We start from the raw sequence: 123,723 nt of genomic DNA, 5'->3' as shown, positions 1-123,723 counted from the left end.
GTCCTTTCCTTTGTGCGGTGTCTTTGACCTGTAGCTGTAGCAGTGTACGGATGCATGTCCCCTGTCCTTTCCTTTGTGCGGTGTCTTTGACCTGTAGCTGTAGCAGTGTAGGGATGCATGTCCCCTGTCCTTTCCTTTGTGCTGTGTCTTTGACCTGTAGCTGTAGCAGTGTAGGGATGCATGTCCCCTGTCCTTTCCTTTGTGCGGTGTCTTTGACCTGTAGCTGTAGCAGTGTAGGGATGCATGTCCCCTGTCCTTTCCTTTGTGCGGTGTCTTTGACCTGTAGCTGTAGCAGTGTAGGGATGCATGTCCCCTGTCCTTTCCTTTGTGCGGTGTCTTTGACCTGTAGCTGTAGCAGTGTAGGGATGCATGTCCCCTGTCCTTTCCTTTGTGCGGTGTCTTTGACCTGTAGCTGTAGCAGTGTACGGATGCATGTCCCCTGTCCTTTCCTAGTGGCAGAATGCATGCCTAAGGCATCACAATACTTATTGGGAGTTGTGTTGGTATAATTGTAGCACAATACAAAATCTCTTTACAAACGCAGGTGCGTGCGTACACACACACATATGATATATACACACACACACACACACATATGATATATATACACACACACACACACATATGATATATATACACACACACACACACACACACATATGATATATACACACACACACACACACACACTATGATATATACACACACACACACACACACACATACATACATACATACATACATACATACATACATACATACATACATACATACATACATACATACATACATACATACATACATACATACACATACATACATACATACATACATACATACATACATACATACATACATACATACATACATACATACATACATACATACATACATACATACATACATACATACATACATACATACATACATACATACGCACACATTTTCACAGCTATTACTCTACGTTCGTATCTTACCAGCTCCTTTCATTACTTCCAGCTGCAGTGCCAGCATCATATTCCCAACCATTAAACCTAATACTCCAAATCATTGTATTGCTCAGCATGGGATCAGAAGGGGATGAATCTGTAGTGGGGATGTTGATATGGAAACCTGGAGGCTTTCAGCACCATTTTCTGTCTATTTTCAGCTATTCAAGCATCATCATTGAGTCTGGTTTAGCCAGGCGACGTCTCTGTGGAGATTGGTGAGAGCCAGCCTTTTACCCTTACCTCAGTGAGATTAGATAGTGATGTTGGGAGGGATATGATTGTGAATATTAACACGGAACGGTTTTCCATCTTCCATCCAGGCCAAGAAGGTATTGAAATCAAATGGAGAAATGATGCGTCAGCAGAAGCTTTGACATGGTGTTGTCAGCAAAACAAATCTGTCGGCTGTAGGCTATTCTGTGGTTCATATGGGGGGTAGCAAGATAGGCTGCGGTAATATAATGATGATGATGCAGTTTCTTGGAAATGAGATTCTGGAAATATGTCCTTATCCCAATGTTTACATCACACAGTGTCTCAGTAAAAATGACTTGCAATGACTGTCTACATTTAAAATGATAATCAAGACCATTCCCTGGCAAAACAAAGATGTCACGTAGAATAGAAGCAGGTCGTTTTCCGACTCTCATTTTATTCACGTAGAATAGAAGCAGGTCGTTTTCCGACTCTCATTTTATTCACGTAGAATAGAAGCAGGTCGTTTTCCGACTCATTTTATTCACGTAGAATAGAAGCAGGTCGTTTTCCGACACTCATTTTATTCATGTAGAATAGAAGCAGGTCGTTTTCCGACTCTCATTTTATTCACGTAGAATAGAAGCAGGTCGTTTTCCGACTCTCATTTTATTCACGTAGAATAGAAGCAGGTCGTTTTCCGACTCTCATTTTATTCATGTAGAACTTCAAATGTTTGTCTTGCTGTCTTTGGCAGCATGATCGTTTGCCAAGGGAGGCTTCTGTTGATACTGATGATATTCAGCTGATAGGCCACTAACACATTCTGGTTTTAGTTGCTTTGCCGCCCATGTATGGAAAACTCTACAGCGTTCCTTGTAACAGTGTGTTCTGGTGCCTCTCGGGCTGTTCATAATGTTGATTGGAGACCTATTTGCTGATTTAATGTTATTTTGTAAATTGTGTAGGAATGGTTCCTTCTGAAAGAGACCTTGGTCTGAATGGGACTCTCTGTTTAAAATAAAGGTAAAATAAATCCCTTCTGTAATGTGTTCTCTCTCATTTCAGATCCATCCCAGACAGCCACAGTGGAGGTGTCCTCCCCAAGTGGTCTTCTGCAGTACTGTAGCACCCTCTAGTGGTATGATACTGGCATTACACTGAACCTTTCTACAATTAATGTATTACCCTGGCTGCCTTGACTTTACACACAGTGCAGTTCTTTATTCTAAAGTGCCAGCCGATGACGAAAGGCTTTAGAATTGTAATCTTTGGTAGACTGTTCGTATCACTATTAATAAACGCAGAGACAATCCATATATTGTTGTATGCAATGAGCTCAGTTATTTAAAACGGTGAGAATGAGCTGCACTGTATTTTAAACACAAGGCCATTAAACTGCCCATTTTACCTGGTGTTGTTCTCTATCTGCGGTCTAGATGTGGTGTTGCAGTATAAACATGGACGACCGATGCTGGCTGTGCCGCTACCCTCCAGGCAGGAGAGCTGTCTGTTCTTCCTCAGGCCCATGTTAATGACTGTAGGAGACCTCATCCACGACCTGCAGAGAGAAGACCCAGGAGTCACCTCTGCCTCTGTGCTCACCAAAGGTAGGACACACAAATATATGTTGTACACATACACAAATATGTTGTACACACACATAAATACAGTGCCTTGCGAAAGTATTCGGCCCCCTTGAACTTTGCGACCTTTTGCCACATTTCAGGCTTCAAACATAAAGATATAAAACTGTATTTTTTTGTGAAGAATCAACAAGAAGTGGGACACAATCATGAAGTGGAACGACATTTATTGGATATTTCAAACTTTTTTAACAAATCAAAAACTGAAAAATTGGGCATGCAAAATCTTTCAGCCCCTTTACTTTCAGTGCAGCAAACTCTCTCCAGAAGTTCAGTGAGGATCTCTGAATGATCCAATGTTGACCTAAATGACTAATGATGATAAATACAATCCACCTGTGTGTAATCAAGTCTCCGTATAAATGCACCTGCACTGTGATAGTCCTCAGAGGTCCGTTAAAAGCGCAGAGAGCATCATGAAGAACAAGGAACACACCAGGCAGGTCCGAGATACTGTTGTAAAGAAGTCTAAAGCCGGATTTGGATACAAAAAAGCCATAATATTGAAATGGAGGGAGTATCAGACCACTGCAAATCTACCAAGACCTGGCCGTCCCTCTAAACTTTCAGCTCATACAAGGAGAAGACTGATCAGAGATGCAGCCAAGAGGCCCATGATCACTCTGGATGAACTGCAGAGATCTACAGCTGAGGTGGGAGACTCTGTCCATAGGACAACAATCAGTCGTATATTGCACAAATCTGGCCTTTATGGAAGTGGCAAGAAGAAGGCCATTTCTTAAAGATATCCATAAAAAGTGTTGTTTAAAGTTTGCCACAAGCCACCTGGGAGACACACCAAACATGTGGAAGAAGGTGCTCTGGTCAGATGAAACCAAAATTGAACCTTTTGGCAACAATGCAAAACGTTATGTTTGGCGTAAAAGCAACACAGCTCATCACTCTGAACACACCATCCCCACTGTCAAACATGGTGGTGGCCTCATCATGGTTTGGGCCTGCTTTTCTTCAGCAGGGACAGGGAAGATGGTTAAAATTGATGGGCAGATGGATGGAGCCAAATACAGGACCATTCTGGACGAAAACCTGATGGAGTCTGCAAAAGACCTGAGACTGGGACGGAGATTTGTCTTCCAACAAGACAATGATCCAAAACATAAAGCAAAATCTACAATGGAATGGTTCAAAAATAAACATATCCAGGTGTTAGAATGGCCAAGTCAAAGATCTGAATCCAATCAAGAATCTGTGGAAAGAACTGAAAACTGCTGTTCACAAATGCTCTCCATCCAACCTCACTGAGCTCAGAGCTGTTTTGCAAGGAGGAATGGGAAAACTTTCAGTCTCTCGATGTACAAAAACTGATAGACATACCCCCAAGCGACTTACAGCTGTAATCGCAGCAAAAGGTGGCGCGCTACAAAGTATTAACTTAAGGGGCTGAATCATTTTTTCACGCCCAATTTTTCGGTTTTTGATTTGTTTAAAAAGTTTGAAATATCCAATAAATGTCGTTCCAGTTCATGATTGTGTCCCACTTCTTGTTGATTCTTCACAAAAATACAGTTTTATATCTTTGTGTTTGAAGCCTGAAATGTGGCAAAAGGTCGCAAAGTTCAAAGGCGCCGCATACTTTCGCAAGGCACTGTATATGTTGTACACACACTCAAATGCAAACATTTGCCCGTATACTAAAAATGCTTTTTGAATGAGTGCCTATCTAGGAGCAGTTCAGCCTTTTGGATAATAATGAATATGATTTAATGGACAGGGCAGAACTGATCCTAGATCAGCACACCTACTCTGAGATACTTTATGAATATGGGCTACTGTCTGTCGTGTACACAGACACTATATCCATCTGTTATCCTCCTGTCTCCTACAGATGGTGCACGGGTAGCTAACACCACCCCTGTAGACACCACACAGACACTATATCCATCTGTTATCCTCCTGTCTCCTACAGATGGTGCACGGGTAGCTAACACCACCCCTGTAGACACCACCCCTGCAGACACCACCCAGACACTATATCCATCTGTTATCCTCCTGTCTCCTACAGATGGGCACGCAGCTAACACCACCCCTGTAGACACCACCCCTCAGACACCACCCAGACACTATATCCATCTGTTATCCTCCTGTCTCCTACAGATGGTGCACAGGTAGCTAACACCACCTCTGTAGACACCACCCCTGTAGACACCACCAGACACTATATCCATCTGTTATCCTCCTGTCTCCTACAGATGGCACGGGTAGCTAACACCACCCCTGTAGACACCACCCTGTAAGACACTATATCCATCTGTTATCCTCCTGTCTACTACAGATGGCACGGGTAACACAACACCACCCCTGTAGACACCACCCCAGACACTATATCCATCTGTTATCCTCCTGTCTCCTACAGATGGTGAACGGGTAGCTAACACCACCCCTGTAGACACCACCCCTGCAGACACCACCCAGACACTATATCCATCTGTTATCCTCCTGTCTCCTACAGATGGTGCACGGGTAGCCAACACCACACCCTGTAGACACCACCCAGACACTATATCCATCTGTTATCCTCCTGTCTCCTACAGATGGTGCACGGGTAGCTACCACCACCCTGTAGATACCACCCAGACACTATATCCATCTGTTATCCTCCTGTCTCCTACAGATGGTGCACGGGTAGCTAACACCACCCCTGTAGACACCACCCCCAGACACTATATCCATCTGTTATCCTCCTGTCTCCCACAGATGGGCACATGGGTAGCTAACACCACCCCTGTAGATACCACCCTGTAGACACCACCCAGACACTATATCCATCTGTTATCCTCCTGTCTCTGCACCTAACAGATGGTGACACTATATCCATCTGTTATCCTCCTGTCTCCTACAGGTGGTGCATGGGTAGCTAACACCACCCCTGTAGACACCACCTCTGTAGACACCACCCAGACACTATATCCATCTGTTATCCTCCTGTCTCCTACAGATGGTGCACGGGTAGCTAAACACCACCCCTGTAGACACCACCCTGTAGACACCACCAAGACACTATATCCATCTGTTATCCTCCTGTCTCCTACAGATGGTGCACGGGTAGCTAACAGCACCTCTATAGACACCACCCCTGTAGACACTATATCCATCTGTTATCCTCCTGTCTCCTACAGATGGTGCACGGGGTAGCTAACAGCACCTCTATAGACACCACCCTGTAGACACTATATCCATTCGTTATCCTCCTGTCTCCTACAGATGGTGCACGGCAGTCAACAGGGTAGACACTAAGTATCCATCTGTTATCCTCCTGTCTCCTACAGATGGTGCAAGTGGGAGCTAACAGCACCTCTATAGACACCACCCCTGTAGACACTATATCCATCTGTTATCCTCCTGTCTCCTACAGATGGTGCACGGGTAGCTAACAGCACCTCTATAGACACCACCCCTGTAGACACTATATCCATCTGTTATCCTCCTGTCTCCTACAGATGGTGCCCGGTAGCTAACAGCACCCTATAGACGGTCTCCTGACAAAGACTTCCAGCTCCCGTAGACACAACATCCATCTGAAAGAGGTTATCCTCCAAAACATAAATAGTTGAAACAGTTTAAGAGATGATGATGACATACGGGTAGCTACCAGCACTGCTTTATTCTGAAACGACTTTAGTTGCATGGCAACCGGAATCGAACCTATTTTAGTTACAACATGGCTGGTCCCGGAATCGAACCTAATTATCCTGGTGTGGCAAGCAACATGCTCTACCAACTGAGCTACAGAGGACCACAGATCACACATCTACAGAGGACCACAGATCACACATCTACAGAGGACCACAGATCACACATCTACAGAGGACCACAGATCCTCCTACAGAGAGGACCAGATCTCTACAGAGGACTACAGATGGTGCCTACAGAGGACCACAGATCACACATCTACAGAGGACCACAGATCACACATCTACAGAGGACCACAGATCACACATCTACAGAGGACCACAGATCACACATCATCAGAGGACCACAGATCACACATCTGATCATACAACAGATCCAGATCACACAGCTACAGAGGACCACAGATCACACAGCTACAGAACCACAGATCAAATCTACAGAGGAAACAGATCACACAGCAGATGATGATCACACATGCAGATAATAAATGCACATCTTAGCAGATCACACATTTATTCTGCAGAAACAGATCACACATCTGCAGAGGCACAGTTCATACATCTACAGAGGACCACTGGATCGGGACATCTACAGAGGACCACAGATCACACATCTACAGAGGGCGCCAGATCACACATCAAGACAACAGATCACACATCTACAGAGCAGATCACAGAGAGGACCACAGATCACACATCTACAGAGGACCACAGATCACACATCTACAGAGGACCACAGATCACACATCTACAGAGGACCACAGATCACACATCTACAGAGGACCACAGACACATCTACAGAGGACCACAGATCACACATCTACAGAGGACCACAGATCACACATCTACAGAGGACCACAGATCACACATCTACAGAGGACCACAGATCACACATCTACAGAGGACCACAGATCACACATCTACAGAGGACCACAGATCACACATCTACAGAGGACCACAGATCACACATCACACATCTACAGAGGACCACAGATCACACATCTACACCACAGATCACATCTACAGAGGACCACAGATCACACATCTACAGAGGACCACAGATCACACATCTACAGAGGGACCACAGATCACACATCTACAGAGGACCACAGCACATCTACAGAGGACCACAGATCACACATCTACAGAGGACCACAGATCACACATCTGCAGAGGACCACAGATCACACATCTGCAGAGGACCACAGATCACACATCTACAGAGGACCACAGATCACACATCTACAGAGGACACAGATCTGCAGAGGACCACAGATCACACAGCTGCAGAGACCACAGATCACACAGCTGCAGAGACCACAGATCCCACAGCTACAGAGGACCACAGATCCCACAGCTACAGAGACCACAGATCAGAGGACCACAGATCCTACAGCTACAGAGGACCACAGATCCCACAGCTACAGAGGACCACAGATCACACAGCTACAGAGGACCACAGATCACACAGCTACAGAGGACCACAGATCACACAGGATGATGATGAGATATCAACTGATTCCTACTCAGTACCTGAAAAGAAACATCATTAGTCACTTGAGCATCAGCAGGATCCTCCTCCTCCTCATCGTCATTATCCACCTCCAGTCTGGGGTGGAATTGGTGGAAGAAAGATGCATGGTTCCAGTGAAAATAATAATAATTTTGCCATGAGTTCTCAGAGTGACTGTGTTGTAATGAATTCCACCCATGTTGTGTGTTCAGAGGCGTCCAGTGAGCATGTGGTGGACGTGGAGGACATGAAGCACATGGCAGCTGCTCCACACGGTCCTCCACCTGCCCCCACCTCACCACTCCTGAAGGAGAGGCAGCTGGAGAGACTGGATGGACTCAAACAGGACCTTCACCTCTGGAACAGGTACCGGAGGTGTACACTGGAGGGGTGTACGTAATGTGAGGGTGTACGTGCACGGAGGGGTGTACGTACCGGAGGGGTGTACTCCCTGACCTGCTTTTTCTTCTTTCTTCTGTCTTTTCAGTATCTCCTCTCTTTATTTTTCTCTTGGCCTCTTATCTCATCTCTTGTCTCTGTGTGACTCTACTACCTATCCCTTTGGTCGACAACCATAAAGCTGTCACGCCAAAACCTTCAAAGATCAGATTGCATGAGTGTGAGAGTTTGTTTTAGCTATCACTAGTAACCCTCTGTCTCCGTATGCCTCCCTGTATAGGTGAAGGCACAGCTGGCGCGCAGTGCAGAGTTCCACCTCCAGGACTCTGTGGACAGGTGTGGCCCTGCTGTCTGTGCAGGGGCGGGGCCTTGCCTGGCTCACTCTGGTGGGTGTACTCCTGGGACGCTATGGAGCCCGTCACCTACTTCCTCACCTACTGCACCAGCATCGAGCTCCTCTCTCCTACTATGTCCTCACCAAGCAGGCAGTACAGGACTGAAGGACAGGAAGACTCCATGCCAGCATGGTCTCGATAAGGCAGTCAAGACAGTGTCTCCCTTGTGTGCACAAAAAGTACTGTCACTACAGGGCACTTGAACAAAACTTCTCATTTTCTATCAGTCACACCTGCCCTTACAAACAACTTGGAGTAGCAAGTTCTCATATGTGACCTTTCATTGCCATACGCTGTACAGTATGAAGGCAGTAATTATCAGAAGGAATTCTAACTTTAGATAACTGTGTGCAGTCAAACTTCTACAAACCGCTGCATTGACATCAATGGTAGATGTAATCAAAACACAGTTGATAAGCACTTAGAAGTGGAACAGAGAAATCTCCACGTATGTCTGCCTCCTGTGGCTGTAATGTGTATAGCATGCGCTGTATAGAAGGAGCACGACATGCTCTGACCGGTAAACCTTCCAGTTGGTCCCACAGCACCTGTGTCCTGCCTAAATGGGATTTTATAAGACTTTTGTAAGTATCTTTATAAAAGTACAGTACGAACTGTGTACATCCATGCCACAACAAGGAGGCTGACACAAACCAACATTCCTCTCTGTTACATCATATCTCCGAGGTGCATCACCTGGAATTCTGATCATATCCCCTAATGACATCCGGTTGCTGGTCCCTCATAGGATTATACATCCAGATGGATCATGGTTGCGGTCTTTCAGGATTAGTCTCAAGCGTCCTCTTAGGATTATTTAAACCCTGTAGATTAACTGTATGATGGTTGTTGTCCTCTGTGAGAAGTGATATGTTGTCCTCTGTAAGTTAGTCTGTCCAGATGGGATCATGTAGATTATGTCTGTCCTCTGTAGGATTATGTCTATCCAGATGGATCATGGTTGTTGTCCTCTGTAGGATTATGTCTGTCCAGATGGATCATGGTTGTTGTCCCCTGTAGGATTATGTCTGTCCAGATGGATCATGGTTGTTGTCCTCTGTAGGATTATTATGTCTGTCCAGATGGGATCATGGTTGCTGTCCTCTGTAGGATTATGTCTGTCCAGATGGATCATGGTTGTTGTCCTCTGTAGGATTATGTCTGTCCAGATGGATCATGGTTGTTGTCCTCTGTAGGATTATGTCTGTCCAGATGGATCATGGCTGTTGTCCCCTGTAGGATTATGTCTGTCCAGATGGATCATGGTTGTTGTCCTCTGTAGGATTATGTCTATCCAGATGGATCATGTTGTTGTCCTCAGGTGGATTATGTCTGTCCAGAATGGATGCGGTTGTTGTCCCTGTAGAATTATGTCTGTCCAGATGGATCATGGTTGTTGTCCTCTGTAGGATTAGGGTCTGTCCAGATGGATCATGGTTGTTGTCCTCTGTAGGATTCCAGATGGATCATGGTTGTTGTCCCAGATGGATCATGGTTGTTGTCCTCTGTAGGATTATGTCTATCCAGATGGATCATGGTTGTTGTCCTCTGTAGGATTATGTCTATCCAGATGGATCATGGTTGTTGTCCTCTGTAGGATTATGTCTGTCCAGATGGATCATGGTTGCTGTCCTCTGTGGTTGTCTATCCAGATGGATCAGAGATTATGTCTATCCAGATGAATCATGGTTGTTGTCCTCTGTAGGATTATGTCTATCCAGATGAATCATGGTTGTTGTCCTCTGTAGAATTATGTCTGTCCAGATGATCATGGGATCATGGTTGTTGTCCGTTGTTGTCTGTAGGATTATGTCTGTCCAGATGGATCATGGTTGGTTGTTGTCCTCTGTAGGATTATGTCTATCCAGATGGATCATGGTTGTTGTCCTCTGTAGGATTATGTCTGTCCAGATGGATCATGGCTTGGTTGTCCTCTTTAGGATTATGTCTGTCCAGATGGACTGCGGTTGCTGTCCTCTAGATTATGTCTGTCCAGATGAATCATGGTTGCTGTCCTCTGTAGGATTATGCCCATCCTGTCATGGATTGTATGGGTCCTCGTAGAATTATGTCTATCCAGATGGATCATGGTTGTTGGTCCTCTGTAGGGATTATGTCTGTCCAGATGATCATGGTTGTTGTCCTCTGTAGGATTATGTCTGTCCAGATGAATCATGGTTGTTGTCCTCTGTAGGATAAATGTCTATCCAGATGAATCATGGTTGTTGTCCCCGTAGGAATTATGTCTGTCCAGATGGATCATGGTTGTTGTCCTCTGTAGGATTATGTTCGTCCAGATGATCATGGTTGTTGTCCTCTGTAGGATTATGTCTGTCCAGATGGGATCATGGTTGCTGTCCTCTGTAGGATAATGTCTATCCAGATGGATCATGGTTGTTGTCCTCTGTAGGATTATGTCTGTCCAGATGGATCATGGTTGTTGTCCTCTGTAGGATTATGTCTGTCCAGATGGATCATGGTTGTTGTCCTCTGTAGGATTATGTCTGTCCAGATGGATCATGGTTGTTGTCCTCTGTAGGATTATGTCTGTCCAGATGGATCATGGTTGTTGTCCTCTGTAGGATTATGTCTGTCCAGATGGATCATGGTTGTTGTCCTCTGTAGGATTATGTCTATCCAGATGGATCATGGTTGTTGTCCTCTGTAGGATTATGTCTATCCAGATGGATCATGGTTGTTGTCCTCTGTAGGATTATGTCTGTCCAGATGGATCATGGTTGTTGTCCTCTGTAGGATTATGTCTGTCCAGATGGATCATGGTTGTTGTCCTCTGTAGGATTATGTCTGTCCAGATGGATCATGGTTGTTGTCCTCTGTAGGATTATGTCTGTCCAGATGGATCATGGTTGTTGTCCTCTGTAGGATTATGTCTGTCCAGATGGATCATGGTTGTTGTCCTCTGTAGGATTATGTCTGTCCAGATGGATCATGGTTGTTGTCCTCTGTAGGATTATGTCTGTCCAGATGGATCATGGTTGTTGTCCTCTGTAGGATTATGTCTATCCAGATGCCAAAGACAGGCAGTTCCTGTATTACTTCCACAAGGGTGCCAAGAAGGAGCGCTTCAACGTGCAGAAGTACAATGAGCTGAGAGAGGAGTTGGCTTCGGTATGTTGCTATACTTACTTATACAAGGCACTGCAGAATTTCTGCTCACTGCTTATTGGACTTTCCACTGATGTATTCAGTCTATAAAGGGGCTTCTGCTGATCGTGTGGGTGTGTGTGTGTGTGTGTGTGTGTGTGTGTGTGTGTGTGTGGTGTGTGTGTGTGTGTGTGTGTGTGTGTGTGTGTGTGTGTGTGTGTGTGTGTGTGTGTGTCATCCTTAGGTGGAAGAAGATTTGAGACGTCTAAGGAATCCAACCCAACTTCAGCTCCCTGTAGAACAGATCCAGAGCCAGCCATGAAGAGTACTATTTTCTCATTTGTTTTATAATAGTTTACTTTTCTTACTAAATTTCGGCAGTAGATCATTTTAGAGTTTTTGCTTACAATATTGAAGTAATTTGTGGTAATAGAAGTATAGTAAATAAATATATGAGAAAACATCTTCCCTGAATACTAATCATATTTTCTCTGCATTCCAGGCCATTGCAGTAATTCATAGTAGCTAGTGTAATTTCTATAGAAGAGCAAAGTTATGAATAAGTGATGAGTACGAGATAGATCCATTCTGAACGCTTACAAAGATTAAGAGGAACTGAGACTGAACACAAATTACATTTCAATATTTTATTGCACCTCAATTCAGACTTTTGTTTCAATCATCAAACCCCAACATATTTCAACAGTTTTACAAACTGTCATTTTATAAATGAGAGATTCTAACTCAATAGGAGCCCCATGCACCTCTCCAAATGCTATTAGTGCAAACCCAATCTCCCAAAAGGTCAGAGATCCATTTCCTGGTGGACCACAATACAAGAAAAGTACATTACTCTTACTAAGCAGTGGTTCCTTATATTCACCCATGGAGACAAAAATGGTCCTCATTTTCTTGAACAATTCAGAAATAGAAACATGAATTGGTGTCCAGCACTCATGCATTGTCGTTGCTTTAGTAAATATCTCCCAAGTGACTAACAATTATTTATTTTTTAAACATGAGACGGTCGGTTGATTGGTACCCTGAGTTGTCTTATCTGGAGTTATATAATGCACACTTGCACATATTTTCTGGCTGAAGAATATGCCTGTAGTCATGTGGTGTACAAAAATGTTGTTTAAAAAGATTGGTACTGTTAAAGTTGTTCAGTATTTCGAGCAACAGGTAGCCAAGTGGTTGGAGATGCGAGCCAGCAACCAGAGGGTTTCCAATCCCAGCCCAGATGGGATGTGGGGGTGTAATTGACCAATAAAAGTGATCTTATCTTAAGTTGAAAACAGTTGTCAAATACCCTCAATAACAAAGAACAATGGTATAGACTGGTTTTCCTGAGTCAGAGTAGTACAGTAGGTCATGTGACCAAACTTGCAGTGTACTAGACACTTGACTCCCAGAGGTACTTTCCACATTGGAGTTGTTTGTTCACGTTTAGCCTGTCGCTTTCAAAACATGTAAAACTACATTTGAGTTGTAAAGGTTAAGCACATCCAAGTACAAAGAGAAATAACACTAATTCCCTTTTTGACAGAACAAGGCAACATATTATTATGTATTTTTTACCCCCTTTTCTCCCTAATATCGTGGTATCCAATTGTTACTAATTACTCTCTTGTCTCATCACTACAACTCCCATACAGGTTTTGGGAGAGACGAAGGTCGAAAGCCATGCGTCCTCCAAAACACAACCCAACCAAGCCGCACTGCTTCTTCACACAGCGCGCCAACCCGGAAGCCAGCCGCACCAATGTGTCGGAGGAAACACCGTGCTGGACGGTATTGATATGGTATGAACCCACATCCTCTTGGTTGCAAGGAAGGTGTTCAACCCCAGAGCCACTCACTCTTTACCCCAAATCGTCACTTTTCTTCCTATGTCGGACAAAGACAGTTGCGCAATCTTGCACAAGAGATAAGGATCAAAGCCACACCTTTTGGATGCAAGGTAGGGATTTAACCCCAGAGCCACATCCTCCTTCAAACATTGTGCACATGACTTTGTATATTTGACACAGATAGTTGATGTAAACAAATCAAGCCCAGGGAACCACTAGTCAATGCTAAGAATTAGCAGTATTCTCTCGAGAAAGGCCTTAGGGGACTGGTGATGAAAAATCCTTTACTGACTGAGAATCCCCTCTTAACAAACAGCTATCCACAAACAGACTGAGAATAAAGTCATTTGAAATGTTAATGCTCAGTTACCATTCTCATGTCACTCTTTTACCTGCCCTGCGGGTACATTCCATGACCTCTCAACACCAACAGGGAAAGCCTGAAGCAGAGCAGCCAAGCAGGTTTCACCAGTATAGTACCATGCTTTGTTTTAGGTCAGTTTTACCACCACAGAATGTGTGTTAAAATAACACTGCATACACAATCATCAGCCAATGACATGATCTCCATTTGGTTTCATAGGAAAGATTAGAATAAAGGGAATATGCACAGCTTGATGAAGTATGTTTCATGGTTCTCAAAACAAACATCGAAATAATGTAGACAAATTTTTTTACAAAAAGAACCACCAGACATTATAGTCAAGGACAACCTTTCTCCCCAAAAACATTCAAAACAACTACAGCAGGATTCATGAATGACGTAATAGCTGCCCAGTGGATGGAGACCTTACTGCTTCTTGGGTCGGAAGTAGAGCTTCCTGGTGAGCATGGAAGTGAAGCAGGGGACCTGTTTCTTCCCGATGGCGGTCTTGTGTTACAATTCCCCACGCTCCTCATGGACACCTTCCTGTTGACCAGGGTCAGGAGCTCTGTGAACTCCAGGGAATCCCCAAACTTCCGCATGGCCCCACACAGGTCCTGGATGTACCAGGAGCCGTTGATCGTCTCGCGGTGGGAATAGTAGCCTGCACAGGGACACCGGGAACAAGTATGGCAGTTAGATTTGTATTCCATTCATCCAAATGAGAAGCAAAGCATAATCAAGTGATCAAACACCATTACACAAACACAGGTAAACAGTTATTTAGGATATTGTCTAAACAGCATAACTATACAAGTCACAGTAAGGAGTTGGGTACAAAATAGTAACTGAGTCTGTTGATAAGGAATTAAAATAATGAATGTCTCTTCTCCATGTATCACTGATCTATGCATCTATCCTCATTTACGACCACAAGGTTTACAATATTTCTTATTGTTTTCTGTAATGGACTATCAGCTGTGCCATGTGTTCCTCACCTTCAGCCACAGAGTAACACATGATGAAGTCAGGCGCCAGCAGGGAGGGTGTAGACCACCCCAGCGTCCACCACCACCTCGTTGGTCTTCACTTCGCTGTCCACCACGTCCATGGGGGTCACTGGATCGTCATGCTTGTCCCCACGACACGCCTGTCGGTGTCAATCAAATCAGAAACCAAAAAAGTCAAAATGTCAATATTATGATGGTTATATATAAAAAATATATATTTAGCAGTAAATATTTGTGGTTATGTGGATAAATGTTTACAAAAATAGTATTGTGTCTGAGGAAGATATGCCTTCACCGGCCCCCAAACATCAGATATGGGTCTATGAGTCAACAGTACTGAATGTCAAGGTTTCCATCTAAAAATGGATCTATTCAAAAGGCATCTCATCATCTGACCTCTTACCTGTAGTATGAAGATCTTGGGCTTGCCCACCAGGCTCTTACACTTGTCTCCTTTGAACAGGGCAGTGATGTCCTGGATAGCGATCTTGTCGTCGTAAGCATAGACGTGGTCGTTCTCTCCGTGGCTCAGAAAGACGCACGCGAAGCAGTCTGCATCAGCATGGTTGGCCTCAGCCGCTATGAAGTATCAGACCTATCATTTCTTATTCTGAAGTATAATACCGACTGGGACTGATACAGTATCTGTGTTAAGCAGATTATTTGAGGTGGTATCGAAGGACTAGAAGTGCTGCTTACCCTGACTGATTTGATCCAGAACTTCCTCCACCTTCAGATTATCAAAGGCCTGCACTTCAAAGTTCAAGTCCTCAAATCTGAATCAGAAAAATCAAGTGTGAACATTTTAAACAACTCCATCAGCACTACAGTTGACTGAACCGGTCTATAGGGAGTTCTGAAGCACGGTCATATCTGATGCCATGTATACCTTCTGACCAGATTGGAGCGGTCAGCATTGGTCCCGTTGCGGGGGGCATCCTCAGATGCCAGTAGAAGTGCTCCTGGTTGAAGATGAGAGCCAGGCCTCGCCGCTTGTGGTTCATCTTATACTCCTCCGCCGGGTCCATAGAGAAAGAACTGCTGAAGGAAAAACACATGCTCCCCTGTCAATACCAATACCTTGTTATGCCATAGTGGGTGTAGCTGAACGAGAGACATTTGAGAAAGTGTAGCTTTCTTATCGGTTACCACAAGAAATGAGGAACTATCTGTTCACTTCAACTGTCAACACACTTGAACATATTTCAACCAGGTGTTCATTACATTCAAGTCATTTATAACAATGTAATGAGTAATATCATTACTAATTAGTTACCTGCATAAATACCCATCTGTTTCTGTAAGGTTCTCACTAGGACCTGATAAAGAGAAAGGAACATACAATCTGAACAGGTATGACAATCTTGCATGAATATTTATTTTATGACTTCTTAAAGGCCTCGTGGTTTTACAGCTTTCTGATATCTCAACATTCGGCAGTTTCGATGCAAATAGTCTCCAAAGCTTTTGGGATCAGATTTATTTGGGGGGGGGTCTGTTGTTAAACTCTGAAAACAGGTATGTGAATTAGTAGCCTCGGCGACAACTCCAGGGCCAAGCAGCCATTGTTCCAGAAGCACCCAGTCCTGGTGGTTTCAATAGGTTGGTTACAGGTGTTAAGACCAGTGGAAGAAGTGACAAAGCTCTCCTATCTTACATGCTCTTTACTTGTGCTGCTGTTGCAGGTGTGGGGGTGAAGCATGAAGGGGGAGTCTGCTGTTGCAGGTGTGGGGTGAAGCATGAAGGGGAGTCTGCTGTTGCAGGTGTGGGGTGAAGCATGAAGGGAGTCTGCTGTTGCAGGTGTGGGGTGAAGCATGAAGGGGAGTCTGCTGTTGCAGGTGTGGGGCATGAAGCATGAAGCATGAAGGGAGTCTGCTGTTGCAGGTGTGGGGTGAAGCATGAAGGGGAGTCTGCTGTTGCAGGTGTGGGGTGAAGCATGAAGGAGAGTCTGCTGTTCCATTTCCTCATGTTCCTTGTGTTACGGGTTATTGAGAGCACGAGGAGAGGAGAGTATACTGCTTTTGATTCAGGTGATTGCTCAGTGCAAACGCCAAACGGAGAAATAACTACAGGTTTGTGTTAACCATTACATAATTAGCGTGTACTTTGAGTCTCGTAAAATGACATTTCGTGAGATAAGGTAGTTTCGTTAAAATAGTACCTCAAACAGTCTCTGTTTTGGTTTTAAATGTACATCTGCATATGTCTCTACAAGCATTGGGCACCTAGACCTACCTAACCTGATATCGCCCGTACATACTCACCTGTCGTCTGGGATGTTTTGTTGTCTTTTTCCAAGCTTCCTGTGACTTGGAAGAGACAAAAATCCCACATGAGACAATACAGTAAGATTTCACAGACCTGTGAAACAAGTCTGTACACTGATAACATTGACATAACACCTGATATAAAATCTGGTCTGTGCTTATCTGTCAGTAACTTAGTCCCCAGGCAATTGCGTAGTGACGCGATTCATCTGACAGTGAACAACAATCTTGGCTACTGTAACAGCCGTACAAACAGACACATATTACGGTACATACACCGTATAAACATATTAGAGATAAGCGAAGTACATGTAGGGGAAATTGTGAAATCCATGACATCATTCAGCAAGTGATGTATTAATCTTTTGTTTCCTTTCCCAGGGAGGGTCCGGAATGTCTTCTGAGAGTTCTTCTTTCATATTTGTCTTATATGATTTCCGTGACCACAACATTACATTAAACTGCAAGACTACTAATACCAATACATACATATAGTATTTTATAACTTCCAAATAGGACTTTTTCTTACCTTTAGTGTCTTTATTCCCTGGACACGACATGGTTGCTGTCTACTCTCCTTTCAATGTGTACACGCAAGTGTAAAATGTATCGGTTTAACAAACAACTGATGGAGAATGACACTTCCCGCCCCTTTAAGCTGATTGGCGGATCTACTCAAAAACTGGATACAATTGGCAACTGGGCATGGCAGTCAAGCGTTGCTGGTTACAACTTCCGTATAATGCCACATTGTAGCCACTGAGAACCGTATAACAGAGGCAAATATATACTAAACAAAAATATAAACGCGACATGCAGCAATTTTGCTGAGTAACAGTACATATAAGTAAATTAAAATAAATTAGGCCCTGATCTATGGATTTTATGACTGGGCAGGGGCAAAGCCACTGAGACTGATTTTTTTCTCCCACAAAAGGGCTTTATTAGACAGAAATATTCCTCTTGTCCGGGTGGCTGGCCTCAGATGATCCCTTAGGTGAAGAAGCCAGATGTGGAGTTCCTGGGTTGGCGTGGTTACACGTGGTCTGCGGTTGTGAGGCTGGTTGGACATAATGCCAAATTCTCTAAAACGACGTTGGAGGTGACTTATGGTATCGATTTATATTTTTGTTCAGTATAATATAAAACATGTTTCGGGGCGTGACATTATGAAGAGGGATACTGTAAAAACAAAATACATGTTTCAGTATGCCTGTGAATGAGGAAAGCTCAACAAACGTCAAATGTCAGCTAAGTGTGCACTTTAAAAATATATATATTTTACCAGGTAGGCGAGTTGAGAACAAGTTCTCATTTGCAACTGCGAGCTGGCCAAGATAAAGCAAAGCAGTGTGACACAGAGTTACACATGGAGTAAACAATAAACAAGCCAATAACACAAACAAGTCAATGACACAGTAGAAAAAAGAAAGTCTATATAGTGTGTGCAAACGGCATGAGGAGGTAGGCAATAAATAGGCCATAGGAGCGAATAATTACAATTTAGCAGATTAACACTGGAGTGATAAATGAGCAGATGATGATGTGCAAGTAGAGATACTGGTGTGCAAAAGAGCAGAAAAGTAAATAAAATAAAAACAGTATGGGGATGAGGTAGATTGGGTGGGCTATTTACAGATGGACTATGTACAGCTGCAGTGACTGGTTAGCTGCTCAGATAGTTGATGTTTAAAGTTGGTGAGGGAAATAAAAGTCTCCAACTTCAGCCATTTTTGCAATTCGTTCCAGTCACTGGCAGCAGATAACTGGAAGGAAAGGCGGCCAAATGAGGTGTTGGCTTTGGGGATGATCAGTGAGATATACCTGCTGGAACGTGTGCACCTCAGCCATGCTCAAGGTACTAAACGATATCATAACCGCCATCGATAAAAGACAGTACTGTGCAGCTGTCTTCATCGACCTGGCCAAGGCTTTCAACTCCGTCAATCATCGTATTCTTATCGGCAGACTCCATAGCCTTGGTTTTTCTAATGACTGCCTCGCCTGATTCACCAACTACTTTGCAGACAGAGTTCAGTGTGTCAAATCGGAGGGCATATTTTCCAGACCTCTGGCAGTCTCTATGGGGGTACCACAGGGTTCAATTCTCGGGCAGACTCTTTTCTCTGTATATATCAAGTCGTGACAACACCAGTTAAAGCAGCAGTCAAAACAATAATAAAGCGGTTGTCAGTAAAACGCAGACGGATGGGGCTTGAGGAATGTAACCTCTCTCAATCATAGACAGAGCTATGGATGCAAGGACTGAACAGCCATTATATCAACATGATAGTTTAAACCATGTTTTGAGGCTGCAGTAGGCTATTTGTTTGACATTTAATTTCTTTACAAACATTGCAGTAAAACAAGCTTATAATTGGGGTTTTGATGTTGTATGCCAGTTGAACTAAGCTCATGATGCATTTATAAATGATATTCTATTCTTCAAGAATCAATGTGTGCATATCATTAATTTATACGTTATTTTTAAATGATGTAACTGCTGATTAGCACTTTATGCATGCATTTGCCCAATCCTGATTCGTCCAAATAAACAACAAAAAACAAAACCAGAAACTACTGGGAGGATTGTAAGTGTTCATCTACTAAACCCTTTTGTGTAAACTCCCTCTTCATCTATGACTGTAGTCTGGTCTCCTTCACCACCAGCAGTTACCATACCTGGTCTGATGGGCAGTTGCTACTTTAAAAAACAAACATTTAACTAGGCAAGTCAGTTAAGAACAAATTCTTATTTACAATGATGGCCTAGGAACAGTGAGTTAATTGCCTTGTTCAGGGCCAGAACGACAGATGTTTACCTTGTCAGCTTGGGGATTCAATCTTGCAACCTTTCTGTTACTGACCCACAGCTCTAACCACTAGGCTAGCTACTTAAAGTCCTCAGGACATTTGCACTATTAAGCAAGACTGCCTTCTCACCTTGTGCACCGGAGGTATGGTGTAGTCTACAATCCATACTTCATCTAGATGTTAGTGCCACTGAATGAATTTAAATGTTCATGGGAGACTGTTAGAGTAGTGTAAATGCTTTTTGGGACTGGATCATATTGTTGTATGTTTTAATCCTGTAATGTATTGATTGTTACGGCATTTTCGGCCATGTATCCCTTGCTAATTACGTTTTGAGCGGATTTCTCCGTGGGCTTTGAACCGGGCACCTGTTTCACACCCGGGAGGCAGGCCGGTTCCAAAACAAACGCAATCAACTTTCACCCGGTAAAAAAACACGCATTGTCGGGCGCCTGGGCAGATTAATTGAACCCCTCAATGTTGCTCATCAACCACATAATCCTACATGTGCATTGACAGATTCTCGCCGTTTCATCTGTCCACATGAATTAGTCCCCGAGAGATTAGTCTGGTGTCAATGAAATGGAGTAGGCTGCCTATGCGTGGGAGAATCAAGTGGCAGTCGTCTTTTCAAGAAAATTACATTAAATATGATTAGACTACAGTTTACTAGTGTCTGTAAATAAATGATAATGGAAAGAAGTGGAGGACGCTCAACCAACGTTAGTCAAGGTTCAATAATACAAATTATTGAAAAGGCGTAACGCGCGGATAGGCTATGGTGAGCGAACCTTTCATTTTCAATAAATATTATTTACCCATTTATTTGTCTCTGCCTGCAAATTATCCTCCTAAAATGTAGGCTATAACCTATATGCAAAACGTAGTTCAAGAATGTACAAGTGTCCACTCTCATCGTTCTCGCTGCTCATATTCAGTATCCACACATGCGAAATAAAGCAGTCTATATAGCCAATGCATGGGCGGAGAAGTGTAACAGTATAACTTTAGTCCGTACCCTCGCCGGGCTCGAACCAGGGACCCTCTGCACACATTGACAACTGACACCCACGAAGCATCGTCAACCATCGCTCCCAAAATCCTCGGCCCTTGCGAGTGACGTCACCGATCGAAACGCTATTAGCGCGCACCACCGCTAACTAGCTAGCCATTTCACATCGGTTACAGAAGTGTAACCAAAATACACTTACTGGGCAATATAATGTAGCCATTACCCTCATCACTGTATCATTATGTGCATTATTATCATGTGCATACATTTGTCTTCAATGTCTTCTTACCTTTTATAAACATTCATATTCTCATTCATTCATATTCTCTCTTAATTTATACTTCATATAAATGTGTGGCAGAACAAACAAATGACATACATGACAACAACCACTAAACAACAATTCTACAAAATTATCAAATAGCAATTTAAAAACTCAGATCACCCAACGTTCATTCATTGAAAGCACATCCAGGCCCCTTCACAAGGCTTAGCACATTGTTATCAATGGAAACTTCCACAGCTCTAACCCAAGATACAGTATTGACTTCAATGTTTCTCTGGTGGCTTGACTATTCCAGAATCCCCTCTGGATGGCAGCTCATAGATCCCTCTTGACTTCAAATTTGCATATGCAGGAGTCTCTCTGGCTGTCCATGTAAGGTTTACACCCCATGTGCATGACAGCCTCAAACAGCAGGGTCACAGTATTCTCACACGCTGTAGAGAGAGAGACATGGAAACACGACTTGATCATTATATACAGACATGAAACGCACAGAAAAATGAATCAATATCAAATGTTATTTGTCACGTGCACAATTTACAGTAGGAATAAAAGGTGCAGTGAAATGCTTGTGCTAGCTCCCTCAACATTGCAGTACTATAATTAAGCAATATGGCCCGAGGGGTGTGGTATATGGCAAATATTCCACGGCTAAGGGCTGTTCTTATGCACGACACAACACAGCCGTGATATATTGACCATACACACAAAAAACAAGGTGACTTATTGCTATTATAAACTGGTTACCAACTTAATAGGTGCAGTAAAAATACACGTTTTTTCATACCCGTTGTATGATATGATATGCCACGGCTTTCAGCCAATCAGCATTCAGGACTTGAACCACCCGTTTTCTGTTGCATGCCCTAATATGGATATAGACCTCACCCTAAATTATAGACCTCACCAGAAATGCCATCAAGGGGAGTTGTATGATCTTCCGCACCAGCAAGATTGTTAGACTGGTTAAACCTGACTGAATGCTGAACTCACCAGTGAAGTGAAAGTGAAACAATTGACAATGGTGAGTGCAGGGTTCAGTATTATTTAACCAGGCTACAAGATGGTGGGCACATTATTGAATTAACTGTGAGGAATGCTTGAGTCAAGTCCTGCCCTGTGTTCAACACTGGGAGCATATCAATATATGAATCAGCGTGGTGTTCAATAGGCAACACATGGAAGAAAACAGAAAGAAACAGGGTGGAAGAAAACAGACAAACTGGCAGCAACTACAATAAGAAACACATTGTCGTGTTCCGTTGTAAAAAGTTCTCTGTTGCATGCCCTAATAAACACAACCCAGTTGCCATCTTACCTTGGACACTCTGGGCAAGTCCCAACATCTTCTGTAATCTCCTACAGATGGTCTCCAGGCATTCCTGGAACTCATCGTCACAGTCGTGTTTATCACGGTTACAGGTGTCATAGCAACGGTCGTGCTGGTTACAGCACTTGGTCAAGGACGGGATGCCGATGTCAAACTGTAGAGTAGACAAAAGAGATGACCATTAGATCAATGCTCACAAATATTCAAAGCAATATATGATATGACAGGTGTAATAACATTCCTATAAACAGTGGTCGCTGTACAGGGGAGCCGCCCTACTATGGCTGACCCTGTAAAACATTCCTATAAACAGTGGTCGCTGTACAGGGGAGCCGCCCTACTATGGCTGACCCTGTAAAACATTCCTATAAACAGTGGTCGCTGTACAGGGGAGCCGCCCTACTATGGCTGACCCTGTAAAACATTCCTATAAACAGTGGGTCTAAGGCTGCTGTAAAACATTCCTATAAACAGGGGAGCCACCCTACTATGGCTGACCCTGTAAAACATTCCTATAAACAGTGGTCGCTGTACAGGGGAGCCACCCTACTATGGCTGACCCTGTAAAACATTCCTATAAACAGTGGTCGCTGTACAGGGAGCCGCCCTACTAAGGCTGACCCTGTAAAACATTCCTATAAACAGTGGTCGCTGTACAGGGAGCCGCCCTACTATGGCTGACCCTGTAAAACATTCCTATAAACAGTGGTGGCTGTACAGGGGAGCCGCCCTACTATGGCTGACCCTGTAAAACATTCCTATAAACAGTGGTCGCTGTACAGGGAGCCACCCTACTATGGCTGACCCTGTAAAACATTCCTATAAACAGTGGTCGCTGTACAGGGGAGCCGCCCTACTAAGGCTGACCCTGTAAAACATTCCTATAAACAGTGGTCGCTGTACAGGGGAGCCACCCTACTATGGCTGACCCTGTAAAACATTCCTATAAACAGTGGTCGCTGTACAGGGGAGCCGCCCTACTATGGCTGACCCTGTAAAACATTCCTATAAACAGTGGTCTCTGTACAGGGGAGCCGCCCTACTATGGCTGACCCTGTAAAACATTCCTATAAACAGTGGTCGCTGTACAGGGAGCCGCCCTACTATGGCTGACCCTGTAAAACATTCCTATAAACAGTGGTCGCTGTACAGGGAGCCGCCCTACTATGGCTGACCCTGTAAAACATTCCTATAAACAGTGGTCGCTGTACAGGAGCCGCCCTACTATGGCTGACCCTGTAAAACATTCCTATAAACAGTGGTCGCTGTACAGGGGAGCCGCCCTACTATGGCTGACCCTGTAAAACATTCCTATAAACAGTGGTCGCTGTACAGGGGAGCCGCCCTACTATGGCTGACCCTGTAAAACATTCCTATAAACAGTGGTCGCTGTACAGGGAGCCGCCCTACTATGGCTGACCCTGTAAAACATTCCTATAAACAGTGGTCGCTGTACAGGGGAGCCGCCCTACTATGGCTGACCCTGTAAAACATTCCTATAAACAGTGGTCGCTGTACAGGGGAGCCGCCCTACTATGGCTGACCCTGTAAAACATTCCTATAAACAGTGGTCGCTGTACAGGGGAGCCGCCCTACTATGGCTGACCCTGTAAAACACATTTCACTGCACATATGTGTGACAATAAACAGTCTGCACACACTGCACCCCCCACTGGACTAATAGGGAAGACCATTGCTATAGATCAGTCATACATGACACTAGCTCACCTGGAATCCGAACAGGGGTGACCCACATCCATTGGGTGGGTTTGGTTTGTAACCAGGCCGGGGTTCTGGTTTGTAACCTGCAAGGAAAGAGCAAAGGTAGAGGTGTTCAGAGTTCTTCTTTAATCTTGTTGAGAGAGACAACCTGTTCAGAGAAACTACAGTGTGTGTTGGGGGTGGCACTGTACCAGCTTAATGGCTTTGTTTGTGGAACATAATCACTTTCAACTGAGCTTTTTAATAAATGGCTTGTCTGCATAATAAGCAAAGTAGTTATGGCCATGTTTTTAGTTCCATTACCAACAAGTACTGACTGTGTGGCCTGGGAGACCTTACCATCGCTGCATTCATAGTGACACAGTCCATCTTGTCCTCCAAATAAGTCCAGAGCAACGTTGAGGTATTTGTCAATGTTATGGATCCCATTGCGAATGGTTTTTTAAAGTCATCCGCCAGTCCGGTGTTTCAGGTTCCTTACTACATGACACACAGCTCAGAAATCCATAGAAAGATAGTAAGTTAACGAGAAAAACCGGGATACAACTGTTATGATGCATGATGACAGCACCGGTGCTAGAAAATAGTTGCAATTGGTCGGCATGTGAATCCAAAGTTAAATGACTGCACCAAACGTCGGTAAAAAAATCATTTCACACTTTCCCAAATGTTACACTATTGGTCCTATTCGGTGTCAACAAATCGCCTGTCATGCAATGCCCTTCCCGGATGTGGGATTAGTCACGTGACAGCAATAAACCTATCAGTGCCAATAGATACATTGCACTTACAGTACACGTGGTCACTCAACTGCTCACAGATGTTCGAAGTTCATGCATGCCACGGACAAACGTATATTCATGACCGATTTGATTTTTACTGAGAAATGGTCTTACTTTCTATTTTAAGGCAATAATAATTGTCTGTGTGCCCAGTTATGTCAATTTAAAAAAGGCAAGAAAAGTGTGCTGGTTTGCTTAACATACAGGCATTTGAAGTGGTTTATACTATTACTACCTAAGTACATTTTAGCAGTTCCATTTAGTTTTGCTACATTTAAAACTATTTACATTTAACACCAAATACTTAGTATTTTACTGGGTGACTTACCTTAATAGACAATTACAAAAGTATCTTTCCTTTTACTCAAGTATGACAATGGAGTACTTTTCCCACCACTGATCAATACAAGTGATAATCACTGTAGGCCTATAACCTATGTATTTTTCAGAAACACCACAATTCTCATGGGCTTCCAGGAAAAACAGCAAAGTCTCCTTTCTAATAGACTTGTTCAGTTGCATTTCAGTTTTAAGAATCACAGTACCAAGCTGGAGCATGTAGCCATACAAATCCACAACATCTTTTACAAGCCTCATAAATATGGTGAGGCCATATTAGGTTGAGAACAAGGCTTCTTGCAAAACAAAAGTGAGACTGTATACAAACTACTAGAGTAATGGATCTGTATGCCAGGGAGAATATTATGTGGAGAGAATAGGCCTACAGTCTGGGTACTAGGAACACATTTTAAAAGGGTGTTTAACCTGCCCTTCCATCGGCTTCATACACACAATTGCACAAGCGCTTGTGCTCGAAACAAATCAAAATTGCTTCTGGTAATAATTTATTGTTTATTCAAATGATTAATCGAGCAATGAAGAAAAACCTTGTTTTTCTACTTAAATAACTCCATAAATTTTCAAACATTCAAAATGAAAAATATACAATTGATGAAGATTATGGTTCCGACTTCACATTTTTTCCCAGGCCAAAAAAAGTTCAAGTGAGACAGTGGTCATTTCTTCATCTGCGGAATGAACTTCAAGGTCCATGTAACTCCACACAAGGTTCCACTGTGGGTTCCACTGTGGTAGCTAGGAAGCATTCTCTGGGTTCCTCACAATACTAGCACTGCTAATGTATGGATTGGAAGGAGGGCAGCATCTCCAGATGAGCCTACAAATCTTTTTTAAGTCAAGCAGGTGAAGTAGTTATCTAGAGTGAAGACGGTGATTTGCTTGTTACAGCAGAATGCTTGGCGCTTCAATACTCGAGGCACCACCACAATGCCTTCTGCTTTTCCAGTCAGTGTTCATTTCCAGAGTGGGTTCTTATTTCCAGAAAACACAAAAAGACAAGCAAAGATAGAAGAGAAAGAAGTTGTGGTTCTCAAGTGTTTGGGAGGTTGGTCTATTCTTCAGTTGGTTCATTGAGATGCAGCAAGGCAGTTCCCAGGGAGGAGGGGGTGGTGAGGAGGATGGAAAGATGGGGACTGGGGGAGGGATGGGGACTGGATGGGGACTGGGGGAGGGATGGGGACAACTTAGAACGTCAACGGTAAGGCTAATTATTTGTATTTTTCCTCCTTTCAATCTCCATGGTTTTCCTTAAAAAAAAAAAACATTTACATACATATTATATATCTATTCATATAGCTCTTCTAAAAGCGTCCTGTGGGAGCCTGCGGCATCGGGCGGGCTCAGCCCCCTCTGAACAGGTCATTTAGTCTGTCCAGCTCCTTGCAGTTATCCATGGTCATCAGCTCAGCCTTCTTACGCAGGCGGTCGTCCCTGTAGACCTTAGCAGCATACAGCAAGTCTGTTTCTGAGAGAGAAGGGGAGATGAACAGAAGACTCAGTCAATATCAACAATGTCACACTAAGCTACGCGAGGGAATGCTTGTGTCACAAAATAGGAGGAAATTAATGCCTGTTTTGTACGAGTAACTTGTATTGCTTTACATGGGGCTAATTTGATTGAAGTCCTCACTGTAATTATACCCTGCAGGGGCTGCGTGCTACGCCACTGCTTATAACTATAAGAAATCTGTGTCAAATCAATTATATCCAGGTCAGAGCTTCAGCTAGGCATTTGGTTTTCTAACTTGGTAGGTACGTTGCTAGATTACAGCAGAGACATATAATCTCCTCCTGGATCAAGATCCCTGTTGCCTAAAGTGTTTTAATACTTCTGGTAGTACCTGGTATGGTACAGAAACGGTATGAGCATCTGGATACCGCCCAACTAATAGAAGCATGATGGACACCTACTTGTCTGCCTCTCCTTCCAGCAGTTGTTCCTGACATTAGACACGTAGTCCTCCTCCACGTTCTTCTCAATCTTCTGCAGATTGGAACCCTTGTACTCTGTCTTGAAGTCTCTGTTGACGTAGTAATCCACATGCAGGTTCTCCGTCTGCCGTTTCACAGTCTGCCCCGTGGACCTGGAGAGGACAGGCATCAGGTTACATACGGCTGTTCTGAGAACAGAGAGATGTATAGCTTTTTATACCTGGTGAAGAGAGGAGGCGATGGGAATGATCAAACACACACAATAAATGCATCAGTACTTTACTGGTAGGTGTGTCCGTTACATACAACAACCATGTCACCATTGGACAGTATTTTTCAGCACCGAGCATGTGGAGCAGGGGTACAGAATTAAAGGCCTGAGCCGTGTTCAGGTGGGAGAAAACGTTTTGAAACGGAGTGGTACCACTTAAATGCATGATGTGTCCAATATGAACACAGATTTTCATTTTCTGTGGCAAAACCTTTAAGTACTGTGATCCATACTGAGCACGACCCCAGCGTATGTGTGTGTGTACACGTACGGTCTGGAGTAGAGGCTGTAGGGGGGTAGACACCATCAGTTGGCTCAAGATGGACACCAGGATCAGTACAACGATGGGTATCAGCTGGATAAACATGGAGAACCCTCCCTGGAAAACAGATTACAAAAATCACTAAGCATACACTATTTTGTCCTGCAGCTCAGTTGGTAGAGCATGGCACTTGCGACAGCAGGATAGTGGGTTTGATTCCCAGGATCACCCATACGTAAAATGTATGCACGCATGACTAAGCCACTTGGGATAATAGAGTCAGCTAAATGGCATATATTACTATTTAATATTTTAAGACATGTACTGTCCTGTTAGTGACTTTGCACGTTTCCCTGCTTTACTATGTAGCACACCGAAATTAACTAGAGCTCATCCCAGTTAAGGTTGGAACGGTTGCGTCCTTCACTAAAACAGAGCCTGCAATATGCTGCCGAGACTCCCATAGCTTGTAGGGGGGTTCTGCTATGGAAGTCTGACCTGAAGTTACCCCAGACTCTGTAGGTATTATATTGACAGTCACAGTATACATCTGGCAGTGTAGATGCCAGACATGCATACATACATACCTCTCCCCTCTCCTCTGCTCTCTCCCGCCTTTGGTCTGTCTGCTGGCTGTATCGCGCCCTGCCGTTGGTGAACGTGTGGGCAGCCGCTGTGGAGAGGAGGTACCCTGTTAGTGACTCGGCAAAGACTTGCAATACAATACTCATTTAATAAACATTCATGTTTGAGCAAGACAATTGTGTTTAATTGATGTAATGAATTAAGACTTGTTTATTAAACATTGAGACAAACTCTGCAACCACTGGATGAAATGAACTTCAAATTGTATGAGTGTCTCTTACAAGAGGGGAATCCTCCTCCGAAGAACATGTTGAAGAGGTCCTCGGGAGTGATGTCGGCCTCGAAGCCCGGTGGAAGTCAAACCCTTGGCTGTGGGCGTGGCCAGGGCTGGTCGGCTCCTCTGCCCCCGTGAGGTCATACTGCTTTCTCTTGTCCGGGTTGCTAAGCACGGCGTACGCGTTGCCGATCTCTGTTTGAACCACAACACACTCATGGTCAATAAGTGTCACATTAAGTCAGCAAAAAAGTAGACATTGGCCCGGATCCGATGCTCCATTTAACACTGATCTGCAAACTTTACGTCGGGGGGGGGGGCAGACGTAGATACTCTGCCAGTCCTCAATCTATTCCAATTCAATTAATGGCAGGTCCAATTTATGCTGCTAACAATGCTGTAGGGGCTCACTTGTTCCAGACCCGGTCCGATCAGTGAGGGAAGCAGAAGAAGTCATTTTTGAAAGCTACTTTATTAACCAGAGCTGAGTGAGAGAGATCATTCTAGCAGGCGGGAGGGAGAGACAGCAACCAACCAAGCTGACTGGCACTATAGTAGACCAATAGCTGCCATAGCTCGATTATTTATCATCAAACATGATTACGTAGTGCCCGTCTTAACTGCATCAAACTGGGAAAAGCTGGTTAAGGTAGGCTGAGGCTGCAGTGCATACGCTTCCTGATCCTACAGTTACAAACAATTCAATTCAGATAAGTAGCAGCCTGCCTACCTATTGGTTATTCTTCTCCTTTAACTCAGTCATTTTAATTCCATTGATTAGATATCTCCTAACTTTTGCCACACACGGAGTAAGGCTCAATGGCTGTAGCCCATTGCCACTTTGATGACTAATGATTGGCCAACAACCTACACCCGCCACTCGTGAAAACAAGAGCAGCAGCATAAATGATACAATCTCTCCCTCTACTGCAGAAGTTGCAGTCGGATTTGTACCTTCCGGACAAGTTGGTTAAATTTACACATACCCGAGACCTATGTCAATCATATATGATCCGACCCAGACCTGTGACTCGCCCGGGTCCCGAAATCGTGTACAGGTGGATCCGTGAAGACCTGTAGCCGACATTACAGCCACATTTTTAGTTATTTAACTTGGCAAGTCAGTTAAGAACAAATTCTTATTTTCCAATGACAGCCTAGGAACAGTGGGTTTAACTGCCTGTCCAGGGGCAGAACGACAGATATGTACCTTGTTGCAAGTTCAAATCCCCGAGCTGACCTTTCGGTTACTAGTCCAACACTAACCACTAGGCTACCCTGCCACCCCTGTAGATGCCAGACATGCATACCTCTCTCCTCTGCTCTCTCCAGTCTTTGATCAGTCTGCATCGCGCCCTGTGATTGGCACCGAACACAAAAACAATGCATGTGAAACTTCTTACTTTTGAAGGCCTCTGTAGCTCCAGGGGCTTGGTTTTTGTCTGGGTGGAACTTGAGTGCTAGTTTCCTGTAGGCTTTCTTCAGCTCCTCCTCATTGGCCTCCTTGCTGGTGCCCAGGACTTCATAGTAGTCCTTACACCGCTTTATCCTTTAAGAGAGATGACAGTGAGTGATTCATCAGGGCTATGTTACACATGTCCAGGAAACAGACCTAGTTCATTACAATGCAGTGGATCTAATTAATCATGAGGGTTGTAGCACAGATCACATTTGGCCCAAAAGCAATACAAAAAACCTCTAATGGATATGTTTTGCTTCAAGAACTAGTGTTTGGAAAGTATCTAGGTTGTGCCTTTACATTTAGAGAAAATAAACATCCAAGTGAATAATTTTCACTTCTGGTATGTTTCGCAAGCGTTCCAGGAAGTCTCGCAATGTTGCGCCTCTGGGTTTAGAAAACTGTGCTCCTGGAGTACCATTTGGAACCACAAGAGGGCAAATCAACATTGGTGGCAGAACAGAGCAGGAGAGTTCAAACGCAATACACAGAGTGGATTGCATGACCTGCAGAAGAGAGATTGCCTCCAGTCTCCAAGGAGAACCACCTGAGATACTTGCCAGACTGTTACATTAACATTCAATTAGAATATCAAATATATGCTGATGTCACTGTGTACCTTTCAATTGGAGGTTAAACCCTACATTGCATGTAGGCCTGTTTTAACAATAAATACAAGTTAGTCTCTAAACAAACACAGCATCTTAGTAAACAAACATACCTTCTTATGCTCTTTACAATGGGACTAGATGTTGGTCAGGCCTACCAAGCACTATGTGAGTGTTGCCATAACGAGATGTGTCACAGCTCTCTTTTGTCTCACTCTCTCAGTCCCTCTCCTTTCCCCTCTCACTGGCCTTATGGGCACCTTGCCGAGTCGGAGGTTCCCATAGGGGTAGTATGGTGTGTAGAACACTGCAGTGTCCTCATTGGGCAGTTGATTAACGGCCCACACACACACCAATGGCACAAAGCAGACCACAACAAACCACCCAAACAGCTCTGCCATGAAAGACTTGCATACAAATACACAGACAACCCGTCTGCTGTCATTAGCTCAGCAAACACTGCAAATATTCCACAGGCTTCAACTTCAAACCAAACTACAAAATGTTGAGCTGAGTAAGTGTTTCAACAGCAGCCTTCTCTACATAAAGTGTGTTATTGGCTGGCTCATAGTACAGTAGAGAAGTTTAACCCCTCTGAGTACACCACACTGGATGATCCTGTAGGTCAACTGCAGGGTTAATTAACAAACCATAAAGATGCTAGAGAAAACAAAACACGGAGCCCAATAGAACCATCTAACTGCCGTCAGACGACCTCGCTCGGGGAAGGTGGTGGAGGCCTAGGCTACACTCGGCCCATTATTAGCAACACTTCTGTTCAGCAGGGACATCAGTCGCTTGGAGCTCCCAGTCCCAGCCACCTAACTCTGGCCTATGGGGACAGCAATGATGAAACAGTGACACAGAAAGAGAGGTGTTTAACAAGAACTCTCAAGGGAGATCATTCTAGAACACCCCTCCCCCATGGTTGGTATGATTCAGGGTCCAACAACAGTGGCCAAAGACCCATACTAGCTAACATACTATTTAGCACGTACCGTTCAGTAAAAAGTGTGCAGTGTGTCACAACACAGTAGTGGCTACTGATTGGCCGAGTGGGTGGGGCTGCATGCGGGTCAATCCCCCCCAATTCAACAGAAATGAATCGCATTAACCAACCTGATAATAGCCCATTTGATTAATTTCTCAAAACAGGAATGGAGTTATAGTCTCTCTATAACCAGCCTCAGTAGGCCTATCACATTCAACCTATACTGCAGTAGAGCATATAGCCCAGTGGTGTAGAACTCATTCCATTTATAGCCTAGTGTCTGCTGTTTGTTCTTCTTCTGTTGAATTAAGAGCTGGACAACCAGGTGAGGGGAGTTCCTTACTAATCAGTGACCATTAATCAAGTACAAGGGAGAAGTGAAAACCCAGTCACTCTGCCCTCCATGGAATGAGTTTGACATATGTTATCTCTCTCATTTAAAAAGGACTGAAGACAGAAACAGATAATTTAGTTCAATTTCAAAATATTAGTGAAATCAAAGTGCTGTAGCATATATAAATTAAATGGTTTAGTACACACACAAGAACTCAAAATGTTCAAATCAAAAGCCTATTGAACAGAAGAAGAAAAAACTGTCAGGTGAATCGCAAATTCAGAACCGCTGGACAGTAACAAAGCACTGATCATTGGGAACAAGATCCGAATGACTGCTAAGGCTTGATCCATAAATTAAATAGTTTGTTTTGTAGGCTACCTATCTATCTGTTCAAATCAAAAGGCCTGATTAACATGACATCAATAATGCAGCCACATCCCGAGTCCCTAGTGCAGACACATTGACAAAAGATGGTTTATTATTAAAGCGCTGATGGCCAAGAGAACAAGAAACAGAGAAGCCAGAAATTCCACCGTTTTCAAAGATGTAGCCTACGATGCAATACTTGTGATCATTTTAAGGAGAACAAACTCTACTTAGCCTACATTTGAAACGCCACGCAGAAGCTTCATCATTTAGCATCTTCCCAAATAAGTAGCTTTGTTGGGCCCAAGTTCTCTTCAAGTAGCCAATCCCTTGCAGCCCCCCTTCCAATGTATAGTGCGCACCGAATGCAAGTAGATGAGCCGAAATGAGTATAACATCCTGGCATTTAAACCATAGCTTATTTTAACATTTCTCACGACCCCCCAAAAAAAAAAAAAAAAAAAATCTAATGACAGCTGTAATCTGGAAAATCTCATTTTTACATCAACAAATAACCTTCAATTCATAGCCTTTTCATCTCTTATCAAAAGAACCCAATACATATATTTACTCAGTAAAATTATATTTCTCAAATGATTCCCAGCAACAATTGTATATTGTCCCAAATAATAATCTAGTCCCCCGTAATTTAAAAAAAAAACAAAAAAAAAGGTTTATTTTGGGCGACTACACTGACCCAGACGTTGAATACCACTGCTTTAAACCAGGATGGGCATCTGGACACAATGAATCGTTTAACATCACCTGACTTTCACCTGTTCCACCGCAAACTGTCAAACAATCTCACAAGTATCAGACACCGTAAACTCCCAGCTAATATCTAATCAACGCAACATTATCCCACCCCTGGTTATCCACTATTAACAAACAATTGTTTAATTTTTATTTTTTTTTTAAATAAGGCAATATCTGCCAATTCATTTCCAGCAATATTGCCTGTGTGTCTATGTGGTGCGTGAGTTTATCACTCTGTGTGTAGCCAGTGGATGTCATAACTGTCTTGTGGGTTGCCATAAATACAGTACCCAAAACCATCACTTAAACATTAACTGCAAAGATCAGAATGATTACTAAGGCTTGATCCATAAATTAAATAGTTTTAGTTTTGTAAGCTAGGCTACCTATCTACATGTTCAAATTAAAAATATATCATGAGTAAGTATATCATTTATATCTATTATTTCTCATTTGCAAACTTTGCCATGAAATGAGTAGTAGAGAACCATCGCTAGACCGGCACGTTATAGATGGCAAATTCCCCAATCACTAGATGCATAAATTAAAACGCCAAAAGTGCAATTACAATTTTTAAAATAGTCTTGAGATGTGATTTAAGCATTCACATGGACTCAGAACATCCCATTCCGTTGGTTGTCTATGAACAAAAATAATTTTAAGAGTGAAAAATTTAACAGAATATAATTTTGGGAAAATAGTCCATTTATTTTGGGAGCGGAATGACAGATTTTAATAGGGCCCCCCTTCGAGTTGTTTATTAACCATTATAAACTGGGTGGTTTGAGCCCTGAATGCTGATTGACTGAAAGCCATGGTATATCAGAAAGTATACAAAAAGATGTTACTGTTATAATTACTTTGGTAACCAGTTTATAAGAGCAATAAGGCACCTCGGGGGTTTGTGGTATATGGCCAATATACCATGGCTAAAGGCTGTGTCCAGACACTCCATGTTGCGTCGTGCTAAGAACAGCCCTTAGACGTGGTATATTCGCCATTACCACACCTCCTCAGCCCTTATTGCTTAATTATTTTTACCAGATATATTGACAGAAAACAGAACACTACTTTCTCTCTTACACTAAGGACCAGGGAAGAGAGTTGCAGGGGAGAGAAGAATGTGCCCATTTGATAGCTAGAAAATAAAATACACCTTGCGCTGCTGATTTTTAAAAAAGTAGCTCTCATGCTAGTGTAACGGATGTGAAACGGCTAGCTTAGTTAGCGGTGCGCGCTAAATAGCGTTTCAATCGGTGGCGTCACTTGCTCTGAGACCTTGAATTAGTAGTTCCCCTTGCTCTGCAAGGGCCGCGGCTTTCGTGGAGTGATGGGTAACGATGCTTCGTGGGTGACTGTTGTTGATGTGTGCAGAGGGTCCCTGGTACGCGCCCGGGTATGGGCGAGGGGACGGTCTAAAGTTATACTGTTACACTAGAAAAGGTTGGAGACCCCTGATCCACAGGTTAGTAAAAGGGTTTGAGAGGACATGGATTTCAGAGCCCAGGCGTAAGGTATGGGGGTCTTACCATGGTAAAAGACTAGGGGATCAGGCTAGTACAGGTTAGCCTAATTGGAAACGTGTTCAGGATGTTGTTTAGTTCATTCTGGACTAGCTGGCGTGGCTCACCATATCTGGCCTTCAGGGCCTGGAGAACTGCAGTGTATGGTGTTGCTGAGTGCATAAAGGATTGGGCCAGCATGTATGCACTGGGAAACCGTAAATGATCCATTAGTACTTGGTATTTGTAGCGTTCTGACAGATGACTGAATACCGTGTAGGCTCTCCAATGCCATTTCCAAAAGGACAAATTCACTCTCCTTTCTGCTCTCAAAGTATGGCAGTTTGGGTCTGGGAATTCCATAGGCTGAGGCTACTAGAAGTTTCATAATGTTGGCTCCCTCTTCTGGTTGCATGAAGGATAAACCAGGGACTTCTGATGAACCCACTGTGGCCTCATTGGGCCGGTCCTCTACTGTCCCAGACCCTCCATTGGTGGCAGCCGGAATTGGGTGAGAGCCCTCCCACCTGATGTTTGAGGACTGGCCTGGCCTGGCCGAGAGGAACGATTTGCCGTGGTTGGTAATTGGCGGAAAAGCGAAGAAGTGATGCTTTGTCCAGATGGGGGAATGCTAACTTGTGTCACTGGCAGAGAGGGCTTTGGTGGAGCGGCCTGTCCCCCGTGCTGGCTGTTGACCCTGGAGCCTCCGGGGACTGTATGCCATGGGGTACCAGGGGGGAAGATTGGGAAAGAAAGGCAGACAGGTTAGGTCCATGTGGAGGGGTGGTCAGGTAAACTCCCTGTTCGTTCCTCTCCAGGAAGGATGAGACCATCCGTGCCTCCTCCAAATCCCTTCTGGCTTGACAGTGCAGTCGCTGCTGTGCCAGGTCCTTGGCAATGAATTCCCGTTCCTGTAGAGCTCTACGGGCCTGCACATCCAATTGGTGACATCGTTCATCAGCCTGTCGTTCCTCCTCAATCTGATGCTCAATTTCCTCCAAAGCTAATAGTTTCATCCTGTCTTGTAGGACAGCGGTCTGTGAATCGCTGAGGGCTAGTGAATGGCGGCTGCCATGGCCACTTCCAAAGGGGTATCCACAGGTCAAACTTCCACTCCGTCTAGAGTGCTTCACGATTTCCCATTAGTTTTTAAGGGGTGAGCGGAGCCTGCCTCAGGAAGCTGGTCGACCTGTGCTGTGGGAGTCACCTCCATGGGTTCTTCCTGTAGACCACTTTCCTGCTCCAAAGCAGTTTCCGGTCCTTGGCTCAAAAGGGGATGGTTGATGGCTGAAACGTATAGTTGATCCAGCAACACTTTGAGCTCTGGTGGGCTTGCCCTTTGATGTCGGAACCTCGACCACATAATCCTTAAGATAACCAGGTGCTGGCCTGGTTCTGCTGGTGGTTGAGGATGAAGCCTTTGTTGCCTTAGGCTTAGCTCCTGGATATTTCCTTTGTTCCAAGACCTTTCCCTCAGCTGCTCTCTCTCCTCCTCTTCTTCCTTCCAGTGGAGACAGTTCTTCCCTCTCCGCCTCCATTTCACCTGTCTTTGGTTCAGTCATCATCCGGTTTCGAAGGACCGGTTACTGTCAGAATGTTAAGCATAAAGCACTGACTAATGGTCCCTCGATTGAGACAGAATGACTTGGAGTACATGGGTTAATTATTTTTGGTGTGAAGGATATACTTCCAGTTTCATCTAAAATACATCTGATTTGTGTGAGAGCATGCTCACACGACATGTGACAGATCCTTATCAATTTCCTGTTGTGAGAAGAACCAATCAGGTTAATAAAAAATGTAACTTATGATCTATTTTACACACACATGCAACAGGAAATTCAGGTGAGTAGGTGAATTTTACAATCCACCATTTCCTCATCTTAACAGGTAGTCATACGAAAAAAAGAACACCCAAAAGTGTCAGTCTCCTAAATTCACATTGATTACAAAAACTCAGGGTCAACAACCCCAACCAGGCTGAAAGTGGCTCTCCCGCCCTAATCGCCACATGAGAATGCACCAGAGTGAAGCAACACAACTACACACAGGCCTGCATGCTGCACACATGAAAAGTGGGACAGAGGATCGTACCATACGGCCGTCAGAGAGGGCGGAACAGAGATTTTACAAACAGATAGCCAATCCCAAACCGATTACGCGAGTGAGCAATCAAGTGGAAAACAAGTCAAAAGCCTCCTGCTCACCTCTGCACTCCTTCCACCTGGTCCTTGGTGAAGCCCTTGGTGCTGGGCTCGCCCCCTCCGGCCTCCTGGTCCTGCCCACCAGCCCGGGCCTTGGTGCTCTCCGAGGAGCTGTCTGCAGTACGCTGTCTGCAGTGTGTGCCATTCCCCGCAGAGCTGCCGTTCCTCGTCAAGGTGTCCAACAAGGCTAGGAGGGAAGAGAGAGAAGACAGAACAAAGCATGACGTGGCACATTCAGAAAGAGAGAGAGACTAAGCTAAGCACTTCAAAGGCAAATTTCACAGAACCAGATTAAAGACAGGTCCTCGACTAAAAAGCGTTCTCATTTTCAATCGAAAGTGTTTTTTTAGTCAAGGCCTAGTCTTAATCTGGTTCTGGAAAACTGGCACTCAATCTTACAGGGCGAAACACTAGGCTCTTGAAAGTCAGACCACCATGCAAGGGAACATCAGCGGTTCACACAGAAACTAAGGTTACATTGTTCCCAGCATCCAGTTGGCTTCCATAGACGAGCTGTAGTTGAGATCTGGTCATGCTTCCATGAGAGCCGCAGGCGAATATATCCAGCTCTGGTTGCTCAATGAGAATGTGCTAAGCTTTTCCAATGACACAAAGCAGCGCTCTGTGTCAGTCTACCCATGACCACTGCAGCAGCAGCCTAAGCAACAGCCTGAGTATACTGCCTAGTGCATCACTGTGCTCTCTGGCAGCACCCAGACTGTGCAATACAACTCTGCAATTAGTGTGAAAGTTCACACAGGTAACTGTTGGATAGACACCCCAGAGTGAGAATACTGGCATGTCGGGAAAGATACTCATCTTAATGGTTGAAGTAGTAAATGTATTATTGCATGACACTGAACTGAAGACTGTGGCTGTTTTTCTTCAATCAAGATGCAATCTTCCTGAATCTTCCTTGAATCCACTATTCTTTCTTGTTGTGAGTTAATGAAATAAATAAAAACTGAAATTAAAAGTGAATAGGATGATGGTTCCCTGGCCCACTGCCCTATCATTCCTTACCGTGGCCCCAGCTTAGCTCTGGCTTATGTGCTACCATTGTTCCCTCAGCTCTGGGTCAATCATTCAATTAAGGGATTTAGGTGGACAAGCCTGTTCATCCCTCTAACCTCATCCTGCACGAGCCACGTTACCTCCTCTGCGCTCAATGGAGTCCCTACAAACACCTTCTCGTCCTGCACGAGCCACGTTACCTCATCTGCTGACAGTGGAATCCCTACTAACCCTCTTACCTCATCCTGCAAGAGCCACATTACCTCAATTTCCAAAAATGATTCTCAGCAGAAGTTGAGACAGCCACTTTTCTACTTCCTTCCATTTTTTTGTGAATAAGGCATTGGTGAGGAAGAGCTCGCAAGTAAGCATTTCACTGTACTGTTTGCACCTGCTGTATCCCATGAACATTACCAACTAAACATTGATTTGAGTGAGGTGAATAGGCTGCTATAGCCATCTCCTTGGTGACCATTATAAACACTATTTAACCAAACCTTGAGTATTCACTACAACTAAATGTTCCTAGTGAATGTAAACAGTCATGTTTAACTGCATGATGTGAGAGTTAAGCCAACATGAGGAATAATTGCTGTCAACTGTCACATAGCCAACCGTTCAGCTAATATGTGTTCTATTATATATGGCTGCTGTGGAAATTGCCATTTACCTTCATAACAAGGTAAATGTGTCTCCTGCCTGACATACTAGTATTGACCATTTCAGAAGCTTTTAAAATATGATTGGTAGGTTGCAGGCTGCACAATTGACCATAATGCAAGCAGCCTCTTGCAAGGACACGATTCACTCACAAAACATAAGTGTTTGATTACAGACAAGCACTTTTCAACAGACAAAGCAATGAATTACAAAACATCACGGCAGCTGAGAGCAATAAGCAGATCAGTTGCTTATGGCCCGAGGTAGCTGCTGGATCATCACCATGTATCAATACCACCGCAGCCAGGCATGGCTTGTGTCCGGCTAGTTAGCCAAGTCCCTTACTAAGCTAGTATCAGGCCTACATTGATACCCATTTTTAAATTACATTTCTGTCATGGGGACACTGGAAACAACCCCTAGCTGGCTAACTTACTGGTGCATAGGAATCACCTGCTTAGCCAGTTGACCTTGTTATTACGAAAGAGAAATACCATACATGTGGGGAGATAACATCCCAGATTGGGAACTTCGCTCCACTGACCACATAATGCAAAACTGAATTAGTTGGCAATCCAACGTTTAGCTAGCTCATAGGCTAACTAAAGTTTGTAAATGATAGTTAGCAATAGCTTTGCCAATTGGCTAGTTAGCATAGCCAGTCCACATTCGTCAATGAGCTAAAACATAACTATAAAATGAAACATAGCTTGTCAAGTGAGACATTTAACCGTGGATGATGTCAACCTTATCAAATCAACAAAATGGGCTAAGAAATGGCTAACGTCAAGTAGTTAACGTTAGCGACATAGTACACACTGATAGCATGCTAACGTTAGTTAGCAATTTAAAGAAACGTCACTTCTTCCTTTGCCCAGAGCAGTTTAAAGCGTTAATGACGTTACTTAACCAGTTCATCATGTATTCGTTTGCGTATTATCCGTGTATTGCAAGTGACTATATTCCAAGGCAAGTTCCCAAATCGTATTTTAAATCAGTGTTTAATGTGTAACGAGCTAACTAACGTGGCTAATGAACTGAAATATGGTAACGTAGATATTTACCTTTCGCTTTGTAGGTTGGAAAGAGCTTCTCTGCTTTGTTTAAGAATTTCACCGCCTTGTCTTTGTCTCCTGCTTCAAGAGCTTTAGTGGCTATATTTATACATTTCTCTGCTTCGTCTCTGTTCCCTTCCATCTTTCTTCCTCCCCCCCGGCTCTCAGCTGACAGTAGTGATGGGTAGTTCGCGAACGAACGGATCTTTTTGGTGAACGTCGGGAACCGAATCAGTGAAAGAGCCGTTTATTTGGCTCCCTGATTTAAATACTGCTACAACAGCTTTTATTGTATTTACATCAATATATTATTTAAATTCATAGTATTCATACAACACAATTAGATATTTTTTAACCCCCTCCCCACCGGCAATCTGATAGCATATCAAATAAATCATGAGAAAAACTAGTAAAATGAATAATACATAGTAAATCTACTGAACAATACATCATATAGACCCAGAAAAATTGACAAATTATTGATACTCTCATGAATGTAAAGACGCGTTGGTTAAGACTTCAGAAATTTCCACTGCTGCTTTTTTCCATGTGTCCAAAGTGGACACCTTGGCCCTGTGGATCCTGGTGTTGCTACTGCTTTTGATCTCAAAACGTTTTTTTTTTTGCAGATAATTATTTTGTAATTTATCTAAAGCGGGTGAATCTTCCCTGCAGAAACAAAGTGGGCATGTCAATCTAGTCCATGCAACAAAAACAATTCAGCGCCATCTAATAATCCAGCCAGGTAAACATTTATTTGGAGGTGCATTTCCTGATTTGACATAATGGGAACCTACCTTTTGGGCTTTAAATTGGAAATTTGTTATTTTTTCACTGCTTCTAGTTTTACATTTCTAAAATGTTCAACTTCATATTCATAATCTCCAACACCACACTAACATATGTGAAAACAGTGTTTATGTTTTGCAGTCAAAAAGATTGGAAACACATCTTCCTATGACGTTAACCTCCGGAGATCGCAACCACCACCCTAAGACCTGACATGGTGCTCTGGTCCCGTTCACTCAGGTCTTCATCATTGAGCTCACAGTACCCTGGGAAAACTCAGTAGATGAGGCTTATGAGCGAAAACATCTGCGCTATGCTGATCTAGCTGCCGAAGCGCGGCATCATGGCTGGAACACAGAAGTCCGACCAGTGGAGGTGGGCTGCAGAGGTTGTGGCAACATCTACAACCAGACTGCTTAGAGACCTGGGAATTAAGGGCCAGAGCCAGCGTTCGGCAATCAAAGCTGTATCAGAGGCAGCAGAAGGCAGTAGTCAGTGGCTCTGGATGAAGAGGAAAGACCCAGCTGGGCCCCGAAGTGAGAGGGCCAGGAGGTATGCGGTCAACAATGCTTGACTCAGGGAGGAGGACGCCCCTGCCATGCATAGTCCCATGGGATGTTGGCTATCAACAACAATGAAACTCCTATGACTAATTGGGAATGGGACGCAAGCGTAGGATTGATCACCCTGTCGCTGGCCGCCTTTGGGGAGGGTGTATAGTGTGAAAGGCCGAAACACCCTAGGAACCAAAGGTACACTACTGACGATGCGCTCCCCAAATTTCACCAGGCTCACTGTTCATTAACTCTTGGAAGTGCTTGCACAAAGGATAGTAACATCTCATCCTGTGTTCTTGGAATCAGTAGGCACCGCTTACTAATGATTGGTTAAAATCATGACGCACATCAATGATGTCACTGGAAACACTTACCTTCCTTTCTTTATCCATTAAACATAGACACGTGCTGCCATTTTCACATATGTTGATGTTGGGGTTGTGCTGAAGATGAATCTGAAGTAAAATAAAATACCAAAAGTTTAACTCACCTTCAAGCATTTTTAACAGAGCCGTTTGGGGGCCAAATGAGCCGGCTCTTTTATGTGACGGAGCCAAATGATTCGCCTCACCGAAAATACTCGAGAAGCGTCATCGCAAAACACATCTGAACGTTCGGAGCAGCACTTTCGTCAGTGATCCTCGGACGCTGCAATTATTCTGATCTCATATAGTGGGGTTGTTCTGCATTTCTCAATATTAGAGCATGACTTCCAACCCACTGAAATATACACTACATGACAATATGGACACCTGCTCGTCAAACCTCATTCCAAAATAATGGACATTGATATGGCGTTGGTCCCGTTGCTTCTATAACAGCCTCTCTCTTCTGGAAAGGCTTTCTATTAGATGTTGGAGCATTGCTGCGGAGACTTGCTTCCATTCAGCCAAGAGCATCAGTGAGGTCGGGCACTGATTTTGGGCAATTAGGCCTGGCTCGCAGTCCGCGTTCCAATACATCCCATAGGTGTTCGGTGGGATTGAGGTCCGTGCAGGCCAGTCCAGTTCTTCCACACCCATTTCTTTATGTACCTCGCTTTGAGCACAGTGGCACTGTCATGCTGAAACAGGAGAGGGCCTTCCCCAAACTGTTGCCACAAAGTTAGACGCACAGAATCGTCTAGCATGTCATTTGTAACGTAAAGATTTCCCTTCACTGAAGCTAAGGGGCCTAGCCCCGAACCATGAAAAACAGGCACAGACCATTATTCTACCACAACTTCAGGTAGCATTTTCCTTGTATTCGCCAAACCCAAATGAGTTCGTCAGACTGCCAGATGGTTTAACTGCAACCTTTACAACACTCCAGCCGACACTTGGCATTGAACATTGTAATCTTAAACTTGTGTGCGACTGCTCAACCATGCAAACCAATTTCATGAAGCTCCTGGCGAACAGTTATTGTGCTGACCTTGCTTCCAGTGGCATTTTGGAACTCTGTAGTTTGTTGCTGCTGAGGACAGACTATTTGTACGCGCTACATGCTTCAATTCACGGCGTCCCGTTGTGTGAGTTTGTGTGGCCTACTACTTCACCGCTGAGCAGTTGTTGCTCCTAGACATTTCCACTTCACAATAACAGCACTTAGTTGACCAGGGCAGACATTCGACGAACTTGTTGGAAAGGTGGCATCTACGACGGTGCTACGTTGAAAGTCACTGAGCTCTTCAGTAAGGCCATTCTACTGTCAATGTGTGTGAATGGAGATTGCATGGCGGTGTGCTCGATTTTATACACCTGTCAGCAACGGGTGGCTGAAATAGCCGAATCCACTAATTTGAAGATGTGTCCACATACTTTTGTTTGTATATATACACACACACACACACACACACACACACACACACACACACACACACACACACACACACACACACACACACACACACACACACCTGAAACATGTCAGTTGGAGTTTGATTGTACAGTAAACGCGCTATAACAACCTCCGATTTGGATACAGTACTGAATAGTAACAAAAAGCATCCTCTGAAAACTGACTGAACAGTTATAATTTACTGCGCAGACAACAGTAATGTGCAGTTTTGTAGGTGTGATGCGTTTTGTTATTGAGATCTGATAATGACAAGTGGGCTCATTGTAGGATCTAATTGTCAGTGAATGAATGGCAGACAATTCATGCAAAAAAAATCAAAATCTCATTCATCCATTTCAACAGTTTTATTTGTCAAAATCTTTTGAGTAATCACTTAGGAAAAACTTCGCATTTCCAGTGCAGCTTCATACGTGGATAATAAAGAACCATGTGTTCAAATGTAAATGAATTGGTTAAATTAGCATTAAATGAAAACAGAGCAGAATGTATAACAGCATAATGTGTATAGGACATAAGTATAAGAGAACAGAAACCGTACAGGTACATGTCTTTACAGACTCATATCAAAAGGCTAAACCCAAAACATTTAGGCCATATCCTAACTTAAGATCCAAGTGTGTAGCTCACATGTTTCTTGTAAATTATGCATCAATTACAATGGAAGATTTGTGCTTAAAATGAGTTATGTACTCAAATCTCTAGTCATGAGTCGGCCCTACAGAAAAGACTCTAATTGTCATATTGCAACGTTTACATTTTAAGTGCAGGCTTTTTCTATGTGTACTATAATCAAGACTCTTTCAAGTCTGTACACCTCCATATCAAGGTAGAACGGAACCGAGATATTCAGCATTTCCTCGTTGGCAGTGGTGCCTTTGACCTTCACGACCTCAAGCTGACGTGCGGTGGGGTGGAAGTTTGGCCACAGAGGTCCCCATTGTGTTAAGGGCAGCATGGATACGGAAGTGTAGCCTCGACTCCATGCTATAACCCTTGTAGTTCAGCCTGTAAACATCCAGATACGTCTTAATAACATTCACTCTTCATCCAAGGCAGCAAACAATGCATCTAAAGTAGTGCTGGTTTCAATTGACACTTACTTGGCATTTTCTATGGTGGTGGTAGCCTTCCCCACGTCTCCTTGCTGCTTGTAGAGAAGACCCAGTTCATACATGCTGTATGGCACCAGGTAGCAGTCATGCTTGATCCTGTTTTCACTGTCAAAACAAATCACAACAATCAGATTGTAAGAAAGCCAACAGATCTATTACATTTGGGTGCATCAATAGTCTTAGTAGATGGTGGGCTGCCCCCTGAGGTGCCACACAAACCACATTCCTCAATGATCAGTGAATGGCGATAATAGCCTTACCTGGAGATGACGTGTGTGAAGCAGAGTTGGGCCTGGTCCAGATGGCCCAGGTGTCGCAGACACAGCCCCTTCAGCATCTGGACCAGGCACTGGTCATCCACGTGGTACTCTGATGGATCTGGGAGAGGAAAGAAAGAAAAAACAACTCGATTATTCTGTGTTAGACAGGGGCTGACGGACCAGAAATCAGCCCTGGCATTTCTACCACACCTGACCACCCCCCCCTTGAGACCCCCACACCGTCCCATAGATTAGACCTAGAGCATTGTGAAGGTAAACTCACTTGGGTCATTCTTCAGTTGCTCCTCTGCTTTCTCGATAGTAACCAGAATGCTCTCTGTCAGTTCAGGCCTTTTGCCAATGATGGTGAAGCCATTCCAAACGTATATCATTTCCTGTCATGAGGAAAATGCATTTTAGACCCAAATACCACATTTTAAAAGTTCCCGTATATTGCTTTGACTAAATAAAAAAAAAGAAGAGTTCTCACCACGGCAGGAATCACCAGCGTCACTGGGGTTGCGGCGCTGTACCGCTGAGCCTTCTTCGCGGCGAACTTCTCTGTTGGGATAGACTTCCCTGCAATCCGCAGCCGCAGGCTCTCCACTTGCCTATCAGACACACGAAAGTAGCCATAGCTATAAACCTTAACAACCCACCTTCCCTTTGTAATAGTGCCTTCTGTTCAGTTTATGATTCATGTAAATATTACATTTATGTCATCCTGAAAATAGTCATCTTTTTTTTGGTGTGGTCCTACTTTCTTTCAAGTTGTATAGTATCTTTGGGTGCCATACAAATAAAATGTCTTTATTGACAACACATACCTGAACAACTGTTCCACATTCTCCCCAGTTTTCTTCACCTCCTCCTCTGGCATCATGCTGAGGATGGAAGCTTTGTGGAACACGTATACAGCCTGCCAGGAGAGAACAAAAGTCACAATGAATATGAGCCATCTGTACCCAGACCTCCAGGGAATATACCAGTTTTAGAACATGGGGGAGCTGTAAAGAGCAAGGAGGAAAGACCATAAGGGATGGATAAAAACATTTTTTTAAGTGTAGGAAGGAGAGTTACTGGAAAAGGACCTTAATCTGTGACCAGGAAGTAAAATGGTTTAAGTTAGGCTGCTAGGGCAGCAGGTAGCCTAGCGGTTAGTGTTGGGCCAGTAACCAAAATGTCACTGGTTCATGTACACAAGGTGAAAAATCTATCGATGTCCACTTGATCCTAATCTGCACCGGAGGGCATCATACCACTATGGCAGACCCTGTAAAATAACACATTTCACTGCACCTTTCCAGTGTATGCAACAACAACAAAAAGTGTGTGTTCTATACCTGGGAACTCCATCCTAAATGTTTTAGTCAGGCTGCTACAGGTGTACTATACCTGGGAACTCCATCCTAAATGTTTTAGTCAGGCTACTACAGGTGTACTATACCTGTGAACTCCATCCTAAATGTTTTAGTCAGGCTGCTACAGGTGTACTATACCTGGGAACTCCATCCTAAATGTTTTAGTCAGGCTACTACAGGTGTACTATACCTGGGAACTCCATCCTAAATGTTTTAGTCAGGCTGCTACAGGTGTACTATACCTGGGAACTCCATCCTAAATGTTTTAGTCAGGCTGCTACAGGTGTTCTATACCTGGGACCACTTGCTCTCTTTGCAGAGAAGGTCTGCATACTGGTATGCCTCCAGCCAGTCCTGCTGGAAGGAGTAGGACCACATAAGCTCCCAGTAACACAGATGGTGGATCTGACGCCACTCCTGCTGTGCAGCTATGCACTCCAGGAACTTCTTCTGGGCCTGGCGGACAGATGCACAAAACAAGGAGATATGGTTCTTATTAGACAGAGGGGTCGATTTTATAACTTGTAACATCGCAGACAGGGTCATATTCATTAGGGCACAGCATAGCAAAATGCTTTGCAGCAGAACACAAGCGTTTCTCATTGGACAAGTTCAGGAAGTTGCTCCCAATGATGTTTTCTTCCATTTGGTACCTAATGAATACAACCCAGGAAAATGTATGAAGATGCCATTCTTAAAAAGGGAGATTACTCACAAATTCAAAGTTACCCTTGAGCAGAGCAATCCTGGCCTGGTAGAAGAGAATGAGGGCCCCCTAGAGAACAACCACAGTCGATGTTAACGGAGGAGATGGGCAAGTGGGAAGACCTTGCAGGAGGGGGACTGTTCACTTACATGGGGGAACTTTTCAATGTAGGGCTCCAGAAGAACATCAGACTCTTCCAGGTTTGCCTCACCAGTACCTATAGAGAAGGAAAGACAAGGCATCAATCAACCCTAATGGCTGTTGTGAATTAAAACCCATTATCTAAGGATACATTTAAACAGGCAGTCCAATTCTGCCTGTCTGTTTCAATAATTCATCTTTTGTCCAATCAAATCAGTTCTGAAAAATATTTGATGTGAAAAGACCTGATTGGTCAAAAGATAAATGAGTGGAAAAGAGATCAAATGGGCTGCCTGTGTAAACACAGCCTAATAGGCCATACAAATGGATTAAATGCTCTTCACATAAGAAACCAGCTGAAGACAAAGTGACTTTGTAAAACGTGACTGCGACAGTTGATGATCACAGTACTGTAGTAACAATGGAGCAGTTCAGCATCATCACCACCAGAGGGCATCCTTTATCCTCAAAACTCCAGTGGCCTGTGTGGCATTTAAGGAGAAAGTCAAATGTTGCCCTTAGACACAGGTCTTGGGTCCTTTTTGGGTTTTCCCCAATTTAGGGTTCCGAGGTTATGGTAAGGTTTCGGGGAGGGAAAGCTGATCCTAGATCTGTACCTTACCCAGTATGACGCTGATGTAGAGGTGGTACATCAGGAGGCACAGGGTGCTGAGGATGGAGCGCAGGCTGTTGCTGGCTGCCCCCTCCCTCAGCTGGGACAGACCCACTTCCTGCACAACAAGCCTCTATCAACTACATCCACTTCATTGCATCGTCATTTGCTTAATTAGGAGACATAATGGGAAGTAAACTAAAGAAATGTATCATTTCAAACATTTACAGATGTATTCTTTTTTTACTTATGCAAGCACTCAGTTTTTGGGGGACAATAATTACTTTGAAGAAAAATAGACTCCCCACTTGGACTATCCAAGAGAAAAGGAGTATTTTGCAAGGCGACCGGTGTAATGCTGAATAGTCTGTCAGAGAGAGAAGTGGTGAGACTGCTCCTCGTCACCTACCCGGTCTCCAGAGAAACCCATCCACTCCAGTAGTCTGAGGACCTTGCTCGGCAAGAGAGACAAATACTGAAAGAGGAAAACCAAATGGTGAAGATAGTGACCTCAGCATCTGAGGACCACAAAACAAAAATCCCCCTTCCATGTCAAAGAAAAAAACAGCCAATAGAAAATAAAAACATTCATCATTTTTGAGTTGAGAAAAAACATTTGTAATCTTACATTTGACCGCTTTAGCAACTCTTATTAATCTGCCTGTCCTACCATCTTCTACCTCACCCATAACGCTGAAGCTGAAACACCAACGCTCTTACCAAGTTAAATGAACCAATGCCCATGTTCACACCACTCCTGAAGTGAGTTTGTGTCCTCATCTGGTCAGACTGGCTCTTTGCCATGGTTGACATAACATCACATTCCCTTGTAGAGAGGAGCCAAACAGGCATTTGGTTATTTTATAAGGATCCACATTAGACATTGCTAATGAAGCAGCTACTCTTCCTGGGGTCCACACAAAACATGACATAATACGGAACATTTATAGACAACAGCAGCTCGTGGACAGAATGACATTTTGAACTATGAACTTGAGTACACTATCAACCATGCAAGATCTCCCAAAATACTTGACTCTCAAATGTGACCCTGCTAAAAACAATCACTGCTTCATAACATCTGATTCATTGCTTTCTAGTGCATCAATTCTGAGAACAGTCATTCATATACTGAAAGCACAGGAGGCTGGTGAGAGGATGGTAGAGGCGGCTAATAATAAACTGGAATGGAGTGAATGGTATCAAACATATGGAAACCACGTTTGATGTGCTTGATACCATTCCAGCCATTACTTTGAGCCTGTCCTCCCCAATTAAGGTGTCACCAGCCACCTGTGGCTGGACTACCCAAACACAAAACATAATATCATTTTCACATTATATCAACCAGTTCATGTGAAACCATGCAAGACCAGGGTAAGTCGTGTGAAGAAAAAATAAAATAAATAAATAAAAAACTGCCCACTTGTAGATCAGAAAGCTGTTACGGATCTTCATGCCTCCTTTGATGAAGCTCATCATGCTCTCGTCCAGAAAAGTGAGTGCAGCCTTCTGCAATAGTGTCTCAGCATAGCACAACTCCGCATGCATCTCCTCTGCAGCGGGCAAGGAGCAAAAAAAGAGAGATGCCTGTCAGTCAAAAGTCCAGAACAGACGCACACATTTAAACCAATGTGGATGTAGTACATGTAAACAGTGCATTCGGAAAGTATTCAGGACCCCTTCCCTTTTTCCACATTGTTACGTTGCCTTATTCTGAAATTGATTAAATACATTTGTCAATCTACACACACAATAACAGGTTTAGACATTTCTGCAGAACATAGAAATGTATTTACAAAAGTATTCAGAGCCTTTGCTATTGACCCTTTGAAATTGAGCTCAGGTTCATCCTGTTTCCATTGATCATCCTTGAGCTGTTTCTACAACTTGATTGGAGTCCACTTGTGGTAAATTCAATTGATTGGGCATGATTTGGAAAGGCACACACCTGTCTATATAAGGTCCCACAGTTGACAGTGCATGTCAGAGCAAAAACCAAGCCATGAGGTCAAAGGAATTGTCTGTAGAGCGCCAAAACAGGATTGTGTTGAGGCACATACCCAAGAAGAATCAAGGCTGTAATCGCTGCCAAAGGTGCTTCAACAAAGTACTGAGTAAAGGGTATGAACATGTACGTAAACATGATTTTTTTTTTCAAATTTTAATTAGCGAACATTTCTAAACTTTTTTGCTTTGTCATTATGGGGTATTGTGTGTGTAGATTGAAAAATAATTTAATACATTTTAGAATAACTTAACAAAATGTGGAAAAAGTAATGGGGTCTGAAAACTTTCCAAATAAACTATACTGTGCATACATTATAATTTTGCTACAGAAAATAGTATTTTAACCCCATGTGTGCTGGGCATCCTGAAGCATGACAACCAAAACAATAAAATACATGAAATCAATCAAAAGGCCAGTCATGAAACATGTATATTTCAGTATGGATGACGCATACTACATGTATGGATGACTCGTACTACATGTATGGATGACGCATACTACATGTATGGATGACTCGTACTACATGTATGGATGTCTAGATGTCGACATATTGATATCCTCCTTTATAACCTACAACCATCACGGAGATGGTAGCCAATCACACCTTCAGTTAAGTCGTCAGCTGGCTGCTTGTAAAACATCTCAGTGATGGCCTCCACCATGGTAGTCTTCTTCCGGAACCTGTGATGAGATAACGTACTGTGTTAAAGTTACAATCCTTAGTTGCTTCATCCACCTTTGGACAAAAATGTATAATATGTGCACTACGATTGATTCTTGAAGAATATAACACAGATAAATGCCTCATGAGCGTAGTTCAACTGTCATAAGCAAATGTACATGTTGTGTTCTGATGGGGTAACTCCAGTGTTTGCAAACTAACAGTCCTTGCATCAGCCATTGTTGTATTACTCCAGGTCCATCCTTCAGCTTTTTACCAACACAGAGGCGGGGTGTCCGCTTAGCTATTGTTTTGATTCAAGACTCTAGCTCGAAGTCCTGCCATTGCCCAACAATGTCTGAATCTGACGTGTGAGATAAAGCTTCTTCAATGCATTGGCAATTGAAACTCTATAGAATGAGATGCCCTACATTCATGTCATTTCTATGAGAGAAGCAAAACCGTACATCTGGCACGTCTGCAGAGACTCCTTCAGAGCAGTCATGGCCTTTTCAACATCCTTGGGTTCAAAGGTCATGCCCGCCTGCATGGCCAGCATGCTGCTGTAGCCCACAGCGTGGTACATACTCTGGCTCCTCCTGAGAGAACATGACAAAGCCCTTCAGAAACAGAAGAAACTCGAGAAGCATTTTTATTGAGAAATGGATCCAATGTGACCAACCAATGAATATACACAGAGAAGGTGGACAGTTTCTGGTAGCCAATAAGGACAATTCATGTTGGCAATATTGCAGTAGAATACACTTTACCGAACAGGTCACCACCAATCACTATTAGAGACAGACATGAGCAGTTCATCTTAAAGCATGTAAAGCCTCAAGGCAAGCTATGATGAAGTTGACTGGGACATACCAGGGTCTGAGGAGATCCAAGGCGTCTGAGAACCGGTTGTTGAGGAAGAGGTCAAGGGCTTTGGCACTATCCTGCAACGCAGTCTCTAAATCCATCTGGGATTTCCTGGGAAGGGAAACAGAAGTGCAGATCAGGTGTAGTATTTCTCCAGTAATGTTCCACACATGGATGTCATTTCTAGAGTCCTGTCAAAATCAGCCAAAGGGTTACTCGAGTACTATTTGAGAAGGTTGGGTAACAAAATGTCCTAGGCGGCAAAGGTCATTTATTGGCGTAATAAAATAAAACTCACAACCCATGTGATTCCAAACTGTTCAAACCCCTCTTGCTGGCGTTGAGAATTTGGAAACTTTAAAGCTACTTTCCAATAATTCGACACTCTTCCATGTCTTGTGTGTTTATATGATACCAGGGGTCGAATCCCAACAGAGTTCCTAAAAACTTGAGTCCACATTGACCCTGTTCTGAGTCCGGATTGCAGTCCACCAGTTGAGTATGGGGGCTATAGCAATCACAGCATGTGGCAGACCGTATTAAATATCTATTTAGACACAGAACACAATGTTGAATGTGTCTGCATCGGCTGAGATTTGTGCTGTAGGCATTAATACTGTAACTATGGTTACATAGCTCTTTTTACATAGAGGGAAGAGCTAAATCAGTGTGTATCTTAGCATAGACTTGAAGTAGGAGACTTACATCTTATCAGGTACCAGGAGAAAGGGATCCTCTGGGTCCATCTGAAAGTCAAGGAAATCAAGTTTATCAACTGCACAAGGAGCCATCATCAGTGCCTAGCCAAACTGCAAGCCCTTTGGCTGTGTTTATACAGGCAGACATATTTTCATACTCCTCTCCACTAACTGGTCTTTTGACCAATCCCATTGGAGCTTTTCACATCAGTTCTTTTTCAGAGCTCTTTTTCAGAGCTGATCTGATTGGTCAAAAGGCCAATTAGTGGACAAATAAAAGACATGGGATAAGTGTAAACGTAACCTCGTGAGAATCAATCGAAATACCATCGCAGTGAATTTATTTTTCTTCTTTGGTATAGCAGTGCATTTGTCACAGGATTCCCATTGGATAATTGAGAATGTTGGGCCTCGTTCAAGTTCCTTAAGTGTATCCTTCCTTACCCTCTTCCTTGAGGTGTTTCTAATCAGTTATTACTTCAAAGGGAAGGCAATAACAAAGAAGTCCCTTACAGTGAGGGGTTTATTAATCCTTGTTCACACTGCAGGCCTTTACGCTCAAATCATTTTTGCTTTTCAAATCCGCTTTGGAATACTGACTGTCCAAACCGCAAGTTACAAGTGACCAAATCGGTTGGGTGTGTGTTCAGACTGCAGTCATTTGCTGACATGGCTATGCTAGTTGTCATAGTAATGACGGGTGTGTGCACAGTGGTGTAGGCTGATTGGTGGTGGTGCTCGTGGTTCCTTTCACTCAGAAGTTATATAACAATCTAAGGTGACAACAATGCCTGCCATGGACGTTTCCCAGGTGCTTGGAATACTCAATTAGTGTAAATAAATGTTTTGAGCTTCAAAGCATAAGACAGTCCAACTTTCAAAATAGTTGACTGCTAGCCACAGCAATCAACTAGGTAGCTGTTTAGCTCTCTAGCACACAAACTAATTTGTTTGTCAACAATTAACAAGCTAGTTACATGTTCTTGTCAAACTGTCGTAGCTCGCAAATAACAAGATATGCAGAATAAGTCTAAAAACCACTTCAGGGCAAATAAATCAGATTTGACTGTTAAGACAAGTCACAGCGCCAGGAATCAGATTTGTACCGGACTTCAAACGACCTACAAAAGGGCTTTGAAGCGGGTCTTAAAATAACCGATTCCATGTGCTTTTTGGCTGTTCAGAATGCAGGAAAAAGAAAAGACTCATATCAGAAATGAGAGAAAAAAAAATGGATTTGAGTCATTTCAAACTGCCAATGTGAACAAGGCTTTAATACCCCAGGTGAACCAGGTTACTGTTGATTGCATTCGTTTTAGAACCGTGCTGCTTCCTAGGCATGAGCCAGGTGCCCGTTTTGGCCGATGGCGAAGTTTTAAAACAAAAGTGACGTAGGTTAGCTCTTTACACTCATACCCATATACCGGTTCCGAAAAGCCCATTTTGATAAGTGTCACTGATAACTGAACTAAATGACTAAAACCCCATAGCACTCACTTCTGCCATCATTAAGTCCACTGAGAGACTACTCAAGGATCATATCACCGCCACCTTACCAGCCACCCTAGACCCACTTCAGTTTGCATACCGCCCCAACAGGTCCACAGACGCAATCGCCATCCCACTGCCCCATCTTATCTGGACAAAAGGAATACCTATGTAAGAATGCTATTCATTGACTACAGCTCAGCATTCAACACCATAGTGCCCTCAAGCTAGAGGCCCTGGGTCTCAACCCTTCCCTGTGCAATTGGGTCCTGGACTTTGACGGGCCGCCCCCAGGTGATGACAGTAGGAAACAACATCTCCACTTGGCTGACCCTTAACACTGGGGTCACAAAAGGGTGAGTGCTCAGCCCCCTCCTGTACTCCCTGTTCACCCACGACTGCGTGGCCATGCACGCCTCCAACTCAATCATCAAGTTTGCAGATGACAAAACAGTAGTGGCCTTGATTACCAACAAAGAAGAGACAGCCTATAGGGAGGAGGTGAGGGCACTCTGAGTGTGGTGTCAGGAAAACAACGTCAACAAAAGGAGATGATCGTGGACTTCAGAAACAGCAGAGGGAGCACCCCCCCCCCCTATCCACATCGAAGGGACAGCAGTGGAGAAGGTGGAAAGTTACGTTCCTGGGCGTACACATCAGACACTGAAAAGGTCCACACACACAGAATTTGGTGAAGAAGGATCAACAGCGCCTCTTCAACCACAGGAGGCTGAAGAAATTTGGCTCGTCACCCAAACCCTGACAAACTTTTACAGAAGCACAATTGAGAGCATCCTGTTGGTCTGCATAACGGCCTGGTACGTCAACTGCACCGCCCTCAACTGCAAAGCTCTCCAGAGAGTGGTGCGGTCTGCACAATGCATCACCAGAGGGCAAGACTACCTGCCCTCCTACAGCACCCGGTGTCACAGGAAGGCCAAAAAGATCATCAAGGACAACCACCGAGCCACTGTCTGTTCGTACCGCTATCATCCAGAAGGCGAGATCAGTCCAGGTGCATCAAAGCAGGGACCGAGAGACTGAAAAACAGCTTCTAAAACAGCCATCACTAACTGTAGGCTGCTGCCTACATTGAGACCCAATCACTGGCCACTTTAATAGATGAATCACTAGTCACTTTAAATCATGTATACATATCTTACATTACTCATATCATACACTGCTCAAAAAAATAAAGGGAACACTAAAATAACACATCCTAGATATGAATGAATGAAATATTCTTATTAAATACTTTTTTCTTTACATAGTTGAATGTGCTGACAACAAAATCACACAAATTATCAATGGAAATCAAATTTATCAACCCATGGAGGTCTGGATTTGGAGTCACACTCAAAATTAAAGTGGAAAACTACACTACAGGCTGATCCAACTTTGATGTAATGTCCTTAAAACAAGTCAAAATGAGGCTCAGTAGTGTGTGTGGCCTCCACGTGCCTGTATGACCTCCCTACAACGCCTGGGCATGCTCCTGATGAGGTGGTGGATGGTCTCCTGAGGGATCTCCTCCCAGACCTGGACTAAAGCATCCGCCAACTCCTGGACAGTCTGTGGTGCAATGTGGCGTTGGTGGATGGAGCGAGACATGATGTCCCAGATGTGCTCAATTGGATTCAGGTCTGGGGAACGGGCGGACCAGTCCATAGCATCAATGCCTTCCTCTTGCAGGAACTGCTGACACAGCCACATGAGGTCTAGCATTGTCTTGCATTAGGAGGAACCCAGGGCCAACCGTACCAGCATATGGTCTCACAAGGGGTCTGAGGATCTCATCTCGGTACCTAATGGCAGTCAGGCTACCTCTGGCGAGCACATGGAGGGCTGTGCGGCCCCCCAAAGAAATGCCACTCCACACCATGACTGAGCCACCGCCAAACCGGTCATGCTGAAGGATGTTGCAGGCAGCAGAACGTTCTCCACGGCGTCTCCAGACTGTCACGTCTGTCACATGTGCTCAGTGTGAACCTGCTTTCATCTGTGAAGAGCACAGGGCGCCAGTGGCGTATTTGCCAATCTTGGTGTTCTCTGGCAAATGCCAAACGTCCTGCATGGTGTTGGGCTGTAAGCACAACCCCCACCTGTGGACGTCGGGCCCTCATACCGTCCTCATACCACCCTCATGGAGTCTGTTTCTGACCGTTTGAGCAGACACATGCACATTTGTGGCCTGCTGGAGGTCATTTTGCAGGGCTCTGGCAGTGCTCCTCCTGCTCCTCCTTGCACAAAGGCGGAAGTAGCGGTCCTGCTGCTGGGTTGTTGCCCTCCTACGGCCTCCTCCACGTCTCCTGATGTACTGGCCTGTCTCCTGGTAGTGCCTCCATGCTCTGGACACTACACTGACAGACACAGCAAACCTTCTTGCCACAGCTCGCATTGATGTGCCATCCTGGATGAGCTGCACTACCTGAGCCACTTGTGTGGGTTGTAGACTCCGTCTCATGCTACCACTAGAGTGAAAGCACTGCCAGCATTCAAAAGTGACCAAAAAATCAGCCAGGAAGCATAGGAACTGAGAAGTGGCCTGTGGTCACCACCTGCAGAACCACTCCTTTATTGGGGGTGTCTTGCTAATTTCCTATAATTTCCACCTGTTGTCTATTCCATTTGCACAACAGCATGTGAAATGTATTGTCAATCAGTGTTGCTTCCTAAGTGTACAGTTTGATTTCACAGAAGTGTGATTGACTTGGAGTTAAACACAATGTAAGTGTTCCCTTTATTCTTTTGAGCAGTGTATGTATGTACTGTACTTTATACCATCTACTGCACCATGCCTATGCCGATCGGACATCGCTCATCGATATACTTACATGAACATATTCTCATTCACCCCTTTAGATGTGTGTATTAGGTAGTTGTTGGGGAATGGTTAGATTACTTAGATATTACTGCACTGTCGGAACTAGAAGAACAAGCATTTCGCTACACTCGCGTTAACATCTGCCAACCATGTGTATGTGACCAATAAGATTTGATTTGACATTGGGACACAGGGGCTGTACAGTAACATGCTCATAGAATTAGAATATCAGAATGGCCATCAATCTTCTTATGATGGAATAAATGTCAGTCATTTTGGTCAGGGAGTTGGTCAACCATCTTTTCCAGCGCTGTGATAATATACTGATTAAAAATATAAACGCAACATGTAAAGTGTTGGTCCCATGTTTCATGAGCTGAAATAAAAGATACCATCAATGTTCCATATGCACAAAAACCTTCTCAAATTTTGAGCACAAATGTGTTTACATCCCTGTTAGTGAGCATTTCTCCCATTTACCAAGATAAATCAATCCATCTGACAGGTGTGGCATATCGAGTAGCTGATTAAAGAGCTTGATCATTACACAGGTGCACCTTGTGCTGGGGACACCAAAAGGCCACTGTAACATGTGCATTTTTGTCACACAACAATCGGCATTCTAAGTGCAGGAGTGTCCACCAGAGCCTTTGCCAGAGAATTTAATGTTAAGTTCTCTACCGCCAATGTCATAACTCATTCTGATTGGATGGGCATGGCTCCCAAGTGGCTCCCAAGTGGGTGGCCCCTGCCCAGTCATGTGAAATCCATAGATTATGGCCTAATGCATTTACTTCAATTTACTGATGTCCTTATATGAACTGTAACTCAGTAAAAGCGTTAATTGTTGCATGTTGCCTTTATATTTTCGTTCAGTATATATGCACACCAAAATGACAATCTGCTTCTCTGAATTGCCTTGTGAAAGTCTAACATTGTAAGACTGTATTTAGTAACGTAGCTAGTCATATTGGCAATAGAACACACTTTCAAATGCCCACCTGACCAGTTTGCAATTTAGTATGGACCTTTTTAGAATGCGTAAACAGTAATTGTGTGATGGCGGGATGCAGGGTTGTGTTCCATAGAAAACAACTCAGCTTGCGCTAGTAGTTTTCAACAGCACAGCTAGGAGAGCCCTACTGGTATGGTAGTTCCTCAACAGCACAGCTAGGAGAGCCCTATTGGTATGGTAGTTCCTCAACAGCACAGCTAGGAGAGCCCTATTGGTATGGTAGTTCCTCAACAGCACAGCTAGGAGAGCCCTATTGGTATGGTAGTTCCTCAACAGCACAGCTAGGAGAGCCCTATTGGTATGGTAGTTCCTCAACAGCACAGCTAGGAGAGCCCTACTGGTATGGTAGTTCCTCAACAGCACAGCTCAACAGCACAGCTAGAGCCCTATTGGTATGGTAGTTCCTCAACAGCACAGCTAGGAGAGCCCTATTGGTATGGTAGTTCCTCAACAGCACAGCTAGGAGAGCCCTACTGGTATGGTAGTTCCTCAACAGCACAGCTAGGAGAGCCCTATTGGTATGGTAGTTCCTCAACAGCACAGCTAGGAGAGCCCTATTGGTATGGTAGTTCCTCAACAGCACAGCTAGGAGAGCCCTATTGGTATGGTAGTTCCTCAACAGCACAGCTAGGAGAGCCCTATTGGTATGGTAGTTCCTCAACAGCACAGCTATTGGAGAGCCCTATTGGTATGGTAGTTCCTCAACAGCACAGCTAGGAGAGCCCTATTGGTATGGTAGTTCCTCAACAGCACAGCTAGGAGAGCCCTATTGGTATGGTAGTTCCTCAACAGCACAGCTAGGAGAGCCCTACTGGTATGGTAGTTCCTCAACAGCACAGCTAGGAGAGCCCTATTGGTATGACAATAACAACTTGCTATTTAGAGCATTTACCCAAAATGCATGTCTTGTTTTTGGCTTCAAGGACGATAACAATTGTAGGCTATAACAGATGTGCATTGTCACGCAGTGAGAACGATAATTGAGATAATCCAAATAATGAATGATTACCTAGTGGGGCAAACAAACCTTTTTACTTCTTGCTGTAGGCCCACATCATCCTCTTCCTGCATCCCTACTTGTAGCCTACCTGACTCTGGTAGAATGCACTTTCACCTCTCACTATCAGTCTTGCATGTGCATCTTCCTGAATTAATATGAGATATTTTAACAGATCAATGTCGCTGGCTTAACGCAAAATCATTTAGCTATAGTGTGGATGTAGGGCTGTTTTTGTAATAATGAGTTTATGAATGCATTTAATCTGTAACCTATAAACTGCATGGTTTCCCGACTTTTAGTGGGAGGACAACACACCATATCTAGAAAATATTAACTTCAATTTCACGTGGATATGGTGACTATTATATCAATAGATGCGCTTACAGCCCTTTCCAATGCCATCTCTCGCATAACGAATTTTAAGACACAAAAATATCCTACCATGTCCAACGAACAAATTAGGCCTGTCTGCATGCATAAAATTGTACCGAAACCTCCTATTTCCATCACAGCTGTCTTTGTTGATTTGTTTAGAAGGTAGCATATGACTTTAAAAGCATAACAACTGGGGATGGAAACGTGGTTAGTAAAGCAGCCCACTTAATTGTTACCCAGAAATGATTTGATATTGAGATTTTAAAAAAGGCAACATTGGACCTTTTAAAGAACAAAACAATGAAGCTATTAGGCAGGTTCGAACAAATTACACTTTCCAACTCTAAAGTAATGTGTATGATGCTATACAATTATATTGAACGCTTCTATAGAAAGTAGGATTTGGCCAACAACAACAAAAAAATGTTGGTCAGTCCCATGATAGCAGATTATTTTAGTGGACATACAAAATAACCCCCCAAAATTACATCACAATTTTATCCATAGAAGGGTCCTTTGGAAGAAGGACTGTTGACATATATTTAACATTGTTATTGAAATGTAACCACTTTAAAATTCATGGACAGATCTACAAGGACTGATCATCAATGATATCAACATTACAGATTTAACCTTTAAAATGTAGGCCTATTGAACATTCAAATAAAAATAAGTAAAAAGGCTAAAAACTTATTACCTTTTGGATGTTCCCATTCTTCACGTGAGCCATGTTCGATTATCAAATAAAGAAGAAACGTATTTATAAATACATTGGGGGGAATAGGTCTAAAAGATACCAGTTGTTGAAATAAAGAATAGTTCTCTCTGAATTTAGACGAAAAAAATAGCTATTGGGCTTTGGAGTTAATCTTTCACCAAAAGGAAGAGAACTTGCCCATTTGACACCTTTATAAAATAGCCTACTAAATTATGCATGGTGGGGTTACATAATCAAGGACCCACCCACCTAAATTGCAGGGCTCCGGAGTGGCGCAGCCGTCTAAGGCACTACATCTCATTGCAAGAGGCGTCACTACAGTACCTGAGTCGAAACCAGGCTGTATCAAATCCGGCCGTGAATGGTAGTTCTGATAGGACGGCGCACAATTGGCCCAGAATTAGTTCTTAACTGACTTGCCTAGTTAAATAAAGGTTAAATATAAATTTTAAAAATGCAAAACGCAGCCCCACAATTAGCCTGTATTAGAGAAGGGGTTCGATTAATCTCGCCCGGGCACCCGTTTCGGCGTGTTTTTGCCCGGCTGAAAGTTGATTGCATTCGATTTGGAACCTGGCTGCCCCACTCTGTTTTATGGCGAAGTCGGCGCAATGCAAAAGTGACGTGTATAAATATAAAATAAATGTAAAATAACTCAATCAATCAGTAGTTTCTCTTGTATTTTCCCATCTCGAGACACTTCATTACCCAGCGTTACCTGGGAGTTTTGACGTCATTTAGATGAAAAAAATGGCGGCGGGCAGCAGCTCAAACGTGAACGAAAATATTCCCGTTTTTGAGTATAAAGACATAAACACCAAACCATTCCACGTTGGCTCATTCAGAACCGCATGGCTTGAGAAATTGAAACCAATTGACTATTCCTACGAGGATAAATACGAAGAGACTGAAGATGCCGACTTTGCAAAGGAAATGGGAATCGCACCAGAAACGTTGGATGAACTGAAAGCTATCTGCAGGTTTGTACAGTAAGGGGTAGTTATAAATGTATTTGCTACTCTAGCTAGGTAGCTGAAAATCCATTGTGTCTGTCTAGTTGACGAGCAGTAACTTCTCAATATGCTAGTTATCGTTTGTCAATACTATGTTTGTTGTTGAACTTCAGCGTCTATAGTAGTGGACCAGGGATATAACTTCCCTTTGTTTTTGTTTTATAACGCATTTTAGAATATTGGTCAGAACTAGTGGTATCAGAGATGGTTTTTAAAAAGAGAAGGTTCGGACCTTTTGCTGTCAAATGACCCATCTGTTCTGTAATCTTCACATTGTTGATTTTTTTTTCTTCTCTTCCAGCGTTGACAATCTTCGGTGTCAAGCTGAAGACGAGCCTCTTGACACCAACGTTGTGCCACCTGACCCCACTCTTCAAACACTAATGTAAAACATTACAACGTTTTTACTATACAAATTAAATCCTAGACCATTTATACATGACAAATGCAGCAATTCCATGTTCTGCAGACAGTTACTCATGAACTGCATTAAAAAGGGTGTTGCCTTGTTGATGTTCAGACAGAGGAAGAAGAAGCAGGATTACAAAGGCACCCTGAGGATCGATAAGATAAGCAGAGTTGACCACTACCAAGACGAACTGGTTAGTTATACCCTGTGAAAGCAACCGCCCCTTCCGTTTTACTTCCGTGGGATTCATGAATATATTAAGTCATTTAAGATATATCAACTTAAAGAGGATGAATTTACTTCTACCAGGTATTTGCGCTGCAGACTATTGCACACATTTTTTTTGCCCAATGAATATCATTTTTAAAAAGCCTACAAAAGTCCAACTTCAAGGCTACTTCTTGGAAAACAATGCGTCACTTGCATAGAGTATAACCTGTTGATGTAACCTGTAGCGTGACTGACAGCCAGAAGTCTACACACCCAGACCCCTGGGTCATATTCTTCAGTTTGGTGCCAGGTGAACACGACCGACGAGCTAAGAGGGGGGCTGTTTTTAGACATTTGATTGACTTGTGTGTTTGATTTTTCTAGGAGAGCCTAGCGGTGGGGAAAAGGCCTGAGGACCCTGTTGACTTGGTGCCAGAAGGGGAGATCATTTTGAGCATCAACGTTCTCTACCCAGCCATATTTGAAAGAGTACGTGCAGTTTCACTTCTTCGATTCCAAGTCTTTGTGAGAATCACCAAAAGTTGAAAAGCCTAATTCCAACAATCTCCATCATTAAACACAACAATAGATGTGCTTTTGTAAGACATGTACATTATCTTTGCCTATTAATCTCATTTATACCATGGCATTGTTGAATACCCATTTCTGATTGGCTTAAAGGGCATTCTAGAGCGTGCATTATTTCCCTATAACGTACGTTCTCTTCCAGTTTAAGTATGTGAGGCCCCACATGACCCTTCAGATGCTGGGCTCCCATAGTCTGGTGGACCTGAGGGACGCTATCTGCTGTATCAGCGACCTGCAGGTCTTTGGAGAGTTCAGCAACACGCCCGACATGGCACCGGACTTCATCAGCAAGGTGACACGCACACAAAGAGATACTCAAGCTCAAACCATACTATTGTAATGGTAGGTGGGGCTTATATTTCCCTGTTTCACACATGTACAAGTGTGTATTATGCACGTGTGAAATGGAAATGTCTTTTTTGTGTATCCCAACTCCCCCTGAGACGCCCTCAGAGATTGGGGTCACGGCCAGGGGTCAGCCATTATCAGCGGCGACCCTGGAGCAATTAGGGTTGAAGTCTTTGCTCAAGGGCACATAGGCAGGTTGTTCACGTTGTTGGCTCGGGGGTTCGAACTAGCAGCTGACGCTAGGCTTCCGTCGCAATGTGAATCCATAGTCTGTAGACAGTTCGTCTTAAGAAGTCATCCTTCATCACTGAGCAGTGCACAACAAACTAATGAATCCAAATGTTAGACACTACCACCCCACTTCCAAAACCCAACATCCAGTAGATGTGTAACGGATGTGAAATGGCTAGCTTAGTTTGCGGTGGTGCGCGCTAATAGCGTTTCAATCGGTGACGTCACTTGCACTGAGACCTTGAAGTAGTGGTTCCCTTTGCTCTGCAAGGGCCGCGGCTTTTGTGGAGCGATGGGTAACGATGCTTCGTGGGTGACTGTTGTTGATGTGTGCAGAGGGTCCCTGGTTCGAGCCCGGGTATGGGCGAGGGGACTGACTAAAGTTATACTGTTACAGATGCCAGTAGATTTCTTGTGCACGGCTCGGTGACGTAAAGGACGACTTCTCAAGAAGAACCGTCTAGTCATCATGGATATACAGTACATTCCAACGTGGAACACGTGCTGCTACACGGGTAGTCATTGATTGTGAGTCTAGGAAAACATTGACTATGGAATACAATTAGTAATAAATGAGATAATAAGGATGTCTGAGTTGGGAGCTACTCAGCCACACACTCAGAGTATAAGCCTACATAATAGGACTTGATCATCATGTCGGTGTTGGGTGAACCTTTTCACTGTCTGTTTCAGGATCACTTCAAATCCGCCTTCTTCTACTTTGAAGGGGTCTTCTACAATGACATGCGTCACCCTGAGTGTCAGGACATGAGCGAGTAAGTGGCTCTCTCTTCATTCTCGCTTTCTCTGACATCCAACTGTCATCTGGCTACGTCGACTGGACTGACTGAACCGTCATCCCCCTCTGGCTACGTCGACTGGACTGACTGAACCGTCATCCCCCTCTGGCTACGTCGACTGGACTGACTGAACCGTCATCCCCCTCTGGCTCCGTCGACTGGACTGACTGAACCGTCATCCCCCTCTGGCTACGTCGACTGGACTGACTGAACCGTCATCCCCCTCTGGCTACGTCGACTGGACTGACTGAACCGTCATCCCCCTCTGGCTACGTCGACTGGACTGACTGAACCGTCATCCCCCTCTGGCTACGTCGACTGGACGTCGACTGGACTGACTGAACCGTCATCCCCCTCTGGCTCCGTCGACTGGACTGACTGAACCGTCATCCCCCTCTGGCTGGACTGGACTGACTGAACCGTCACTGGACTGGACTGACTGAACACTTCAGACTAGGCTTACTTGAATTCACCTTAGCTGATCCTGTGAGAGAACATCTGTGGAAATGGGCCTGTAAAAGCCAGGGAGTAACCCGAAAATGACAAAAGCCTGGCCTGTATATTGCAGAGACAATACTGTAGAGAGTTAGAGTTAGGGGCAGATCCACAAAGAATTAAGACAATACTGTAGAGAGTGAGAGGTAGGGGCAGATCCACAAAGAATTAAGACAATACTGTAGAGAGTGAGAGGTAGGGGCAGATCCACACAGAATTAAGACAATACTGTAGAGAGTGAGAGGTAGGGGCAGATCCACACAGAATTAAGACTATACTGTAGAGAGTGAGAGGTAGGGGCAGATCCACAAGAATTAAGACAATACTGTAGAGAGTGAGAGGTAGGGGCAGATCCACACAGAATTAAGACAATACTGTAGAGAGTGAGAGGTAGGGGCAGATCCACACAGAATTAAGACAATACTGTAGAGAGTGAGAGGTAGGGGCAGATCCACACAGAATTAAGACAATACTGTGAGAGGTAGGGGCAGAGAATTAAGACTATACTGTGAGAGGTAGGGGCAGATCCACACAGAATTAAGACAATACTGTAGAGAGTGAGAGGTAGGGGCAGATCCACACAGAATTAAGACAATACTGTAGAGAGTGAGAGGTAGGGGCAGATCCACACAGAATTAAGACTATACTGTAGAGAGTGAGAGGTAGGGGCAGATCCACACAGAATTAAGACAATACTGTAGAGAGTGAGAGGTAGGGGCAGATCCACAAAGAATTAAGACTATACTGTAGAGAGTGAGAGGTAGGGGCAGATCCACACAGAATTAAGACTATACTGTAGAGAGTGAGAGGTAGGGGCAGATCCACACAGAATTAAGACAATACTGTAGAGAGTGAGAGGTAGGGGCAGATCCACACAGATCCACACAGAATTAAGACAATACTGTAGAGAGTGAGAGGTAGGGGCAGATCCACACAGAATTAAGACAATACTGTAGAGAGTGAGAGGTAGGGGCAGATCCACACAGAATTAAGACAATACTGTAGAGAGTGAGAGTCATTTAGGGGCAGATCCACACAGAATTAAGACAATACTGTAGAGAGTGAGAGGTAGGGGCAGATCCACACAGAATTAAGACAATACTGTAGAGAGAGTGAGAGGTAGGGGCAGATCCACACAGAATTAAGACAATACTGTAGAGAGTGGGAGGTAGGGGCAGATCCACACAGAATTAAGACAATACTGTAGAGAGTGAGAGTTAGGGGCAGATCCACACAGAATTAAGACAATACTGTAGAGAGTGAGAGGTAGGGGCAGATCCACACAGAATTAAGACTATACTGTAGAGAGTGAGGAGGTAGGGCAGATCCACACAGAATTAAGACAATACTGTAGAGAGTGAGAGGTAGGGGCAGATCCACACAGAATTAAGACAATACTGAATTAAGACAATACTGTAGAGAGTGAGAGGTAGGGGCAGATCCACAAAGAATTAAGACTATACTGTAGAGAGTGAGAGGTAGGGGCAGATCCACACAGAATTAAGACAATACTGTAGAGAGTGAGAGGTAGGGGCAGATCCACACAGAATTAAGACAATACTGTAGAGAGTGAGAGGTAGGGGCAGATCCACAAAGAATTAAGACAATACTGTAGAGAGTGAGAGGTAGGGGCAGATCCACACAGAATTAAGACAATACTGTAGAGAGTGAGAGGTAGGGGCAGATCCACACAGAATTAAGACAATACTGTAGAGAGTGAGAGGTAGGGGCAGATCCACACAGAATTAAGACAATACTGTAGAGAGTGAGAGGTAGGGGCAGATCCACACAGAATTAAGACAATACTGTAGAGAGTGAGAGGTAGGGGCAGATCCACACAGAATTAAGAGAATACTTTTTTCAGCCATAGAACTCTATATTGGATCGCAGATGGAGGTTTTAGGTGTAGAATATTGCATTCGGTTTGCCTAACTATGACCCAGACTAAACTATATGCCTGGGTTAACCTTGGATGTGTCAGCAGAATCAACAGATGTTAGATTGTAATGGGCCACAATCCAGTAATTTAAAATGTCAAACCAGGCCACAAGACCCATTGGAAATAGGATAATATGTTCTACATGCTCTCCTCTCATGCACTTAGCCATTTTCTTAGTATCTGCTATATCTAATGGATATTCATGTGCATTTTATTGATGAACTGGAAACAACCTTTTGAGTTTATTTGTTGTTTTTATTTTTACAGGGACAGTGCACATTAATCAACGTTTCAGTAAAAGTGTCGGTTTTAGCCAGCCGGCTAATTTTCAACCGCAGTCCCTGGGCAGGTTATTAAAAACAATTACAATATAAACAATCATTGAGCAGTGAGCACATGCAGAGCAACATAGGACAAGCAAGACGTAGCATAACGACAGAGCAACATAGAACAAAAAGCAACAAGACAAAATCCATAAAAGCAACAGTGTTTCCACACCTCACAAACTACAGACAACATGGAAAGCGGCAATACACAGCAAGGGACCATGTTCACAAATCTGATTGGTCTTTAGCCATGTCTTCATGTTTTTTTGTGAAAGTGTGATATGTGGTGCAGTTATGTGTGTCTGATGGCAGTGTATTCCAGACATGGGAAGCTCTCACAGAGAAAGTGGATTTACTAAAGGTGCTTTTCCTTAAGGGAACTATAAAGTCAACTCTCATGGCAGACCTTGTGGATCTGCTGCCATATGTTTGGGTTTTCTGTTTAACAAAAATATTGAGTGGAGGGGGAGCCAGGCCATTTAGGATCTTGAATACAAGACATGTGTCGGTCTATTGCACAAGATTTTCCCAACTCAGGAGCTCATGCTTTCTGAGGATGTAACAGTGATGATGGCTATTGGGCTTCCTATCAAGCACTTTGAGAGCCTGTTTGTAGACAGACTGAATGGGTTTTAATGTTGTACAGCAAGCTTGGGCCCAAGTAGTCAAGCAGTATGATAAGTGGGGGAGTATCATAGATTTATAGTACAGTTTTGCTACCTCTGTAGTCAAACAATTTCGTATCAATAGGAAATAAGCTAGATTGAATTGAGTTATTTGAATTAACTTTTTCATCTGCTCTTTAAAAGAGTGGTTGGAATCAAGTATGATGCCAAGGTACTTAATCAGATACCACCTGGAGCTTCTCACCTGACACATAGACATCTGGCTCAGTAGCATCTGTGAAGAACATGCAGACAGTTTTTTTCACATTGAGATGCAAACACGAGTCACTGAGCCACTTTGTAACCTGGACCATTACAGTAGTGAGTTCTTGTGCAGCTTGTTGTTTGCTCTTTGCATGCACATATAGCACTGTATCATCTGCATACATTTGAACTTCAGACCCAGTACAGACAGAAGGCAGATCATTAATGTACAGGCTGAACAGGAGAGGCCCTAGTATTGACCCTTGGGGCACGCCCACATCATAGCTTAGAGTGGGCGACAGTTCATTGCTCACTCTGACACACTGAGTTCTCCCTTCAAGGTATGATTTCCTCCATCTCAAGGCATCGGGGGAACAATTGATCTTGGGCAATTTTGTGATGAGAATCTCATGGTTAACAGTATCAAAAACCTTCCTTAGGTCCAGAAACACAGCCCTAACAACGCCTCCTTTGTCCATCTTGGACTTCACAATTTCCAGTAGAAAGCAGTTGACCTTTTCTGTGGAGTGTTTCGCTGTGACGCCAAACAGCATGGAGTGTAATGTGAAGGGGCTGTTGTTGAGGTGGGCAATCAGTTGTTCTGCTACACACTTTTCAGCAACCTTCGACAGCACAGGTAGTATACTAATGGGCCTGTCAGGTCAGTGTGGGCCTGTTAGCAGGGTCGCCGATTTTAAAGATGGCCGTTATTATGGCTGACTTCCATACCCTTGGAAACACCCCCAGACCAATAGATGTGTTGGTGACCTTAGTAATTGGGCCAATGAGTGACTCTTTGTAGTTTCTAAGAAAGGTAGAGTCCAGCGTTCTTTAGTGAGCTAATCACCTTTAAGCCCAAGTATAATCAAATAATTTCTCAGACAATGCTAGTAAGTATACTGTACAAAAATATGTACACAATATGTAAAGTGTTGGTCTCTCATGAAACATGAGCACACTTTTGTTTACATCCCTGTTAGTGAGCATTTCTCCCATTTGCCAAGATTATCCATCCACCTGACAGGTGTGTCATATCAAGAAGCTGATTAAACGGCATGATCATTACACAGGTGCACCTTGTGCTGGGGAACAATAAAAGGCCACTCTAAAATGTGCAGTTGTGTCACACTCAACACAATGCCACAGATATCTCAAATTTTGAGGGAGCGTGCAATTGGCATGCTGACTGCAAGAATGTCCACCAGAGCTGTTTAGGGCTTAATGTATTTATTTCAATATGAACTGTAACTCAAAATCTTACATTGTTTTTTTTTTCTGTGTAAATTTAAGATTAATTTCCAAAGTGTATTTTCTGGGTGTTGGAGTTCATTTCTCATCCTCTACTTTCTACTGTACTTTTCAAATTGGACAATAAAGTTGCGTTGTACTATATTTCCAGGACCACCATTGATTGGGCAAAGACCAGAGACTTCCCCACATTCCACAAGGCCAAGATGGAGGACACCAGATTCTACGACCTGAAGGTGAAGGTGGGCTACCCCTACCTCTTCTGTCACCAGGGAGACTGCGAGCACGTTGTCATCATCACCGATATCAGGTCAGAGGTCATTTTGTCATCCATATTGATACCTGGATTTTGAGCTTTGACTTGGTATGTCATTTCCCCCTACACTGAGCTCCAAAAGTATTGGGACAGTGACACGTTTGCTGTTTTGGCTCTGTACTCCAGCACTTTGGATTCAACTATGAGGTTAAAGAGCAGACTGTCAGCTTTAATTTGAGGGTACTTTTTTCCATATTGGGTGAACCATTAAGAAATTACTGGACTTTTTGAACATAGACCAAACGTATTGTGACAAATTCACGTAAAATATTTAGTATTTGGTCCCATGTTCATAGCACACAATGACCATATCAAACTTGTGACTACACATTTTTGGGATGCATTTGCTGTTCGTTTTTTGTTGTTTCAGATTTATTTTGTGCCCAATAGAAATTCATGGTAAATAATGTGTCATTTACAATAAAAGTGACTCAAATGACACACTACATTATTTACCATGAATTTCTATCGGGCACAAAATAATCTCAAACACAACCAAAACAATCAGCATATGCAAGAGCGAATATAGTAGACAGTTGCTGTCAAAAACGGATTGATGTGCTTTGCTGTGTCCTTTTGGTGGACCTGTTAATGACATCCTCTCTGGATGTTCTCACTTTATTTAGTGTGTCATTAGGTAACTTGACAGTACACCTGTTTCTTTGAAGTAAAAAATGCATTTGAAGTTTGAACTTTTAGTGACATCCTCTCAGGTGATGTGTAGTGAACTTGTTGAACTTAAAGAAATGTTTAAAGTAAAAATATGTTTAAGAAAAAAAAAACTTTTCGGGGAGGCTTGAGTTTGAACTTTTGACAGTTCAAACCGTTGGTAAGTTTTGTAGTGAACTTGTGGAAGTGTTGTGAGCGTGTGACCCCCTTGTAGAATGAACATAAAAGCAATTTCAAATCGCATTTGAAATGTTTGTGTTTCTAGTTCTGACAGTGCAGCAATATCTAACATGTAATCTCACAATTCCACAACGACTACCTAATACACACCTCTAAGTAAAGGAATGGGATAAGAATATATACATATAAATATATGGATGTGCAATGGGAGCGACCATAGGCAAGATGTAATAGATGGTATAAAATACAGTTTATACATATGAGGTTAGTAATGCAAGATCTGTAAACATTATTAAAGTGACTAGTGATCTGTTTATTAAAGTGGCCAATGATTTCAAGGCTGGGTCAGCAGCAGCCACTCTGTGTTAGACTGCTAAACAGCCATCACTGATGGCCTTGAGATAGACGCTGTCTCTCGGTCCCAGCTTTGATGCACCGGTACTGACCTCGCCTTCTGGATGATAGCGGGGTGAACAGGCAGTGGCTCGGTGGTTGTTGTCCTGGAGGGCAGGTAGTTTGCCCCTGTGCAGACTGCACCACCCTCGTGAGAGCCTTGCGGTTGAGGGCAGTGCAGTTGCCGTACCAGGCTGTGATACAGCCCTGCATCTGTAAAAGTTTGTCAGGGTTTTAGGTGACCTGTTGTTGCGCCGTCTTCACCACACTGTTTGTGTAGTGGACCATTTCATTTAGTCTGTGACGTGTATGCCCAGGAACTTAACTTTCCACCTTCTCCACTGCTGTCCCATTGATGTGGATAGGGTGGTGCTCCCTCTGCTGTTTCCTGAAGTCCACGATCATATCCTTTGTTTTGTTGACGTTGAGTGAGAGGTTGTTTTCCTGACACCACACTCCTCCCAGTAGGCTGTCCTCCTCCCAGTAGGCTGTCTTGTGGTTGTTGGTAATCAAGCCAATTACTGTTGTGTCGTCTGCAAACTTGATGATTGAGTTGGAGGCATGCGTGGCCACGCAGTCATGGCTGAACAGAGTACAGAAGGGGGGTGAGCACGCACTCTTGTGTTGAGGATCAGCGACAGTGTTGTTTCCGACATTCACCACCTGGGGGCGGCCCGTCAGGAAGTCCAGGACCCAGTTGCTCAGGGCGCGGTTGAGACCCAGGGCCTCAAGCTTAACGATGTGCTTGGAGAGTACTATGACGTTGAATGCTGAGCTGTAGTCAATGAACATCATTCTTACATAGGTATTCCTTTTGTCCAGATGGGATAGGGAAGTGTGCAGCGTGACGGCAATTGCATCGTTAATGAAACTATTGGGGCGGTAAGCAAATTGAAGTGGGTCTAGGGTAACCGGTAAGGTGGCGGTGATATGATCCTTGCCGAGTCTCTCAAAGCACTTTGATGACAGAAGTGAGTGCTACGGTGCGATAGTAATTTAGTTCAGTGCCTTCTTGGGTACAGGAACATTGGTGGCTATCTTGAAGCATATGGGGACAGCAAACTGGGATAGATAGAGAGAGATAGAATAGCCAGCTGGTCTGAGTACGCGGTCTGGGCCGGCGGCCTTGCAAGGGTTAACACGTTTAAATGTCTTACTCACGTCGTCCACGGCGAAGGAGAGCCCACAGTCCTTGGTAGCGGGCAGCATCGTTGGCACTATTAACCTCAATATTATCCTAGTTTGTATTATCCTAGTTTGTCTGGAAGCAATATATCAGTGTCTGTGACGGGGGTGGTTTTCCTTTTGTAGTCTGATTGTCTGTAGACCCTGCCACGTATGTCTCGTGTCTGAGCCGTTGAATTGCGACTCCACTTTGTCTCTATACTGACATTTCACTTATTTGATTGCCTTGCGGAGGGAATAACTACACTGTTTGTATTCGGCCATATTCCCAGTCACCTTAACATGGGTAATGTGGTGGTTTGCACTGTCTGTTTTGTGTGAATGCTGCCATCTGTCCACGGTTTCTGGTTAGGGTAGGTTCTAATAGTCCCAGTAGGTACAACATCTCCTATACGCTTCCTTATAAGATCACTCAGACTCGGCGTATACTTCAATATTATTCTCTGAGGCTACCCGGAACATGTCCCAGTCTGATTGGTCAGACCAGCGTTGAATAGTCCTTAGCACGGGTACATCCTGTTAGTTTCTGCCTGTAGGAAGGGAGGAGCAAAATGGAGTCGATCACATTTGCCGAGAGGGTTGAGGAGGGCGTTGTATGCATCGCGGAAGTTGGAGTAGCAGTGACCCAGTGTTTTTCCAGTGCGATCAATATGCTGATAGAATTTAGGGAGCCTTGTTCTCAAATGAGCTTTTTTTTAATCCCCAGCTACAAAAAATGCAGCCTCCGGATATATGGTTTCCAGTTTGCATAAAGTCTAGTGAAGTTCCTTGAGGGCCGTTGTGGTATCGGCTTGAGGGGGGAACTCTGTCAGCATCTGTGAGTCATTATAGGTCGGGTGAGCAGAAGGACTTGAGTTCCTGTATGTTGTTACAATTACACCATGAGTTGTTAATCATGAAACCCAGCCTTCACCCTTCTTCCCGGAGAGATGTTTATTCCTGTCGGCGCGACGCACAAAGAATCAACTCTGACAGCATATCCCGAGAGAGCCATGTTTCCGTGAAACAGTATGTTAGAATTCCTGATGTCTCTCTGGAAAGCAACCCTTGCCCTAATATCATCTACCTTGTTGTCTAGAGACTGGACATTAGCAAGTAATATACTCAGAAGCGGTGGGTAGTGTGCGCACCTCCCAAGTATAACCTGAAGACCGCTCCATCTACCTCTTCTCCGGCGGCGTTGTTTTGGGTCAGCCTCTGGAATCAGTTCAAATGCCCTGGATGGTTCAGACAAAAGATCCGCCTCGAAAGTCGTAGTGCTGGAAAGTTGATGTCGCTCTGATATCCAATAGTTCTTCCTGGCTGTATGTATGATTTTCTGGGCTAACAATGTAAGGAATGATACATAAAAATACTGCAAAGTTTCCTATGGCCTAGAAGTGAGGCAGCCCTCTCTGACAGCCATTTTGGTCAACCTGGGTAGGTCTGCCTGTGTATAAGTAAGTCTTAGGCTTGTCCTGTGAACACTACGAGTGAGAAGAAACCTTGAAAGAGGAACAGAACCTCTAAAGAAGAAAAAAAAACCTGGAGTTGTCACCTTAATGACACACACGTGATGACCATAACATCGGAAGTAGGATGATGCAGGCTTCAACAGAAAAAGGGCTTAGTGTAAATCAGCACTACAAAAAATAGTTTTCTACATTTGTGCAGAACCCAAATACTATCCATAAAGGTGCTGGGAGATCAAGTGGTTATATCTAATGGACAGCTATGGGGTTTGATTACCCAGCCTGTAGAGTGAAGCTCTATACCTTAGCCGAAGGAGAAGAATATACAGACCAAACCTTGAGTGTAATACAGGCTTGAGGACTAGGATGTGTTTCACAAGGTGGTGTGTTATGAGCTAAAACGGTTATTTATATATTGTACAAGGGGTAGGAGGGCAAGTGGGGGTGTTCGGTTACAGTCAGTCCCAGGTCAAAGACAGACATGCTCTTCTCTAAGAACAGTAATTAGAACAGTCTTTTCATATTGCATAGAAAACTTTAATTGTAATATGTTCTGTACCAAAGATTTAAGAAAATAAAAGGTTTTAAAGAAAAATGTTATTTACCTTTTAATGAAATCTTTCTCGATCTGTCTCTCCCTGCTCTGTTTCTGTCTCCAATGGGTTCTTGGGATGTGTTATATCAATATCCAATTATATTTGTCACATGCGCTTACTACAAAAGGTGTAGTTCTTACTGTGAAATGCTTACTTACAAGCCCTTATCCAACAATGCAGTTAAGAAAATTTGGATTTAAGAAAATATTTCCTAAATCAACTAAAAATAAAATAAATTACAATAACGAGGCTATATACAGGGGGTACTGGTGCAGGGGGGGGGGTCAGGTTACAAGCAGGGGTGTTTACAAGCAGCGACGTGTCTGCAAGCTCTGACCTCTAGGCATCTAACAGAACGCCTTAATGCGTTCAATATTATGAACTTAGGGTGACCCTAGGTTCACAACATGCCTGATGACCTGGGCAGCCACAATGTTTCTGCTTATGAAGCAATAAATGATTGATAGGCTTAAAACCACCTAAAAATATATAATTTTACTCTTTAACGATGTGTTCTTTACTTATGACTTAAACAGATAATTTTACTCCCTTAACCTTTTACTGCAGTGGGATAAATCAGGGTCACAGAGTGATTTCTTGGGAGTCTTAAACAAATCTACTTAGAAACAGAAGTATACACATGACACACGTTGTTATGGGCTCAAAAAAAGACACCTGTACCATGTCAGATACAGAGTTTACATTTATTCAATTGAGTTTGCATCTCAATATACCAGTGAATTGTAACAAAATGTCTGGTGTTTATTGAGCTGTACACCTATGCTCAGTTGGTCAATATTCCCCTCCAGTGATTCCCAACATCTTGTCAACATATGCTCTTCCACATTGTTACATTACAGCCTTATTCCAAAATTGGATTAAATAAACAATTTTCTTCATCAATCAACACACAATACCCCATAATGACATTAGTGAAAACAGGCATTTAAAAATATTTGCAAATGTATTAAAATGAAACGCCTTATTTACAAAAAGGGTCTAAATGCTTGAAATTAAATATTACATTTACACATTCTTTTCAAACATTTCTAAAAACCATTATGGGGTATTGTGTGTAGATTGAGTGGGGGAAAAACTATTGAATCCATTTTAGAATAAGGCTGTAACGTAACAACAAAAGGGGTCTGAATACTTTCCGAATGTACAAAGTGTTAATTTCTAAACGGGTCACCCGATATGAATGAAAGTAAGCTCAAACTTAAGTTGACGGTCTACACTTTAACCTCAGTCATTAAATCATTTATGAATCAGTGCCGACGACAGAGCCAAAATATGTTGCTGTATCTATACGAAATCAATGTGTCAGAAATCAGTTCACCTTACTCATATCAGTACTGTGAAGAAGGCCAGATTTCTGGTAAGACAGCAGGTCAGGGGAAAGTGCTGCCCTTTCTAGATGAATAGGATAAAGTCATATCTTTGATCAATCCACTCACATGATAAAGAGCCTTGAGGCTTTCCAATTGATCTATATTGTAGGTCAGCCTTTTCAGCTTTCTGAGACTGATTTGATTTAAGTTTTAGCTTTCTTCTGACTGGTTTTCTTTGCTGGAGGCACTAACTGTGCATGAAGGCTGGTTTTGTGGCGTTATGTTTCCAAGAAGGCCTCAGCCTCAGTGCTGCCAATAACTGTTACAAAACTGTGCTGGCTCATATTTTCCCATCACTTTGTCCTTTTCAACACAGTTTTTATTTATTTAACCTTTATTTTGACAGGGAGTCAAGGCTGAGATCAAGGTCTCTTTTCCAGATGGGCCCTGTTTTAATACAGTACAGAATACACATTCATTCAAAAAGAATTGTGATAGTGTTTTGCTTTTCATGTATTGTTGGGTTGTTTTAAAATACATTGTTCAGTAAAAGATCCCCCAGGAGCCATCACATGCCCTAGACCAGTGTTTTCCAAACTCTGTCCTCTGGACCCCAACGGGTGCACATTTTGTTTTTTGCCCTAGAACTACACAACTGATTCATCAACCTTTTGATCATTTGAATCAGCTGTGTAGTATTAGGGCAAAAACCAAAATGTGCCCCCCCCTGGGATCCATAGGACCCCGTTTTGGGGGGAAAAGCGCCCCAGTCCTACAGCACAGGGGTCAAGCTCATTCCACGGAGGACCGAGTGTTCGCTCCTCCCTTGTACTTGATTAAGGTTAGCAATTAGTAAAGAACTCTCCTCACCTGGTTGTCCAGGTCTTTATTAAAAGGAGAAACAAAAACCAGCAGACACTAGGCCCTCCATGGAATGAGTTTGACACCCTAAAGTGTCCCATTCCACGCTAAAGGTGAAAGGTTCCAGCCACTATGGTAGATGTGTAACAAGGCTAGCTCAGTACAGCTAGGTTTCATTAGTGTGGACATGGTATGTTTTATTTTATCCCTGCCCAATGTTTCCAGACTGGCTCATAAGGATGACTGCCTGGATAGGAAGTTGTACCCTCTCCTTACCCACAAGCACAGGGTCATGACCAGGAAGTGCGCCGTGTGTCACGTCTACATCGGCAGGTGTGTAGAAAAAAGATCACTCTTTAAATGACCTGGCCAAAAAACCACCCCTAACAATTGACTGTACATTAGTTTAAATTCATTACAAGTTGTCAGTGTACTAATTTGGCTTGTGTTTTTTTTCAGATGGTTAACCACAAATGATCCATTTGCCCCAAATGACCCGTGTCTCTTCTGTGAGCGATGCTTCCGCATGCTTCACTACGACAAGAAAGGAAACAAACTAGGACAGTTCCTGGCCTACCCTTATGTGGACCCTGGGGCCTTCAACTGAGACGTCCCGTTTCTCCCTCCTACTGCTGTGCAGTATTAGTAATGGTACATATTTCTGTTGGCATTAAAGCACTTTATTTACTGTTCTATTCGTCTTGGGATTCATGATCACATGGAAATGTTTTTGTTGTAGTCATAGAATTGTAAAGCTCAGACTGTTCGTTTCGGATTGATGAACCTTCAGTGGTGAGCTGGTGATGTCACCAGCTCATGCTACTCATGAGAAGTTCACTTTCAATGATTATAGCTCGTACGAAGAATTGGTTTCACTAATTAAAGTGTAAATCAGTGGGACAACACCCTTCTGTCTTCTACCTCTGGATAGGGATCTCGCCCTGCAAAAGCTCTTGAGTGGTGACTTGGAAGGGCACTCTAGCAATGTCTTGATTCAAAACACTTCAATGGAATCATCTTAACCGATCTGTTAAGCTAATGATGGCCATTTTAGACCGGAAAGCTCAGATCTGAGGCTAATAGTTTTCCGTGTGACCTGTGAAAGATTGACTGTCGACTTGACACAGTACCATTGATGGAAGCAATTTATTTGAATGCGTACAGATGTCAATTATATTGGCGCCACTTGTACTTTGCAGTAGAGCAGAATGTTCTGCTTTCTCTTATCCTGTAGGCACCTGCAACTTACTACAGGTGACAACTGACTTAGACTCATTGCCTCCAAATGAATGAATTTTGAATAAGCTAGTCTAGGCCATTTGACTTACGTGAAAAATATTAATTTCGATTTGGTCCTGTGAAGTGTAAACAAGTTATTAATTTAAATGTATTTTGAAGGAAGTGAATCATGCAAGGGTGCCAATATTTAACCAAATCTAAAAATGAGTACCCATGTTTCAAACAATAACTGAATATCAATCTGTAGTTACCGACAAACTGTTATTGAACCAATGCTTTATTACAAAGGAGGCTAAACAGGCTCAGACAGGCACAAAAATAGTCTTATTTACAACAGACAGACATTTAAACTTGGGTGTGCGAGTGGAAGAAAGAACTTTGGCACACAAGTAGTATTTCCTTTCTGTGCAACAACAAAATGTGCACCTACCCAGAGTAATATTGGTCATATTAAGTACATTTTACTAAACTAGTCAGACTCCTACCAGTAACTACCGTATAATTCAGAGTTGAACTGCAAGATCTTACTACCTACATTACATTTAAGTCATTTAGCAGACGCTCTTATCCAGACCATCAGTTTAAAAAACAGCCACAGTGGATGCATTCATCATAAAAAATGAAATGTAAAATAGGACTTTGGAAGACACTGCTCTAGAGGGTTTAAGACGTGGGTGTTCAGACCAGAGAAGAGCCTGGATTTGTGCAACAGGACCTCTTATTGGTGGTGTTTGGACTAGTGTGTGCAGGTGGGATCAGATCAGTCAGGACTCAGGTCAGCAGCACCAACATCCCCTTCAGTTTAGTCAGATGTTTCTTCATCAGTTGGTTTCCTCTTGGGCCTTCACTACACTGCTGGCAAAGGGATTAGAAAATGGGACGGCAACTAGCACAGCGCTGTTAAGAACGTTTATAGAAGTTATACAAACACTAAATGGGGATGTAACTAGCAAATTGACAAAATACGGATACTTTGAAAATTTGCTTGGTTTAGGACTTCTTGTTCATGAAACCTACTCAGGCCCAAAGAGATACAGGACATTCGCCAACGGCCTAAGGAACATGCAGGATTGGTTAAGTCTTGTGAGCAAGCACAGACCTCCAAACACCCAGAACTTATTGGCCCCTGTCGGTCTGTCCGTCCAACAGTCCATCTGTTTGTCTTACCTGCTGTTATCACCTGTCGAGGCCTCTTCAGCAGGCTTCTCCTTGTCCGACTCCTGCTTCTTATCATCAGGACTGGAGTCGCCATTCATATTGTTATCTAGAGCAAGCGTCACACACACGTCAGGAACAGACGCAGACACACACTTTCAGCCTGCATTAATAATCCAAACTGACAACCATCTTCTTGTCCAGACATACATTTTTTTCCAGCTCTCCTTTTACAACCCCAAATCTGAAATCTCCTGTAGGAGTTAGGAGGGGGATGACATGTGATACGCTCATGCCTATATCTGGGCCAGGCGGAGACTAATCTGATTTTCTATCCATTGGAAATGCCTGTTTCATAGAGATGCTTATCTGAGGTGTGGCTAAATGGTACGGATGTGGTCCCAACTAGAACACAACCCTCCTGGTCATGTTAATACTTACGGGCCCGTCGTAAAAAAGGGCATAATGCCTACAGACCGGTCATAGTCTGAGAAGTTATAGGATCACAATTTAATTCTATGGTGGTAAGGCTGCTGGGGCATTTTACTCAAACCCAATTTTTTTGCATACCTGATTATAATCTGGTATTTTTCCTGCAGTCTGAACAACCAAAAAAAATGTAATCACATGAATCTGATATTTCAAGTCACATTTCAAATCACCTTTGTATGTGGTTTGAAATCAGATTCAAATCGGATTTATTTTCTCTCAAATGTTTTTTTTTTTAAAGACTGTTTTTAGGCATATCTTGTTGCTTGCTGATACTCTTGACCGTTTTGGCAAGAACAAGTGGTAGCTAACTATTTTATTAATTGTTTACAAACAAATGAGTGAATGTGCTAGAGAGCTAAACAGCTAGCTAGTTGACTGCTGTGGCTAGCTAGTTGACTGCTGTGGCTAGCTAGTGGACTGCTGTGGCTAGCTAGTGGACTGCTGTGGCTAGCTAGTGGACTGCTGTGGCTAGCTAGTGGACTGCTGTGGCTAGCTAGTGGACTGCTGTGGCTCGCTAGTTGACTGCTGTGGCTCGCTAGTTGACTGCTGTGGCTCGCCAAAAAGGACTCCTTTTCAAAGTTGGATCATATACTTTGAAAGTTTAAAAAGGGTGTTTTTACCAGGGGTCACTCATATTACCGCCAGTCACGAGTCATGACCGCAGTAAGGTTCCACGTAACCGTCCATGGTCATCTCCTTTGATGCACTCTGGACATTCTTTACCCAACTTGCTAACTACCATCAGGTCCTAATGGCCTGCTACTCAGGGCTCAATTGTCCCGCTAACCACTCTGATGTCAATGCAAATACAATTGAAAATCACATCAAGCACTTATGAAAACAGTAGCCCTATCTTACTTTTAAAATGCACCTCACGGTGATGATTCATTTGAACAGTGTAAAACATAGTTGGACAGTTCTTTCTAAGGTGATGATTCATTCAAAACTCCCATAAGCATATTGGAGCTGATGCATGAGCCCAGATCCCCCAAAAAGAAAATGGAATTAAGATGTTATAAAATACATACGCCTACTGCATATTACACATGGTAGAAAAACAAAACTGATTTAAGATGTATTTGGTACATAATTGGTCTACTCTATACAAATGATAGTAATTGCTTTTCAGTGTGGACTGTATTATTATGCATAATGGATGGACTGGACCTGCTGCTACACTCAAATGTATACCATGAGTCTGGGAGAGAACGTACAGGCCTAGGCCATGCTGTTGGTTCACTGATTGTGGAGGTCGGCTCACAGTTAACCTGCAATTAGTGAATTTGATTTCATTTTGAATAGCCTTGTAATACGGAATGTTCATAATTAATTGGGTGACATGCTTGGAGTGAAATAAATATTCTTATATTTATTTCTCAGCTGCTCATATTAAGCACATGCTGGCTATAAACCCCAAGTAGCTTACAAAACGGGCGCGGCCTCCACTCACTATTCGAGTGCAGACAGATTACGTCTGGTAATGGTGATGGTTGAAAATATGATCAGTTGATGAGAGAACAGCTGTGCAGCCTGAGGCAAGGAACAGAATGCAAGCTTTTTTTAAATCAACAACAGCTTACAGTCAGTCGGATCATCCAGACCATATACATTCTGATTTCTAAGACATTCTAATGTTTGCATCATTCACAACTAAAGTTCCCAAATAACTCTAAATCTAGCATATAAAGACCTGTTTCAAATGGTCACTTTATGCTCAACATACATACTTCATATGTGCTCTCGCTCCGTAATGGGAGAAATATACTTGCTATTTGATGCAGCTAAGTTCAATTACATTCTTCTTACTATAAAATCATAACATAAAATAATGTGATGGGACTTGTATATTATCAGCTAGATGAACAAGCCCATGGCGTGGAGCATAGCCAGATAACATAGGCCTACAGTAGCCTGGCCGACTCATGTCCTGTTCTTCTGAAATACCTTTTCATATCATAATGTTTCTTTAGACCTCACTAAAATACATGGACTTATTGCGATGGTGTACATTAAATTGATTTAGACTTTTTTTAAATGTAGATGTTCCAAAGGGGCGAATCAGCGGCTTGTATGCGAGGAGGCATGGAGATGCTGAAGGTGTTAATTAACGGTCATTTACCGTGAGACCGCCAGTCTTTGCATGACAATAACCTGCTGACCAGATTTCATGACCCTAAAACTGATTTTCAACATTGAAAGCAACTGGGAAATGTCCATGGCAGGCATTGTTGTCACCTTAGCTTGCTACACTTGGGGCGGCAGCGTAACCCCGAGCTGACAAGGTACAAATCTGTCCTTCTGCCCCTGAACAAAGCAGTTAACCCACTGTTCCTAGAACCGCCATTGAAAATAAGATTTTTTTCTTAACTGACTTGCCTAGTTAAATAAAAGGTCAAATAAATGGAGTGATAGGAAATGGAGCAATCAACACCACCCGTCGTTACTATGACAACTAGCGTAGTGTAGCCAGAAAATGACTTGTCTGAACACACACATATCCAAATTTGGTCACATGCAACTTGCCATTTGGACAGTCAGTATTCCAAAACCGATTTGTGCATTAAGGCCTGCAGTGTGAACAGGGCTTTAGTCTACACGAGTGGCCTAACCGGTCATAAAGGGTGGCCAATGACGTGGCCAGAACACCAAAGCCTATATGATCAGTAGACAACACTCTTTTCATACAGGGATGAATGCACAATGCTCACGCCAATTTTCATTCCAATGAATCTCCCATTGACAACATGACGATTTATGCAAAAGTTGCGTGTATTCCCAGTTTGGATCCAGCCCACCATAACTGATTAAATACAGTGTCGAATCATAATACGATATGTGGGCATAACTAGAATTTGAGATAATTCTCCTAATGTTAACACTGCCTGACTTATGCAAAAAATCAGATTTGTGTGTGCATATCACAAGTTGGCATTGAGCCAAGAGCGGATACGTAACTACCTATACTAAGTGAGTGTTTATCTTTCATATGTTCCCACAGTAATTGTTTATGTAAAAAATGTCATTACTAAAAAACATTCTAAACAAAAGGGTACAGATCTGTTAAGTCTCAGAGTCGGTTTGGCCTTTCTCTATACTGGCTGGTGAGGAGTTTCTCCCAAACAATTAGTCTTATGGACAGAAATTCACAGGATATGTCACAGGCCACACAATGAGCATTGCAGAACACTGAGGAAGACACACATCCTTCTGAATACGTCATGTTTGAGGAGTTGACGCTCATCACATCTAGGATTTCTATCAGATTCCCAAGGAGGAATATGTAGGGCGTTGACCCTAACCACAGATACTGGGTAATATTTCTTCATCTTTCTGAAGGATTCTGTAGGCTAATCTGATCTGAGACCAGTGCTTTTGGACAACTTATAAACCCAGCTATTGTGAGTGATCAGGTATCAACCACACGACTCCAAATTACATTAGCCCACTGAGCTAAAGCCTTGGGTTTAGCTCTAGGTCCAGACATACAGTCAGTAATGTGCCACCAAACCACCTCCCTTACATTTATGACTTATCTCCCACTCCACAAGACCCCGGTCCCACTCCTACACTCCCATTGTTGTGTTGTTCTCCCTGACTTGCTCAGCCTTCTTCAAAGCACCACTCTTGGCTTTCCTAAGTTCACTAGTATGCAGCTTGCCAGTGTGTATATAGGAACAGAGCCCCAGTCCCTCTCTCCTCACAGTACCTGTGTTGTTCTCCCTGGCCCGCTCAGCCTTCTTCTGGGCTCCCTTCCTGGCCTCCTCCTGCTGCTTCTGCTCTGCTATGGACTTGTTGAGCACCTGGCTGAGCAGCTGGTCCCCCTCCCCCAGCAGGAACATGCTCTTAAACTTGTTGTACAGCATGGTGGACTTGTCCATGATGTCCTGGCTGGCCTTGAACCTCCGGATCTGCTCACCCATGGAGAACAGACAGTAAATACAGGAGATATAGCTGGTCCTCTGTAGCTCAGGTTGGTAGAGCATAGCGTATGTAAAATGTATGCACAAATGAATAAGTTGCTTTGGGTAAAAGAGTCTGCTAAAGGACATATATTATTATTAGAATATCAATAGCATTTCACTTAATAAATCCCCAGATCTGGCAACAAAGAGCAGCAGCATGTACATGGGGTATAAAGTATGCATGAACATATACACATGCATACAATTAGCAGATGTTCTTATGTACTCTTATAATGTGATGACCTAAGCAGAAGGAGAGGGCCAAGAAGCAGCAGGTGTGAGTCTATGACCTAAGCAGAAGGAGAGGGCCAAGTGGCAGTAGGTGTGAGTCTATGACCTAAGCAGAAGGAGAGGGCCAAGTGGCAGTAGGTGTGAGTCTATGACCTAAGCAGAAGGAGAGGGCCAAGTGGCAGCAGGTGAGAGTCTATGACCTAAGCAGAAGGAGAGGGCCAAGTGGCAGCAGGTGAGAGTCTATGACCTAAGCAGAAGGAGAGGGCCAAGTGGCAGCAGGTGAGAGTCTATGACCTAAGCAGGGCCAAGTGGCAGAGAGGGACCTAAGCAAGGGCAGCAGGTGAGAGTCTATGATCTAAGCAGAAGGAGAGGGCCAAGTGGCAGCAGGTGTGAGTCTATGACCTAAGCAGAAGGAGAGGGCCAAGTGGCAGCAGGTGAGAGTCTATGACCTAAGCAGAAGGAGAGGGCCAAGTGGCAGCAGGTGAGAGTCTATGATCTAAGCAGAAGGAGAGGGCCAAGTGGCAGTAGGTGTGAGTCTATGACCTAAGCAGAAGGAGAGGGGCAAGTGGCAGTAGGTGAGAGTCTATGTAGGGGAAGCTCTACCCTCAACCCCAGCAGGGTGGGTCAGCACATGCATTCTGGGACACTTTTGGTGACATTCACACTTCAACATTAACTCAGGACACAGCAGCTGTGTGGAGGGACTAGCCATACGTAGAATGTATGCACACATGACTGTAAGTCGCTTTGGATAAAAGCGTCTGCTAAATGGCATATATTATTATATTATATTATAATGATTGGTACTTGGTTATTGGTGAAACAAAAGGCATTGGGAACTAAGTGTGTGTGTGTGTGTGTGTATGTAGGGGGGCAGCTCCGACAGAGACGTTACCTTTTTGAGTGTTGCAATGAGCTCTGAGTGTTTCTGCAGGTGCTGGGTGGTGACCTGCAGCATGCCCAGCTCATCCAACGCCACCAGACACTTCTTCACATCCTACACACACACACACATGACAAAACTATTTATCTTCTTCAACCAGGTGAGTAACAGCCTATTAGACAAAAATACAAAAGGTCTTACCCCCCCAAACAATAATAACTGTATAGTGCAAGGCTGGGGTCAATTCCATTTCAAATCAGTAAGTTAACTGAAATTGGCCATAACTTTTGCTGGTATTGTCACCAATACAGCTGCTGGTTTTGTCACCAATACAGCTGCTGGTTTTATCACCAATACAGCTGCTGGTTTTATCACCAATACAGCTGCTGGTATTGTCACTAATACAGCTGCTGGTTTTGTCACCAATACAGCTGCTGGTTGTGTCACCAATACAGCTGCTGGTTTTGTCACCAATACAGCTGCTGGTTGTGTCACCAATACAGCTGCTGGTTTTGTCACTAATACAGCTGCTGGTTTTGTCACCAATACAGCTGCTGGTTGTGTCACCAATACAGCTGCTGGTTGTCACCAATACAGCTGCTGGTTGTGTCACCAATACAGCTGCCTGTTTTGTCACCAATACAGCTGCTGGTTTTATCACGAATACAGCTGCTGGTTTTATCACCAATACAGCTGCTGGTTTTATCACCAATACAGCTGCTGGTTTTATCACCAATACAGCTGCTGGTTTTATCACCAATACAGCTGCTGGTTTTATCACCAATACAGCTGCTGGTTTTATCACCGATACAGCTGCTGGTTTTATCACCGATACAGCTGCTGGTTTTATCACCGATACAGCTGCTGGTTTTATCACCGATACAGCTGCTGGTTTTATCACCGATACAGCTGCTGGTTTTATCACCGATACAGCTGCTGGTTTTATCACCGATACAGCTGCTGGTTTTGTCACCGATACAGCTGCTGGTTTTGTCACTGATATAGCTGCTGGTTTTGTCACTGATATAGCTGCTGGTTTTGTCACTGATATAGCTGCTGGTTTTGTCACTGATATAGCTGCTGGTTTTGACACTAATATAGCTGCTGATTGTGTCACTGATATAGCTGCTGGTTTTGTCACTGATATAGCTGCTGGTTGTGTCACTAATATAGCTGCTGGTTGTGTCACTAATATAGCTGCTGGTTGTGTCACTGATATAGCTGCTGGTTGTGTCACTAATCTAGCTGCTGGTTGTGTCACTAATATAGCTGCTGGTTGTGTCACTAATATAGCTGCTGGTTGTGTCACTAATATAGCTGCTGGTTGTGTCACTGATATAGCTGCTGGTTGTGTCACTAATCTAGCCGTTTTGCCCATTTGAGAAGGTATGTGTTGACTGGGCATAATGGACATGACTAAGTCACCCAGGATAAAAGCATCTGCTAAATGGCATATTAACTGTCACCCAGAAATACATCTGGTAACAGTCAGGAAGGTGTCAAGAGGTCAAGTGAACTCAATGACAACTAGTGTTCCCCTTGTCCACACGGGTACTCCTGGTATATAAACTCCTTATTTGTTTTTATTGTGTTACCATTTTATTTTGCAAATATTGGTCTTACTTTTTAGCTCTGCAGTGTTGGGAATGGGCTCGTAAGCATTTCACTGTTGTATTTGGCGCATGTGACCAATACAAAATGGGATTAGATGCCCCCCCCCCATAAATATGGTATTGTTGGTGTTGTTTGGGTGGGGTTGAAGGTTAAGAGTAGCAGAAGAGCCATCCGTTGCAATAGACGGACACACAAAACATTCAACTTGAAATGTACTTATACCATTGCATAATAACTTCACCCTCGGTCTAACCAAAGAGAGCAGCTTCTTTTTCTTTCAGCCTCATGTAAACCCAGACAAAAACCTGATGCTTTACTCAGTGAACTTGTCTGCTCTGAAGACCTGAATCCATCACAGGTCAAGATAAGGTTCAACTAGACTCTGGCTTCAGTGTGACAGCCACAAATGTCAAACAAAACCAAAACCACCCTTCAGCTTACAATGGCTAGGCTAGGAGGATCCATTCAACTGTCTCCCAACTAAAACCTAGAATGATTTCAAAGCTTCTTCTTCTGCAAAGAGTGAGTGTGTAAAATGACCCTGGTGAAGTAAATAATTGATTGTCTCTTGAGTAAGGGCTCTGTAGAAGGCACGGTCTAGATTTAGGGCAGTCTTTTAGGGCAACTTACTGGGTTGTCAATCTTGAGGGAGATTTTGATTTCTCCATGCAACCTCAGCAGCCTCGATTCTATCGATATCTCTGCCATGAAGGAAACAAAAACCGACATCGGTCATGATTTGTTCATGAAAGCCAGAGTTGATCTATCTTGACAGAGGACAAGTAGCACCAAGTAGTCACCTTTCTTCTTGTCTCCTTTCCTTTCATCCACTTTGTTTCCATCATCTTTGTTTTGCCTGAAACACAGAAGACCATTAACGCACCAAATCAACTCAGGTCATGTGTCCATTTCAATTTGAAGTTCATGCAAATGATGCAAATGACTTACCAAAAACCTCACACGCACACACACACACACACACACACACACACACACACACACAACTGCCAGTCATTTTAAGAGTAGCACCACTGGAAATTCCATCATCAACATATCAACTGGAGATCATTTGAGATGGATGTACAGAACAGGGAACCCAATTCCCACCCCATCCAGACCCCTACGGAGTGTTTCTATGGAGACTTCTGCCCAGCGCCAGCAGTGACCTGTGCACATGGAATGACCCTCATGTCTGACATCCAATTGTCACTCCCCTGTCCTCCCGCTGCGGCTGCCATTCAACATAAACCCTGACCCTGTCATCTTGTCACATTGACCTCTGACACACGGCATTCTACACACCGACTGTCACGTCGGGAGCCATTTTTAGATGGAGCAGTAAAAAATAAAATCACTAGCCATTGAAAATGTATATCCCTGTGTGGGGGGATGTGGAGTCCCCGTGAGGGGGGATGTGGAGTCCCCGTGTGGGGGGATGTGGAGTCCCCGTGTGGGGGGGATGTAGAGTCCCCGTGTGGGGGGATGTAGAGTCCCCGTGTGGGGGGATGTGGAGTCCCCGTGTGGGGGGATGTGGAGTCCCCGTGTGGGGGATGTGGAGTCCCCGTGTGGGGGATGTGGAGTCCCCGTGAGGGGGGATGTGGAGTCCACGTGAGGGGGATGTGGAGTCCCCGTGTGGGGTGATGTGGAGCCCCCGTGTGGGGTGATGTGGAGCCCCCGTGTGGGGTGATGTGGAGCCCCCGTGTGGGGTGATGTGGAGCCCCCGTGTGGGGTGATGTGGAGCCCCCGTGTGGGGTGATGTGGGGTACTAAACTAAAGGTGAGTGTTGGGAGATAGATAAGACGGATGGATGGATGCCTTACTCTTTCTGCTCGTCTGGTTTGCGTCGTTGACGATCGTCTTTGTCCCCCGTCTCGGTCAGAGTGGGCTGCTGCCGCTTGCGGTCTCCCGCAACCCCCTTGCTCTTCTAATGGTTAACGGGGTGGAGAAAGAGATGCTGATTGGATGTACATACATGTAGACATGCTTGGCTGGCACCGTTTGTCATGACATGGTTTCACTGTGTAACTGTCTGCTTCACTAGGCTATTTAGGGCACACTATGCAATAGTGGAAACAGTAACTAAATTAGAATAACTAGTTCACTACTTTTGACCAGAGCCCCAAGGCACCCTAATCCCTATTTAGTGCACTACTCCCTATGGGCCATGGTCAATAGTAGTGTCCCACATAGGGATTAGGGTTCCATTTGGGACACTTCCCCTGTCTGGTTGTGGAACACCCACCTCCTGGTTCTCTGAGTCAGAGGAGCTCTCCTCTTTGGTCTGTCTCCTCCGTTTAGCATCAGGGTCCTTCTTCCCCTCCAACTCTCTCCCTTTGTTGTCTTCCTTCTTTCTCCTCCCGTCCAGCCTCTTCTCCTCCTCTCCTCTCTTGGACTTGTCTTCCGGCGTCCTCTTTCTCTTTCTGTCCGACTCAGCAGTGTCCCTGAATGGAGAGAAACGTCTTTTAGGAGTTATTTTACCCAGGAAAGTCAAAGCAATGTTGCTCAATGGTAGCTACAGTAGTGGTGAGCCACTGTTGTTTTTCTGACAATTAAACAGTCCGTTAATGATGGATTACTAGTGGATCCTTTAAAATCAGCAGATGGGTCTCATATACCGAGATTCTATTAGATACATAAAACTGAAATTGTATAGAACAGAAAATTCTTAAAATACATATTTATTGTTCTTGTAAATATACATTTGCTCATATTGTATGCATTTCTGTGTGTTTCTTGTCTGTCTGTATGTCTCTTGCTCTAGATAACAATATGAATGGCGACCTCAGTTCTGATGATAAGAAGTAGGAGTTGGACAAGGAGAAGCCTGCTGAAGAGGCCTCTACAGGAGATAACAGCAGGCAAGACAGACAGATGAACCATAACCACAACCGTACATGTCACTGCCTGAGCCCTGGGGGTCCTGCTGCTGGAGTAGGAGCATCTTCTCAGCTTTGGTCTTCCTGCCTCGCCTCTTAGGAGTGGGGCCCTCTCCATCTGGACACACACAGGTCATAGAGTTTGTAGTTATGAGTCATCATCAGTTATCATAATGAGGGGGGACACTACTGTCCCAGTACAGAGGAGCACTATGCAAGCTGTTTTCCATGACTTTGGTTGTTGTTTTACCCTTTGACAAAACAATAGAGTGCCTGGGGTAGGTCTGCTGTCTTGCACACAGTGGGAAAGGTAGAGGGTTGCATTGACAGACACTGTACCTAGAGGGCTGGATGTGGGACTGTTGGCAGTGTCCTCTTTCTCAGAGTCAGCCTCTACATCACTCTGACAAGAGACACAAGACAGCGAGTTTAGGTTCAAGGTGATTCACAAGTTGTATTATGTCTAGATTAGGTGAATTAATGTTATACTTCAGCAATAAGGCCCGGGGGGGTGTGGTATATGGTCAATATACCACGGCTATGGGCTGTTCTCATCCACGACGCAACACAGAGTGCCTGGACACAGCCCTTAGCCATGGTATATTGTCCGTATACCACAAACCCCAGAGGTGCCTTATTGCTGTTATAAAAACTGGTTACCAACATAATTAGAGCAGTAAAAATAAAATATTTTGTCATACCCGTGGTATACGGTCTGATATACCACGGCTGGGCTGTCAGCCAATCAGCATTCAGGGCTCGAACCACCCAGTTTATAAATGAGGATATGGGATACCTTTTTCTTCCTTCTTCTCTTGGGTTTGGGAGTGTCTGTAGATTCATTTGGTGTGGGGTCCTAGAAAAAACAGACAGAGAGGCTGTCAAATAGATTGGCACACTTTGCTCTTCACAATGCAGTGCAATGGAGTAGAATGTTCTGCTTTTCTATTAAATTGCTATTTTTACCCTGTAGGCACATGAAACTTCGCACAGGTGAGAAATTACACAATAAAAACAAGAATCATTGGCTCCAAACAAATTAATTTGATCAATTTAATCCAAGCCATTATTTTACTTTGAAGTTAGAAATCTTAATGTATTTATTTTTTGTCATGTACAGTTGTAAAATCAAACAAATACACGTGTAAACACCAACATATTTTTCAATTTGAACTTATTTTAGAATAAATAGTAAATCATACAAAGGTGCCAATATATTTGACTGCATTTGATTTGTAATAATTCCCTCCCAACTGTCCTTGCCATAAAATAAGGGGAAGTTGTGTTTCAGCCACATCTAGTGGATTACTGTGGTATTACACCTACCAAGTCAGCAGGCAAGAGTCTAGTTTCCATGTTCCAGAACAGTTCCTATCAAATGAAGGATCAGTCATTGGCGCAAGAGAGCAACTTACCTTTCTCCAGAGCGACATAGAATGCCATGCAAAAATAAAACATAAATACGTTGCTTTAACTGATAAGAATTGCTGTAGTTCAGCCCACCAATTAAAAGCTTGATAAAAACACCACAAGGAGTGAGGGAGCAACACGTGCCACTGATCAACAATCAGGCCTCAGCGCCTGAGTCAGTAAAACAGTCTAGTACATCAAACCTTTAGGAGGTGGGAAGGAAAGGAACATGCATTCAGGTCATGCAAATTACATTTAACATACCACATCTAATTCACAAAAACATTTACCCATTTATTTACGTATTTATGGTGAAGGACCACTCTCACTAAACACAACATTTGCGTGATCCCCCATAATGAGAGCCCAGGTTTGTTCAAAATGAACGACAGTGGTTATTTTAAGGGCACAATCACACCAATATCCATGGTATATTAAACTTACAGGCTGTAACACAGGTACTGAAAACTCCTCTCTCTTTGCCCTGCCCTCTCACCATTCACTACAGGGAAATAACCCTCCATAGCCCTGTAGTTCAGTGGTACAGTTGTAAAACACTCAAAATACCATCGTTACCAACAGAAAAACCAGGCTAGCTAAGAAACAGAGGGAGGATACGGCGCCAAACCATCACCTTAAGGCTTTGCAACGGTAGTCGTGCTAACGTGGTAACACGGTTGCCTAGCAATAGGAACAAAATAACACCACCTATAAAAGGAAAGTCACCAGGTGCCACATCATGCTTTCCCTAAGTGGGGTGGGAGGGTCACCTATCCCATCATGCAACAGTACGTACATCCTGGCCCTGGGGCTGTCCCTGTTCAGAGACCTGCATGCCCCCATCCTCCTCATCATCCTCCTCCTCCTGTCCAGCCTCACTCTCAGCCCCCGACACCTGTGTAACCATATCAAAACACACAGGGCCCAGGGTATGGGGGGTTAGGTTAGTTATTTAGTGGGGCCAATTGACAGCTAGACAGAGAGAGAAGTTGGGCCCCGTCTCTCCCTTGAATTCAGTCCTTCGCTCCCAGACAATTCCACACGTAATTGGGATTCAGCTTGGACAAACAACTCTGGTCAAGTACTAGTAATATACCCCACAAATAACATTTGCCAATTCAAGATTTGCCTCCTGGGGTATTAAGACACAAAGCACGGTACCATTGGCAAAAGGAGACAACATCAACAGCAGACAGACACATTGGTACAAGAGCGCACGGCATTTAATGTTACGTAGGCGTGGTGCTTGTCAAGAAAGTGAGGTTAGTCAGTATTCTATGGTGTTCACGTGAATAACACAGTAAAAGTCCATATAAAAATAATGACCTATGAATTAAGGTAGATGGTAGAATAGTTAGCCTACTTTGGGTTTCTTCCTCTTCTCATAATCTCCCTCCTCGTCCCCTTCCGGGTTACTGTCAGAGTCCTTCTCCGTTACGTTATCCGACAGCATCATTTGCTAATGGAAAAAAACAACATGTTACTAAAAATAAAAAAAACATTCCTAAATCAGAGACCGAGGAACAGACTACTTTAACCCCTAAACCCAACCTTAAAGGGGAAATCCACATTTGAAACAATAACAAAAAGGCGTCACTTGTTTTGGTAAACAGCTGAGGGATGGGCCTTGAGAAATAGAATATTACTGCTCTTGCATTCATAGGCAGAACTATGGATGCAAGGACTGACCATCCATGATATCCAAATTATAGATTTAACCACATATTTTGAAGCTATATACAGTGTTTGTTTACATTTGACTTTGTTTTTTTAAATGTTGAGTTAAACAAGCTTATATTCTGGGTTCTGATGGGGTATGACACTTGAACTAAGCTCATGAGGCATTTATAAGTTATATTCGTCAAGAATCAATGGCTATATATCATTCATTTAACAAAAATTGATGTAGCAATAGTAGATTGCCCCTTTAACCATTAGGGCAACCCCCAACATAGAGAACTCCAGGGTCATGTTCATTTGGCACTAAATTGATTAATGTACCGATTGTTGGGGGAGCTAGCACATAAGTATTTCATTGCACCGTTTATACCTGCTGTAAACTGTGTACGTGACAAATAAAATAAGATTTGATGGGTTAGCTAAAATGCTACAGTTGTCCCTGACCCGACTCTCAACGTGCGACGTAGACGGTCGCGGATTAGGCCCCTCATCCTCCCCACTTTTGTTTCTGTCTAAAGTAACTAGACCATTAACAGGCATCATACAGTACGTCTTAGAGGTGCTTAGAAATACGTAAAGTACTTTTCATATGGCTCTGAGGCCAGGCTGAACGCTCACATTCACTTTCTGTTGCATAACATCTTCCGTTTGTGCCCTAATGAACACGAACCAGAGCAACATGACAAAAGAGAGGAGATAAAACAAACCGTCTCTCCATTCAGCTCCACCTTTGGGTTGTTCTCAACCTCCCACAGGCCTTCGTTGAAGCCCTTTCTCTTGTTAGGCTTGGCATACTTCTCCTTATTGGGCAGGTAGGGATATATATCTTTGGGGCCTAGGAATGCACTGCAATAGAGGAGGAAAGTCAATGCATAGATGCTTTTCTGGTGCTCAAACTGATGTTTGTATATTGTACACAATGCCAATATCAAGTACTGGTGTATTGTTCAGATAGAGGGTGTAGTGTATTGTAGTATAGTGTATGGGTGAGACAAAGGGAACTACTGTAGCTCACTTCTTACGTTTCATGGGTACCAAAGAAAAAGATGGGAAACTTCATGTTGGCCGGCTTCACAGCTCCATCAGAGTAGTCATTAATCTGGTAGAAAGGGAAAGAGCAGTGAATTGATTAGCCTAGTATGTACATTAGTATGTACATGTCATGTAGTTGGCAGACAATTCAAAACATCCATCTTTAATAAATGCCCCATGTGACAAATTTTATATATATATATATATAATATATATATATGCCATTTAGCAGATGCTTTTATCCAAAGCGACTTACAGTCATGTGTGCATACATTCTACGTATGGGTGGTCCCGGGAATCGAACCCACTACCCTGGTGTTACAAGCGCCAAAATTATATGTGTAACAAGTGCATTAAGTGTTTAGAATGGAAGTAACAACTCTATAATACCATGAAATAAGACAAATGACTATACGTTAGAGCTGGGACGATAAACCAAAAATAATCGACAGACCATACCCATCACTTATCACAGGCATTTTGCTGATATCGTTCATTAAGATAAGTAGCCTATACTAGAGAAATATGAAGTTTGAAATGAAATAATTGTGATAATATGAGTGATTGTTAATGGGACAATTGATGGCTACAATCAGCAAACTAGTAGTAGAAAAGAATAATACATGAAAACATGTCATTGTAAAAGCATCGTTATTGCATAATTTCAGGCAATTTATCGCGATATGGATTTTTGTCGATCTCGCCCAGCTCTACATACGTCGTTATGGTAAATGGAAGTAACTTGTCTTGTGTGATTGTGTATTGGCTCACCCTGGCAGGCCAGTGAGGGTAGCCCTTCATCTTCGCAAAGATCAAGTCACCCGGTTTGTAATCCCGAGCCATTCTTCTTGCGACGTACGACACTCTGTTGACACATGTGACCAATCACATTTGATGTGATTTGATATTATAATAATAATACACAGATCATCTACACAGTGCAAACAGAATGCAACTTTAGCCTACATACACAGAAAGAACAGCTAGATGAAATGCATCAAGTCCTACGAAAAAGCCAATTGGGGAAATGTTACAGGACCATGCACCTACCTATTGCACACCTGAATTGAATTTCAGTTGCGAATCCATTCTACAAGTGTCCGACTTGTAGGATGCATGATTCGTGCATAACAGTGTGGGTATGTAGCAAGGACACTAACCCTTACCCCCATGCATTAGCCCATCGGGTCGTGCACACAAACAGAAACGTGGACAAATCCAGTTTCATTCCAGACACCGATATTCTCCCGCGACCCATGAACATGGCATTACATATGATTACATGTAGATACATCTTCATGCTTGTCAAAATGTAGCTACCTAGTGTTTAGATACAATGTTTCCTTTTCGCGACATTCTAGTATTTTCCGGTGACAACATGAACATGCGGGCTGTCTTTCTAGCTTTGATCTGAGTTCAAAACGAACTAATACATACCGTTAAGAAAGTAATACTATTATGTGTATGTTAGTATCATATTCACAAACATTCTGAATGGTGTTACCTATAAGAAAATGTAAAATGCTTACCAAAGTAGTACTATATTCGTAGCTAGCTAAGCAGCCTACACAACTTGTCTTGCTCCCGCGCAACACGGTAATGGATTTTACCATAATAGCTCTAAAATAGGGTGAGCTAAAATCCTAAAAACAAAAATTATAGTCTTTGCAATGTGTATCTTGGTCTTTTTACGTGAAGAAAGTAATTGAAGTGACGTTATTTGTGCTTCTGGTGTGCACACAGTTGTATTTGTAGATGTAATCAATGCAAGACAATTCAAGTGGATGAGGTACACCCCTCCTATAAGATGCAAGTTTAGGAGAACTGCGCAAGTACATTTCCTTGGTACTGATGCTGCATTCTGTTATTATGGTTGACCAAGTCCACATGGGATCATTTTGACAGCTATTACAGTTGACTTGAAGAACTATACTTTCCGTTTTTCTCAAGTTGCCTCAAACTGAGATATGAGTTTGTCTAATACTCCAAAATTCGACTATGTTATCACATACTAATACATATCACTCATTTGCAGGTAAGAGCATTTGGTAAAGCGTTACCTGACTCCTGCGTGAAATAACTTAATATTGAAATTGTTGGCTACTTTGTATGTCAACGTGGTCATTATAGCTGTCTTCGTATCTTACAGAATGCTGACATGTTGTGGAGTATTCTAGTCTTGCACCAGTACAGGAAATCACATTCCTTTCTGCTTGCTATTCATTGCCCTCCAGTGGTGAAGATCTGTACTTATCCCTACCAACATACCACTACAGGAACTGATTATTGTTCCCTCACTTCTCTTTCATTGTATTATAGTATTTAGTTACATTCTCTTTTGCATCTTCTTAATGTCTCATTCATTCAGAATTCACGTCACCCCGCTCCTCCGCTCTCTCCACTGGCTTCCAGTTGAAGCTCGCATCCGCTACAAGATCATGGTGCTTGCCTACGGAGCTGTGAGGGGAACGGCACCTCAGTACCTCCAGGCTCTGATCAGGCCCTACACCCAAATAAGGGCACTGCGTTCATCCACCTCTGGCAGGAAGGACTGAATGAAGGTGACCTGCTCGCCTCCCTACCACTGAGGAAGTACAGTTCCCGCTCAGCCCAGTCAAAACTGTTCGCTGCTCTGGCTCCCCAATGGTGGAACAAACTCCCTCACGACGCCAGGACAGCGGAGTCAATCACCACCTTCCGGAGACACCTGAAACCCCACCTCTTTAAGGAATACCTAGGATAGGATAAAGTAATCCTTCTCACACCCCCTTAAAATATTTAGATGCACTATTGTAAAGTGGTTGCTCCACTGGATGTCATAAGGTGAATGCACCAATTTGTAAGTCGCTCTGGATAAGAGCGTCTGCTAAATGACTTAAATGTAAATGTAAATGTAACATACATGTTTGGTTATGTGTACGTTGTAGTGCAGGGATGTAGTGCTAAAAAGGGTAGATAGACCCTATTCACACAATTAAAAAGGTTTTAGTTTGAGTTTATCTTCCACTACATCACTGAGTTGGAATTATCAGAGGTCTCGTCTAGAAAGGTGAATCTCTGTGCATTGACAACAGCAATGACATCCCATCAGTAATACTAGGCCTGCGACTGCTTCCTCTGACACCACCAGAACCGCCACGACTACTTGAACCTTTCTACTGTTGAATGAACACATCAGGAAGGACTGAATGAAGGTGACCTAGGTGTGTGTGACCACCAAACACAGGACAGAACAGTTGTGTGTGTGTGTGCGTATGTGCGTGAGAAAGACAATAGGAGTAAAGGAGATACTGATGAATGTGAAGGACAGGCCCGTCACCCCAGAGAGGGGGATTGGGGAGTGAGGAGAGAGAGAGGAGCAAAGCAGGTCGGGCAGGCCCCAGGAATAGCACTGAAGAGCAACCAGGAGGAGGAGGAGGACCCCTGCCCAGCCTGTAGGGTGAGAGACCTTGGTGTTGGACCTGAGCCAGCTCAGTGGGGTTCAGACACCAGGCCTAGTGGGGATGGAGGTAGGTAGGGAAGGAAGGAAGGAAGGGGATGGACGGATGGAGAGAGGAAGGGAGGGATGGACGGTGGTAGTGTGTCTATCTACCCTTCACCCTGGCAGACGAGGTGTTGGCACCACGTTCCATCCCTCTTTCTCTCTGGAGCCCCATGATGTCCTGCTATTCTCACTGCTGATGCTCCATATCACCTAGTGACATTCAGAGTGTATGTACATTTACTTGGCGAATAAAGGTGATTCTAATATACCCTTAACATAATAACATACCATTAACATAATAACATACCATTAAAATAATAACATACCATTAATATAATAACATACCCGTAACATAATAACATACCCTTAAACCTGTTCAGATTTTGGCATATTTTAGGACAAGGTGTGCAAGGTTTAGGGTACTCCAGGCCTGTGTATGTAGTGTGTAGGGTTTACGGTACTCCAGGCCTGTGTATGTAGTGTGTGTTTAGGGTACTCCTTGCCTGTGTATGTAGTGTTTAGGGTACTCCAGGCCTGTGTGTGTAGAGTTTAGGGTACACCAGACATGTGTGTAGGGTTTAAGTTATTCCAGGCCTGTGTATGTAGGGTTTAGGGTACTCCTTGCCAGTGTGTGTAGGGTACTCCAGGCCTGTGTGTGTAGGGTTTAGGGTACACTAGACATGTGCGTAGGGTTTAAGGTATTCCAGGACTGAGTATGTAGGGTTTAGGGTACTCCATGCCTGGACTGTGTGGCTTCTTCTGAAGGGCACCTTGCCAGAGTTCAGTGAACGATGGTGTCCTTGAGTGTGTGTGTGTGTGTGTCGTGCCCGTGGATTGGCATCCTTCCCCTCGCCGCTGCTGGCAACTCTTCAGCTCGTTGGGGGGTGGGCAGGGGTGCCATTGGTGAATGATAAAGTAATTGCCAGGCAGGTCAGTATCTTCATTAACACCACAGCCATGTTCAGGGGGCATATTTTTATGTTTATGAAGTGTTACTCGACCCGGTGATGAACTATTGAACTCTATTAAATGACCTAGTATGAAAGTAAAAGAACCAATCAAACTTCATATGATTGAGTAGGTATTTTGAATAGTGTTTTTAATACTATAGGTGAGATGTTGTCCAAAATAATGGATTTAATTAAATGTCTGAAACAATATTTGGTACCGAGTGGCACAGGTCATGTATTAGCAGTAATACAAAATGGCTGTTGTTGAAACACTGGATGTCTGGTGGAGACTAATCTAAAGTAGAATTAGTTTGTAAATGGATAGTGACGGCATTTGTGTTTTTAACCCCCAAGTCCAAAAATGAATGTACCTTTTCCAGATTAAACAAGAACAAGAGATGGCAGAGTTTTTCTGGAGGAGGCGTAAGAGAGCTTCCTATCAGCTCTGCAGCGAGAAAGAGAGAGAGAGGGGTGGACGAGAGAGGGAGAGAGGGAGGGACGAGAAAGCGAGAGAGAGGGAATGAGAGTCAGGCCCTCGGACAGCAGGTGAGTGTGTGAAGGCAGGGGATGACAGATGCTTCTGTCAGTGTTCCAACAGTCGCCGGTTAGTGGGAGCGCCACAGATGCCTCCTCCTCCCTCCCTTCTTCCCTCCCTCCATCCCTCCCACCTCTACTCTCGACAGGCTGCGATGGGGGATGACAAGACAGGATCAGTCCTCTCAGTGGTGGAGTGACCACACTGACACGCGGGCTGGCGTGGGCAGAGGAGGAGTAAGGTGATGGAACGGGCCAGAGCTGTGCCGGGGGCTCGGGTCTAGGGGGCATGTGTGGGGCTGCTGGCGGGGTTATAAATGCGGGGGTCAGCGAGCGAGGACAGGAGAAGGGCTCTCTTGCTGGGCTAGCGGAGCCAGCTGAGACGCAGGGTCCGCCGCACTGGTCCACCCTGCGAGGGGAGCAGATGTTTTCGCTCAGGGGCGAGCCAAGTTCCGGAGCAACCTTCAGCTGCTTGGAGGTCAGGTCTTCAATAAGGGGAGCAGTGCACGGGACATTTCGGAGGCAAACGCTTCAACTTTGATACAACAACATATTAATTATGGTGCTAGATCCGGTGCCGAGGGTTATAGTGGAACATCCCACCCCACTGGGTTGAGCCTCGATCAGGTTGACATTAGCCAAGGTTTCCTGGCAGTTCCCGCGCCGTCCCAGAGCTAGCCTACTTTTTTACCCAGAAAACACACACACACAGACACACACACAGCAGACCTCTATGGCCACATCTCTGTGGAAGAGTAGTTCAACTGTGATAGATGGACCAGGATACATTTAGATAGCAGCACCTCTGTCATGAAGAATAAGAGTTTAGGACAACAGCTAAACTACTGAACTTTTACCCCAGTGGTGCATGAGGTAGGTTTACACATGTTTATGGATATATCTGACCGACCACTTCTATTCAGTCTTGTGTTGCAAAATTTAAAATAGTGTTTTTTACATTGGATAAATATAGAGATTCAGAGCTACACAATTATATATCTTACACTGAAGTTGAGGAACAATGGGAAAGTAATTCTGCATTGAATGTTGATAAGCTTGTAACCACACAGAAAATGGCCCTTTAATGTTTTGGTACACCTACTGGAGAGCTCTTCTTTGTCTACACCTATTCAGCATTGTTCACACCCTCTTAAGCCTTAGCTCCACCCATCTCTTTAAGGAGTCACATGTGAGGCCATGTGCTAAACAGAGTGAGTAAGGTAGTGTAGTAAATAACCCAAGACTAAAAGTGTCGACAGTAGTAGCCTACGATAATGAAAAACTCCAGTCCTTGGCCTATATCCTAATCTATCTTTGGTATAGGTCATGTTGTTCTTCACATTACCGTATCTGGTAAACACACACTATATCAAATCAAATTGAAGTTTATTTGTCACATGCACAGGATACAGAAGGTGTAAACAGTACAGTGAAATGGTTACTTGCATAGTAGAAATATCAAAAACAGGAAGTGTCTGGATAAAAATATTGTAGAAATATTTTATCATTATTAGATGATGCTTACCCAGACACACTTGTCTAAATTCATGGCCCAATAATCATCTGGAGAAGTGTAGACTTTTGTTCAGACATGTAGCTAGCTAGCTATGAACAATAATCCCAACCCATATAGTACTACTAGTAATACAAATGGATTGTCATAGCTAGCCACCATACATGAAATGCTGTGGTATGAATCTGCAGGTAGCTAAAGCTAACTGACGAGGTTCAGTGTTATCTAGCTAGCTAACATTAGGCTATAACTTGCAATGAAAACGACTTTCTGACAAAATTAGAAATGTATAATATCTGAAAATGTAGCTAGACTTACCGTATACATTGATGAACCCCTTTAAATAAGTAAGATGTCCTGTGTCGTTTCCGTTTTGTTTGTACAGCTTGCACATGAAAGTTCACATGTTCCAGAAGGCATTTCTACCAAAAACCACATTTTGATTTAAAAAAGTTTTACATACACTACCAGTCAAAAGTTTAAGAACACCTACTCATTCTATTTTCAACATTGTGGAATAATAGTTAAGACATTAAAACTATGAAATAACACATATGAAATGATGTAGTAACCAAAAATGTTTTATATTTGAGATTCTTCAAGTAGCCACCCTTTGCCTCGATGACAGCTTTGCACACTCTTGGCATTCTCTCAACCAACTTCATGAGGTAGTCACCTGGAATGCATTTCAATTAACAGGTGTGCCTTCTTAAAAGTGAATTTGTGCACTTTCTTTCCTTCTTAATGCGTTTGAGCCAATCAGTTGTGTTGTGTCAAGGTTGGGGTGTATTCAGAAGATAGCCCTATTTGGTAAAAGACCAAGCATATATTATGGCAAGAACAGCTCAAATAATCAAAGAGAAACGACAGTCCATCATTACTTTAAGACATGAAGCTCAGTCAATACAGAAAATGTTGAGAACTTTGAAAGTTTCTTCAAAAGTAGTTGCAAAACCCATCAAGTGCTATGATGAAACTGGCTCTCATGAGGACCGCCACATGAATGGAAGACTCTGCTGCAGAGGATCAGTTCATTAGAGTCACCAGCCTCAGAAATTGCAGCAAAAATAAATGCTTCACAGAGTTCAAGTAACAGACACATCTCAACATCAACTGTTCAGAGCAGATTGTGTGAATCAGATTGTGTGAATCACCAATAATAAGAAGAGACTTGCTTGGGCCAAGAAACACAAGCAATGGACATTAGACCGGTGGAAATTTGTCCTTTGGTCTGGAGTCCAAATTTGCGATTTTTAGTTCCAACCCCCGTGTCTTTGTGAGACGCGGTGTGGGTGAAAGGATGATCTCTGCATGTGTTTTTCCCACCGTAAAGCATGGAGGAGGATGTCTCATAGTGTGGAGGTGCTTTGCTGGTGACACTGTCTGTGATTTATTTAGAATTCAAGGCACACTTAACCAGCATGGCTACCACAGCATTCTGCAGCGATAGGCCACCCCATCTGGTTTGGACTTGGAACTATCATTTGTTTTTCAACAGGACAATGATCCAACACATCTCCAGGCTGTGTAAGGGCTTTTTTACCAAGAAGGAGAGTGATGGAGTGCTGCATCAGATGACCTGGCCTCCACAATCCTCCAACCTCAACCAAATTGAGATGGTTTGGGATGAGTCGGACCACATAGTGAAGGAAAAGCAGCCAACAAGTGCTCAGCATATGTGGGAACTCCTTCAAGACAGTTGGAAAAGCATTCCAGGTGAAGCTGGTTGAGAGAATGCCAAGAGTGTGCAAAGCTGTCATCAAGGAATAGGGTGGCTATTTGAAGAAAAACTAATATAAAATATATTTTGATTTGTTTAACACTTTTTTGGTTACTACATGATTCCATATGGGTTATTTCATAGTGTTGATGTCTTCACTGTTATTCTACAATGTAGAAAATAGTACAAATAAAGAAAAAACCTTGAATGAGTAGGTGTTCTAAAACATTTTACCGGTAGTGTATATGTTCAAATGCCTCTCCTGTGAAGTAGTGACACGTGACATGCACCTAGCTTCTTGAAACAGGTCACATATTGACACACTGTTGTTACCAAATGTACAATGTTGAATGATGTGGACAGTTAATTGCATCATGTAGACCAATGCCCATACGAACAAAAAAGGGTGATCCCTTAAATTTGACTACTTTCCAACCCCAATGAGTGAATAATTGCAAGTTAACCACCTCTCAACCTTTACATTGATTTCTGAGAGAGAGTCAGAGCTGAGGATTACTTGGAGAGCAACGATGAAGACCTAGCTTATTGGCCCTTTTGAGTATTTGGCAAACGGGCTTGACAAAGATGGGCGAGACAAAATCTAGGGCTTACATCTACGGCACACTATCGAGGGGCACTTGAAACTTGAAAGCAGTGCTGGTGATGGGAAACTCGGAGAAAGGGGTTCCTCTTCGTTTAAGAGCTGTGAATTTGGACAGGGGCGCGGTGATGGGGAAACGCTCTTTAACTGAACCGCCGAGGCCCAACATCGTCAAGGAATTGAGACGTTTTAAACCGTTAACCGGGGACTGCCTGCATGCGATCAAAGGCGGCGCCGCGGCAGCGGATCCTCGCTCGGGAATGTGAATGGGGGAACGGAGGGAACAGAGGGGATTGTGGGGGATCACGGCGGGTTGAAAACCTAAAGTCAGCACATTAGCTTTATAAGTGCGTCAGAGAAGAAGATGATCAGGGGGGAATCATTGAACCCAGGGGGAGACTGACTGAGGAGGAAAAGCCTAACTGTGTGTCGAGTAGAAACCAGGCTACTATAGCAGAGAACAGAGAGCACTGCAGCATCATCAAAGCAGCTATGTGATTAGAAACGATTCTGTATGTCTACTATTCTAAATGGTAGCTACACTACATATTTTTGGTCTGGTCTTGGTTGGTCTCGTCTTGGTCCGACTTTTTCTTATGACACAGACGCAGAATGTCAGATGAAAGGTCACATAAAGAGCCTACTGCGTGCGCAGTAGATTACAATAACTATTAGTGTTGTCACTACAGTCCTCCTATGAAGTCCTCTTTATTTGGGGGATGGGGGGTCTCTCATTCCTTACCAACCTATCCCTTCATCCCTTTCATCTGACTAGATATCAGAGAGAGAGACCCTTCTTTCTTCCCATCATCCAGACCTCCCTGACCCTCCTCTACTATGTTCCGCCTCTTCCTGTGATCTGATGCCTGATGCCTGCCAGGTGGATGGTTGAGAGAGACAGGTATGGGCCTCACGTCTCTCGCCCTCTTTAAACCCACCTTAAACAGAGCACAAATTACCCACCATGTTGGGTTAGCTGGCCCCTCTCCTCTCCCAGTCGCACGCAGCTCTAGCTAATTCAGTAGAGCATTAGCCTTGGGTTAGCAGGAGCGCTGCGCTACTGAATTATAAATCAAAGAGCTGCTCACATGAAACCCTTTCGCTAATTACACTTTTTCGCTCCCTCGTTTCTTCCCCACTTTTTTTACACTGCTGTGTCACTTTAAACTGCCTGTGAGCGCTGCAAAGTAATTGCAAGGTACAAAACCGCCGAAAATGGCTTTGGAGGATTCCTCCACCTTAACCGGAACTCTAGTGAAGATGATGCCAATTATTTTCCTGTCATTACCAGACTTTAAATTCATGTTAATGCCTACCACTTGTTCTCACTTTGGGGCCTGTCCTTGATGTGCAGACCAGTGGTCTCTTGCTAATACAACCCCAGAATAGGGTTGTTATTTAAGGGGCCAGAATGGACAGAGACTGTAGCTGGAAATGTACTTCTCCTGTCTCTCTCTTTGCTCTCTCTTTGAACTAGATATTTTTTATCTGCTGCCGATTCCCTCACCTCCTTCAATGTTGTTTGTGACTTCTTCTTCTTCTTTGTGTTCTTCCCCCCTTCATGTCCTCTGCGTGTCATTCTACCCCCCTCCCTCCCTCCCCCTACCTCCAGCCTGCAAGGCGAACCAATTTATCACCGGCCAAAAGAGGGGCCTTCACTCTGTCCGGCTGCCTCCTGCCTCTTGCCTCCGTTAGCTGCTACTTTCCTAATGAAAGAAATAAAAGAGGGCCACGTCCTGGACTCTCCTGAGGGAGCTGGCGGGGGCAAGGAGACAAGTTCCAGACCCAACCAACCCGGGGAAATAATTACCTCCACTGCTGGGCCACGGAGAGGAGACCGCAACCCATCCCCCCCAACCCCGGCTGGGCCGGAGGAACTCACTAGACTACTGGACTTAGCTTTATACATCGAGAGCACACAGCTCTGGATCTGCCATCACCATCATTAGGTAGTCACATGACCCTACGGGGCGGTGGATGGGTGTAATGGGGCTACCGGAGGGGGCTGTTGGGGGGCTGGATGGGGGCGACGTGGAGGGGTGGACTCAGCAGGCATTGGCCCAGGGAGCTGGCACTTGGCTGTAGTTCCAGGGAGCGGAGAGTGGAGGACGAGTGCCAGACACAGCTGAGCGGAGAGGAAGAGAGGGAATGGGGGATGAGGAAGGAGAGAGAGATGACAGGAAGAGGAATGGACTGTCCGACAGGGATAAATAACGAGGAATAGAGACGGCGCCAGGTGACCCGTGGCGGGGCACCCTCGTAGGGACGGTGGGTCCCACTGGGCCACCCACCAGTCACCTACATCTAGACTATCACCAGCCCCACCAACCACAGGGCAGATAGGTCAGAGGTGGATCTGTCCTGGCTGATGGACTGAACTGGACTGGAGGGAAGCAGAGAGGACATACAGTGGATGTTCTTAGTCTGGGCTGACCACAAGAGGAGCTTTAGCTCCAATTAGATTACTGCTCTCTCTGCACTAGATTCTCCTTCTTGGTCTGTATCAAACCAGACATGTTCACACCAATAGTGGTCATGTGTGACTCGGTTGGTAGTGCATGGTGCTTGCAATGCCAGGGTTGTGAGTTTGATTCCCGGGACCACCCATACTTAAATTGTATGCACGCATGACTGTAAGTTGCTTTGGATAAAAGCCTCTGCTAAATAACATATTATTATTATTGACACAGAGTTCATCTGTTATCATGAAACATGTTCATGTCAAAGCAATTCATTCAGAAAATATTGTCATAATCAATTAGTTGGTTGACATGTTGAGCCAACATGTGAATAGGGATCTATTCAGATACATTCATATCAGTCACTGCTGACAGGCTTCGGATACAGTATCCAGATGAATCGTTTGGGAAACACTGATCTTGATGAATCGTTTGGGAAACGGTGATCTACAGTATCCAGATGAATCATATGCCATCACAGGGATGATGGTGATTAATAAACGTACAGTTCAATTGAACGAATTGATTCAATACAAGAGTCAAATCTGTAATTGATAGTGAGGCGGAATTGTAGTGTATTGGCCAGTCAACCTGGTCATAGACTGCTCTCTCTGCTATCACACGGCAAGCGCTACCGAAGCGCCAAGTCTAGGTCCAAAAGGTTCCTTAACAGCTTCTACCCCCAAGCCATAAGACTGCTTAACAATTCATCAAATGGGCACCCAGACTATTTACATTAACCCCCCTTTGTTTTTACACTGCTGCTCGACGAACCTGTTCCCCCGCATATTAACTCAGTACCGGTACCCCCTGTATATAGCCTCCACATTAACTCAGTACCGGTACCCCCTGTATATAGTCTCCACATTAACTCAGTACCGGTACCCCCTGTATATAGTCTCCACATTAACTCAGTACTGGTACCCCTGTATATAGCCTCCACATTAACTCAGTACCGGTACCCCCTGTATATACCCTCCACATTAACTCATAGTACCCCCTCTCCACATTAACTCAGTACCGGTACCCCCTGTATATAGCCTCCACATTAACTCAGTACCGGTACCCCCTGTATATAGCCTCCACATTAACTCAGTACCGGTACCCCCTGTATATAGTCTCCACATTAACTCAGTACCGGTACCCCCTGTATATAGTCTCCACATTAACTCAGTACCGGTACCCCCTGTATATAGTCTCCACATTAACTCAGTACCGGTACCCCCTGTATATAGCCTCCACATTAACTCAGTACCGGTACCCCCTGTATATAGTCTCCACATTAACTCAGTACCGGTACCCCCTGTATATAGCCTCCACATTAACTCAGTACCGGTACCCCCTGTATATAGCCTCCACATTAACTCAGTACCGGTACCCCTGTATATAGCCTCCACATTAACTCAGTACCGGTACCCCCTGTATATAGCCTCCACATTAACTCAGTACCGGTACCCCCTGTATATAGCCTCCACATTAACTCAGTACCGGTACCCCCTGTATATAGCCTCCACATTAACTCAGTACCGGTACCCCCTGTATATAGCCTCCACATTAACTCAGTACCAGTACCCCCTGTATATAGCCTCCTTATTGTGTTACCTTTTTTAAAAACATTTTTTTACTTTCGTTTATTCAGTAAAACTCAATTTCTTGAACTGCATTGTTGATTAAGGGCTTAAGTAAGTAAGCATTTTCACGGTTGTACTCAGTGCACGTGCTTCCAAATGAGACAACTAGTGTACTGTAACTACCTAGAGAGCACAGGTTAACTCCATCTCAGTCACTACTGATCTAGATGGGGCTGCCTTTCTCTCTGTTAGATACAGCCCACCTGTGTCTATCTGAAATACACAGACCAAGTTGAACAAACTTAGCGATTCCCAGCTATACCCTCCAAAAAACTGTCTTCTTGTTTTTTGTTTGTTATTCTTTTCTCTGTGTTTCATCATGAGCTGGCCTTCCTAATGTAATATACCACTGTGTGTGTGTGTGTGTGTGTGATGCTGCATGGAGTACCCATCACTCCCTCTGTATCTGCCTCAGGTCTTATCGATCTACTTCATATGCCCATTCTAGCTCTCTCCACTCAACGAGATGTTGCTTCAGACACTGCACTGCAGCACAACTCGCTCCCCCCTCAAGTCCTAATGACACCCTTCACTCATTGATGAATGATTAAATGCTCACCTATGCAGTATGGTCCATTATGGCTTATTTTGGAGATGCGTTGTCCAAGCGTTGACTAAGCATTGTATGATTCTGATTGGTCAGAACAAATAATTGACAAGTGACTTATCCAATCATATTCAACTATCTCCCGCTTATTGAACATCATGATCCACCTCGTTTGACTGTGGCGTTTGGTTGTGGTCTGGAGGTGATTCGTCGAAAACAATAACTGACAAGTGGCTCATCCAATCATATTCAACCATTTCCCGCTTTTTAAATATGACCCGGCCCATTTGACTGGCTGTGGTCTGGAGAGTAGAAGGCTGTTCATGACCATCATCATCAGGTTGTCTGGCTCGGTCACCATTCTAACTCCACAATCAGTCTGTTATTCCTTACCAGGAGACAGGATGCCACTTTTCATTTAGGGCTGCGTCCTACCTTTTAAATACCCTTGTAAATATTTGATCACCTCGGAAGGGTTCTGACAAGCCCATTTTGTAAAAAGGCCGGGCTTTGCAATTAAGCAATATCGGAGAATGGACTAATTACACTTGATAGTCTGGAGTGAGTTAATCTGATTTCCCATTGGGTCGATGCAGAGAGGGGCTATGAGGGGCCTGGGGAAATGTAGCTTGGGGTTTGGCAGGAATCCGTTGGCCAGTCCTTGTCTTGATTAGAAACTTGTTTTGTGTTCGGACTGGGTCGAGGGAACTCAATTTGTCCCTGCTGGTAAGACAAGAGGGCCCCGTAGAGAGGTGTGTGGGTGGGTGGTTGTATATGTGTGTGGGTGGGTGTTTGTGTGTGTGTGTGTTCTTAGCCTCCACTCCCAACACAAGGCCATCAGATGAACTCTATCCCATAATACTCCAGGCTCTGCCCCTAAGAGAGGCAGGTGACAGCGGGCCAGAATCGGCATGGTGATGGCCCATGCAGAAAGTCGATACTCACAGAGAAGAGGGAAAAAGAGGAAGGGAGGGAGGAAAAGAGGGGAGGGGGGGTTGAGGGAAGAGCCGATCAATGTTGCTGTTTGATCTCAGCCCGGTCTGAATAAATGTATATTTAAACGTGTCTCTCTCTCCCTGAGACCAAACATTGACATTCTCCTTGTTGATTTTGTGGATGAAGTAGTTTTTCCTTTTTTTCTTTCCAACATCTTGAGGCTTGTTTTTGCTACAGTGGTTTTTCTGTGCCTCGCTGCCGCTGGGGTGGGCTGGCTGTCTGGCTGGGCATGCTGAGACGCCGGGCCGCACTCCTTTTGGCCCGTGTGTCCAAAGCTCCGTATTCAACCAGACAATAACCATTCCACTCACCCTCCTCTCTCCACACCATCACAACCCAGAAGAACTCACCCAGGAGTCCAGTCTCAGACAAACCCTCTCCACACATTAAGGTCTCTCTGTCGTCCTTCTCCGTGAGCCTTTCATCTTTAAACTTAAGGACATAACCTCCCTCATGTCCCCTTCTCTAACTGCCATCCATAACACAGAGTCAGAGTGTAGACAAACTTAAGGACATAACCTCCCTCATGTCCCCTTCTGCCATCCATAACACAGAGTCAGAGTGTAGACAAACTTAAGGACATAACATCCCTCATGTCCCCTTCTCTAACTGCCATCCATAACACAGAGTCAGAGTGTAGACAAACTTAAGGACATAACCTCCCTCATGTCCCCTTCTCTAACTGCCATCCATAACACAGAGTCAGAGTGTAGACAAACTTAAGGACATAACATCCCTCATGTCACCTTCTCTAACTGCAAGCCATAACACAGAGTCAGAGTGTAGACAAACTTAAGGACATAACCTCCCTCGTATCCCCTTCTCTAACTGCCATCCATAACACAGAGTCAGAGTGTAGACTGCCATCCATAACACAGAGTCAGAGTGTAGACAAACTTAAGGACATAACCTCCCTCATGTCCCCTTCTCTAACTGCCATCCATAACACAGAGTCAGAGTGTAGACAAACTTAAGGACATAACCTCCCTCGTATCCCCTTCTCTAACTGCCATCCATAACACAGAGTCAGAGTGTAGACAAACTTAAGGACATAACCTCCCTCATGTCCCCTTCTGCCATCCATAACACAGAGTCAGAGTGTAGACAAACTTAAGGACATAACCTCCCTCGTATCCCCTTCTCTAACTGCAAGCCATAACACAGAGTCAGAGTGTAGACAAACTTAAGGACATAACCTCCCTCATGTCCCCTTCTCTAACTGCCATCCATAACACAGAGTCAGAGTGTAGACAAACTGAAGGACATAACCTCCCTCGTATCCCCTTCTCTAACTGCCATCCATAACACAGAGTCAGAGTGTAGACAAACTTAAGGACATAACCTCCCTCATGTCCCCTTCTGCCATCCATAACACAGAGTCAGAGTGTAGACAAACTTAAGGACATAACCTCCCTCGTATCCCCTTCTCTAACTGCAAGCCATAACACAGAGTCAGAGTGTAGACAAACTTAAGGACATAACCTCCCTCATGTCCCCTTCTGCCATCCATAACACAGAGTCAGAGTGTAGACAAACTTAAGGACATAACCTCCCTCATGTCCCCTTCTCTAACTGCCATCCATAACACAGAGTCAGAGTGTAGACAAACTTAAGGACATAACCTCCCTCATGTCCCCTTCTCTAACTGCCATCCATAACACAGAGTCAGAGTGTAGACAAACTTAAGGACATAACCTCCCTCAGAGTCAGATGTCCCCTTCTCTAACTGCCATCCATAACACAGAGTCAGAGTGTAGACAAACTTAAGGACATAACCTCCCTCATGTCCCCTTCTCTAACTGCCATCCATAACACAGAGTCAGAGTGTAGACAAACTTAAGGACATAACCTCCCTCATGTCCCCTTCTCTAACTGCCAGCCATAACACAGAGTCAGAGTGTAGACAAACTTGCCTTTTATTTTTTTGATTCGTGTCATTCTGATGCAACAAGAGCAGAGAAAAAGACTCCAACGGTTTGGCAAGTAGCCACATAATGTACCATAAACATGGTTGTTACTGTGGCACTGAGTTCTGTTCAACTCCAGCTGTGTCATTATGTTGCTCAGAAAGACTGTGTGTGTGTGTGTGTGTGTGTGTGTGTGTGTGTGTGTGTGTGTGTGTGTGTGTGTGTGTGTGTGTGTGTGTGTGTGTGTGTGTGTGTGTGTGTGTGTGTGTGTGTGTGTGTGTGTGTGTGTGTGTGTGTGTGTGTGTGTGTGTCTGTGTGTCTGTGTGTCTGTGGGTGTCTGTACAGGTATGTGTCTTGTGTTTATAGAGGTTGGGGATTCATAGGGGCTTTGGCCCATTTACACTGAGTGGGGTCACTGCCCTGCCTCACCCCTCTCCCTCGTCTCACCCCTCACACACCCATCCTACGGCCACCCAAGTAACACCCCTCACCCCACCCCCATATTACAGCCACCCAGGGTAGCCACTTCTCCCCCTCAGGTTCCCCTGTCCTTGATCTGGGTTTAAGTAATGAGCACTGTAATTACCATTTCATCTGGTTTAAACATCACTGGATTACCGTGATACATTTTCAATGTTGGACAGATTGAGAAAAATACATCTGTAATTATACCGGCTGGACATACGTCTAAATCATTTATTGTCTGTGTGATGTTAAAGCTATGCTGTGATTAGCAATTTAAATGTCCAGGGGAGATATTATTGCTTTCTGTATGTATGTGTAAAAAGAAGAGAGAGCAAGAGAGTATGTGTGTGTGTGTGTGTGTGTGTGTGTGTGTGTGTGTGTGTGTGTGTGTGTGTGTGTGTGTGTGTGTGTGTGTGTGTGTGTGTGTGTGTGTGTGTGTGTGTGTGTGTGTGTGTGTGTGTGTGTGTGTGTGTGTGTGTGTGTGTGTGTGTGTGTGTGTGTGTGTGTGTGTGTGTGTGTGTGTGTGTGTGTGTGTGTGTGTGTGTGTGTGTGTGTGCTAAAAAGGCTTATTTATTCCGTCAACTCCACAGATACATAAATAATGGACTCTACCTTTTTTATATCCTTTTAACTGTAATAACTTCTGTAAGAGTAGTATTTGAGGGATCAAATGACTTTTCAAGGAGTAAAATAAAATAAATATTAGGATTGGGTTGTTAAATGGTGATATATTAGTATTTAAATGTCGGGACAATCGTTGTCCTGCAGGGAAACTTTATTTTTATAGTTTTAAAAAGTATTGATTTTGTTGCCTTATTTTATCTTAAAAATACATTTAGGGGAATTTTATAAGGGGAAAGAATTTATTTTGGAATTGTCCAAATATTGTCTAAATGATTCATTTCCTGATAGAATGGTCATGTTTTTATTAATGTTTTATCTTTAGAGGCAAAAATATTTGTGTTTTGAGTATTTGTCGTCAACTCAATCAGTGGCTTGTCAACTAACCCCCTGAAGATCGATTTTCTTTGTTTATATTCAGAAAAAAACTTTTACTATTCTGCAACAAATGCTTAGACTATTGAAATATTTACTGTTCTATATCTAAGGGATAATGTTTGCTTTATACAGTGGGGCAAAAAAGTATTTAGTCAGCCACCAATTGTGCAACTTCTCCCACTTAAAAGATGAGAAAGGCCTGTAATTTTCATCATAGGTACACTTCAACTATGACAGACAAAATGAGGGGGAAAAATTCAGAAAATCACATTGTAGGATTTTTAATGAATTTATTTGCAAATGATGGTGGAAAATAAGTATTTGGTCAGCTACAAACAAGCAAAATTTCTGGCTCTCACAGACCTGTACCTTCTTCTTTAAGAGGCTCCTCTGTCCTCCACTCGTTACCTGTATTAATGGCACCTGTTTGAACTTGTTATCAGTATAAGAGACACCTATCCACAACCTCAAACAGTCACACTCCAAACTCCACTATGGCCAAGACCAAAGAGCTGTCAAAGGACAGCAGAAACAAAATTGTAGACCTGCACCAGGCTGGGAAGACTGAATCTGCAATAGGTAAGCAGCTTGGTTTGAAGAAATCAACTGTAGGAGCAATTATTAGGAAATGGAAGACATACAAGACCACTGATAATCTCCCTCGATCTGGGGCTCCACGCAAGATCTCACACCATGGGGTCAAAATGATCACAAGAACGGTGAGCAAAAATCCCAGAACCACACGGAGGGACCTAGTGAATGACCTGCAGAGAGCTGGGACCAAAGTAACAACGCCTACCATCAGTAACACACTACGCCGCCAGGGACTCAAATCCTGCAGTGCCAGATGTGTACCCCTGCTTAAGCCAGTACATGTCCAGGCCTGTCTGAAGTTTGCTAGAGAGCATTTGGATGATCCAGAAGAAGATTGGGAGAATGTCATATGGTCAGATGAAACCAAAATATAACTTTCTGGTAAAAACACAACTCGTCGTGTTTGGAAAACAAAGAATGCTGAGTTGCATCCAAAGAACACCATACCTACTGTGAAGCATGGGGGTGGAAACATCATGCTTTGGGGCTGTTTTTCTGCAAAGGGACCAGGACGACTGATCCGTGTAAAGGAAAGAATGAATGGGGCCCATGTATCGTGAGATTTTGAGTGAAAACCTTCCATCAGCAAGGGCATTGAAGTGGCTGGGTCTTTCAGCATGACAATGATCCCAAACACACCGCCCGGGCAACGAAGGAGTGGCTTCGTAAGAAGCATTTCAAGGTCCTGGAGTGTCCTAGCCAGTCTACAGATCTCAACCCCATAGAACATCTTTGGAGGGAGTTGAGCCAACATTGGAAGTATGCTTGGGGTCATTGTCCATTTGGAAGACCCATTTGCGACCAAGCTTTAACTTCATGACTGATGTCTTGAGATGTTGCTTCATTATATCCACATCATTTTCTTGCCTCATGATGCCATCTATTTTGTGAAGTGCACCAGTCCCTCCTGCAGCAAAGCACCACCACAACGTGATGCTGCCACCCCTGTGCTTCACATTTGGGATGATGTTCTTCGGCTTGCAAGCCTCCCCCTTTTTCCTCCAAACATAACGATGGTCAATATGGCCAAACAGTTCTATTTTTGTTTCATCAGACCAGAGGACTTTTCTCCAAAAAGTATGATCTTTGTCCCCATGTGCAGTTGCAAACTGTAGTCTGGCTTTTATATGGCAGGTTTGGAGCAGTGGCTTCTTCCTTGCTGAGCGGCCTTTCAGGTTATGCCGATATAGGAGTCGTTTTACTGTGGATATAGATACTTTTGTACCCGTTTCCTCCAGCATCTTCACAGGGTCCTCTGCTGTTGTAGTGGGATTGATTTGCACTTTCGCACCAAAGTACGTTCATCTCTAGGAGACAGAACGCGTCTCCTTCCTGAGCGGTATGACGGCTGCGTGGTCCCATGGTGTTTATACTGGCGTACTATTGTTTGTACAGGTGAATGTGGTACCTTCAGGCGTCTGGAAATTGCTCCCAAGGATAAACCAGAAAATGGCTTAAGGACAACAACGTCAAGGTACTGGAGTGGCCATCACAAAGCCCTGACTTCAATCGCATAGAACATTTGTGGGCGGAACTGAAAAAGTGTGTGCGATCAAGGAGGCCCACAAACCTGACTCAGTTACACCAGCTCTGTCAGAAGGAATGGGCCAAAATTCATCCAACTTATTGTGGCAAGCCTGTGGAAGGCTACCCGAAACGTTTGATCCAAGTTAAACAATTTAAACAAGGCAATGCTACCAAATACTAATTGAGTGTATGTAAACTTCTGACCCACGGTGAATGTGATGAAAGAAATAAAAGCTGAAATAAATCATTCTCTCTACTATTATCCTGACATTTCACATTCTTAAACTAAAGTGGTGATACTAACTGACCTAAGACAGGGCATTTTTACGAGGATTAAATGTCAGGAATTGTGAAAAACTGAGTTTAAATGTGTTTGGCTAAGGTGTATGTAATCTTCCGACTTCAACTGTATATGCCACTAGAATACAGTACCATAACAAATCTGTTTGGCTTTGTCTCATGCTGTATTGGTTTAGATATTTCCTAAATTAGACATTTTTCAGTTAGGTTCTGAATTGGGTTTTGACTGGGTCAAATCCCTAAAATTTCAATGCAAAATGTGTGGATATGTTTTGTTACAATGTATTTCTTGCCATATCAATAAATACAATCAGCTCTATAAATTTCTAGTAGCCTATCCCGTTTTGATTCGACTTAAAGCCTGAATTCCCTCGTGGAATTGCATTATAAATCAAGGCTATAAAACAGACCACACAAGAAAAATGTCTTACACATTGTGTATTGGTCTGGTGTGACTATGTATTACCATATGTGTCAACTTTGCCTGGGTCAGTATTTTGCATTGAATCCCACACACATAATATTTTTGAGTTCACATACTGTAGGCATACCTTCAGCTACTGTTTACCTTTGTGTGCACTGTCTAGCTGTCTGTCTGTCTGTTATGCATGCTCATGAGCGCTGAGTGTATGTGTGTGTGTGTGTGTGTGTGTGTGTGTGTGTGTGTGTGTGTGTGTGTGTGTGTGTGTGTGTGTGTGTGTGTGTGTGTGTGTGTGTGTGTGTGTGTGTGTGTGTGTGTGTGTGTGTGTGTGTGTGTGTGTGTGTGTGTGTGTGTGTGTGTGTGTGTGTGTGTGTACATCTGAGGTGTGTGGGTGTGTACTTGTGTTTAAATCTGTGTCTACATTTCTCTCTCCCAGGACATCCTCCAGTCCTCCCAGACCTGTGTGATGTTGACCTGTACCAGCCCCTGGCAGCAGGCAGTGTCTTAATAACTCTGCCCCTGGTCCTGCTACTCCTGCTGGAATAGCTGTGTGTCTGTGGCCCCTGCTCCACCAAGCTCCACTGGGCTCCACGGTGCAGTTTTGACCTCTGACACTGACTATGGCTAATGAGCCAGGTAGGGCCGTGGTGGAGCGGAGCTGGGGCCCCAGCAGCTGCAGCTGAGCTTTATACCCCGGTTCCAGGTGATGTCATTCGTCCTCATCAGCGAAGGTGTGTGTGTGTGAAAAGAGACTTGTCCTGCAACAACTGAAGCACTGAGAAGGTATGGACACACGCACGCACACACATACACCCACAACGAGGACGCATGCGTCATTAATAATTCACCAGCATTAATTATGACTTGTCTATATCTCAGTTTGATGTCATTGCTAAGGGCATGTTAATGCGACTGATGTCTGCAAGGAGCCTCTCTCTCTTTTTACTCTCTTTATCTCTTTCCCCCTCTAACTTTTGCTCTCTCTCTCTCTCTCTCTCTCTCTCTCTCTCTCTCTCTCTCTCTCTCTCTCTCTCTCTCTCTCTCTCTCTCTCTCTCTCTCTCTCTCTCTCTCTCTCTCTCTCGCTCTCTCTCTCTCTCTGTGTCACACACATACGCACACCTCCCTTGGTGTGAGCATGAAGTCACCGCTAGCAGCCAGGCCCAGCCACAGGGACCTAATTAACACAGCATAAATTATGGGATGCTGATGAAGCAGTCACTGGAGCCATCTCAGGGCAGACCACCGATGCGCTTGCTTTGCATTGTCCACACAACAGGCCAGTGTAGGGGAATTCCTTTAGTGTGTGTGGGTGTATATTAGTTTTCTTCCCTTGCAGGGAGGGGTGTGTGTGTGTCTGTGTGTATGTCTATATATGTGTGTGTGTGTGTGTGTACACAGAGCCAATGCCACCACACCAGGTGTGTAATTAACTGTAGCCTGGTGTAGCAGTGAGCCCATGCCCATTGGCCTAGTGGCGGCTCTAGTGGCCTCTTTCCTCTTCTCTGTCCACAGTTGACCCGTAAGTGCCCAGTGCAGTCAAAAACTTGAGTTTCCAGGGTGGCAGGCAATGTGCAACTTCTGCGTGTTTACTGTGTAAGTTAACATTTTAAGCGGCTATTTGACCATAATGTAAACCTACCAGAATGGTCAACCATCATAAACAATGGAAAAATGCATCCCATAACATTTTAACATGGAAATAGCTGTTCAATCATTCAGGTTCGATCCCGGGCTGTATCACAACTGGCCGTGATCAGGAGTCCCATAGTGCGGCACATCATTGACCCAGTGTCGTCCGGGTTAGGGGAGGGTTTAGCTGGGGTAGGCCATCATTGACCCAGTGTCGTCCGGGTTAGGGGAGGGTTTAGCTGGGGTAGGCCATCATTGACCCAGTGTCGTCCGGGTTAGGGGAGGGTTTGGCTGGGGTAGGCCATCATTGACCCAGTGTCGTCCGGGTTAGGGGAGGGTTTAGCTGGGGTAGGCCATCATTGACCCAGTGTCGTCCGGGTTAGGGGAGGGTTTAGCTGGGGTAGGCCATCATTGACCCAGTGTCGTCCGGGTTAGGGGAGGGTTTGGCTGGGGTAGGCCATCATTGACCCAGTGTCGTCCGGGTTAGGGGAGGGTTTAGCTGGGGTAGGCCATCATTGACCCAGCGTCGTCCGGGTTAGGGGAGGGTTTGGCTGGGGTAGGCCATCATTGACCCAGCGTCGTCCGGGTTAGGGGAGGGTTTGGCTGGGGTAGGCCATCATTGACCCAGTGTCGTCCGGGTTAGGGGAGGGTTTGGCTGGGGTAGGCCATCATTGACCCAGTGTCGTCCGGGTTAGGGGAGGGTTTAGCTGGGGTAGGCCATCATTGACCCAGTGTCGTCCGGGTTAGGGGAGGGTTTGTCTGGGGTAGGCCATCATTGACCCAGCGTCGTCCGGGTTAGGGGAGGGTTTGTCTGGGGTAGGCCATCATTGACCCAGCGTCGTCCGGGTTAGGGGAGGGTTTGGCTGGGGTAGGCCATCATTGACCCAGTGTCGTCCGGGTTAGGGGAGGGTTTGGCTGGGGTAGGCCATCATTGACCCAGTGTCGTCCGGGTTAGGGGAGGGTTTGGCTGGGGTAGGCCATCATTGACCCAGTGTCGTCCGGGTTAGGGGAGGGTTTGGCTGGGGTAGGCCATCATTGACCCAGTGTCGTCCGGGTTAGGGGAGGGTTTAGCTGGGGTAGGCCATCATTGACCCAGTGTCGTCCGGGTTAGGGGAGGGTTTGGCTGGGGTAGGCCATCATTGACCCAGTGTCGTCCGGGTTAGGGAGGGTTTGGCTGGGGTAGGCCATCATTGACCCAGTGTCGTCCGGGTTAGGGGAGGGTTTGGCTGGGGTAGGCCATCATTGACCCAGTGTCGTCCGGGTTAGGGTTTGTTGGGGTAGGGGAGGGTTTGTCTGGGGTAGGCCATCATTGACCCAGCGTCGTCCGGGTTAGGGAGGGTTTGGCTGGGGTAGGCCATCATTGACCCAGTGTCGTCCGGGTTAGGGGAGGGTTTGGCTGGGGTAGGCCATCATTGACCCAGCGTAGGGTTAGGGGGAGGGTTTCTGGGTAGGGGTTAGGGGAGGGTTTGGCTGGGGTAGGCCATCATTGACCCAGTGTCGTCCGGGTTAGGGGAGGGTTTGGCTGGGGTAGGCCATCATTGACCCAGTGTCGTCCGGGTTAGGGGAGGGTTTGGCTGGGGTAGGCCATCATTGACCCAGGGTCGTCCGGGTTAGGGGAGGGTTTGGCTGGGGTAGGCCATCATTGACCCAGTGTCGTCCGGGTTAGGGGGGGAGGGTTTGGCTGGGGTAGGCCATCATTGACCCAGTGTCGTCCGGGTTAGGGAGGGTTTGGCTGGGGTAGGGCCATCATTGACCCAGTGTCGTCCGGGTTAGGGGAGGGTTTGGCTGGGGTAGGCCATCAGTGTCGTCCGGGTTAGGGACCCAGCTGGGGTAGGGTTAGTGGGGAGGGTTTGGCTGGGGTAGGCCATCATTGACCCAGTGTCGTCCGGGTTAGGGGAGGGTTTGGCTGGGGTAGGCCATCATTGACCCAGTGTCGTCCGGGTTAGGGGAGGGTTTGGCTGGGGTAGGCCATCATTGACCCAGTGTCGTCCGGGTTAGGGGAGGGTTTGGCTGGGGTAGGCCATCATTGACCCAGTGTCGTCCGGGTTAGGGGAGGGTTTGTCTGGGGTAGGCCATCATTGACCCAGCGTCGTCCGGGTTAGGGGAGGGTTTGGCTGGGGTAGGCCATCATTGACCCAGCGTCGTCCGGGTTAGGGGAGGGTTTGGCTGGGGTAGGCCATCATTGACCCAGCGTCGTCCGGGTTAGGGGAGGGTTTGGCTGGGGTAGGCCATCATTGACCCAGTGTCGTCCGGGTTAGGGGAGGGTTTAGCTGGGGTAGGCCATCATTGACCCAGTGTCGTCCGGGTTAGGGGAGGGTTTGGCTGGGGTAGGCCATCATTGACCCAGGGGTCCGGGTTAGGGGGGGGTTTGTCTGGGGTAGGCCATCATTGACCCAGGTCGTCCGGGTTAGGGGAGGGTTTGGCTGGGGTAGGTCATCATTGACCCAGTGGGTCCGGGTTAGGGGAGGGTTTGGCTGGGGTAGGCCATCATTGACCCAGCGTCGTCCGGGTTAGGGGAGGGTTTGGCTGGGGTAGGCCATCATTGACCCAGCGTCGTCCGGGTTAGGGGAGAGTTTGGCTGGGGTAGGCCATCATTGACCCAGTGTCGTCCGGGTTTGGCTGGGGTAGGGTTAGGGTTAGGGGAGGGTTTGGCTGGGGTAGGGTTAGGGTTAGGGGAGGGTTTGGCTGGGGTAGGGTTAGGGTTAGGGGAGGGTTTGGCTGGGGTAGACCATCATTGACCCAGTGTCGTCCGGGTTTGGCTGGGGTAGGGTTAGGGTTAGGGGAGGGTTTGGCTGGGGTAGGGTTAGGGTTAGGGCAGGGTTTGTCTGAGGTAGGGTTAGAGTTAGGGGAGGGTTTGGCTGGGGTAGGGTTAGGGGAGGGTTTGGCTGGGGTAGGGTTGGGGTTAGGGGAGGGTTTGGCTGGGGTAGGGTTAGGGTTAGGGGAGGGTTTGGCTGGGGTAGGATTAGGGTTAGGGGGTTGGCTGGGGTAGGGTTAGGGGAGGGTTTGGCTGGGGTAGGGTTAGGGTTCGGGGAGAGTTTGGCTGGGGTAGGATTAGGGTTAGGGGGTTGGCTGGGGTAGGGTTAGGGAGGGTTTGGCTGGGGTAGGGTTAGGGGAGGGTTTGGCTGGGGTAGGGTTAGGGTTAGGGGTTAGTGGAGGTTTTGGCTGGGGTAGGGTTAGGGGAGGGTTTGGCTGGGGTAGGGTTAGGGGGGAGGGTTTGGCTGGGGTAGGGTTAGGGTTAGGGGAGGGTTTGGCTGGGGTAGGGTTAGGTTTAGGGGAGGGTTTGGCTGGGGTAGGGTTAGGGTTAGGGGAGGGTTTGGCTGGGGTAGGGTTAGGGTTAGGGGAGGGTATGGCTGGGGTAGGGTTAGGGTTGGTGGAGGGTTTGGCTGGGGTAGGGTTAGGGGAGGGTTTGGCTGGGGTAGGTCATCATTGACCCAGTGTCCTCCGGGTTAGGGGAGGGTTTGGCTGGGGTAGGCCATCATTGACCCAGCGTCGTCCGGGTTAGGGGAGGGTTTGGCTGGGGTAGGCCATCATTGACCCAGCGTCGTCCGGGTTAGGGGAGAGTTTGGCTGGGGTAGGCCATCATTGACCCAGTGTCGTCCGGGTTTGGCTGGGGTAGGGTTAGGGTTAGGGGAGGGTTTGGCTGGGGTAGGGTTAGGGTTAGGGGAGGGTTTGGCTGGGGTAGACCATCATTGACCCAGTGTCGTCCGGGTTTGGCTGGGGTAGGGTTAGGGTTAGGGGAGGGTTTGGCTGGGGTAGGGTTAGGGTTAGGGCAGGGTTTGGCTGAGGTAGGGTTAGGGTTAGGGGAGGGTTTGGCTGGGGTAGGGTTAGGGGAGGGTTTGGCTGGGGTAGGGTTAGGGTTAGGGGAGGGTTTGGCTGGGGTAGGGGAGGGTTTGGCTGGGGTAGGGTTCGGGGAGGGTTTGGCTGGGGTAGGGTTAGGGTTAGGGGGTTGGCTGGGGTAGGGTTAGGGGAGGGTTTGGCTGGGGTAGGGTTAGGGAGGGTTTGGCTGGGGTAGGGTTAGGGTTAGTGGAGGTTTTGGCTGGGGTAGGGTTAGGGGAGGGTTTGGCTGGGGTAGGGTTAGGGGAGGGTTTGGCTGGGGTAGGGTTAGGGTTAGGGGAGGGTTTGGCTGGGGTAGGGTTAGTAGGGTTAGGGTTAGGGGGAGGGTTTGGCTGGGGTAGGGTTAGGGTTAGGGGGTTAGGGTTAGGGGAGGGTTTGGCTGGGGTAGGGTTAGGGGAGGGTTTGGCTGGGGTAGGGTTAGGGGAGGTTTGGCTACATTCCATCTAGATATTTAAAAAACATAGGGGTAGGGTTAGGGTTAGGGTTAGGGGGAGGGTTTGGCTGGGGTAGGGTTAGGGTTAGTGGGGAGGGTTTGGCTGGGGTAGGGTTAGGGTTAGGGAGGGTTTGGCTGGGGTAGGGTTAGGGTTAGGGGAGGGTTTGGCTGGGGTAGGGTTAGGGTTAGGGAGGGTTTGGCTGGGGTAGGGTTAGGGTTAGGGGAGGGTTTGGCTGGGGTAGGGTTAGGGTTAGGGGAGGGTTTGGCTGGGGTAGGGTTAGGGTTAGGGGAGGGTTTGGCTGGGGTAGGGTTAGGGTTAGGGGAGGGTTTGGCTGGGGTAGGGGTTAGGGGAGGGTTTGGCTGGGGTAGGCCATCATTGTAAATAAGAATTTGTTATTTTGCCAAGTTAAATAAAAACATTCCATGAGACTTTTGAAAAAAACATACAGGGCTTTACATCAACCTGTTAATCTACTTTTCCTACAAACTGAAAATGTTGTGTTGGTTGATGCAAGAAACCACTTTACAAAATAACATTTATTATTATTATTCCCATACCATTATTACAGTGAATCAGACAAATTATGCTTCTCTCTGCCTATTGGCTACTGAGCTTATTCAAGCATGTCTCAAAATACAACACTTCCCTTTTAAGCTCTTCACCTGACTCTCTTTTCAAAGATGTCTAGAAATGTACATGTTTAGTGCTTTTGTAGGAAGCATTCACTCCTTCATTGCTGTCTACAAATGATCTATAACTGGGCTAATAACTCACTAACTGGCAAAGAATATGAACAAATGTGTGCGTGTGGCTGATGCAGCTCTCGCTCTGATCTCAAAACAAACTCATCTACTCATGACCCTCATGCTGTAAACAGCAGTTCAAAGTGACTGGCACAGATCCACATATGGCGGCGGTGTATTTGCACATCGGCCTACTGCAGCTCTGATTGGTTATGGCGCACCAGTCTATGTAGACTAGAGGATGGGCCTGAGTCGTGCCTGTCAATGCAATAGAATCCTACTCCGATGAGTTCTGCCTACAAAACAGTCTCTTGCATAGTTTGTTTTGCATACTACGTTTGCATAGTTAGTTTCGGTATGTTGCATTGAAATGGGCTAATATTGCATTGATTCGATCACAATTCCCACAGTAAAGGGAAACGTTGAATGTTAACAATCGGGGAAAACTCTAGAAAGCTGAGTGAACGGACTGATATGCAGTCCCTGTGCAGCTTAGAGGGAACATTGGTGGCAGGTAGCCTGGCAGTGAGTTTCCTGAGGTGGCAGGTAGCCTAATGGTTATAATATAATAATATATATGCCATTTAGCAGACGCTTTTATCCAAAGCGACTTACAGTCATGTGTGCATACATTCTACGTATGGGTGGTCCCGGGGATCGAACCCACTACCCTGGCGTTACAAGCGCCATGCTCTACCAACTGAGCTACAGAAGGACCCGGGCCAGTAACTTAAAGGTCGCTGGTTTGAATCCCTGAGCCGACTAAGTGAAAAATCTGGTGATGTGCCCTTGAGCAAAGCAGTCGAGCAAAGCACCATAATTGCTCCTGGTAAATTTCTACATATTTCCACAATATGAAGTTGGAATAATACTGTGAATTTGTGAAAATGAGGATACTGCCCTTTTAGTGTAAGAGCTGTTTGAATAGACCGCCTGACATGTCAGCCTGTTTTGACTAGATGAACCTTTGACCTTTCCATGGTGACATCACCATGTGGTAAATAAGTTAATAGACCGTTCAGATAGAGGGTTCCAAAGCTAGTTTTTAATTTCCCCCCAACACTCCCAGACCATCCTAGCAAAATTCTTGCTTGAGAAATTGCTCTTTGCTAAGAAGCTATTTTTGTTTATTTTTGCCCATTTTAATTCAAAACAATCACAGTAAGTTATTTTATTGTTACCCAGAAATGATTTGATATTGAAATAAAAACAGCTGCATTGGACATTTTATAAATGTAACTAAATGAAATCTAAAATGTAATCTACAATCATCCCTAAAGTATGGCCCTATCATGAGAGTACCATAAACAATAACTAATAATGCTATTTTATATTATATATTTCCTTTTCAACAAAACTGTATGAATAAGGCTTGAAATGACTTATATGAGTTCTAAATATAGTATAATCAAATTATAAAATTACTAACTACAAGGTGTTTAGGTAGAGAAAATGTTCCTATTTTCTAAAGGTCTCTCGTCTTTCCCTATCGCTGTGAACGTCTCACAGACCTCTAGCTTGGCATTCCGGAACTCGTTAGGAACTTGCTTTACATCTCATATTATCTATGCATGGTGATGTCACCATGGAATGCCGAAACCCCCGCCCATGCAAACCTGCTGATTAGCAGGACCCGTGTCGATTATAATAACACTGATTCACATTTTTTCACACTTTTACAGTGTTAGTTTCATCAGCTGTTGTACAATATGATACAAAACACTGGAAAAACAGAATTTTGACTGCGCTAGGCCAAGATTTTAAGTGGATAGAGGGTTATGTAATTGTGAAATAATTCTATTTTGATACACTCTTGATCCGGAGATCAGTCATTCAATGTAACAACTGACAGACATTAAAAACTCAACGTAAACATGTAGGATTTATTTGAGTTCAGCTCCTCCGGTTCCAGGGGAACCATGTGGCGGAAGACGAAGAACGCCACTGATCTTTGGGTAAAGGAAAACAGCTGATGTGGCGTCTTATTAAATGAGTTATTATTACCGTCTTCACGGAGGGAAGAAAGGAGTGATTTCTGTCCTCCTTTTCTCTGGAGCCTTGTCATCCATCAGGAGAGAGAAAGAGAGAAAGAGAGAGAGATCCGTTTTGGCGGAGAGGAGACGAGTAACTGGGGCAGCAGCAGCGTGTGTATGTCAGAGGTGCTGGCAATAGTATTAGACCGATACTGCTAATACTTCTGTACACACACACCTTTCCTGTTAACCACCTTGAATAACACTCAGCAGATGTTTGACTGGTTATTTCATTAAACCATGGCATCAAGCTTCAGATTGGTGGGAGGCTGCATTGCACGGTCCCCACTTGGTGTTGTTTGTAAGATTCCATCCTGTGTGTAAAGGACAGCGTTTGTATCAAATAGACACAAGACAGGTAATATCTAAGGCAAATTGTCCCATATGGTTGTCAGGGGTTCACCAGCATCCTTACAGGGTCTCGTCAACTGTCCTTTTGCAGCTTGACAGTCTAACAGTCTAACCTTTAATACAAAAGCCTATTCCACCCCGCAGAATGTAATGCATATTACATGTGGCAGCAAACAGAGAGGGGAACTGGAGTCAACTCCCTGAGAGAGTAGAGTGGACAACACTAACCCTACCCTGCACATTCCTTTAAATTGATGTTGAGGAGTTCAGGTCCAAGAGAAACATGTTACATTTTTGAGAGAGAGAGAGAGAGAGAGAGAGAGAGAGAGAGAGAGAGAGAGAGAGAGAGAGAGAGAGAGAGAGAGAGAGATTCATTGACCGATAACATGACCAACGCCTCTAAAAAGTGATTTTTTTTCTTCCTAGGGACATAATGCTATGCTTCTGCTCGACTTGACCACATCAGAAGACCTATTAAACCCGTACACATTTCATGTCTGTCGGTTGGGCCGGGGAACATACAGTTTAGAATACAAGGGCCAGGGGATTGGCCAATGATGTATTGTCAAGTGGTGTTGAGAGCCGCACCTCCTGAGGACTACTCGACACAGAGGAGTTCTCTCTCCTTTCTTTCTCTCTCTCCTTTCTTTCTCCCTTTCTCTCTCTCTCGCTCTCTTTTCTCTCTCTCTCTCTCTCTCTTTTCTCTCCCTCTCTCTCAGGGTGTCTGTGAAAGCTGATATTTGCCAGCTTACAAATACTCAGAAGAACAAGTCACTGCTCATGGAAGTGCAAAAGCCCAGAGGAAAATAAACAATGCTATATATCAAACAGATCTACTGTATGAAAACACACCAGGAAGAAACCCACAAAATCATCCTTGAAAAGTGCCTTATATCTGTACCGTGTCTCGGTGTATCTGATATCTGTACAGAATAGCCTGGAGGTGTAAAAGGACTGCCCCTATTGTGACTGCCCCTATTGTGACTGCCCCTATTGTGACTGCCCACTCATGCTGCCAAACATACCCTCGTAAAACTGACTATCCTTCCGATCCTTGACTCCGGAGATGTCATTTACAAAATAGTCCCCAACACTCTACTCAACAAATTGGATGCAGTCTATCACAGTGCCATCAGTTTTGTCACCAAAGCCCCATATACTACCCACCACTGTGACCCGTATGCTCTCGTCGGCTGGCCCTCACTACATATTCGTCGCCAAACTCACTGGCTCCAGGTCATCTATAAGTCTATGCTAGGTAAAGCCCTGCCTTATCTCAGCTCACTGGTCACCATAGCAACACCCATAGCACGCGCTCCAGCGGGTATATTTCACTGGTCACCCCCAAAGCCACCACTTCCTTTGGCCGCCTTTCCTTCCAGTTCTCTGCTGCCAATGACTGGAACGAATTGCAAAAATCACTGAAGCTGGAGTCTTATATCTCCCTCACTAACTTTAAGCATCAGCTTTCAGAGCAGCTTACCGATCGCTGCAGCTGTACACAGCCAATCTGTAAATAGCCCACCCGACTACCTCATCCCCATATTGTTACTTACCCTCTTGCTCTTTTGCACCCCAGTATCTCTACGTGCACATCATCATCTGCACATCTAACACTACATTGTTAATGCTAAATTGTAATTATTTTGCCTCCATGGCCTATTTATTTCCTTACCTCCCTACTCCTCTACATTGCACACACTGTACATAGATGTTTATATTTTTTTATTGGCTGTACGTTTGTTTATGTGAAACTCTGTGTTGTTGTTTTTGTCGCACTGCTTTGCTTTATCTTGGCCAGGTCGCAGTTGTAAATGAGAACTTGTTCTCAACTGGCCTACCTGGTTAGATAAAGGTTTGATTTAAAAAAAAAACGTAAATAGACAATTTTGATACTTCCATTAGAAAATCAGCTCAACATATCCTAGAAGAGAGCATCAACCCAAAACTGGGGTGAATTTATGCTGTAAACAATGGCAAATTCACAAAATCGTGATTTAAATGTACTGTGTATTCATTTCCCCCCGTATTTGGCCTCACCAACCTCATAGTCCTGATTCTCTGCTAAAATACAGCACAGAGTCAGCCAGTGACGAGCTCTCTGATTGGTTCCCCGCTGTCACTGACAGGGAGCACGGAGAGGTCACCCCAGGCATGCACCGGGCTCAGAAGATTCTGGAATGGCTGCCCATAGCCCTGGGAGGCCCACGGTCGCCATAGTGCCAACAGTCCATAATTCTACCACCTCTGAGTGGAATAGAAAGTGTTAATTGACAGGTGTTGAGCAATGGCCAAGTGTAAAAGGCTCTTTTGGCAACTAGAACAATAATACATACATGGAATTCTAACAGCTTTGAGAAACGTTTTTATTTTTTTAATTTCACCTTTATGCTCCGCCCTGTGGGACTCCCAATCACGGCTGGTTGTGATACAGCCTGGATGGTCTACAGACAATAGATGAGGAAGGTGCAAGAACAGGGAATAAAGAAAGTGAGAAGAGAGTCAGTCAGCGGTCGACAGTAAAACAAAGACAAGATGAGATTCCTGAACCATCACCATCCAGTCACTCTGTGGCCACTTGGGGAAACCATTCACAACCCAAGCTAATGTAGACATTTTGGGGACATGCGCACACACTCACAGAAAGTGGAACCACAGAGGAGATATAGGCAGTCTAAGAGTAAAGTGGTTGAAAAAGTCATGAGCCGTGAGCAGATGGAACCCAACAACAACAGCAGGCCAGCAGCTCCTGGCTCCAGAGGAGAAGCAGGAGAGTCAGCCGGTGCTCAGGTAGCCTTGTTCTCTGTTTATCCAGAGAACAGTAGAGATAGGCCGTGGTGAGGCGTGCTGCTGTTCTGCTCCAGGTGCATTGTGGGCCTGGTTTGCCCGTGGACGCGGCCGTTTGATTCGCTCGCCGTTCGGGCTCGGCCTTGCTCTTGTGCTTGTCTGGCGGCCTCCTGACATGTGCACTGCACCATGAATAATTGAGGCTTCGCTGCAACGCAGCCAGGG

At 44.4% G+C, this 123,723-nt stretch overlaps 6 protein-coding genes, 1 long non-coding RNA gene and 2 pseudogenes across 14 annotated transcripts; 4 read left to right on the top strand and 5 right to left on the bottom strand.

The window, feature by feature from the left end:
- Window positions 1–2,196: 2,196 nt before the first annotated feature.
- LOC124013294 (calcium uniporter regulatory subunit MCUb, mitochondrial-like) lies at window positions 2,197–6,305 on the top strand. Its single transcript, XM_046327562.1, has 3 exons — window positions 2,197–2,328; window positions 2,627–2,797; window positions 6,292–6,305. Exons 1-3 carry the CDS (start codon window positions 2,235–2,237, stop codon window positions 6,303–6,305), a joined length of 279 nt encoding a protein of 92 aa, XP_046183518.1. The 5' UTR covers window positions 2,197–2,234.
- A 1,875-nt stretch (window positions 6,306–8,180) lies between these two features.
- Window positions 8,181–12,217, top strand: LOC124013293 (annotated as a pseudogene).
- Window positions 12,218–14,523: 2,306 nt separating this feature from the next.
- LOC124012759 lies at window positions 14,524–18,028 on the bottom strand (annotated as a pseudogene).
- A 3,465-nt stretch (window positions 18,029–21,493) lies between these two features.
- On the bottom strand, window positions 21,494–25,172 carry LOC124013097 (group XIIA secretory phospholipase A2-like). Its single transcript, XM_046327256.1, is given in 6 exon segments — window positions 21,494–21,935; window positions 22,820–22,985; window positions 24,560–24,636; window positions 24,893–24,995; window positions 24,997–25,133; window positions 25,136–25,172. Coding segments are annotated over 6 exon segments (624 nt in total). The 5' UTR covers window positions 25,158–25,172; the 3' UTR covers window positions 21,494–21,816.
- A 995-nt stretch (window positions 25,173–26,167) lies between these two features.
- Window positions 26,168–40,175, bottom strand: dnajb14 (DnaJ heat shock protein family (Hsp40) member B14). The gene is given in 10 exon segments (XM_046327513.1): window positions 26,168–27,160; window positions 27,607–27,779; window positions 28,170–28,196; window positions 28,198–28,277; window positions 28,748–28,833; window positions 29,027–29,089; window positions 29,092–29,214; window positions 30,423–30,568; window positions 37,246–37,429; window positions 39,981–40,175. Coding segments are annotated over 10 exon segments (1,140 nt in total). The 5' UTR covers window positions 40,114–40,175; the 3' UTR covers window positions 26,168–27,035.
- Window positions 40,176–43,511: 3,336 nt separating this feature from the next.
- Window positions 43,512–59,641, bottom strand: LOC124013092 (tetratricopeptide repeat protein 39B-like). Of its 3 annotated transcripts, XM_046327248.1 has the most exons (19): window positions 59,256–59,641; window positions 58,986–59,003; window positions 51,594–51,634; window positions 50,895–50,999; window positions 50,489–50,620; window positions 49,965–50,041; window positions 48,776–48,905; window positions 48,070–48,175; window positions 47,759–47,824; window positions 47,359–47,467; window positions 46,745–46,812; window positions 46,605–46,664; window positions 46,184–46,345; window positions 45,356–45,447; window positions 45,019–45,139; window positions 44,812–44,923; window positions 44,529–44,646; window positions 44,257–44,373; window positions 43,512–44,161 (listed from the first exon to the last, which is right to left on the bottom strand). In XM_046327248.1, exons 3-19 carry the CDS (start codon window positions 51,632–51,634, stop codon window positions 44,047–44,049), a joined length of 1,731 nt encoding a protein of 576 aa, XP_046183204.1. In that variant the 5' UTR covers window positions 58,986–59,003; window positions 59,256–59,641; the 3' UTR covers window positions 43,512–44,046. The 3 variants fall into 3 exon arrangements, with proteins under 3 accessions (XP_046183204.1, XP_046183203.1, XP_046183205.1); XM_046327247.1 differs by lacking the exon at window positions 59,256–59,641 and having other exon boundaries at window positions 58,986–59,221; XM_046327249.1 differs by lacking the exons at window positions 58,986–59,003; window positions 59,256–59,641 and adding an exon at window positions 57,941–58,041.
- Window positions 59,602–91,138, top strand: snapc3 (small nuclear RNA activating complex, polypeptide 3). 2 transcript variants are annotated; one of them, XM_046327255.1, is made up of 10 exons: window positions 59,602–59,986; window positions 60,321–60,404; window positions 60,540–60,621; window positions 61,023–61,127; window positions 61,369–61,518; window positions 62,499–62,581; window positions 67,634–67,792; window positions 74,690–74,797; window positions 74,924–75,115; window positions 86,802–91,138. In XM_046327255.1, exons 1-9 carry the CDS (start codon window positions 59,748–59,750, stop codon window positions 75,069–75,071), a joined length of 1,158 nt encoding a protein of 385 aa, XP_046183211.1. In that variant the 5' UTR covers window positions 59,602–59,747; the 3' UTR covers window positions 75,072–75,115; window positions 86,802–91,138. The 2 variants fall into 2 exon arrangements, with proteins under 2 accessions (XP_046183211.1, XP_046183210.1); XM_046327254.1 differs by lacking the exon at window positions 86,802–91,138 and having other exon boundaries at window positions 59,604–59,986; window positions 74,924–75,156.
- LOC124013096 lies at window positions 63,040–65,402 on the top strand. 2 transcript variants are annotated; one of them, XR_006834814.1, is made up of 3 exons: window positions 63,040–63,539; window positions 63,616–63,958; window positions 64,579–65,402. It is a non-coding gene; the product is annotated as an uncharacterized LOC124013096 (long non-coding RNA). The 2 variants fall into 2 exon arrangements; XR_006834813.1 differs by having other exon boundaries at window positions 64,530–65,402.
- psip1a (PC4 and SFRS1 interacting protein 1a) lies at window positions 75,965–93,178 on the bottom strand. Of its 4 annotated transcripts, none has more exons than XM_046327250.1 (18): window positions 93,099–93,178; window positions 91,810–91,903; window positions 91,029–91,105; window positions 90,714–90,852; window positions 89,690–89,785; window positions 89,123–89,221; window positions 87,713–87,772; window positions 87,256–87,319; window positions 86,935–87,034; window positions 86,283–86,481; window positions 85,861–85,964; window positions 84,841–84,896; window positions 84,671–84,741; window positions 82,439–82,540; window positions 81,057–81,258; window positions 76,871–76,967; window positions 76,278–76,558; window positions 75,965–76,234 (listed from the first exon to the last, which is right to left on the bottom strand). In XM_046327250.1, exons 1-17 carry the CDS (start codon window positions 93,161–93,163, stop codon window positions 76,525–76,527), a joined length of 1,659 nt encoding a protein of 552 aa, XP_046183206.1. In that variant the 5' UTR covers window positions 93,164–93,178; the 3' UTR covers window positions 75,965–76,234; window positions 76,278–76,524. The 4 variants fall into 4 exon arrangements, with proteins under 4 accessions (XP_046183206.1, XP_046183207.1, XP_046183208.1 ...); XM_046327251.1 differs by having other exon boundaries at window positions 76,278–76,555; XM_046327252.1 differs by lacking the exon at window positions 93,099–93,178 and adding an exon at window positions 92,568–92,719.
- Between the last annotated feature and the right edge of the window lie 30,545 nt (window positions 93,179–123,723).

The sequence above is a fragment of the Oncorhynchus gorbuscha genome, linkage group LG24 (assembly GCF_021184085.1).
Source record: "Oncorhynchus gorbuscha isolate QuinsamMale2020 ecotype Even-year linkage group LG24, OgorEven_v1.0, whole genome shotgun sequence".
Classification (NCBI taxonomy): Eukaryota; Metazoa; Chordata; class Actinopteri; order Salmoniformes; family Salmonidae; genus Oncorhynchus; species Oncorhynchus gorbuscha.
The sequence above is the reverse complement of the archived record's forward strand: the minus strand, read 5'-3'. Positions and strand labels throughout refer to the sequence as shown.

What these genes read in the sequence shown, in the direction of transcription:
- LOC124013294 (XM_046327562.1), top strand. Translation starts at nt 2,235, where the DNA reads ATGTGTTCTCTCTCATTTCAGATCCATCCCAGACAGCCACAGTGGAGG. An exon ending in TACTGTAGCACCCTCTAGTG is followed by an intron (nt 2,329 to 2,626) that starts GTATGATACTGG and finishes TCTGCGGTCTAG; the next exon opens with ATGTGGTGTTGCAGTATAAA.
- LOC124013092 (XM_046327247.1), bottom strand. Translation starts at nt 59,018, where the DNA reads ATGGCTCACGTGAAGAATGGGAACATCCAAAAG. An exon ending in CTCCTGGTACCTGATAAGAT is followed by an intron (nt 51,000 to 51,593) that starts GTAAGTCTCCTA and finishes TTCCCTTCCCAG; the next exon opens with GAAATCCCAGATGGATTTAG. An exon ending in ACCACCATAGAAAATGCCAA is followed by an intron (nt 44,162 to 44,256) that starts GTAAGTGTCAAT and finishes GGATGTTTACAG; the next exon opens with GCTGAACTACAAGGGTTATA.
- snapc3 (XM_046327255.1), top strand. Translation starts at nt 59,748, where the DNA reads ATGAAAAAAATGGCGGCGGGCAGCAGCTCAAACGTGAACGAAAATATT. An exon ending in GAACTGAAAGCTATCTGCAG is followed by an intron (nt 59,987 to 60,320) that starts GTTTGTACAGTA and finishes CTTCTCTTCCAG; the next exon opens with CGTTGACAATCTTCGGTGTC. An exon ending in ACCCAGCCATATTTGAAAGA is followed by an intron (nt 61,128 to 61,368) that starts GTACGTGCAGTT and finishes GTTCTCTTCCAG; the next exon opens with TTTAAGTATGTGAGGCCCCA.
- psip1a (XM_046327250.1), bottom strand. Translation starts at nt 93,163, where the DNA reads ATGACCACGTTGACATACAAAGTAGCCAACAATTTCAATATTAAGTTA. An exon ending in TTATTTCACGCAGGAGTCAG is followed by an intron (nt 91,904 to 93,098) that starts GTAACGCTTTAC and finishes ATGTGTCAACAG; the next exon opens with AGTGTCGTACGTCGCAAGAA. An exon ending in AGAAGAGGAAGAAACCCAAA is followed by an intron (nt 89,222 to 89,689) that starts GTAGGCTAACTA and finishes ATGGTTACACAG; the next exon opens with GTGTCGGGGGCTGAGAGTGA.